General features: G+C 41.4%; 3 protein-coding genes and 1 long non-coding RNA gene across 4 annotated transcripts; 2 read left to right on the top strand and 2 right to left on the bottom strand.

The window, feature by feature from the left end:
* Window positions 1-26,728: 26,728 nt before the first annotated feature.
* Window positions 26,729-41,098, top strand: ndufaf7 (NADH:ubiquinone oxidoreductase complex assembly factor 7). The gene is made up of 10 exons (XM_082148505.1): window positions 26,729-26,903; window positions 29,441-29,601; window positions 33,994-34,074; window positions 34,275-34,385; window positions 35,152-35,362; window positions 35,453-35,511; window positions 35,584-35,697; window positions 36,227-36,370; window positions 39,073-39,246; window positions 40,220-41,098. The coding sequence occupies exons 1-10, from the start codon at window positions 26,864-26,866 to the stop codon at window positions 40,421-40,423; spliced, it is 1,299 nt and encodes a 432-aa protein (XP_082004631.1). The 5' UTR covers window positions 26,729-26,863; the 3' UTR covers window positions 40,424-41,098.
* Window positions 41,099-44,589: 3,491 nt separating this feature from the next.
* cebpz (CCAAT enhancer binding protein zeta) lies at window positions 44,590-68,892 on the bottom strand. Its single transcript, XM_082148458.1, has 15 exons — window positions 68,702-68,892; window positions 62,152-63,653; window positions 59,002-59,233; window positions 58,027-58,177; window positions 52,323-52,411; window positions 52,196-52,249; window positions 49,748-49,850; window positions 49,595-49,663; window positions 47,880-47,946; window positions 47,687-47,793; window positions 47,542-47,602; window positions 46,100-46,287; window positions 45,626-45,690; window positions 45,180-45,261; window positions 44,590-44,998 (listed from the first exon to the last, which is right to left on the bottom strand). Exons 1-15 carry the CDS (start codon window positions 68,846-68,848, stop codon window positions 44,844-44,846), a joined length of 3,072 nt encoding a protein of 1,023 aa, XP_082004584.1. The 5' UTR covers window positions 68,849-68,892; the 3' UTR covers window positions 44,590-44,843.
* A 28,910-nt stretch (window positions 68,893-97,802) lies between these two features.
* Window positions 97,803-100,154, top strand: LOC309482943. Its single transcript, XR_014200452.1, has 3 exons — window positions 97,803-98,250; window positions 99,623-99,791; window positions 99,886-100,154. It is a non-coding gene; the product is annotated as an uncharacterized lncRNA (long non-coding RNA).
* An 8,216-nt stretch (window positions 100,155-108,370) lies between these two features.
* Window positions 108,371-112,111, bottom strand: marcksa (myristoylated alanine-rich protein kinase C substrate a). The gene is made up of 2 exons (XM_082147027.1): window positions 111,735-112,111; window positions 108,371-110,059 (listed from the first exon to the last, which is right to left on the bottom strand). The coding sequence occupies exons 1-2, from the start codon at window positions 111,828-111,830 to the stop codon at window positions 109,457-109,459; spliced, it is 699 nt and encodes a 232-aa protein (XP_082003153.1). The 5' UTR covers window positions 111,831-112,111; the 3' UTR covers window positions 108,371-109,456.
* Window positions 112,112-144,179: the final 32,068 nt, after the last annotated feature.

Raw genomic sequence — 144,179 nt, 5'->3', positions numbered from 1 at the left:
GGCATGTTGTGTGCAGAGGTCAAACTCCCAGCCTTTACAAAGGGTTACTGTCAGCTAGCTGCAAGAGATGTAGAGGAGACACGAAAAGTAGCTCACCTAAGAATCCATGTTGAAAGAGTGATTGGAAATATTTGTCAAAAATATAACATTTTAACAGGAACCATTCCCATCAACATGATCCTCCCATGTGAAGGTGAGGATATCACATTTTTAGATAAGATTGTCACTGTCTGTTGTGCGCTGACAAACCAATGTCCAACTGTAGTGTAGTACAGTGGTTTTCAACCCTTGGTGAAATCTATTGCAATGTGCTGATGCTTTATCCTGCTTGACCAGCCTTGCATTAACAATAAAACATGTATGACAACATTTTTCATAAATTTGTTTTTATGTTATTCACTTTGACAGCTAAATGAAGTATGAAAACAATACTTGCATATTTTGACAATTACAATATTGATAACTGTGCAAATCAGTGATGCACATGAACAGAATATTATATATTTATTATTATATAGTTTATATATTTGTGAATGCAAGTAATCATTAAATGAATTAACATTAATTAACTTTAAACTTTTAAACTTTAAACATTAAAGTGCAGAAACTAACACTTTAGGTCATGCCTTTTTGTAGCATTGTATGTTCTACAACAAACACGTTTTTGATAACCTGGGTGTTTGTAAATGTGTTTTTGATAAAATGTGTTTGTAACCTGAACGGTGTCAACAAGAGGGGAACAGTTATTATTACTAGAAGTGTCTAGTAATACTTTGACAAAAACCTGAGTGTGTTTGCTTGAAGGAAAACATCTAACATGCGAGACAACAGGCTTATGTGGAACAACGAGAACAGATCCAAATGTCGTCTTTGGCAGGTGCATGTTGTAGGCCCACACAAGTGAGATGAAACCACACAATTGTGCAGTTTTGGTTGTCACAGGCTACCATGTCGTCCTTGCTTTCTGGCCCACGGCAAATGCACCACAACTTCTCAACACTTCTGCTGGTCCTGCCCTTCTTCTGTACTATTTTAGAGGTCTCTTGAGTTTTTTCCCCATCTGGAACAGGAATCTGTTTAAGTGGCATGTGAGTGAAGTAACCACTTACAAGTTCAGGGAGACACACAAACTCAAAAAATTGCTGTGCCTTTTTAAGAACATTATTCCAGAGCTGTGGGTCAGGTGCAACACGCAACACGCAACAGGTGCAACAGACAGTGCAGTCTTTTAAAGTCCACAAAATAAAATCACAGTACTCTGCATCAGCCACAAAAATTTGTGTCTGGACTTGCTTGTAGTATGGACTACCCTCCTTTAGCTTAAGCTCACCACTCCTAAACAGAAGTCTTTGTCACAGCTGCTGCATGCTTCCTCCACAGTGCTGTTATGGTACTTTTATATATATATTTTTTTACATTTTTATGCATTTGGCAGACGCTTTTATCCAAAGCGACTTACAGTGCACTTATTACAGGGACAATCCCCCTGGAGCAACGTGGAGTAAAGTGTCTTGCTCAAGGACACACTGGTGGTGACTGCTGGGATCGAACCAGCAACCTTCGATTTACCAGTTTACCAGTTCAGTGGTTTAACCCACTAGACCACCATCTCCTAGTTATATGGGCACTTTATCTCGATGCAGCCTTTTCCACAGCAGGTACACTGCACCAATCCATCTGGCGATGCTCCAACCTGAGGAAACTTGGGGTTTATGATGAAACCACACTCACTAACTTGCATGTCACAGTGATGTTTCATGGTTTGCAGTTTATACTGTGTCTTCCCATTTTCCTCATTTTGTCTTCCCCATGCAGTAGCAGGACACTGGTTTGTAGAACTACTGTTGGGGTAACAAACTGCTCTCACTGTAGACAGCGCAGGGTTGTCAAAGTCAGACACAAAGACTGAATGCATTTTGGATGCAGTAATTCTCCCAGTGCGCAAGTGAAACCAAGATGAGCATTTGTGCTGCTTTCTAGTCTGTCTTTCAATGAACTCAGCCTGCTCAGGTGTAACATTTACCTTACTTGCTATGGTTTTGCAGTACTGGCGCAAGACAGACAGTTCACTGCCATCCATTTTTTTATCACGTAGACTGCGCAGTGAATCTGGTGCTGAGAACGGCTGTACTGGGTCTGTAAAAGCATCACAATAAACAGGCAAAGTTGACAGAATTGCAGCTTTTGGAGATACTTTCTGCAGTTGAATTCCCACTGCTCCTGTGTTGCAGTATTGAACCTACACATGTTCGATGAAGTCCTTAAAGCAGGTATGTTTGCTACCTCACCATCCAGGAGATTATTAAGACACTTTCTTTTTGCTTTTGCAGAAGTAAAGTCTATTCTGTGTCCTACCTCCGCTCTCACTTTTGTAATGTTACTTGGTATCATCCAGTATGCAGGTTGGCCAGTAACTGTTGTTGTCTCTCTGCATCTGACTACTGCTTCCAACTTGAAGAGCAAAGCTGCAACATGTGTGCATGTTTCAGCAATTCCTGCCATACATGTGCAGTGACCAGAAGTTATAGCCCCTGATAAGCTGATGATGACCCAGGGCTTGAGTGGTGTATCATTCAGCCGTTGTGAGTGCAAGATCTGTTGATAACAACTTACTTTGGCTGCAGTTCAGTAATATATCAGACAATTTGTTTCATGATGATGACTTATTTTATTGGAACAATGTTTCTGTTTTATTGTGTTAGGTATTGGTTTGTGTAATTAATACAATAAAGAAAAAAATGCATGAAAGAGGGTATAGTATAACAATTTATTTGTAACAATTTATTTGACATGTTCAAACTAAAACTAAACAAACCATCCTTAATCAGGCACTGATGATATACAGTTAACATGACATTATCATCATCATCATCATTACAGCAAACATACCTTTGCTGTTACTACTATGTTGTCGCAGTCCTTCGGTCGGAATGTAAATAAATCCTGTACCCAGCCATTGGTGAAATGTCCGTGGGCTTCCAGAGATTTATAGTTTTTAAATTGTTCACTGGTATATGCGCTTATACCATAAACAAGATAATTTACAATGTCTAAGTATGAGGATGGAGGTAGCAATGCGGGGTCAGCACTCCAACTTACTGCAGTCAGCTCGTATGGATCTATGTTCTGAATGGATGACAATTTCTCCAAATAACGGTCCCTGGCATCTTTATTGAGTTTATCTCGGTACGGCCTTTTCTCAATTTTCTTTTGCCTCTCCAGGTTTGCGAGTTATATTTACTTATATTTACTTATTATCTAGATTATTTAACTAAATAGTTATTTTATTTACTTCTATTCTTGTAATCGCTCAGTCAGTAGCGATAGTATGGTTGTTTCAGTCAGTAGCGATACCTCAAAAATGGCGCCGTGGTGACGTCACCCACAACAAAACCACGTGTCTGACAAAGACCGATTGTCATTTTTATGTTTTATATTTTACTGGAGGACATGGTGAGGATGTTTCAGCCCCGGCGCTGCCAGGTCATGTATTTTCGGTTTAGCCCTGTTTGAAAATAAAACCCAATTGAATATAAAAAAGTCCAGTATTTCTCGCGCTCGTCATCGGCAGCTGTCACGGTTGCCAGGCGACAAGAACAGTCCTCCGTAGGCTAGACCGGTCCGAGCGCTTCAGATGAGCCCTTTGATATGGGACATATCAAACAAATATGAGACTTTAATTTTCAAACTGATATGGGACTTTAATTTTCGGAACTGCATATTTAATTAAATATTCACGTACAAATGTGAAGTAACCTACTGAAGTACCTTTTTTCCCTCACATATGATTTTACATTAAACTACACAAAAGTATATAATGTAACAACCTCGAAAATATTCATAAGTAAAATGCAGGAGTAGCATAATATAAATACAAACTATAATAAAAACCCTGACAAGGAGTTTTTTCCCCTGCAGAATACATACCTCTAGTTTTACTCTTGATACTAAAAACTTGTTATTAAAAGTACTTTTTTCAGAAATTACTCTTTTTGAAAGTCTAATTATTATTCTAATAAATTCTAATAATAGTCTACATAATTTTTTTCTTATTTTATGTACTGTAAATGTTTGTTGATTTTGATATGTTTAACGTATGTTGTTAATAGTTGGAAAAAGTACTTTAACAAATGATTTTCATTTACCAATTTTATTTGAAAAAAAAGGTATACATGAGTTTGTTTCATGTAGAAATTATGACTGTCAAAAAAATAAACAATGTCCAGAACAATTCATTCCCTTTTATTTACACATTTAAAGTTGCATAAAAGAAAATGTACAGATTTTCTTTCCTTTTAAAAAATAGTGCAAAAAGTTAAAGAATATGTAGAAAAAATATATTTTTCAATCATTTTCTCAAGAAGAGAAAACAGCCTGTCCATCCTCTCCCTGCTCTCTTCACCTCTGCCTTGGTGCTGGTGCTGCTGGTGCTGGCTCCTCCTCACCGTGGGCCCTGAGGACAAACCAGGGCCAAGTTTCAGCAGTGGGTTTCCCACTCACACCCTCACCTGTCCCAGGACACTTGCAATCCTAAGGGCAGAGCAAATGAACCATGGCTTGTTAACAACAACAGCACAATACATTGCAGATATTTTTACACAATATTTTTTTTCTCCTGAATTGCTCTAAGAAAGCTTAACACAGGGGTGCAATCTTAAGTGCATTCTTAACACTGCAAAATATGACACATAAAGACATGCATACAAAATACTTAAGAAATCATATTTCTATATACTCAAATTTGGTTAAAACCACATAGCTTTCATGACAGCACTACAAAAACACATAAAAGTGAAACCCCATTGCCTTATCAACTGCTTTTCTTATTGTTGTGGGCTTACTTCTTTAGCATATTTCTTTTAGCCTAATACACAAGTGAGATAGACTAGTGCAAATATTACAAATAGGTCGTTAAACTAATATTAGCACACGTTTTGCCTCAAACTACCTGACAAATGAAGCCACGCAATGGTGACGAAGGAGTTAAGATGAAATTTATAATAAACGTTAACTCGGTTTCGCTAGCCATTTAAATAAATTAAAACATAATACTTACATTTAAATGTGAATTTGCTGTCCACCACCGATCTCTAGTCTCGGCCGCCTTTAAAAATAAATAAATAAATGCTGTCGTCAACGGCGCGCAATGATTTATGGGGTAGAATAGGGTAGGATAGGCCGCTAAAGTGTTCATTTATGTATCCTTCCTTTCACGGGGAAACCATAGACAGTATAAGAAATGGACAGAGTCATCTCATTGGAACTCAATTGAGGCAAGTGAAGCCCGTTTTCAGCGATTTTTTTGGACTTCCGTTCCTGACGCGCAGACTCAAACTGAGCTTGACGACGTAGATGTGACGTGAGCAACCCGTCTGTCTTCTAGTGGCTGTGGCATGAGAAATCTGAATCATTCCCTTCCGAATCTTGCAGAGACGGAGATCGTGAGTAGGAGGTGTCCATGAGCTAGGAGCAGGAGAAACTTTTGCTATGTATTCTGATTAATTATTTTGTCATTTTGCCTCCACGTCTCCCCGATTGCCCGCGAGCTTCTCCTCCCGTCAATACGGTAATCTCTCTACTGTGCGACAGAGAGTCGCGTGGTTATGACGCAATCGTTAGCCTACTTTTACAAAAACTGTTTTTACGGGGCCATAACGTAAGCTACAAGGTAATGGAGCATTTTATACATTGTCGTGTTTCTTTAGAAATAAATAATGGACAAATGGAGTCTTTAAACGCCTCAGATGTAAAGTTATTCGCTGTCAAAGTGACGCCAAAAATGAATGGGAGTCAATGGGATGCTAACAGCAGGTGAAGTTCTGCTACAAGATGGTGGCACGCGGCCGGCTTCAACTTCCGGTCGACTTCCTTCCCGCTTGGGGGAAACGAAGGAAGCATTTGGCGTCGCTTTTGAATCAGGGTAGCCTTCGTCGCGTCGCGATGACGCAACCGGCCTTCAAATACGGACTTCGGAGGATGCAGAACTGAATTGGGGTGTGGTTCAATAAAAAAAATTTAAAAAAGAACTGAATTGGGACAGCCTTCATCGCGCCGCGGTGACGCAATCGGCCTTCAAATGCGACCTTCCAAGGATGCAGCCACCATAGTCATTATAAACACATATGGATACAACTCCTCTGTGGAGAATAACATGCTTCTTGATACCATAGAGGATAAAATATCATACTGGTTGAACAAATACCCATACGCCTCTTTAGTTGTGGGAGGAGACTTTAATATAACGATGAATAATATGTTAGACAGATGGCCACCAAGGAGGTCAGGGTCTCCTAACTCTGTGTTAAATTGTCTCATGGATAAATTTGACCTGGTTGATGTTTGGAGGGAACAGTTTCCAAATGTCAGACAGTATACCTGGTCCAATAAGGACTGCTCAAGACAATCCAGAATTGACTTCTGGTTGGTTTCCAGATGTTTAACGAGGAACAATATATCTGTTAATATCAGTAACACTCCATTGACCGATCACAAAGCAATTTACCTCTCAATAACTCTGTCCTCGGATCAGTCCTCTGTTCCAAAAGCATCATTTTGGAAACTTAATAATTCCCTACTTGAACATGATCAGGTCAAACAAAGAGTCAAAGAATTAATTGAAAACTTTTGGATTAAAGCAGATTCTCAGAAAGATTATGGGACAAATTGGGAGCTTCTAAAATATGAGTTGGGGAAATTTCTCAGGAGGTTTGGTGGTGATTTGGCCAAGAACTGTCGAGCAGTTGAAGACGAGGTTATTGAGAAGCTAGCATTTCTTTCTCAAAAAGAGTCTCTATCCAATGAGGAAAGATGTGAATATACTAAATTACAAAATAAATTAGATGACATTTATAAATCAAAAGCTAAGGGAGCCTACATAAGGTCAAGAAAACGATGGATGGAAGAGGGTGAACAAAACTCAGCCTACTTCTTTAGACTTGAAAAGAGTAAAAATGTACTGGCTACTGTAGATCAAATTAAAGTGGAGGGAAAAATCATTAAAGATCCAAGAGAGTTAGCCGTCCACTGCTATAATTTCTATAACAATCTATACACATCTAATTACTGTGAGGTAACAACTAAATCATTCATTACCTCTATCAGCCAATGTAGAACTATATCCCCAGAAGACAGAGACTATTGTGATGATAGCATTACCCAAGAGGAGGTGTTGAAGGCGATCAAAAATCTCAAAAACAACAGGAGCCCAGGGTGTGATGGTATAACTGCTGAATTGTACAAAATGTTTGATAAATTGCTAACCCCCTTTCTGGTGAAAGTTTTTTCAGAAAGCTTAGAGAAAGAAGTTCTTCCAACAACTATGACACAGGGTGTCATCACATTGATTCCAAAACCAGAGAAGGACAGAGACTGTCTAGAGAATTGGCGTCCAATCACTCTCTTAAATAACGATTACAAATTTTTTGCGCTAGTTTTCGCTAATAGACTTAAAGAAGTGTTAGACTCTATTATAGATGAATCACAATCTGGATTTATGAGGAAACGACATATTGCAAATAATATTAGATTAGTGCTGGATTTATTGGATTATAATGAGCTTATCACTGACAACAGCTTTATTCTGTTCCTTGATTTTTATAAGGCGTTTGACTCGCTTGAACATGGTTTTATCCTGCAAGCACTTAAAAAATTTGGATTTGGCAATGGCTTTTGCAGAACTGTTAGGACCCTGTATGCAAATGGTAGTAGTGCAATAAAATTGAAATTTGGTACTTCCCCTAGATTCAGAGTGTCACGTGGAATCAAACAAGGGTGCCCAATCTTCCCATACTTGTTTTTGATCGCCTCTCAACTCTTAGCTCTACATGTCTCTAATAGTGCCCTGGAAGGGATAACATTGGCTGAGAGAAGTATCATCCTTAGTCAACTGGCTGATGACACAACCATCTTTCTGAGAAATGCATCCCAGATCCCCTTTGCAATAGAGTTGATCAGAGGATTTTCACAAGCTTCAGGTCTCAAATTAAACTTAAGAAAATGTGAACTAATGGCAGTTAAAGAATGTGAAGTTTTAACTATATGTGACATCCCTGTGAAGGATCAGGTTACATACCTGGGAACAATAATAACTAAAGACCAAAATATAAGAAGTCCATTGAATTTTAGCCCAATCATTGAAAAAACACAAAAAAAGTTAAACTCATGGCTACAAAGACACTTATCCTTAAGAGGAAGAGTGTTACTGTCAAAAGCGGAGGGAATTTCCAGACTTGCTTATTTGGCGGCCTCTTTGGATGTTGATTGTGGGGTATCGAAAAAAATTGATGATATGCTGTTTAATTTCGTGTGGAAAAACAAAACTCATTATGTCAAAAAGTCTGTAATAATGAATACAAATCAGTGTGGGGGCTTACATTTTGGACTTCACAACCTTAAGCAATACCTTCAAGATCAACTGGCTCAGACAATTCATTAATAATCCAACATCACTATGGAATTTTATTCCGAACAATATTTTCTCTAAAATCGGTGGCCTGAATTTTCTGTTGTTATGCAATTATAATATTAGCAAAATCCCAATCAAACTGTCCAATTTTCATAAACACATGCTTTTGTCTTGGTCTGTCTTATTTATAAATCTTTATTTTTTGAAACCTGGTACAGAAATAATATTTTACTTGTTGGCCAACTCTATGACACAAATGGCAGACTGTACAGTTATTCAGATTTTTTGCGGAAATTTCAAATTCCTGTTTCAGTTAAGGAATATGCAATTGTCTTTGATGCAATTCCTTCTGGAATCAGAATGCTGCTGGGAGGCATTCATTTCCCATGGCCACTGACTCACAATATGGATTTATCTGATACTGTTGTGGGGAGTTTATGCTTTTCTGCGGTGCACCAGACTAAAAATAAAACAATTAGGACTTTATACCAAAAAGATATTGTTACTATTCCTTATATAATCCCATATTGGAACAGTTTAATAGAGAATGTCCCTTGGAAAAACGTTTGGTCTTTGCCTTTCAAATATATGCTTACTAATAAAGTGAGAGAAGTTACGTTTAAATTAATTCACAGATTCTACCCAGCAAAGCGTGTGCTTAAGCGGTATAAACCAGATATTGAATCTGAATGCTGTTTCTGTAAAAGGTCAGATGAAGATATTTCCCATTTATTTTGGAAATGTTCCTATACAGAAAAAATCTGGTCAGATGTCCTTGAATTTATCCAGACCTATCTCATTACAGATTTCTCATTTTGTTTTAAGGATGTTTTCTTTGGTGTAGTCGACCTTAAGACGGACAAGGAAGGAAAATATGTCATTATTAATCTTTTATTTCTACTTGCTAAATATCACATCCATAAATGCAAGTTCAGGGGCTCTAAACCTTTTTTTCCTGTATTTGAAAGTGAAATGAATGAATATTTGGACCCCATAAAATATTCAAAGAACTGTAAAGCTCTGAAGACTGTGCAGATATATTCAAAACTTATGACGTCACGTGACTGAATGAAACTCTTAAACTCTTATAACTGTAAGTGTCAAGTGCCCTCACTTTTGTGAGGTTTAACCCTGCAGTTTACCCCACTTGAAAGGGTGTGCTTGCCTCTGAAGGTTTGGACTGGATTTTACTCAATGACCAGAAATCAATTCTTTCTTTTCTTTCTTTTATTTGAAAGTTGTCGTGGTCAAAAGCAGGTAAAAAACCTTAAACACAAACACAAGTGGGTCAAGAAAAATACATTAAGCCCAAGTAACCATAATAAAGCATCATAACACAGGATCAAATACTTAACTTTAAACACTAAAAATTAGTCTTGACAATAAGTAAAAAGGAAACCCCATATCTTAAGCATCCAAATAAATTAAAGACACATTGAAGACAATTTGAAGCACTACTCAAATGATTTTAACCTTAAACTCTATCAGCTTTAACCTCCTATAAATACACAATCCCACACTTTCAACTTTTCCCCTTTTAAAATCTTTACAATACATTTCTTTTAACTATACTTTTAAACACTTCATGATGTTAAATGTATAACATTTTAGCTTACAATTCAAGCACATGATTTTCCTTCTTTTTTAAATACACACATTTTTCCCCAAGTATAACTATATGATTCACTTAAATGTTAAAATCCACCACACTGCACATGAATGCTCACCGACTCCTTCCTTGTTCAAACAAGCTTTAGTCCTGCAGTATCATTTCCAGGCCCAGTTTCTCCACACATCTTCCCAGTCCGCTTACCATGCTGTGAGTGAATTCCCCTAATCACCAGATTCTTCCCACCTGGTGGCTAACTAGCTGTCTGCAGCTGGGAGCCACACCCAGTACCAAAGCACCTAGGCTGAAGGGGTGTGGTCTGCAGCCCAGCTCAACACCTCCCACTCGATCTTCCCACGGAAACCGCTGGAAAGATCGCACACAGTGACCCAGTAGTCAGAGATTCCCTCCTGTGCTCCCTGCCTGCTCCTCCACTGGCAGTAGGACCACCAACCGTCAGACGTCCCGGTGAAGAATTGCGGACTGAAGGTCCCTCCGAATGCTGGAGACGCGATGCTTGGATGCAGGATACTTGGATGCTGATGTTGCAGGCCTCACCTCCGGAATACAGGAGCTTGCCACAACTCTAATTTTCACATCCCGTACAATGTTTCTGGAGTCAGAGTTGACACTGATGACTCTTCCAAGCTTAAAGTGGCCCCTCAATGCATTCTGATCGCAGAGCCAAACAATATCTCCAATTGCGACATTCCTCTGTACAGTGTGCCACTTACTTCTCACAAAAAGATTAGGACCAGCAAGTTGGCTCCAGGACCTCCAGAATTTGTTGACCTGGTGCTGCATTTCCTGGAGTCTTTTATAGGGATAGCTTGTGAAATCAAATGTTTTCCAGTCACCACTTGATGATGCTCGTCCAAGCAGGAGTGTATTGGGCGTGATGTACTGCACTGTATCTTCAAGGCTCTGCACCCTGGCATCAATGGGCCGCTCATTTGCCAGATTAGCGGCGAGCTGAAGCGTCGTCTGAAGCTCGCTGAAACGGAGCCCTGACTCTCTTCCCAGACTCTGGAACGCCTTCTTCACAATCCGAACAGCTGCTTCAGCAGAGCCATTCCGATGAGGTGAATCAGCTGGCATAATTTCCCAGTGCCAGTCAGTTCCATTTCGAGCTGAAGTATCCTCCACAGCAGACCTATCCAGGCTGTCCAGGAACTGATACAACTCCTTCAGAACAGACTTGGCACCAACAAAATTTGTCCCTGGATCAGACCATATCTTCTTAGGGTGGCCTCTAATTGCTGTGAACCTCTGATAAGCCATCAGGAAGCTTTCAGTTGACATTGTGTTGGCGAGCTCCGTGTGGATTGCTCTGCTGACCATGCAGCAAAATACGACTCCCCAGACTTTCATTGTGACTCTTTTTCTGACATCATCTTTGACCTGATAGGGTCCAAACAGGTCAACTGCTGTGAACTCAAATGGAGATGCTGGCCTGGTTCTCTCTTGAGGCAGATCACCCATCACTTGCTGACATCTTCTCACTCTGGCTTTCTTGCAGACCACACAATTTTCAATGACTTTTCGAGCAATTATTCACCCCTTGATGACCCATGCTCTCTTTCTCACCTTCAATAGAGTCGCAGCCACACCCTCGTGACCCTTGTTGTGAGCTTCCTGAACCAGCAATGTTGAGACCCAGGCACTGCAAGGTAAGAGGGGTACACCAACTCTGTCTTCATTAAAGGCTTGGACTCGCCCACCACAAACCAGTAACCCAGTTTCTTCTTCTTTGAAGACTACCAGCCGGTCTATTGTGGTTGCTGGAAAGGTCACCCCCTCTTGTGTGGCAAGAAAAAGATCTCTTAAAGCATCTTGGCGCTCTGTCGTGGTGATGACCCCGGTTGACGAAACCGCCTCCCACTTTGGAGCTCCCAGGATCTTACTTTTAGCTGCAAAGCATTTTGCTGCCCTCCAGACCCAGGCTATCATCTTGACCAGGTGAGTGAGGTTGCTGAACCGTCTTTCATCCACCAGGTTTCGGACAGCAGCACCAGCAGGTGGCCTTCGATGCTCCAGGTCTGGTGGCTCCTTCTTCACCTGAGCTCTTGTGAGCGCCGCAGCAAATGATTTCTTCTGCATCCTTCCAACACTCTCTCTGGCAGTTGCTGATACATCCTTTGCAGACTTAATCGGCCACTTCTCAGCTGGTAGACTCAGGAATTCTGGTCCTTGCTGCCATGGTGAATTTTCAGCCAACTCCTTTGGGCCAGCCCCACGAGTAATGATGTCAGCGATGTTCAGAGGTCCAGGAATCCACCACCAATCCTGAAGTTGTGTGCTGCTTTGGATTTCTCCAATCCTGTTGGCAAAAAAGGTCTGGAAGCCATAGCTCTCACGTTGAATTGAACAAAGTACTGTTTGGCTATCAACAAAGTGGTACCACTGCTTGACTTGAATTCGCCCATGTTGTTCAAAGTACCTCTTTAACCGGGCGGCGAATACTGCTCCACATAGCTCTGCCTTGACCGCTTCCCCCTTATGGTCTAGGGGAGCCAGCTTAGCTTTGGACTCAACCAGCCTCACCGTCGGACCTTGGTCACAGTCCCACCGCAAATACAGGACGGCACCATAAGCATGCTCGCTGCCATCAGAAAAGGTAATTGCATCAGGCTCAGCTGGCACGCTCACTGGTGTCAGGGCTCTAGGGAACTTGACTTTGCTCAGCTCAGCATATTCTTCAAAAAGCCTGATGGCATCTTCTCTAAGCTTTTCTGATAGTGCAAGGTCCCAAGTGTCTCTGACGGTGCTACATTTGGGTTTGGCCTCTTGAAATGCTCTCCGAACCAAAATGGCTCCTTTCTGCTTTACAGGTGTCGTCAGACCAACTGGGTCATACAGCCCAGAAACTTGACTAAGCAACTCTCGTCGTGTTAGTGGGTCTGGCGTTTGAGCTCTCACCTCTTCCAGTTGAAGGACTTGGCCAAGTCTCATTTTCCTCTTCCTCTTTGAGAAGTTTATCCCGACCATAACATGAAGCTTGTCATCCTCCAGGGTGTAGCCGAGGCCAAGAGCTTTGTTGTCCTCCTCCTTGAGCTGATTTGGCAGGATTACAGTCTTTGGAGTAGCCTCCTGCTCCTGTTTTCCAACAAACTCCCTCCTACTTTCACCAGAAAAGACCCATGGCTTCAACTTGAACCCTCCTGCTCCCAGGATCTGCTCCACATTTTCTGTAATGACTTTGAGCTTGTCCAAGTCGTTATGAGAGGTCAAGATATCGTCGACATAGCTGTCCTCCTCTAGCACTCGACGCTCTTCCTCAAGATGGCTAAACTGGGGGAGATTCGCTGTCTCCCTCATGGCGAGTTGAGCGATACAGCCTGCTGGCTTGTCGCCAATGTTAACTCTTGTGACTGCATATTCGCCCAGTTCCTCCTCTTCAGAATCACGCCACAGAAACCTATGCAAATGCACCTCCCGATCTTCAAGCCACACTGAATTGTACATCTTCCTTATATCTCCCAAAGCCGCAAAACCTCCCCTCCGGAACCTGAGAAGCACAGCACGAATAGAATTGAGGACGTCAGGGCCCTTTAACAGGAGGTCATTCAGACTCACCCCTCTGCACTTCTGACTACTGTTCCAGACCAGTCTCACTGGAGTTGTGACGGAGTGTGGGTTGGGTGCGATGAGGTGGCTAATGTACCACACTGGGCCAGTCCATGTCTGAAGGATGTCTTTAGACAACTTCATTGCGGCCCGGCGCTCGACCATCTCGTGAACTTGAGCAGCATAGGCAGCCTTCCACTCTGGCTCCCTGGTCAGCTGCCTCTCAGTCCTGAAGAATGTTGCCTCAACTGCACTCCTGTTGCTTGGTAATGTGGCTGGATCTTCTACCCAGGGGTACTTGGCATGCCAGTGAGGCCTCTCACTGTGCTCATCAGCAGCTACATATGTGAGCCCATTCTTTACCACCTCCAGCTCCCTTTCTTCAGCGAGGGTCATTTCCTTGCCGCCTGGCTGGCAGTTTCCACAGCGACAACCCCCACATTTCGGGATGCAGCCAGCACCGATACTATCCCATTTCCACCACTCGAGGAAGCTGGATGTAGTAGTTACACAACTGAATCCCTGAGGTTGCTGGCTTTGTTGACGATGAATGGGGACCACACAGGTGTGTTCTTCATACTTTACAGCAGCAGTTCTCATAGACCTTGCAAAATGCGTTCTCGATGTGTGGGCTGATACAGTTACCGCCTCAAACAACTCAGGATGGGTGCCAGCAACTGTCTTTCCCATTGGTCCGTCCCACAGCACAAGGTCCCCCACTGTGCGGATTTTCTGTGGAGCCAGCTGGCCTTCCTTGTGACTTACAAGGAGGTGGATCTCCCTTGGCCTTGCCAGGTCGCTGCGTGGAATATCTGGGAAGAACTCTTGCAGTTTTTTAGCTGACACATGTCTTTGAATGTCTGCAATGCGGTCTAAGCCATAGCAAACCAGCTGGTGGGATCTGAGAGTGCCTCTTAAGGTGTTGACCCGAATTTTCAGGAGGTACCGCTTTGTCTTAACGAAGACTTTCATGCCTCCTACACCATGGACTACCAGCGTGATGTCTTCACTTCTAAGATTGAGCCGGCCTGCTGCCTCATGGGTGATATAATTAGTATCGGAAGCTAGGTCGATAAGAGTCCCAATTTTCTGCCCAGCATTGGCTGTTACCTCCAACAACATCATGATGACAGGCCACTCCGCCAGGCCACTCTCTACCAGAAGACTTGAATGACTCTTTGCAATATGGGAGGTGCTCGCTGCTGTGTTGCAGAATGCGTCCCGGCATTGTTGGGCTAATTCAGGTGAGAGTTTTCTGACGAATTCCTCCTGGGCCTCGGTGTAATTCCTCCAGCTCTCACCTCCCACTGTGCTGTTTTTTCTCCTCCTCTGAGCCGTACTGTCTCTGGATGCCTCAGCTCTGGGACACAGATAGTAGTGATGGTCTGTGGCTCTCTGCTCTCTACAATCGGGATTTCTGCACAGAAACAAAGTTTTGCAGTGATTACCCTCGTCATGGACCTCCAGACATTTCCAGCAGGCTCCCAGCTTCCGCACTGCGTCCTTTTTCTCTGTGAGCTTGAGCACACGGAACCTTTTGCAGAAGTACAGCTTCTTTTTATGCTTGATGTCCCCACAGACGACACATCCTGAGAGATTGCTACTTGACTGGTTTGAGGCTCTGGTTCTAGCTTGCCTTTGCTCAGGTCGGTTTTCTTTCCTCAGCGGCTCTTCATCCCTCAATTGATCCAGCTGTTCGTAGATGCTCTCTTGACTCTTGAGAAAGGCCAAAAGATAGTCGAAGCGCTTCTCTGGGTCAGTACTGCTTCTCTCAGCTGCATAGAGAAGCCACTCTTTCTTCAGTGCATCCGGAAGCTTACCTTCAATTGACTTTGTCACCAGAGGGTTCTTTAAAGCGCCAGTGTCACCGAGGTCACTCAGGTCTTCAAGGGCCTTCTCCACGGCTTGGATGAGCTCAACAATTTTCTTGGGCTGGTGACCTTTGGCAGCTGGAAGTCTCTGGAGCTCCTCTACTATTTCAATAGCGATCGCTGTTTGGCTTCCAAACCGGTTCTCTAGGACACGAAAAATGTCGTCCGCTGTGTTGTAAGCCATCAATCGAAGATCTCTCATTACTCTCTCATCCAAGCTGTCAAGAAGCTGGAACTTTTTGACTTCTTTTGAACCAGTGGGTTCCCCTTGTCTCTGGAGGGCCTCCCAGTCCCTTTTCCAGCGATGAAAGTCTCGCCTGATGCCAGTAAACTTGGGTAGGGAAGTAGGCTTCAGTCTAATGGCTGCTGTTGGATAGCTGATAGAAGCTGCACTCACGACTCTTTCGGCGTCTTCTTCAGCTTTTGCTTGAATGAACTTTGCTTTTCTTGACATTAACTTGGGGATGATCTGCTCAAGATCTCTGACCCGCAGCTGGAAATCTTTCTGTTCAGCAGGAGGAGCCCAACACTTCCACTGTGTGTGCAGTTCTTTTGCCCTCTTAACCAGTTTTTCCATGTAATCAAACATAAAGTCAAAAGCCTCTTTATTCCCACCAGGTCCAAAGTACGTCACACTCTCTACTTTATCCTCCGCAGCCTTTACTGCCATCGTCAGTTCCTCTTCTCCAAAGTTGGCCCAGAGTGTCTTTTGGATAAGCTCCTTGAGCTCGTTCAGTCTCATCTCACCTTCACTTGCAGTTTTCCCAATATCGGCTTTTTGCTGCTCATTCAACATGGGAACTTCTTCGGAATCCGTATCCAGCTCTGCCTCTACAAGGTACTGGGCCTCTACGTCATCGTTGGCTTCCATAACCTTGTTGGCCTCAATTATGAGCTTTTTGAAACTGTCCCTGAGCTCCTCTTCAGGTGTGATGGCATGCATCCGGACTACGTTGTTAGCCAGCCGTGAGAATTGCCGCTTTGCGGATGTCCTATTGACTTTAAGCTGCTCCAGTGTCTTTGAGTCAGCCATCTTCTTTTCAGCAGGATTGGGTGAGATGATTTCCCGTTTTATCAGGCCTGGCTGGTTGCTGTTCAGGATTCTCTGTTCCAGTCTTCACAGCGGTTTTTTACTGTCAAGTGCCCTCACTTTTGTGAGGTTTAACCCTGCAGTTTACCCCACTTGAAAGGGTGTGCTTGCCTCTGAAGGTTTGGACTGGATTTTACTCAATGACCAGAAATCAATTCTTTCTTTTCTTTCTTTTATTTGAAAGTTGTCGTGGTCAAAAGCAGGTAAAAAACCTTAAACACAAACACAAGTGGGTCAAGAAAAATACATTAAGCCCAAGTAACCATAATAAAGCATCATAACACAGGATCAAATACTTAACTTTAAACACTAAAAATTAGTCTTGACAATAAGTAAAAAGGAAACCCCATATCTTAAGCATCCAAATAAATTAAAGACACATTGAAGACAATTTGAAGCACTACTCAAATGATTTTAACCTTAAACTCTATCAGCTTTAACCTCCTATAAATACACAATCCCACACTTTCAACTTTTCCCCTTTTAAAATCTTTACAATACATTTCTTTTAACTATACTTTTAAACACTTCATGATGTTAAATGTATAACATTTTAGCTTACAATTCAAGCACATGATTTTCCTTCTTTTTTAAATACACACATTTTTCCCCAAGTATAACTATATGATTCACTTAAATGTTAAAATCCACCACACTGCACATGAATGCTCACCGACTCCTTCCTTGTTCAAACAAGCTTTAGTCCTGCAGTATCATTTCCAGGCCCAGTTTCTCCACACATCTTCCCAGTCCGCTTACCATGCTGTGAGTGAATTCCCCTAATCACCAGATTCTTCCCACCTGGTGGCTAACTAGCTGTCTGCAGCTGGGAGCCACACCCAGTACCAAAGCACCTAGGCTGAAGGGGTGTGGTCTGCAGCCCAGCTCAACAGTAAGTGATACTATGAATTGGACTACTTGTTGACTGGCCTTGCTGGACTTTGCAGACTCCCTGGAATATGTTTATTTATGTATGTGTTTTGTAGTTGTGTGTATGTGTACTTGTATGTGTTGTTTGTAACTGCAAATACTGTCAATAAATTAATATAATATATATATATATATATAAAAAAAAAGAAAAAAAAAGAAAAAAAAAAGGATGCAGCCTTTGAATTGGGACGTCCTTCGTCGCGCCGCTGTGACGCAATCGGCCTTCAAATGCGGCCAATCGTCCTTCAAATACGGCCTTCGGAGGATAGAGACAGAGCGTATTTAGGCCACGCCCACACCCAGGGGGAAAACAATCAAACCGTCTCCATTGACTTTGCATTGCGAGAGGCTGCCTCCTTGTCATTTCTTGCTTCTAACTAAAGACAGAAAAATGCCTAAAAGCTGCTGTGTGACAAGGTGTACAGCAAACAAGCTAAAAAAAACAGAAATACGTTTTTATTAGCTCTCGACCCCAAAAAAACGAGTGTTTTAGGACATAAAAGTGGATACAGGCAGTTGAGACAGAGCGTCACGTGTCTCATTACTCTGAGAACTAACGTACGCCACTGGAGGAGACCGTGATCGACAACACATGATAGTTTATCTTACAGAAATATAATATATAAAACTGACATTTGGATATTTGACTCACACCAGTGACCAAATGTTTAACTTACTGCACACGTGGTGTATTTTTAGAGCATACTGAGTGTCAGGATCCCACAATTTACCCATTCGTTCCAGCCTGTATCCACTTTTATGTCCTCAAACGCTCGTTTTTTGGGGTCGACAGCTTATGAAAACTTATTTCTGGGTTTCTTAGCTTGTTTGCTGTACACCTTGTCACATAGCAGCTTTTAGGCATTATTCTGTCTTTTGTTAGAAGCAAGAAATGACAAGGAGGCAGCCTCTCGCAATGCAAAGTCAATGGAGACGGTTGCTTTGTTTTCCCCCTTGGTGGGCGTGGTCTTCAGATTATGACGCGTTGCGCTCTGTCTCTATGCAGCCTTCACATTGGGACACAGCTTCTGCCTCAGCAGGATGCAGCCTTATGGCAAGCCATTTTAACATTTAACAGCTAGACTGGATATGTGTTGCAGATATCTGTAATTCAGTTTTGCCTAGTCAAAAAGTATGGCAAGCCGTTTTAACATTTAATCATTTAAACCGACTAGTCTCTATTTTCATGCTACTAGTACTTATTTTTTAGATACTAGTATCTATTCCATTAAGTACTAGTACTTACTCATTAGCTACTAGTGCTTATTCTTTAGGTACTAGTGCCTATTCTTTAGATACTAGTGCTTATTCTTTAGGTACTAGTACTTATTCAATAGATACTAGTCAGAATCAGAATCAGAATCAGAAAGAGCTTTATTGCCAAGTGTGCTTGCACCCACAAGGAATTTTTCTTGGTACTGAAGCTTCCAGTGCACATATACAAATACAAATACAACAAGAAACATAGTAATACAAATTCTAAGAATAAAATATATAAAAAATATATAAAAAAATAAAAAATAAAAAATAGTATAAAAAGTAAAAAAAAGGGGTCACAGTTGGGTTTAGTCTGAATAAACATTTACAGATTATGAACATATTTACAGTATTTTGAGAAGTATGAATAATATAAATATAAATATCACCTGAGTTAGAGAATATTACACTAGACAGTGGGAGTCTAGTGCATGTTACAGATTATGAACATATTTACAGTATTTTGAGTAGTATGAATAATATAAATATAAATATCACCTGAGTTAAGAGAATATTGCACTAGACAGTGGGAGTATTGCACTTGCAGGCGTATGCCTTGGGGGGCATGTTAAGTGTTCAGAAGGGAAATGGCCTGTGGAAAGAAACTGTTCCTGTGCCTGGATGTTCTTGTGGCCAGTGATCTGTGTCGCCGTCCTGACGGTAACAGTTCAAACAGGGGGTGTCCAGGGTGAGTGGAGTCTGTGATGATTTTACCTGCTCTCTTCCTCACTCTGGAAGAGTACAGGTCCTGGAGGGTTGGCAGGGGGGCACCAATAATCCTCTCTGCTGTCCGGACTGTCCGTTGTAGTCTCCTGATGTCCGATTTGGTAGCTGAACCAAACCAGACAGTGATGGAAGTGCTTAAAACAGACTCAATGACGGCTGAGTAGAACTGGATCAGCAGCTCCTGTGGCAGATTGAACTTCTTCAGCTGGCGAAGGAAGTACAGTCTCTGCTGGGCCTTTTTCACAATGGAGTCAATGTGATTTGCCCACTTCAGGTCCTGAGAGATGGTAGAGCCCAGGAACCTGAATGACTCCACTGCTTCCACAGTGCTGTTCATGATGGTGAGAGGGGGGAGTGCTGGGGATTTTCTCCTGAAATCCACAATCATCTCCACTGTTTTGAGCGTGTTCAGCTCAAGGTTGTTATAGCTGCACCAGACAGCCAGCTGTTCAACCCCCAGTCTGTAAGCAGACTCGTCACCATTTTGGATGAGACCGATGACGGTGGTGTCGTCTGCAAATTTCAGGAGCTTGACAGAGGGGTCTTTAGAAGTGCAGTCATTAGTGTACAGGGAGAAGAGCAGTGGGGAGAGAACGCACCCTTGGGGGGCGCCAGTGCTGATGGTGAGGGTCCTGGATGTGAGCTTCCCCAGTCTCACTCGCTGCTGCCGGTCTGTCAGGAAGCTGGAGATCCACTGACAGATTGAGGATGGCATGGAGAGCTGAGTCAGTTTGGCTGTGAGAAGATCAGGGATGATGGTATTGAAGGCCGAACTGAAGTCCACAAATAAGATCCGTGCATAAGTCCCAGGTCTGTCAAGATGTTGCAGGATATAGTGCAGTCCCATGTTGACTGCATCATCCACAGACCTGTTTGCTCTGTAAGCAAACTGAAAGGGATCCAGAAGGGGTCCAGTGATGTCCTTCAGATAGGCCAACACCAGTCTTTCAAACGACTTCATGACCACAGACTTGAGAGCGACAGGTCTGTAGTCATTAAGTCCAGTGATTTTAGGTTTTTTGGGAACCGGAATGATAGTGGAGCGTTTGAAGCAGCAGGGAACTTCACACTGCTCCAATGATCTGTTGAAGATCTGCGTGAAGACTGGGGCCAGTTGGTCAGCGCAGGCTTTTAGACAAGCAGATGAGATGCCGTCTGGGCCTGAAGCTTTCCTAGTCTTCTGTTTTTTGAAGACTCGGCTCACGTCCTCCACACAGACCTTAAGCTCAGGTTGGATGGCAGAAGGGGGGAGGAGAGGGGTTGCAGGAGGTGATGGTGGATGTGTGAAGTGCACATCAGAGCGGGTGTGAGGTGTGAGTCTGGGCTTCTCAAACCTGCAATAGAATGCATTGAGAGTGTCAGCCAGTTGTTGATTCTCCACAGATCGGGGGGATGGTGATTTGTAGTTGGTGATGTTCCTCAGGCCTCTCCAGACTGATGCCGGGTCGTTGGCTGAAAACTGGTTTTTCAGCTTTTCAGAGTAGCTTCTATTAGCAACTCTGATCTCCTTTGTCAGTCTGTTTCTGGCCTGGTTATACAAGATTTTATCCCCACTTCTGTAAGCATCCTCTTTGGCATGACGAAGCTGTTTGAGTTTCCCAGTAAACCATGGTTTATCATTAGTGAATGATAAGAATGTCCTGGTAGGAATGCATGTATCCTCACAGAAACTGATATATGATGTTACAGTATCTGTGAGCTCATCCAGATCGGTGGCTGCAGCTTCAAAAACAGTCCAATCAGTGCAATCGAAGCAGGCCTGTAGATCCTGCTCTGCTTCGTTGGTCCATCTTTTTACAGTCCTTATTACAGGTTTAGCTGATTTCAGTTTCTGCCTGTAGGTCGGTATAAGATGAACCAAACAATGATCAGAGAGCCCCAAAGCTGCCCGTGGGACGGAGTGATACGCATTCTTTATCGTGGTGTAACAGTGGTCCAATATATTACTGTCTCTGGTAGGACATGTAACATGCTGTCTGTATTTTGGCAGTTCACGGGAGAGATTTGCTTTGTTAAAATCCCCAAGAATGATTAAAAGAGAGTCTGGGTACCTTTGTTCCATTTCAGCTATATGTTCAGCCAGCTGTTGTATCGCCGCGCTCACACACGCGTCTGGAGGAATGTAAACATTCGCGAGAATGAATGAGGAAAACTCCCGCGGCGAGTAGAAAGGTTTACAGTTTATGAAATGTGCCTCTAAATTAGGAGAGCACATCTTCTTCAGTGTTGTTACATCTGAACACCAACTTTCGTTAATGTAGAAACACAATCCACCACCTCTCGTTTTCCCCGTTAGTTCCGCGATGCGATCCGCTCGGAACAGCTGAAAGCCCGGCAGATGTAGTGCGTTGTCCGGTATGGCTTCACTCAGCCAGGTTTCAGTGAAGCACAGAGCAGCGGAGTTTAAAAAATCCTTGTTAGTGCGGGTGAGGAGAAGAAGTTCGTCCATTTTGTTAGGAAGAGATCGGAGATTCGCAAGATGAATACTGGGGAGTGCAGTACGGAGGCCGCGCTCGCGGAGTTTAACCAGCGCGCCAGCGCGCTTCCCGCGTTTGCGTCTGACCGCGCGTTTGAACAACACCGCTGCCCCTCCAACGAGAATGTCCAGTAAAACGTCTGAGTAATCAAAATCTGTAAAAAAGTTGTCAGGTGTGTGTTTCCTAATGTCCAGTAGTTCGTCTTTGGTGAAACTGATAGGAAAAGAATGACTAAACGCAGAACAAACCAACAAAAACAACACAATAACTGGAGAGCTCCACACCGAGGCAGCCATCCGCGGCGCCATCTTGGATATTATAGTACTTATTCATTAGATACTAGTACTTATTCATTAGATACTAGTACCTATTAAATAGATACTAGTACTTATTCATTAGATACTAGTACTTATTCATTAGATACTAGTACTTATTCATTAGATACTAGTACCTATTAAATAGGTACTAGTACTTATTCATTAGATACTAGTGTCACGCGTAAGGAAAACAGAAGATGCAAGTGCAAGTAAAAGGTTTATTGAATGCACACGGAGACAGAGATATGAAGCACACAGTTCGAAGGTCCCTGGTAGCGCAGGAATGGCAGATGGGCAACCCGGATCCGTGGTGTGAACAGGTGAAATGAAATCCTGAATGACAAGTAGACGGCAACACCAACTGGATTCGCAGAGTGAAGAGACGAAACAGGATCCTCGAAGACGACAGGCAGAACGAACTCAACAGGAACACCACACCGGGAATCAGGAACACCAACGAAGACTCACTACACGAGGGAAAACCCCACAACGATCTGACAAACACAAGACGAAAGACAATGAGCTTATAAAGAGATTGCTGATCAGAATCAGCTGGCGCTGATGATAATCAGCGGCTGATCAGCGACCACGCCCACACACACACACACACACACAACACAAACACAGCGCGAGAAAGAGTCAGTGAATTCATGAACCGTGACAACTAGTACCTATTAAATAGATACTAGTACTTATTCATTAGATACTAGTACTTATTCCAACAGTGACTAGTAACTATTATTTTGTTACTAGTAACAAAAATTTTTTTTTGCCATTGACTTCTATGGGGATCTGTCATTCAGATATCAACTATTCAGTTCTGACTAGTATGTATTCCAATTGTGACTAGTACATATATATTAGATACTAGTAGTTATTTATTAGGTACTAGTACTTATTTTTTAGATACTAGTACCCAGTGTTGTGTACTCGAGACTCGGACTCGGTCTCGGACTCGGTCTCGAGACCATATTTTAATGGTCTCGGTCTTGTCATGGACTCGTGTGCATTTTGACTCGGAATTGACTCGTACTCGAACATATTAGGACTCGGACTTATTCCCGAGTCCACTCGAGTCCCATTCAAAATATTTCATGATTGTTACTGTATGTTAATATTTCTTTAAATTGTTGTTTGATTGAAACGTCCAATGATTGCTGACTTTCTTGTGCGCAACTGCGCATGACTTGAGACTAACGTTCGCGTAATAATTGTAATAAAATGACCTTTACACCACCTACAATGTGGCCTTTTTACCATTACAGTGTACATGATTCCATGGTATATTTGATTTACTGTTTGAGTATGGTGCCAATTTTATTGTTACCATATTTTACATATTCTTGAAGATATCTTTAGGTCTGGTTTTTAGACCCAACCTTAGGTTATCCAACCTCTGGTCTCGGTCTCGACTCGACTCGGACTCGACTCTCTTTGGTCTCGGTCTCGACTCGGACTCGACTCTCTTTGGTCTCGGTCTCGACTCGGACTCGACCCTCTCTGGTCTCGGTCTCGACTCGGACTCGAGTGAGCTGGTCTCGACTACAACACTGCTAGTACCTATTACTAGATACTTGTATGTATTCAATAAATACTAGTACTAAATCATTAGATACTAGTACCTATTAAATAGATACTAGTACTTATTCATTAGATACTAGTACTTATTCAATAGATACTAGTACTTATTCATTAGATACTAGTACTTATTCATTAGATACTAGTACCTATTAATTAGATACTAGTACTTATAAATTAGCTACTAGTACTTATTCAATAGATACTAGTAACTATTTATTAGATACTAGTATTTATTCCAAATGTTACTAGTAAGATTTTTTATTTTACTAGTAAGATTTTTAATTGAACTATCCAGTGGCCGTTCTGACTAGTCATAACATAAGACGAGTAAAAAAGCAGTTGTGACTAGTAAAATAAAAAATCTTACTAGTAACATTCTGAATAAATACTAGTATCTAATAAATAGGTACTAGTATCTATTGAATAAGTACTAGTAGCTAATTTATAAGTACTAGTATCTAATTAATAGGTACTAGTATCTAATGAATAAGTACTAGTATCTAATGAATAAGTACTAGTATCTTTTGAATAAGTACTAGTATCTAATGAATAAGTACTAGTATCTATTTAATAGGTACTAGTATCTATTTAATAGGTACTAGTATCTAATGACTTAGTACTAGTGTTTATTGAATACATACTAGTATCTAGTAATAGTTACTAGTATCTAAAAAATAAGTACTAGTACCTAATAAATAACTACTAGTATCTAATATATATGTACTAGTCACAATTGGAATACATACTAGTAAGAACTGAATAGTTGATATCTGAATGACAGATCCCCATAGAAGTCATGGCAAAAAAAATTATTTGTTACTAGTAACAAAAGAATAGTTACTAGTCACTATTGGAATAAGTACTAGTATCTAATGAATAAGTACTAGTATCTATTTAATAGGTACTAGTATCTAATGAATAAGTACTAGTATCTAATAATAAGTACTAGTAACTAATGAATAAGTACTAGTATCTAATAAATAAGAACTAGTATCTAATGAATAAGTACTAGTATCTAATGAATAAGTACTAGTATCTATTTAATAGGTACTAGTATCTAATGAATAAGTACTAGTATCTAATGAATAAGTATCTATTGAATAAGTACTAGTACCTAAAGAATAAGCACTAGTATCTAATGAATAGGCACTAGTACCTAAAGAATAAACACTAGTAGCTAATGAATAAGTACTAGTACTTAATGGAATAGATACTAGTATCTAAAAAATAAGTACTAGTAGCATGAAAATAGAGACTAGTCGGTTTAAATGATTAAATGTTCAAACGGCTTGCCATACTATGGGAACATTTCAGATATCCGCAACTACATTCATACTATGGCAAGCCGTTTTAACATTTAATCATTTTAACCGACTAGTCTCTATTTTCATGCTACTAGTACTTATTTTTTAGATACTAGTATCTATTCCATTAAGTACTAGTACTTATTCATTAGCTACTAGTGCTTATTCTTTAGGTACTAGTGCCTATTCTTTAGATACTAGTGCTTATTCTTTAGGTACTAGTACTTATTCAATAGATACTAGTACTTATTCATTAGATACTAGTACCTATTAAATAGATACTAGTACTTATTCATTAGATACTAGTACTTATTCATTAGATACTAGTACCTATTAAATAGATACTAGTACTTATTCATTAGATACTAGTACTTATTCATTAGATACTAGTTCTTATTTATTAGATACTAGTACTTATTCATTAGTTACTAGTACTTATTATTAGATACTAGTACTTATTCATTAGATACTAGTACTTATTCATTAGATACTAGTACCTATTAAATAGATACTAGTACTTATTCATTAGATACTAGTATCTAATTAATAGGTACTAGTATCTAATGAATAAGTACTAGTATCTAATGAATAAGTACTAGTATCTACTGAATAAGTACTAGTATCTAATGAATAAGTACTAGAATCTATTTAATCGGTACTAGTATCTATTTAATAGGTACTAGTATCTAATGACTTAGTACTAGTGTTTATTGAATACATACTAGTATCTAGTAATAGTTACTAGTATCTAAAAAATAAGTACTAGTACCTAATAAATAACTACTAGTATCTAATATATATGTACTAGTCACAATTGGAATACATACTAGTCAGAACTGAATAGTTGATATCTGAATGACAGATCCCCATAGAAGTCAATGGCAAAAATGTTTATTTGTTACTAGTAACAAAAGAATAGTTACTAGTCACTATTGGAATAAGTACTAGTATCTAATAAGTACTAGTATCTATTTAATAGGTACTAGTATCTAATGAATAAGTACTAGTATCTAATAATAAGTACTAGTAACTAATGAATAAGTACTAGTATCTAATAAATAAGAACTAGTATCTAATGAATAAGTACTAGTATCTAATGAATAAGTACTAGTATCTATTTAATAGGTACTAGTATCTAATGAATAAGTACTAGTATCTAATGAATAAGTACTAGTATCTAATGAATAAGTACTAGTACCTAAAGAATAGGCACTAGTATCTAAAGAATAGGCACTAGTACCTAAAGAATAAGCACTAGTAGCTAATGAATAAGTACTAGTACTTAATGGAATAGATACTAGTATCTAAAAAATAAGTACTAGTAGCATTAAAATAGAGACTAGTCGGTTTAAATGATTAAATGTTAAAACGGCTTGCCATAGTCAAAACTCTAATTCAAGATATCTGTAATTACATTTTGACTAGCCATAGTACTTATTCATTAGATACTACCTTCCGTTTGAGAAACACCCCTGGTTTGTTGAGCTTTCAGCTCTGGTCAGGAGAGGCATCCTATTGGAGGTCAGGGAGGGTTGAAGCGAAGGGCACTATTGTAAGCTACCAGGAGATGGCAGTAATACACTAATCTGAAGTGCGATCTCCCAATAAACAGAAGAAGACGACTCAGAAAAGAAGGACTTGTGACAGCGGTGTGTGTGTGTAGCACGTCAATGTTCACTCATTGATGTTTATGATTTCGGGGCATGAAATAAGGTCTTAATGAGAGAAGCATGAGGACTGTGCTGAGGCTGAAGCGGCTAATGCCAGAAGGTGAGATGAGATTATTTTGCTCAAAGTGATACACTATAAATTAACGTGTTGAACACCAAAATATCTATAGTGATAAACGTTTCTTACTGTAGTGTGCTGCACTGTTATCATATGATCTCAGTCGCGTGCTTAGCTCTTCGAGTGTCACTCAAAATAAAACTTGAGGTCTAATCAAATAAATATTAAATACTATACATGCATACGGTATGCACATAGTCTACTGCTTACATTTTACGTGTAATAGTGTAAACAATACTGCTAATCCGAAACAGGGCTATATATATATATATATATATATATACATATATATATATATATATATATATATATATATATATATATATATATATACATGTATATATATATATATATATATATATATATACATTTCCAAGTGCATTATTTCCTTTTAAAATAATTAGATAAATGTATGACATGTCACTTCATTCTATAGAACATATTTAGTTTAAATTCATTTTCAGTACATTTAAATATAATACATATGAATTTATGATTTGGTATCTTAAAGGAGAACTCTGTAACTCTAGCGAACTCTAGTCACTTCTTCGCTGATTTTCCCTTTTGTTGTCGCATGTTTTCCCCACGAGCTCCCCCTACAGCTGTGGGGGGGCGTATATTTCACAACACAGTCGTAAAAAACTCACTTGCGGCGGCCTCCTCCCCCTCTCTACCGCTGCTCATGTGCGTTTGTTTTGATCGGAGCAAGCCAACTGTATCGCGTGGAGCTATGTCTACCGAGGTGAGTAATCTGGTAATACATCATACATGCGTGTGTGTTTATGTCGAATTGCCGTAAAGCAATTTGTGTTTCGCGCTCGTTCTCGTTCTAGTTCTCGCTTCTCACGAGACTTCCAATTTCACTTTGCCGGGACGGCAGTGCGCAAGTTGCAAGGTTGGTTTTCCTCCTGGGAACGCTGGGGGGAGCGGGGAAAGTCACCAATATCACCAGAACAGGTTGTTTAACCATCCAAATGATTTCTAGACAGTTTTATTAAGTTAAAAAAGTTACCAAGTTCTCCTTTAAACCCCCAAAATGTCAGGTGGCACAATAACAGGCTGAACGGGTCGGGGTCTTGAATCAGCCTGAAGGGGTTGTTATTTGCTAGAAAACAACCGCCTCGCAATACATTATCCCGCTTATTACATGGCTACCTACAAAATAAATAAATAATTTGACACAAATTGATTTAAAAGCGATTGTATTGCTTCCGCTAAAGAAAATAGTCCGTTCCGCGTCCATAGCAACGCGCTGTTTTTCATGGCAACAGTGTGTTATAGTTCGCAGCGGTCTGTTATCAAGACATAACAGACCGCATTCTACATTGGAATTCCGCCAAGCCATGTAATAAATATATAACAACAATGAGGTAATAATAATGGATTCAAATAAAGCATCAAAAGCAAGTAATAATCATGATTTTATTGGAAAACACCTTTAAAATACATAATGTAATAAACAATTTAAACATGATCAACTTGTGTACATGACGTATTATAACAAATGCCTGCAGAAGGCGCCAGCTGTGATTGTTGTTGTTACACCTTACAGCATGATCAAATATGCATTGATGTAATATATTGATGTATTCTCCTGTGTTGGCGTAGGTTTATAAATCTAGTGAAATACGTTGTGTTCCCAGATGAACATTATAAGCAAACCAGACTCACAGCATATGCAGATATGGAGTTTGTTAACCGAGCTGCTGAAACATGCTATAAATATGTAAATGATAACAGTGCAACACTTCGCTATGAAACACAAAGCACGTCAGACTTTATATGCGTTCCCAAATGCATGTTATTGGAAACCCAAAAAAGCAGCACATGCAGAGGCTGAGCTTGTGTGGAGCAGCATTTACTGTGAACGGAAACACTTAACCTGCACACGTTAATAATTACAGCATCTTGCTTCACTCTAAAACCCGCAGCGCGTATATCTATTTAAGTGAATCACAGCGTTTGTGATTTCACAATAGCACTATGCTATTATGATTTAAAATGGTGTAAAATACTGATATCATGAGACAGCTTTTCACCTCAACAAGAAATAATAACGATGCGCACCCATATTAGTTCATATATTTTGAGCTTTAATATTTGTATTGTGTGGTAACCATTTTATAAAAGCAATAAGGTGCTCGAAGCATGCTGTATTGGGAGTATTTTAGATATTTGAAAGAAGTCTCTTCTGCTCACCAAGGCTGCATTTATTTGATCAGAAAAATACAGTGAAACAGTAATATTGTGAAATATTATTACAGTTAAAGTTTTATTTTTTAATATAATTTAAAATATAATGTATTCATGTGATGGCAAAACTGCATTTTCACAAGCCATTACTCCAGTCTTCAATGTCACATAATCCTTCAGAAATAATTTGTAAGATGCTGATGTCGATTTTCTTTTTTTTTGCACAATTCAGTAAGCCTTTCTTACAAGATGTGCTTGTTAATTGTTTTTTGTTCTGCATAGAACAAAAGAGCTTCATAGTAATGATACAGTTCTGTCTGTTGTAGTGCTGTGGACCATGTGTGGAAACCGATCCTGCTCAAACTCTTCCATCCGGAGACTTGAGTCAAACACATCCATCCTTAAACATCTTATTTCCAAGATCATTGCCACAGGTCCAATCTCAGTAGCTGAGTATATGAGGGAGTCACTCACTAATCCAGTGTCGGTATGTATCATATCACAATCACTTTTTATACTGTGTTGTCTCATTACAATTAGGGCTGGGTAAAAATGTACCCAGAAAATCTTTTTCATAACCGATTCAATTCGGAGTATTGGTCCGATAATGATATGATATCTGTGCTGTTTTTTTTTCCTGATCATTGTAGAATATCTACCTTTGTGTGTGTAGAACTGATGATCACTATTTTCATGTGTTAAACACTATCCACTAAATACACACTACTTAATTATTGAGAAAAAAAACACACACACAAATGTATGTAAAATATGAACTTGGCTAGTGGTTAATGTAAAGCAGCAAAAGTGATTCTACAAAAAATCTTGGGTGCAATCTTGGGTAATTTTATGAAATTTATACATTTAGTTGGAAAAGATTATTATCTAGGTCCCTTCCCCTCCCCCATCAAATAAAATGTAGTCTAGTTGATAGTCTAATTGACTTCCCTGAATATGTATTGTGAATTTATTCATGTGAAAAGCGTTATACAAATAAATGCGAATTAAATTAATTATTCAATTCGCATTCGCATATTTGTATAGTGCTTTTCACAATACACATCGTTTCAAAGAAGCTTTACAGAAAATGCACGAGTCCACATTACAATTTAGAGTGATCTGTTATCAGATGTAGCCTAACTGTCTAAGTTATGTATTTCAGAAATGTACATATACAAATCACGGATTTAGCTAACAATGTATTTATTTAAACAATGTATTCATTTAAAGGTGCATTGTGTAATATTTAGGAGGATCTGTTGACAGAAATGCAATATCATATACTGTACATAACTATGTTTTCAGTGGTGTATAAAGACCTTTTTTTTATGAACCGTTTTTATTACCTTAGAATGAGCCATTTCTATCTACATACACCGTGGGTCCCCTTACATTGAAATGCGCCGACATGTTTCTACAGTGGCCCTAAACGGACAAACACGTTTCGTCACTAAGTTGTTCTATGTTGCAAGGAAGTCACTGAATAAAACACTGACACAATAATGAACAAGTTACAATAATATTCGCAATAACATATATTATTGAATAATTAAGTAAACCTAATTTCTTAATTAATCTTTGTAAAGAAACCTCATTGCCTAACTGGCTACTCTCTGCTGTCTCAGATGACGGACATCTTTTCCTGTTGGCGAATGTAACTACTGTTGGTTGCAATTCGCAACCTCACCACTAGATGCCGCTAAAATTACACAGTGCACCTTTAACGGTACGTTCACACGGGGCGTCAGCGTCAACGCTTCCCATTGACTTTGAATGGGTGACGTCAAGCGTTGCCGAAAAGAATTGTGGATCCGTCGGCGGCGCTTCACCGCGAGCAACGCCAGTGAAGCGCCGCAGACGGAAGCGTCAGCCAATCAGGATCGCTCTATGCAAATACAGTAGCCAGGCGGCAGCCAATCACGTTCATCACGTTCATCCTGTTCAAGAGCAGCAAACTGAGGATAAATTTTAAAATGGAGGAGAAACTAATTATTGCGGTGGGCAATCACCCGGTCCTTTATGACCAATCACTTTTTATGTACCACTTTTTATATACTTTTTATGTCCATGTTGAATGACAATGAAGCTTGTTGTTGAGTTCCTGTCTAATTTCATTGGCTGACGCTGCTATGACCATGGCGTCAGTGCCAAACTTCAGCCACGCCTTCCGTCAAGCGTTGACGCTGACGCCCCGTGTGAACGGGCAGAAACAATGAGCTCATTGAAGTAATGAATACTTGTTTATTAAAGCAACACCAACAACTTTTGCTCTCGGGGTCCCCCTACAGTTGGGAAACAGTATTGTCTTCTACTACTGTCGTAAAATCTGTCATGGTTACACCAGGGGATACACGTGCATTTGTTGACAAGCCGATATCCCCGAACTCTGCAGAAGGAGTTCTCACCTTGGGCAGACTGCAAGCCTGCATTGTGTGTGAAATGTCTTTATCCCAGGTACAATGGCATATTTCAGCATGTCATATGAATATAATTTCATGGGTTTTATTTTTTTCAATCGCCAAAAGATCGCGTAGCTCGTTTACAAGCCAGCGTCATTTAGGGCTGGTCCGAATACCATTTTTTGAGCTTCGAAGTTTCGGTAGTAATGAACATCGAATATTCGAAGCTTCGGAAAGAGGGGGCTGAACATATTCTTCTCTCTAATAAAGGCAGTATTCTCTGTGTGTCTGTCTGTCCGTTTGCATTTTGATTATTTAGAGAACCGTTCATCCAATCGACTTCACAAGGGGAGTGCGGTGTCGCATTTGGTGCAATATAGATAGAGAAGCGACGCATTCAGAATTAATAAACTTTTAATAAACTACAGAACAACGCGAGCGGGAAGCGTCGCACCTCACACGGGCAGGGCTTATATGCTCTGAGAACGGACACTGCATTAGTGATATTAAACACATCTTCCCCATGAACAACACAAAGTAAATACATTCGCACGTAACACACACACAGGTCTGTTAACTTAAGCAATACTTTTAATAAGGTAGTCTAATATTTTTCTGACTAACAAATTACTGACACAGTAAAGGGTAGATTTAAATAAAGAAAAAACGAAATTTAAATAAAGAAAACTAAATTTAAATAAAGAAAAACGAAATTTATTTAAATAAAAAAAAAACGAAATTTAAATAAAGAAAAAATGAAATTTAAATAAAGAAAAAACGAAATTTAAATAAAGAAAAACGAAATTAAGTTAAATTAAAAACGAGATTAATTTAGATTCATAATAACGGGTGAAAAACTTAATACATTTTGTTTCTATTATTCTATTTTCCACAATGTCAGAGCAACGCAGCTTGCCCAAAATACAAGCTCAGGCACGCACTTCTGTCCATACAAACTCCGCTGTTCTGTGCTCTAGCCAGAGAATACTCCCGTTGCAGGAACACTTTAGTAAGGCCAAGAAGCAGCAAATATATTTATTAAGTATACCGAGGTTGGGTTCCTTCAACTGTCCATCCTATTAAAAATGGCTAGACTATATAAGATAATTGTAAAAAAAAAAAAAAGAATATTGTATTTCGTCAGATTTTATAGTGTTGAATATATTCAAGCGTGATGCCAGGTGTGCAAAAAACAAAACAAAAAAACTTGCTTGCAAGAATGTAGCCTCTACCAAACTTGTACACGCCGTTTAGACATAGGCTTACTTCTGACTTTTTTTTTTGTCCGTTGCTGCTTTGGCCATGACAAAAACATATGCACGAAAGCCGGAAAACAAACACTGGTTGGCCTCTCACGTCCGAATTTGAGGAAGTGGTGGGGGAAGTGACATATGCCGTAAAACAGTCGAATTTTGTAGTTCTTTTTGTGCTCGGGTTACTACCCGAACCCCGAAGTTACGTAGTGCCAGTAAAAGCGATACAAACCCCGTCAGGCTATGGCAGACGTGTCATTCAACCTATTGTAAGTTGATGTACCATCACAAGGGTCTTGGAAATATATTATGAAGGTTGAAAAAATACATAGTGTTGCTTTAACAGATGATTAGGATATATAGACAAATGTAGCATTGGTGCATGTTGATTCAGAGTTAGCATCATCTGAAGTCTTCGCAGGAGTTCGAGTCTCTTCACAGGTGTAGATTTAAACTGGGAAAGTGAGTCTGAGCCCCGAACATTATCAGGAAGGCTATTTCAGAGGCAAATGTGAAAACGCTCTCCCTCCTTTAGTGGACTTCCGACTTAATTATGATAGGTACAACCAAAAGCCCAGAGCTTTGTGATCTTAAAGAGCGTGATGGATTCTAAGACGATCGAAGATCAGTTAAATACACAGGAGCTAAACCAGTGTAGAGTGTGTAACAGTGTAGAGATGATAAATCGGTGTTATATGATCATGCATTTTGGACTAATTATAGCTTGTTTATTGAGGATGAAGGACAACCAGCTAGTAATGCATTACAGTAATCAGCTTTCCTGTAGCTCAGTGGTAAGAGCATTGAATTAACAACGCAAGGTTGTGGGTTCGATCCTAGGGGATTGCACTATCTGCAGAAGCAAAGAGCATGCGGTCTGTACCACTGTATCTATCCCATCTTGTTCATATGTACAGAGTTCTAACAGTACACGAGTCATTGTAAACGCACCAAGAAAGCTTTGTTGCGGGTTCGACCTCCTTTCTCTTCTGCATAAGTCCACTGAATGAGAGCAACAGTGTCTGACACAAATGCAAAATGCTTGACAGTAAATGCCCCCCCCCCCCCCCCCCCCTCCTTATATAAGGATTATATAAATGTCAGTCTAAAACAATAAGCATTTATGCATTAATTTTAATCTACTCACCCACTTTTAGACATTACAAGCTAATTAGATAGTAATTGCTCTTTCGCCAAAAATCTAAATTCTGTTTTCTGTGTTTTCAGGGATATTATGTGAAAAATGACATGCTTGGAGCAGGTGGTGATTTTATTACATCACCAGAGCTCAGTCAGATTTTTGGTGAGGTAAGCATTGTTTTTAATATTAATTGAATATAAAACCAAACATTTATATAAAAAAAGTGTATATGTATATATGTGTGTGTGTGTGTGTATATATATGTATATATATGTATATGTGTGTGTGTGTGTATATATGTATGTGTGTGTATGTGTGTGTGTGTGTATATATATATATATATATATATATGGTCTTTCTTCCACAGCTGTTGGGTGTCTGGTGTGTCAGTGAGTGGATGGCTGCGGGGAAATCCAGTGTGTTCCAGTTAGTGGAGCTCGGACCAGGTAGAGGTTCATTGGCCAGTGACATCCTGAGGGTAAATACTCCAATGGATATTGTCTGGTAGGGAAAGGCACCATAAAATGCATTAATACTGGCACTTTTGGTAAATATGACAGGATGTGTAAAATTGCTTCTTGGTCTTTCATTCAAAACCTTCACAAATATCTAACTTTTAAATCCAAGTAAAATTGTGTGCCACAATGATTGCTTCTCCTATAATGCTTAATGATGTTGAAGAACACATAGCAAGGGATCTGAAAACATTCCTCCTTACAGAATCTCTCCAGGTTCTTAAGATTCAAAAACGAATCTAAATCATAAACTAAATCAAAACTCCATAAGAAACCTGTGGACTCTCCTCTTCAGTTTAGCCTACAGGTTTGATTTAGTTTTTTTTAAGTGCATCTTTTGTGATTTCTTAGCTGTCACTACACATGTGTTAAAAGTTCGTCTTTCAGACTTGAAATTGATCCATTGAGTTCTTTAAACCTTTTGTCAACCATGCAGTTTAGTGCACTAGTAGCAGCTCATCTGACTGTAGAGCACAGTCCCACTGAAAGCTCCAGTAATGTCTGGCAGTAAGTGTTCCTCATTAAGCATTCAATATGAATTGGAAAAAAATTATAAAATATGCGAACCAATGAAGTTCATTCTCGTGTTAGCAGCATGTTTGAGCTTCTGCAGGAACCAATGAGGTTCATTCTCGTGTTACGCAGCATATTTGAACTTCATCAAGAACCAATGAGGTTCATTCTTGTGTTACAAGTGTTATGAGCAAGTGTTGTGTTCTTATTTGCCAGGTTTTTAGTCAGTTAAAAGCTGTCCTGGGAGAGACTGATATCTCTGTTCATCTTGTGGAGGTCAGCCCAAAGTTAAGTCAACTTCAGGCTAAATGTCTAACTGGAGATCAGACGTGGACATGTAATGATGATCAGCTTGTTTACCGCAGTGGCACCACATTTACTGGCCTGCCTATAAACTGGTACCACAGGATAGAGGATGTCCCTAGGGGTACGGACGCATCAAACTGACTCGAACTCTCTCCTTGACAAGGTAATGATGCTTTCTTGTTGTAATCAAAGTATGTTTTCCTTTTGCCAGGTTTTAGTGTCTTCCTTGCCCATGAGTTTTTTGATGCTTTACCCATTCACAAGTTTCAGGTACAATCTTAGCATAAGTTAATTTTAAAATTTAAACATTAGCATTACATAAAAGGATTTTTTTTCTTTTAGAGAACAGAGAATGGCTGGCGGGAGGTGATGGTTGATATTGACCCTGAAAGTCCAGAAAAACTGAGATTTGTGGTTTCTCACAGACCCACACTGGCCTCCAGCATGCTTATACAGGTGAGTTCTCCATCCTTTTGAAATGCTTTCCAAAATAGTAAGGTTAAAAAGAAGTATAAAATATATAATAAAAAAGAGCAAATATGTACATTCCCACAACACTTTAACAACAATTAACTTTGCTCTGCCTCAAACGCCAGACTAAAAAGATGCGTCTTTGAGCAAGACTTAAATGCTTCCAGCCTGGGCGAGAGGGTTATATTATCCCTCTATGTGCTTGTCCAAAGTCTGGCAATAAATACTGTTGATATAAGAGGGAAACATCCTTTTTGCATATTTACACCATTTTAATGGTAATCCAACATTAATGCCTGTGTCTCTAAATAATATCAGATCAATTTTACTTTTTATGAAATGGAATGGTTAGTTCAAGTTGTCAAGAGGTAAAACCATAAAAAATTACTATTCGTGATTCAAAACTTAATTTAAAAAATACTTGGCATTTGTGTTTTGAAAAGATTTCTATGTTTCATCCTTTTATACATTTTGTTTGTCAGTGAACCCTGTCAATTTTTTTTTTTTTTTTTAGAAAGATGAAAACAGGCAGCATGTGGAAGTGTGTCCAGAAGGTGCAGTCATTGTCCAGAAACTGGCCAATCGGATTGCAGATGACGGAGGCGCAGCATTGATTGTAGACTATGGGCATGATGGAACAAAAACTGATACTTTCAGAGTAAGTGCCATGTGATAGTCATCTCTCTGAGGCTTTCTCTGATGTGGTCAGTGCTGGATAGTTGTAGTGTTCTTATCTTGTGGAAGCTTGTGAACAGGGCTGTGAAATGTATTAATTTGGACTAACATGGACTTTTTTAAAGGGATAGTTCGCCCTTTAAGACCTGAAGTTGTATGCAATCCTTACCAGCACTATAGTGCATACACACTGACCCACTCTGTGGTCACCTCCCTGGTCAGAGTTCTGGCCGCTGGAAGTTTTTCAAGAAAGTAGTCTCGGTTAGTTTCCGGGGCCTCAAAACTGTGCGTTTTTACGTGAAAAAATTATATGCGTTTCAAAGCTTGATTAATTTACATCACAAAAAACACTCCAGACAAAATTCATACCTCAGTTTTAATCGGCACTATTTTCTTTCCATTTCTATCAATCCGCGCTGCTGTCAACGTCAACAGTGCGCACGTTCCGATCAGCTGTTCCAGTGTTTACACAATCGAATGACAACAACGTAAAAAGTAGAAAATTAACAATGGTGCGAACTTGTAAATTCCCAGGTTGTGACCACAAGAATGTGCCGGGATCACCGTTCAGATTCCATTGTTTTCCTGTTTCGGATATAGCTATGAGACAGCTTTGGCTGGTTGCCATCGGCTATCTGACGTGTACGCAGACTGGTGCATAGATATATACACACTAGATGTCGCCTTGTCTACGGCAGTTCATTGGAACGAATGTCTTTAAGGCGACATCTAGTGTATATATCTATGCACCAGTCTGCGTACACGTCAGATCAGATCACTTGGACATGGCTGTGTATAAGTGGTAAAAACGATATAAATACTATTCGTTTTCTCACACAAACCGCTCGTTTCGTGTCTTAGGCCATCAATGTGTACTTACGATGGGGAATTGTTTAATTTGGACGACGGGGAATTGTTTTAATTTGGACTCTGTGCATGCTCTTTGAGACAGTGACCATAGACCTGCATTATATGACTGACAGACAAGAACGGTTTGACCTAAAAATATCAAAATTGAAACTACTGCGGAAAAAAAGACACCTACATCTTGGATGCCCTTGAGGTAAGCTAAAACATACCAAAAATTAATTTCAAAGTGAACTATCCCTTTAATCCTGATTCCTTAAATGAAAGCTATGCTTTGTTGTTTTGACAACCAAATGAATGACAGACACATATGGCTGCTGTCCCTTTAAGAGCTAGTGCACGGATCCTGTTTTCATTATACGGTCACGTGCGATTTATGCTTATTTAAGACATAACCGACTGTATTTGGAGGATACTCACCAAGACCGAAAATTGACACAATTTTCGCATGTTTTTTACTGTTAAAGCGATATAATCCACGAAAAACTACTTTTGTTACCCGCGAGCTGTTTGTGAGGCGGCTTTACTCTATGTAACTTATGTGTGCAGAGAAAAAAAACATCTCTCAGACGCAAGTAACGTTACCGAATAGTTTAACATCGCGTGAATGTTTAAACTGGTAAGACTTTAAAATACGTGCAAATGGTAAACTTTATTTACTCATGATGCAATGCTGGCAGATTATGCAAGTGACAATCCCGTCTATCCCGACTCCCGAAACGCGAGAGTGTATTATCGCCGCCTGCAGCGCTCTTAACGATTAACGTTACCTTGTTCAACCCATTTTGAGAGACGAGAGACAGAAGACGCAGCACCGCTGAATCACTCAACGCTGTTTGTGAAATTGAGTCTCGCAGACAGTTTTAAAATGACTGATTTGATTTTATAATCTGTGTGGATTAATTTACCAATACAACCTACATGCTAAAGTGAATCAATGTTTGCGGGAATTTCCCGCATTATAAGTGGGAGACCTGCGGGAATGATTAAAATTATGCACAATACGCGCAATCCCGCGCCGAAATTCGAGCCCTGGGCTTTCACATCCAAACACACGACATGATGACAACACTACAGTTCACCTTGTCTTCTCTCGTTGTGTATGCCTTTGGGTGGGTATTATGCTAATATTTCACATTGTGACAGTAATTTCTGGACTTCGATCGAGGTGTTTTAGGCAGGTCTGGATCAGTGTTCTCTGTTAGAATAAATCACTTTGTGGGAGACTATGAGCTGTGTAACTTTGCAAATCGTATACATGCACAAACAGATACATTACACACTAAAGGAAAACAGTAGAATACTTGAATGAACCTAATAAGCTTCATTTATCTTCGAGAAGAAGATCTAAGTAAACCCTTTAATTGTTTCTGCACTATTTGGTGTGATCCAATCCTGAGCAAATGAACTGTAGAATGGGACAGTGAGAACCATCTCAAATCAATGGGGTGTCTGTACTTCATTAACATACAGATCATGGCTCTTACAGGGGAGGTAAATTGCAACTGTATAAAAGTTTAGGATGTTCGGTGTTCATCCGGAAACCAAGGTGCTTCATGCACTTTGTCACCACTATGCTGCATACTTATTATTTGCTCAAATTTTTTCTCTCAAATTTCCTCAAGTACTTATTGATCTTGGTATGAATAAGTATGGATTTGTAATGACATTAGGGTTAATTTTTATGTCCCTCCCTCGCCAAATCTGGATGTACGTCATTGGTTACATTTAGCAAGTGCCTACAACTGTCTACAAGATCATTATTATTTACATGTTTTTTCTGCATGAATTTGTTGTTAACGTTTATGTTTGTGGCAGGGCTTTAAAGGCCATCACCTCCACAATGTCTTGGAAGCACCTGGCATGGCAGACTTGACAGCAGACGTGGACTTCAGTTACCTGAGGAGAATGACAGGGAATCAGGTGACCTGCTTGGGACCCGTCACACAAAGATCCTTCCTGAAGAACATGGGCATTGACTCGCGCCTGCAGGTGAGAATGACTGAAGTAATGTCTGTGTACTTCTTTCAAAAGCATCTTGAGCAATGTGACACACAATTATTATTTGTTTTGGCCATTGACCAACTGAAACTTGGTCTAAAGTCAATGGCACAAATTTTTGTTTTTTTATTTAAAGAGTGCGTTAGTAATAGGTGCCTATAGATATAGGTCCACAACACACGTACACTTTGTCTCGTAGATCGTCTGCGCGTTTTAACCTCGCGCACAAGCAGATCAGATTCCTCACTAGAGAAACAGTTTTCCTTCATGTAAAAAGCAAATCTGCCATGGCGCGAGCACAACTGCCTTTTATCAATCAATAAATTCCTCTTGAAACAAACTTTGTTGTATTATTTTAATGTAATACTGTGAAGCTGCTTTGATACAATCTGTATTGTGAAAAGCGCTGTACAAATAAACTTGACTTGACTTGACTTAAAGGGAATGGGAGACTCTGATTGGTTTATTGCACGTTATGCTCTAAACACACCCATTACTCATTAAGAGAATAGGGACAACCCTTTTAGAGCATGCGCCGGACGCACTGACCATTTTTCCCGTCGTTAAACTATCAAAAGTGGATTCGGTCACCCCATAAGTGCACTTGCGCTGTGTGCTTTAGACCATGCGCTTAGATTGTTAAAATAGGTGCCTGAGAGTGCATGAGTTAAAGGCCAGTAGAACCATTTAAAATTACTGTCGGGTACCTTTCAGAAGTTTGGGATCAGCAAGATTTTTTTTTAAAGAAATGAATACTTTTATTTAGAAAGGATGCAATAGATTTATCAAAAATGACAGTAAAGACAATGTTACAAAAAAACAGTTTTCTGTTAGGGCATGGGTTAGGGTTAGGATATAGGATATGTAAGTGTGTAGTATTTTGATAACTGACTCAAAACAATGAAATTTTTTCAGGGAGAACTGCTTTATCTCATGACCTTTGTATTTTCATGTTGTGTTTCAGGTCCTCCTGAGGAGCTGTCATGACCCGTCCACCAGAGCGCAGCTCATCAACAGCTACGACATGCTGATCAACCCTGAGAAGATGGGGCACAGGTTTCAGTTCTTCTCTGTGCTCGGCCGAGGTCGGCTGGCTCAAAGTCAAGGGAGTCAGAAGAACTTGACGCCGGTGCCCGTGGCGGGCTTTACTGAGCTGACTACGCAATGAAAAGACTGTAAATGAACAGCAACATCCATGTGTTCTGAATAACTACACAACTAGATGTAGAGCTTGGGCTATAGATGTATATTGGACTGCACTCGTTTTTATAGTATCAAGCACATTTCTCCCTTTGTGTCTGAAATCACCCCCTAAACCCACATTTACTGTTCTCTACTTCAGCCCACTACAAGTCCACCTAAAGGAGTGAATAAAAACGTGAGCAAAATCAAAGTTCGAAATCAAAGGCTGCATCATCGGACTTGCCAGTCGCATACATTATCGAGGCTGTCTCATTTCAGATAAGCCACCATTTTATTCCATAGTACGAAAGAAATTACAGTAATTTATGCCTTACAAGAAATAACAGTCATTTCTATAAAATTGCTTCTCTAAACGAAGACAGCTTCAATGACATGTGGGCGACATCTGGAGGTTATGAAACGCCAAAAGCCTGATACTCCAAAGGTTTGACGAAACTTGCACCACTCTATCAAGTGATAAACAAAGCATATGGTATCGTATACCATGATCTTACTAATACCACGTTTGAGTTCTGGATACATGCATAAACTATGGTAAACTTTCATAAGGGCAACTATAATGGAGAATTAAGGGTGACACTATGAAATTTTTTTTCCCTCTGTAAATATGCCCAGTTCTAATAAATTTTATTTGATGGAAGTTAATTCAATAATTAAGAGCCTGATGAAAGATCAATATCAATGATTCTGTCAAAATGAATCATAGCCCTAGTTAAATTAGGTGTTAACTTTTTACTCTTTTTCTTTTACTTACTTTTTTTTTTTTTTTTTTACTTAATAGAAATTTCTAAATCAAATGCACATTCTTACGTGATCGGTCCTCAACCTCATCCCTCGGAAAACGTTCACTATGAGCTATGTAATATCACTGGTCACAATGTTTAAGAATCATGTCATGAATCTTTTTATTTTCATATTAGTTCTGAAGTAACTGAATTTTTTCTAGTTGTTGTTATTATAAGGGAAACAAGTCAGTTTAGCTCATAGTAATTAAATTTGTGAAGAGAGACTATGGAATTAATATTCAGCAGTGGATTGAAGAACAAAGAACAGAGAAATTCATACAGGTTTGGAACAACATGAAGGTGAGTAAATGACAGAGTTTTCATTTTTGGGTGAACTATCCATTTAATGAGCTGTAGATAAACTCTTTGCAGTCAAGTCGATCTTGGCAAAGTTGAATGAAATCTCAGATTTGACAGTCTTGAAGGTAAAGGATTCTTTGGATGGCAAGAGGGAATATTTGATTTTTTTCTGTGCAGTCAAGCACCAAAGTGTGTCATCCTTGTTTTACACTAATTAGCATAGTGTCCGTATGGTCATGTGATTCTCAACTTTCATGATTTGGTGATGGATTTCATAATGGGGGTTATGATAAGTTCTAGCCAAAGTTCATTTAGGTCACTTTTCTTGAAATTAGTCTACAATCACAAACAAACACTTTCAGTATGCTTGTAAGTCATATTTTTATTTGTAATATTTAAAATCTTTTTTTTTTTTTTTATGATTTAAATTATGTAAGTTATTGTCCACAGGTTTAGACAACTTTGTTCCTGGAAGGCCACAGTCCTGCAGTTTTGTTCCTAAATAAACAATCCTGTCTGTAATTTTCAAGCAATCCTGAAGACAGAAATATTTTTTCGGTGTGTTTGATTAGGGAGAAAGTAAACTGTATGACTGTGGCCCTCCAGGACTGGAGTCACTCAACATCTGGTTTGTGCGTTTGCTGCAGGATAAAAGGTAATTTGGACCTTTGGAACATGTAAGGAGTAAGGAAGCATCTACGAGTCTTTCGTCATCTGTTTTAAATCTTGCTTTGGGCTCGTTCAGTGAATCTCTCTCTTCCTGTCTAATGCCACAGTATAGATAATTTACTCATCTGGGGCCTCATTTATAAACGTTGCGTACGCACAAAAGAAGGCGTACGCCGCTCTCTACGCAATAATTGGTATTTATAAAAAGCAAACTTGACGGGAAAATGTGCGGTCCTTCACGCAAGCTCTGACCCAGGCGTACGCACAAAAACGGGTGAAATGAGAAATGGCGACACCGTCGGCAGACGGAAGAAACACGTGAAAGTGTGTCAAAGTGTGTGAAACTTTAGACCGTTGTGTAAAAAAAAAGACAATACTGCCTCTCATAAATAACATGAAGACTTTACAAAGCAAGTCTTACAATTAACAGCCTACACGAACACCCGTTTGATCGATCAAAGTGTAAAACAAACAAAATCAAACGAAAATTACAACAGAAATGCTAATTAACACATATTTGCAAAAAGAAAAGTGAAATATGTTCTGCAATAATATTGGCATGTTGTGCAATTCATCCTCATAAATAATATAGTAAACAGAACGAAATAATGTACAAAACTGATATTCTCGTCAATGTGTCCATCTGGCGGAGCAGATAGATGCAATTAGATAGATAGATAGATAATTAGGGAGATATATAGATAGATAAATAGATAGATGTATTAATTGTCCACTGGGGAAAGTTGTTTTCATAGTAAAACATTTCTTCATCAGCTACGGAATCATGGTATTCATGCATATGCCTTTAGTTTGTTTTATTTTTGATAAAATAACGTATGACGTATGCCTCAACTCTGGCGATGCACTAGACGCTTTTTTGCCTCAACTTTGATGTCCGACCATTTCTTCTTTATTTCGGCCACGGTCGAGGTTGTGAGGCTGCAGCATTTACGCCGTCTGCAACCTTTTGCCACTCAAGTGCCTTTTTGGCATTAGTAATGCCCACACTGTGCCCTCCAAACAACATTTTACTCCTCTTTTCCACCTCGCCAACGATAACTTCTACTTCACATTGAGTGAAGTTACGTTTTTTTTTTATTTCCTCTCTGTGTTTGCCATGATTTCGCAATCAATGAATATTAACTTGTGGGCGTTTCACGGACTATTTATGGGCATCTACGGGCGTGACATGAAGCCGCAAAAGCTGCGCTACATTTAGAATTGATTGTGATTTATTAAGGGAAAACTGCGTAGGATGTGCGTGCGCACGGTTTTATAAATCCGAATATTTCTGTGCGTACGCACGTCCTATGTTTCATCCGTACGCCACTTCTGACGCAAATCCTACGCAAAGTTTTATAAATGAGGCCCCTGATCTGGTGCCATTTTTAACTTAAGATTTATGACTTCTTAATGGCTCAGTTGGCAATTCCTCCTGTTGCCTCCTTCCCAGACACAATTTAATAGCCCTGATATACAGCATCCTTTAATAGCCTAATTGGGCTATAAAACAATAATGAAGATTGTTTCAATTACCATACATTGAACTGACTCGAGCTGAATAATGACAGTTGTCTTCTGTAGAGCAGCTTTATAGCTTTACTTTTACTGTATTATATAAAAGTTGCTATATAAATAAGTGACTTGACTCTCTCCAAATGTAAGGAATAAAGTGAAGGAAACACAAATTGTCGATGTGTTCTCTAAATGTAATATCTAGGGAGAACACAAGTTGTTTTTGTACACAATTTAAAGTTTCAAAGTACAGCTATTACTTTTTAAATGGTTTTACAAAAAAGCTTCCCAACCACTAGAATATGGACATGTTTACTGTACCTTCTCATTATACTGTTTGTTATATTACTCATTATATTCTTGGTGTTCAGTATTTGACTTGTTTTCCAAATTTCTAATTTCGAAAGATTCTTAAATCCAGATGCATTTACTTGAGAAGCAATATGATTTAAGAGGTCTACTTTTTCTGTGAAACTGACCAAAATGAAGAGTTTATGATTACAGTGAGAACAAATATCTGCCAATGGGCTCAGACAAATCAAACCAGTTCAAAGCTCAAATTAAACTGACATTTGCTCTGTTTTACATGTAAACAATTAATTTCATCTTTAATTCTTAAAAAAGCTAAATAACGACGTTCTGTCTTGCTTTCTAAGGATATTAGTACTTGAAAACAAGACATTGTAAGGAACATAATTTTTTTTTTCAGTGCATGCTATATTTAATGCCATTACTTGTGCTCTGATTTAATACCTTTTTAAGACCTGCAGAAACCCTGATCTAATTAGTTTTTTCTTTTGTTTCCAGGTTAGTTGTATTTATTGTAAAAAGAAAAGAAAAAACAACAAGCATTTTCAAGGGAGATGTTAAAATATAAAATGTTTAAAGCATAACAGAATCAAGCATTTTCCAAAGAATATAGGAACCCTGGATTTAATACAACACGTGTGAAACAGCCAATATTGACTAAACCGCTTAAGCTATAATATAATAGAAACATGGAATAGCATTCGTCCCTGTCCCATATATTACAGGTTCAGTCAGTGGGCATGGTTCATGTATCCGTGAAGCAGTTTAGGAGGTCTGGTCCATCAAGCTGGAGAAGAAATTAAAGACTTAAGTTTTTATTTTCTTCCTATTGACACTCTGATGCTTTTTGGTTACTCCAAACTTTCTCTTGTTGAATGTGGCCTTTTTCCTCCTGAGAGTTTGGACATCTCTCCCAAGGATCCAGTCATTCCGTTGAACTTCCCACTTCAGCTGCTTAACATCTGATGAAAGAGACACAGGGAAATCAGGAAAAATTTCATTGCACAAAAGCAGCAAGTCTGTAGTTTCTTTCAATAGATGTCACTCACAGAAACAGTTTATGCAGGAATGATATTAAGCATTTTAATTGTATATCAAAATTCTTTTCACTGGAAAACAAAAATATCTATTATCAGCACTCACCGGCTTTGTCTGTATTGGCCATTGCATTCATGCCAGTGTTTTCAAACTTCAAGCCTGCGTTTTCTTCCAGCAAACACCCAAACTGTTTAGAAAGACATTTCCGGTTCATTCAGCTGCATTAGAAAGGTGCTTAAAATCTCCTTTCTTCTGAACTAGGTGCACATCTAATTCACTAATAATTATTTAAACTGTAAACTGGTTTTTTAAAGGTTACGGTTAAGCCCTTCCATATATTAGCAAGCTGTCTGTGTCATATAAAAAAGATTGGAACATTCCTGCTGTTTAACTGTGTAAGTGTACCTAAGAATTAAAGAAGGTTTAAAAGGCAAGGGGTGGTCACATCAAATATTGATTTAATTTAGTTTAAAAATCAAACAAACAAGAAAAACATTGAGCATATCAAAAATACTTCTATGGATCTTGTATTTAACCCATAAACCATCTACCTCTTCAGCTGATGCAAACACTGCTTGGTCCTTTGTTCTTTTCTTTTTCTTTACAGGTTGAGTGCCTTTGGGACGATGGAATCACACACACAAGAGAAAAAAGCTGATTCAGTTGATAAGGAAAAAACATAAGGGTAAATCTCACAAAAACACTATTACATTATATACAGTAATGAGAGTTTGTGTAGAGTTGCATCTGCTTCAAATTTACTGCTCTGAAATACTGAAAACATAGCTGTATAGACCAGTTACCATGCCCAATGGATATAATGAAGAAGGATTTCACCAGGTTGTGTGATATTCACCAAAAAAAGCGATTCTTTACCAGGGCCAGTCATCCAGCTGATACAATTACCTTTTTCTTTCTTAGATTTCCAATGGAAATCGTTTCCATTTCTTCTAATTTTGCATTATCTTTGAAATGACAAAATCATACTAATAAGCTTGATAATGAAAATTGCTGTTTTGACACACCTGCTTCATCATCATCATCATCATCAGCATCTTCTGTGTCCATGAACTCTCCACCTTCATCCTCCAACTCATCTTCAAAATCCTCCATACTGCCCAGAGAGACCTCCTCATCATCAAGGTCATCGTTAGAGTCAGAGACATCAGAGTCTTCTGGATCTTCACCTTTCTTGGACTTAGGCGTCACATTGCTGCAACAAAGATCGTTTGGCCAAGTTAACTGCTATTAACATTACTGGATAAAGATTTTAAGATCATTTACAACGATTTGTGCAAAAGAATATATTCACTAACACAACAAAATATCACCACAGCTTTGGAATACAAAAATAACAGAAAATAAACTGTTGATTTAAAATGCTAAATTTGATATTAAATTGTGTGTGTAAATGAATAGGCTTGGACTTGGTGCTGAAACCCAAAGCACAGGACAATAGAGACACCAGAATAACAATATTCATGATTCTGAAGCTGAAAAAATAATTATTTTAGACGAATATGCTTGATCTCTGTCACGGACTAGATATATTTAAAATAATGTAGGCCACTTTTTACACAAATATTCCCCCATTGCATTATTATACATTATATTCAACATTATATATAATAGTTTAATGTAGTACTGACATTAAAACTTTGAAAACAAATTTTTTTTCTCACCCATTAATTTTTATTTTGGGTGAACTATACACAATACATATTGTCACTATCCACGATACATATTGTTGCATTTTTGTATTGTGATATATTGTGACACGATATATTGTTACACCCCTACTCCCCTCAGAAAAACATTTAGAATTAAAAAATTGTTGTTGTTGATATTGTTTCTTTGACTGCACACTTAAAGGTTGTATCAGCGATTTCAGGCCCAAAAAAGGCCCAAACATAAATGATCACATTCATCTAATCTTTCCTAACGATCCACTAGCTGCCCGCCGCATAAGCAGGCCGTCAAAAAAAGCGTCTCTGTAAGCAGCCTAGGCTCTGAGATCTGCACACAAAAACAATTGGTTTCACCAACCACTCAAAACCAAAATAAATAGTGTTCAAACTATTACTATAATGTTCCTTAATAGTGTTGTGAGGTTTTGCGCTCATGCACGGCTGCACGCGAAGTCGGAGTCACGAGTGCAAAACCTCACAACACCCACCCCCTGTCGGTGATTGGTTGGAACACTATTTATTTTGGTTTTGAGTGGTTGGTGAAACCAATTGTTTTTGTGTGCAGATCTCAGAGCCTAGGCTGCCTACAGAGACGCGTTTTTTTGACGGCCTGCTTATGGGGTGGGCAGCTAGCGCATTAATCGCACAACCCTACACATCAGCAGCAAAATACCGGAAACCTCAACTCGTGGTCAATTATCAAAAATGGATAATTTCTGATTATCCATTTGATAATGTTTTCTTCTTTGGATAAGAAGTGTAAACAGCACTGAACATACCTTGCAAAGTCCAAATCATCATCCTTGAACTCAGTGAAAAAGCTGTCTCCTTCAAAAGCATCTGAGGAGACAAAATTTTGGGCAGGTTACTCACAATAGGAAGATCAAAAGTATAATGCTGAATGGTTTTGATTTCAGGGCCTACCAAGAACCCGATCAAATTCATCATCGTCAACGTCCTCCACACTCTCATTGTCTTCCTTTCGGTTTGGCCTTTTCCACCGTTTCTCTGCATCGCGCTTCTTAAAGTACCTGAATGACACATGACAGCAAAGTTACATTGTTTTCATCCACTCTTAAGTAACAGTCTTTTGTATTTGCTTGAAGCTTCTACTAACCTGTAGAAGAACACCTCATCCACAGGTATCTGACTCTCCTCTTTGGCCAGATATTCATCACAGTTAACTGTACAAAAAAAAAAAAAAATTGTGTTGTTGTTCATGACCCACCATACAACTTAAAATAATACACAAAATGTACACAAGTTTTAGATCTAAAATTACAAAGCAAATTTATCTACAAATAAGGTCCAAAAGTTCAATGCATTATAGAAACGTTAGGAGAAGTTCTGTTCATCAAACATTTATTGGCTTCATTACTTCAACCTTCATTAGAAATGGTTCATTGCAGGGCTTAGACTGGGGCCAAATGGTCGCAATTTGTGATCTTTTTTCTAGCAGGTGCAACAAAATTTTGTTAGAGGTCACACTGGTGTCACCACCACATTGCCCAACCGCTAAGAGTTGCCATTTCTGTTGCATATGAGAAACATCAAATGGCAAACGAAACAAAAGCAGAACTAAACTGCGCTTCTCTTCAAAGAGAAGAAAAAAGCGTGACCTCAGAACAGGTAATCGTGGGCCGGTCTCGATCACGTGACAGTTACTATGCAACGCTGGGACATTCAGTGAGTAAGCATTTGAATTCACCACAGTATTAATAACATCGCTGTGAGATATAGAGAGGAACGTTCAAATTCAGCGCAGAATTCTCTGTTATAAACTATATCAGATCAAACAGTGCTGTCTTGAAGACCAGGAGAAGCAATGTGCCCTGAACTAACAATAGGTGTTTCAATCCACAAATCACCAACATTCACCATGGGTTTAATGTAGCAAGGCTGGCTGTAACAATAGAAACAGAAATAGTCAAATGTTTATACATTTTTCATTTCAGGGTTCCTACAACCTTTTAAGAGTGAAATTCAAGCACTTTTCAAAGACTTTCAACTGCTTAACACTTCTTCCAGCACTTCAAAGCTGTAAATATTATCCAGTTTAAATGTTATTTTTACTGTCAGAACCAAAAACAGTATTTGTTCATCCATCAAAGATTAAAATAAAAAATTAAGAGGTAGGAGCACTAACACGTGGCAAACAAACACTTTTATAAAAAAAACAACAAAAAAAACCACGAAATTACCATTATAACCAGTAGATGGCAGCATAGGAGCATGTATCGACTTTTTTTTTGCCATTTCCACTCCCTAATAGTTTATTTTCACACATTTGGCTTTACATTTATATTGAGATGTTATGAAATCCCTATCATAAAATACCAAATCATCAAGAAATAAATTTGTCAAAGTTTGACACTTTTTGTTCTGAAGTATGAAGTAGGAAAAGTAGTGTCATGAAAAACAAAAACTTCAAATCGTGAAGAATTACACAGAGCGCTCCTTTTATAATCACTGAAGCTGCCTGTCAGTTCAGTATGATACTATAGGAGAACAATGGTACATTTAATAAGAGCAGAATATTCATTTTTTCCCCCTATAAAAATTAGGTTGTTAAAAGTTAATTTTATCTGCATCTTAACTCAAGCTCAGTGCTTTACTGTCAAATGTGCATTTACAAGAAAAAAAAACATGTAATATTATAAGTAACAGCATTTATAAATGCAAAACAATAGTCATTTTATGATTAAATTGCCTTTATGTTTAATAAATGTCCATAGTTCCATTATTTAACAAAAAATTAAAAATAAAAATAAAAAAAACACTACAGGGAAGTTAATTTACTTGACCTGTCAACCACAACAATGCAGGACTCACCAGGTAATGACTTTACATTGCTGAGCGCCCTCCTGTACTTCGGCTGCATCAGCGTAGCATCTGTGTTTTCTAGAATACAAAGAATAGATTTAGCAAAATGAATAAAGTCACCAGTTCAAGAGCTTAAATTGTAATTTTGTTGAGTTTGCTTACGTTTTCCCTTCATTTGCTTTGGATTCCTATACACAAAGCGATCTAAGAATCGGATAAGTGTGAAGTCCTGAAGCGGATCCCCCGTGTACAGAATGAACTCTCCCTGGGGGTCAAATGAAGGTCCCACTTTATATTAGATGTCTTTAACTTCTATGTACTAACATTTAAATTAAAAATTTGATACAATGCACTTCTTGTGTACATACATGTTTAAAATTTAACCTATATTATTATTATAATTACTATTATAACTACCTGCATGTAATTAAAGCTCCAATTAATTTCTGTAATTACAAATAATGATTGACCTTTTCCTTACATTTTAACACCACCAAACCCGTCCTAAACCCATATCCCACCTCAATAGTGTTTTACATTACAACATCAACACAATAAGTACATTGTACTTGTTTTTTAATTTTTATTTAAGTACATAGTAGTTAAAGACACCACTACTCATAAAGAGTGACCAAATAAATAAATGAAAATGTATGTCAAGACAAGCTCTGAAGAAAAAGCCTGTTGTTTAAAAACATTGAAGCTCAGACGTTTTCAGTTAGACAGACAGACACACAGTTACTTGTCAGCTATATATTTTTCTACATTCCTACAGTAATTAAATAGAATACTGCTTCTGATACCCTGAAAGAATACATTTTATATCCACACAGGTTGGAGTTTTGCATAACATCTATTAGAATTACCTTAATAAAATGTAAAAATTACCAGGAAAATCTTTTATTAAAACATTTCTACTGCATAGTGCTGAGAATATCACATGGATATCCGCAATTTTTCAGAATAGCTTAAATACACGTTACTTGAAGGACAGCACTTAATCAGTGTGTAGTGGCATCCATAACACAAACTCACCAGGAAAAACATTCTTTCCCTTTTACAATAATGAAATGCATAAACTGAAAACTGAGATTTTTTTTCTTTCTCAAATGTAAATTATTGCAGTGGGGATGCACCGATTATACAGGGATGCAGTGATATGGAAATTCTGAGCTGATGTCAATATTTCATTGTTTGTTGTGGTCGATATAGATAACCAATATTTTACTTTGAGTTTTATGCATTTAACATGGTTTAATAGCAATAAAATAACTGAACCAGTAACTACAACTGGTTTGAATGAGAAATAAAATGACAAAACTTGTACTGTATAAATTGTACTGTGTTATATAAGTATTTATAAAATGGATCGTTCCAGTCCTTAATGCTGATTGGTCAATAGCTGTTTTATTTATGATGCATGGCTATGACCGATTCACCGGTCTGTATCACTGTGCGTAACTCTGCTCAACACCCTTAGCTACATAATCAATATACTGTCAAAACAGTTTAATGTATTATGTATTTAAGCAAAAGTAACAGTTTATTATTTATTTAATGAAGTATGAGTGACCTCTGTCAGCGTCATTCACCTTTAATTTTAAGGCCATTCCCCGTCAAAGAAAGTCTTCTCATAGCGGGAGATACTTTAATGTGTGTGTGCGTGTGTAAGTCTACAGTTTCCAAAGTGGAATATTCCAGAGGGAAATCTATTAAAAAGTTGCATAGTTCAAGCCCTGCTAATCAGAATTGAAATCAGATTGCATTATTGAATCATTATTTCCCTGTTTATCACTGTAAAGAAGCTTTGAAACAATCTGTATTGTGTAAAGGCTATATCAATAAAGGGGACTTGATTTGACTTATGCGCAAGGTCTAGAAACGTGTTTTTAAAAGTTGAACTTATTTCGACTTGAGCGCAGAAAACGTCCCTCTAGCATGTTTTCTAGCATTTACATTGAAAAACAATAGAAATGTAGCACAGTGGAATGCAAAAAAGAGTTCTGTATGAATGAGGTCTAAGGCCTGTTTATAACAAGACAAATATTCCCTATGATAAACATTTTAATTTGAATGAATTCATTCGCTGTTATTTGCGTCTGACATAAACATTTGAATGCAGTCAATAAAAAAAAATTTTTACAAGGAGGGATCTTTAGATCTTTTCTGTCGCACTGCAAAAAAAAAAAAAAACTGGCCAAACATTGGTCATGTGCCCGGAGCCACCGGTGTCATTGAACTGACTAGGTGGCACTCACACACTATTTTGCCAAGCAACAGTGAATAGCAGAGAAAGAATCTGGAACAGGCTCTCGTCTCTGTACACTCTTAAAATGAAAAGTTGTTTGTTGGCATCTATCGGCGTGTTTACATTAGACATGAGCGATGCGACAACAGAACCCATTATAACCAGTGATGCTGTCTACACTGGATGCATTTTCGAGGTGGAGTAAGTTTCTACATTTGGATGAAAGGTTACAAAAGACAAACTTTTTTTTTCATGCAATGGTAAATTATTCATAATAACACCAGGAGTGTGTACCAAGAGAGTGAATAGGGAGCATTTTAAGGGTGACTTTAAACAAGTTGTTACAAGTTGAAAGTTGTTACCTGCAATAGAGTCTTAGCAAAAAGAGCCACGGATGGATGGAAATGAAGGGAGAGCTGAAAGACAGAGCATGACGTCAGAGCACAAATCACAGTAATGAGAATAGAAAAATAGTGTTTGTCTTGGTACCTTCTGCAGTTCCCAGAGGGCCGTGTGATCGGCCCCGCAGTACAAAGGGTTTCTGTTCATGGGGTCATATATCTCCTTTTTTACACCACCTGAAGCATGAAGGGTTTAAAATAAAGAAAAAGGCCCATAAGAGAACAGTGGCATGTGGAGACAAATTGACGAAACAAATTTTTAATGGAAGACACACTGCATGAAGGTAAATATGATACTCGCGCTTGCTGATTTTACTCTTTTTATTCTCAATAGTGACATTCTAATGTCCAAAAACTCTCAACGTGGCTTAACGCTAGCAGCCATATCACCCTGTTGCCCAAGACTGGTTGCCCACTGAAGCTAAGCAGGGCTGAGCCTGGTTAGTACCTGGATGGGAGACCTCCTGGGAAAAACCAGGTTGCTGCTGGAAGAGGTGTTAGTAAGGCCAGCAGGGGGTGCTCACCCTGTGGTCTGTGTGGGTCCTAACGCCCCAGTATAGTGACGGGGACACTATACTGTCAAAAGAGCACCGTCCTTCGGATGAGACGTTAAACCGAGGTCCTGACTCTCTGTGGTCATTAAAAATCCCAGGATGTCCTTCGAAAAAGAGTAGGGGTGTAACCCCGGCATCCTGGCCTAATTTGCCCCTTGGCCTCTGTCCATCATGGCCTGCTAATCATCCCTATATACACTGATTGGCTTCATCGCTCTGTCTCCTCTCCACCAGTAAGCTGGTGTGGTGGGCGTTCTGGCGCAATATGGCTGCCGTCGCATCATCCAAGTGGATGCTACACATTAGGGCTGTGCCCGACTATGGATTTTCATAGTCGAATCAGAATCGTCATGTCTTGCCTATAGTCGACTAATAGTCGAATCATGTGTATGGGGGTGGGGCTGGGGGCGGGGCTTTAACGTTTCAAAGCCGCGATGTACAGAAAATCACACAAAGATATAGAAGAAAATGTATAAAAACATTTTTGATCAATAAAACTAAGATATAACATAAATAAATCCAGAAAGGCCACACTGCAGATTTGCATTTCACATGCAAATCAAATTAAATCGGCTAAATTACCTGTGCGAGCAGGCCAGCCTACAGCATAACATCGATGCACCGAAATAATAAACAATTAATTTACTAAATTAAATTAGAACAGAATATACCTTTCTAATAAATAAAAATACAAAACGAAATAAATCAGAATCAAGTCACAGGATGAGGAGCAAATGTGTGCAAAATGCCTAAAGTGCAGGGGAACATATTCAAAACACAAGCCACAAATAGTTAGATTAGATAACCCTGACAGATTAACAAATAAAATAAAAATAAGAAATTATTAAAATAACGATAGTAGACAGAATTTTCAACTTTGTCTTTTTAACTGCAGAAACAACAATAAATGCTAAACTGGAGAGGCAGTCTTTTTAGCTAAAAATGTTCACAGCATCCAAAAATAAAATTAGAACCGGCTGAAAAGTTTTGAAATCACTTGTACCCTACCTGATCGAGAGAACAAATCCTGAAAGTCTTTCACTCTTCTGTCCGTTGGAGTCTTTTCAAATTGTGCGCACGGATAAAATACATTCTCGTGAAACCCAGTCTTTGCGTGAAACATGTTAACGTTGGCCGGCAGAAGTGCGATCATGGTTTTTCCTGATGCTAAATCCAGCCTTGGAGAATATCCTTTCTGATGGTGTACATCCACACTTTAGATTTTCTTATCCCAGACATTGTTAAAGATTTAAATCCTTGCCGCGAAGACGCTCCTCTGTCGGTCACGGATTGAAAGTGAAACTTAAATCTGTCACGGGGTGTTTGGATTTATTCACGCACGTTAAAAAATATTTATTAAAAGCTTCTTTCTTTGCACATTTGTATATAGGCCTACAGCATTATCATAATAGGCTGAATATTAACGTATTGACATAAAAGCTAGTTCTATGTGAAATCAGACATTGAGCGCCCCTCATATAGCCAAAGTGGCATGATCCTCGTTTCATAACACCTCTGCGAAGATTCGACCGTGAGATCGGTAGTCGAATCAGGCTCCTCCTATCGAAGCATCGAATCTTCGACTATTCGGGGTCACCCCTACTACACATTGGTGGTGGTTGAGGAGATTCCCCCCTTCTATGTAAAGCGCTTTGAGGTCTCAGAAAAAGCGCTATATAAATGTAACGAATTATTATTATTATTAAATGTGCAGTATGTAATATTGACAGCTAGCGATTGAAAAGGGTTTTTCCCCGTACCCACCTCTTCAGACTCGATGCTCACACAGGTTGCCAGACTGAGGACACGCAACAGGAGCGAGCGCAATTGACAATGTAAGCCTTACAATAAGTTGACAAGTTGATTTATTCTTGTTTTAAAGGAGTCATGACCTGTAATTTTCACTTTTCCACGAGAATCAATGTATGTTATGATTGCCTAACGATTATACACTGGCCGGGAAGCCGATATTTAAAAGTGAAGCGTTTGTTTACCCCTGGGTTCGTAAACCAGCCCACGTGCACGCGCACTCAAATACGAGATTTTAATTTCTGCCCCGACTTGACGTCAAGACGGGGCAGGATATACCATATATGGACACCGCAGACCTATGCTGCAGGAAGCCCGCCCTGCCCCTCTCCCCCTCATATTCAGTCGCAAAAGATGCAGAAACGTAGTGCACACGTGAGTTGCTCTGTTGTTGACTGCCAGAATCAACATGTAACTTAAATGTGTTTTCTCTCCCAAGAACGGACCAAGCTGTCAGGGACCAGAGGATTAAATTCATTTTTAATGACGCGGTTCCTACAACCCTTCCCACTGGCTTAACGTTAGGTGTCTGTGCTAATCATTTTACGCCGGAATCGTTCACAAATTTGAATGTCTAAAAAACCACAACGTGAAACAAGGCAAAAACACCACATGATAGCAAACGTTGATCTCAATAACCACTGTAAGCTGATAAAAAAAAGTAGACTACATCTCCGTTAATGTAATCTACATTAAATAAAAGGTATAATGTATGTCTCAGTCAAAATTATTGTCTTTACCATTCAGAGACATCTTGATGTAGACGTCCTTCCATCGACTCTTCATCTTCCCTTTCCAGCTCAGGTTCAGAGTCTGGCTCGTGCATACGGTTGAATTCCGTAGGTCGCGGCCAGGTCGGGTTCATTCACAACTTGCGCCATGATGTCATTTTGGAATGATATGCTGAAGTTACCTGCGGTGTCAACCCCCCTCCTTCCTGCCACCAATCAACGCGCCCCTCATTTGCATTATTAAAATGACCGTCCACGACAGCCAAAATATCGCATCAGATCTCGTGAGACAATAATGTAGGGTTGTGCCGATGGACGATATCATCGTCCATCGTGATGGCTGACCGACATCACGATGGAGAGCCACCATCGTGATGCCACGCCCCCCACCCTGTCAGACCAGCCCAGTCTCACGGCAGTTCGTTTTCGTGTGTACACCAGTGGTCGGGAACCTATGGCTCGTGTGGCTCGCAAGGTCTCTCACCCTTTACCAACAAACGATAAAAAAAATGAAGATGTGTGTGTTCAGTGCTGTTCGCGAGTGTCACGAGTCACCACAGCAATCAACCAAACGCTTACGTTTCTGTGGTAACCTAACTTAACAGTTACAGCTCCTGCACTGGGATTCAAGCAGAGCAGCTTGTTTAAGGTGATGGCGAAATTCATTTTAAAACAGCAATGAAAATGTAAAAGTAGGCTTTATAAACTTTAATATATCCTTTTATTGAAACGGGTGCTTTGCTGTGCAAAGAGAAACATTTCACCCGTTGGCCGCTGGTACTTTCACTTTTGCCGCAGAGACCCTTTATGTCCTATAAATGTATCGTATTGTTGATAATCCGCACAGATTTCAGTTGACGATTATGTAAAGTTCATAACAAAACATGAATGAGAAAGAAAAGAGCAGGATGTGCTATTGAAAAGAAATATTAAAAGCACGATAAGTCGCGAAAGAGAACTGAATTCTACTGACAGAGGATGGTGCGCGCGCGCTCCGAGTGCAACATGGTCAAGTAGTCTTTGTCTTCGGTTGCGCGCCTGAACGGCCAAATAAACATAGAAATATTTCAAAATGCCAAGCCGAGTATTCCCGTGGCGTAAACACAGTAGATGTAAGTAGCTACAATGTGCACTCTCCCTGTCTCTTCGTGATCGTCAGCAACGAATCTCCACATAACACCGACTGTGACGCAACAGTCGGGATCATTAATATGCACGCCTCCAAAAATGTGCATATGCCAACCCATGTTCAATGCCAGGCGGAACTGCGCAGTCAACTGTCAAATGTCAACAGGCGTGGTTGATGTTTATCTATGATCGGATACCGCAACAGTTTAATTCGAAGTTGTTAGTTTGCTCTGCCCAGTTCACCACGGACTGTTTTTCTAACCTGGGACAATATCAAGCAGGCTTCTCTCAGCGTCTCATACTGAAGGGGGCGATTCCAACTATATTGCAGCAAGCGGTAAGCAGTGATTTACTACGGAAGTAGCGATCAACTTCACATCGTTTCTCTTAGTAGGATGACAATAATCTTACTTAAACTGTGATTAATATATATACAGAAACCGATCAAAGAACAATCCCTTTCCAATCGCCCAAGCTGTCAATCACACAGCGCGAGTTTATCTGGACACTTGCCAAAACTCGTTGTGAAATCAATGACGCTGTTACACTGCACAACGAAGCTCTTACTGTACTTACCTCATGTTTACATTGGTGAAAGCATTAATGAGAGTACAGAAACTGCGTTGCAATGATAAGATCTTTTTTCACGCGATCAACAGACTGTTATCTGCTCAATGCTCATCACTGCAACCTTTTATGTGATGGGAATAGATCTAAATACTTAAACTTCTCACGATTCATTAATCCCGATAGCTGTAATAGTAAAAACGTATAATAGCTGTAATAGTAAAAGTTTTCTAGATAGTTCCACATGTAATGCTAGATGTTTCATATGCAAGCATGTCAGCCAATCACAGCAGTTTACACAATCAGTTTACACTGAAGTCTCACAGCAGACACGCCTCTTCAATCAGAGCGTTCAAATCAGAGGATGAAATCCGGCTAGGAAATATGCCTTTTATTTCTAAATGATAACAACTTTTGATCTAAAAAACATACTAACATTATAAGGGCACCCCAGGAAACATTCTAAAATAATAAAATAATCCATGCAATGGGACCTTTAAATGACAATATCCTGACCGGACTACTTTTGTCAGTATTTGAAATGAACATGATTTCTTAATGTCTAGTGACATATCAGGGCCATTTTATGATTAATTGAAATACATTTCTTACATACGGTTCCTTTAAAAAATAAAAGATCTAAATGCAGGGCTCGACAATAAGGACTGCCTGATGGCCAAGAGTTGGCAGAACTGTCACTTTCTGTACCTAATCTGTATCGAACTACCTGAAAAGCACTGTTTATTTAATTTGTATCTTTGTTCTATTGTGTTTATTTGTGCTATTGCTTGTGGTTTAATTATTTGTTCTTAATTTATTACACACTGTTTGCTTGTCTTTAATAATATTATTTCATATTACATTTACATAGAATTTGCATTTGCATTGTTCTTGTATAAAATGTAAAAAGTCCGGCGAGTAAAATAAAACAAATGTACTAGCCAATGGCGACTCGAGCTTCAGTGTGTCCATTAAGAGTTACAGGCCTATGAATGAGGCTCACCTTCCAAATTTTGATGATGTACCCATGATGCAGTGGGCTTCATCTGGCATTGTTTTGCGCTTTGTTTTTGTACCTCCCTGTCAGGATCCACAGGTCCCTCCTCATCATCGCTTTCCTCTTTGAGATCCTGATACACCTCTTCCTCGTCATCCTGCAGAAAAACCTTTTTTTACAGACAACTCTGTGATGGGTTCATGTTTATGCTATACCTCAAACTTAGCCTGGCTAATGTCAGACCTCGTCTCATTGAGACGTGGTCTGGGAACCACATGTTCATTTTCTCGTATTTGAGGCGTGGTTTACGAATGCCCAGAGCCGTTTATTGGGTGCTACGAATGTCTATCAAATGCGCCTGTACGTAGCTCATTGCCAATCGTTTCAATTATACCAGATGACAGATATAGAGCGACAGAAATTCGACGAGGAAGAAGACGATGGGTCAGAGATTTATGTGTACACGATGGCGTTCAGCGACTATTGCCGTTTGTGCAAGACAAACATGAGGGAAGAAGGTATATATACACACTCTACAGACATGTTTTTATCAACCAAAAAAAAAAAACAGAGTTTATCCGAGAGGTTAGCGTTATTAGGGGTGACAGTCGCATAGACGTCGTCATCGTCTTGCTGCTCCCTCCCCGTTCTGTGATTGGTCCCCTCGCTGAGGCGAAAATCTGGTCCATGGAATCCAGGCTGCCTAGCAGCGTGAATAAAATCGCGCTGTGCGCAAGGCAGCATGGGGAAACCCAGGCTACCTCAAACTGTGATTAAATAGAACAACTCCAAGAACGTTTCAACGACACCAAGGCTATAATGTTACTGTTCTTCAAGGCACACATGTATTCATGTTGACAGTCATACTTTCTCCAGTGGTACAGTGGGTAATACATGAGAGGGTGGGATCTCCTCATATAATAAGAAACTCTCCGAGCAAACACTACACAGTAGATTGTGAGGGTGTGTGTGTAGACTTACCCCCTCGTCCTGTAGCAGTAACTTGAGGCCTGGCTTGTCCTTCATCACCTCTGACACAAGGAATAGCGCACCACATATAAAGGCAGGGGTCTGCTCACAGCTGACCTGAAGTAACCTTTTCACAAAAGCCTTCACCCGCCTGATCACTATATCAGCTTTTACAGACTTATACAAGAGATTGAGAAACATACTCTTTCTAGAGCATGACAATAATCCTGGGTCCAGCAATTTCCTGTGGAGAGCAAACAAATGGAGACATGAACCATAATGCTCTCTGTGCCAATTTACCAATGACATGTAAATATACAGCAAATATAACAGGGTTTCTGCAGTGTTTCTAAAATCAAATTTAAGGCTTTATAACTTTTGAATACCTGCACAAAAATAATACCATGTGTCCATAGCAAACTCCTACAATATCAAAAAAGAATGAATCTCATATTCTTTCACTTAAACAGGCTGCAGCTCACATTCAACAGCAAAATAGGGTAACTGCAAGTTTAAAATACTCAAGACGACGTTTTTTCAATATCTAAATTTGTATAGAAGCACTGTGCACTAATACATAAATTAATATATCAACATATTGGAGGTTCAGCGGATATTGGATTTTGCTTATACAATAATAGTGTGTTTCAAGTAGGGATGGGCATGATTAATCGACGATCGATAATTGATCGTTAAGAATTTCGTCGATCACGTTTATTTGTTATCGATTAAACTAATGCAGGTTGCGTTGCGTAGTGTGAGTCTTGAAGCAATGGAATTAATTTTAGCGCGGAGGTACCTGCGCATCCCGGCAACGTCAGTCCCCTCAGAGCGGGTGTTTTCGGCGGCTGGACTGGCTGTCACCAGGTTGCGGTCGCGTCTGATCCCAGATCATGTCAACATGCTTATCTTTCTCAACAGAAATCAGTAGACTGGTGCAGAAGTTCTATGGGAACTTCATGCGTTTCCTCAGATCGGATAGCTATCTGATTTATCAAAACGATTCCATTTACACCTGGTCACATAAATGTGTTTTTGCAAAACGGATATAAATCCGATCTTGAATTCCCGCGCTATATGCATATTTAAATTGTTGCACGTCATCGAAAGCAACTTATATGAGCTGCATTTTATTGATCATCAGCGAAAATTTCTAAATCAAAGACCGCAACAAGATATTGCGGCAACAGCCCTGGTAAGATCATTTCGGTTCTTTACTTTTAATGAAGATGATTGTGCGTTGATGAATGACTTTCACTTTGATTTGCGATAGTTTGCAAGTTGGCTTGATGAATAGATGCTCATCTGTGGTGATGCGTGTTGAAGTAGCGTCGTCATATCTGGATTTAACATGACATATAGCCTATAACACGCTCTCACACGTTTATTTCTTATCATTTTTGGGATAAGTCAAATTTGCATATGTGGTTTCAACAACCAGATGCATTTACTCTTGTCCAGTTTCGTCTGGAATGCGTCTCAGATATAAACTATGAAGTGGTTTGAGCGATCGGATTTAAATCCGTCTCGAATGCGTTTCGGAGGGCATTTAGATTTGGTCTTTTCACGACCGGATAGCTATCCGATCACAGAAAACGGATGAAGTGGCCATGGGTCTCTGTTTAAGAACGCCGGCTCGCAGCTGCAGGTTCCGCTGGTTTAGAGCACCGCAGGAATCTTCAAGTCTACCGAACGTCCAGTTTCACTGCCACAAGTTGATCTTCTTGTAATAAAGATCTCATCGAGGACAAACAAACTGTATTTTTGTATTTTCATTGCATTTTTAATTTATAAAAAGTTAAAGAAATAATGAATTTCAATATAAAAATATTAATGATTAATCGATAGTCGATCGTTAATTCTCCCGACGATCGACTAAGAAAATGTAATCGAATGCCCATCCCTAGTTTAAAGAAAGGCAATAAAAAGATCTGTGCTGAGCCGATCCTAGTAAAATACATATTTTCCATACTATAATGTTCATCTGAGAGTGAAAAAATGCTACGGTGTTGGTTTTTCACTCAAAAATGCTAACAGTTTATGCAGACTAAATGATTGGAAAAGTGTTTCTCAAATCTTGTTCACTTAGTTAGATAGTCTGCATTGACAATACGTGCAGTTCCTTCTCTTTTTTAAATATGATATATCACTTATGTAAACAAGCAATCAGATTAATTCAGACTTGGACTAAAACAATTTATATTGACTAATTTTATGGCACATTTTTGGAGCTTGTCAGTTACAATTCACCATCCTTTTAACCCCATTTATCAAAGATGAAAAAGCCACATGGTGTTAGGGATTAGAAGATTAAATTAGATATAAATTAGAAGACGTTTGTTAATCGGCCAAATATTCCTTTTTTCCATTGCTTCTGCAAAGCAGTATCATCTTGTATCATTTTGAAATATTAAAGCCATATATTTAAGTTTTGTTCTGCAATTCTTTGCAACACAATGTAGTGATGTCAGAACTAAGTACTGCCACTTCAATACCAAATCAATACTAGAATTATTATATATCAGTAATGTCTTTCTGTAGTACCAACTCTTTACATTCCCCTGTAAGAGTGTTTTCCCTTACAAATCTTACAAAAGGATCTTTTATGCTGTTTGAAATGCAGTACATGTTATATACACACACAACTCACTGATCGACAGGTGGCTGATTTCAAAACATGCTTGTGCGTATGTGCACACGCTCGCTCTCTAAAGAGCACTCATTGCATGAAGCTGTGTGATCAATAGCCTATTTCTTTACATTATTTAAATGGGATTGGTACCAAGCACTGAAATGTTGGTATACTTAAAATAGGGCTGAATCCAAAATCGGCCCTCATACATTATTCCCTACGTTAGTGCACTAATACTGTTCACTTGAAGGAGTGAATGAAAAGAAGTGAGGGATTTCAGATAGCCATTGAGCGTACATTGGTTGTACACTCGTTATTGCAGTGCAATGTGGGATTGAATAAGTGCACTCAATAACGTCCACTATGGATTGGGACACCACTACAAATGGCCATCCCCTCAAATAATGCCCTATTTAAGGGTATAGGGGGCAATTTCAGATTCAGCCAAGGTTTAAATTCAGTGCACCTACTGATACTCATTCCGTTAACTTTTTAGTCGTTCATCAGAAGAATAATGAGCATTTGTTTACCTGTAGAGTGCTACATAATAGCGATCTGAAATGGTCTGCTGGGAGTTCATGACCTGAAAGAGCAGCATGAGGGCTTGGACAGCCGTGTTAAATCTGACGATGTGGACCACTTTAAAAAGCGTGTCCAGCTGCTTGCACACATTCTCATCCCCACTCTTGGCGTATGGATACGCTCGGTTCACTCCGGTTAGCAGAGCGCTGAGCATTTTAGACTCTATATCCTTCTTCTTAACACACACATTGAAGAATGTGAAGTAGATGGTGATGAGTCTGGCAGCGAGGTCCGCTTCCTCGTGACTCAGGATGACCTGGTTCAGGAAGCATGCGGCGTAGTACTGAGCCTTCGCACTGATGTTGGACCTGAACATGAGGCGCTCGACCTCACAGCACACAACCATCTTCATGTTGGGGTGTTTGTGAATCACGGTTTCCAGCAGGTGCGAGGCTTTGCAGGCGATTTTGTATTCAGGATCACCCAGTTTGTTGACGACCTGCACCAGAAGCGCTTTCTCCTGCTCCGGCTGGTTGCACAGCAGCTCGTAGGCAGTGGCAAGCGATCGCATTTTGGTGGTCTGGACCGTATCGTGAGCCATAGCGTCCAGTGCGACGACAAACTCTGATACCTGAAACTTCAGCTGGTGCTCAAAGTACCACAGGATGAGCCTGCGGTCCCGGGCGTCCCTGTTCCCACTGGCTTTTTCCTCCAACTGATCAAAAGGATGCTGGGAGAAAGTCCAAAGTTTGCGGTTATTCGGTAGAAGGTCGCTGAGAAGCAGCTCTTTGAGAGTATCCAACGCCATAAGGCCTTGTCTGCGACTCCCTTTCTTTTTCACCTGGGACACAAGGCTCTCGATGTGCTGGAGACCGTGAATCGGAGCATCCTGAATTAACACGGTCATCGCCGCCATCCTGTCGGTCAGAGTCCCCGTGGACACCACGCTCTTCATCCATGTGGAGTTGGCACCTTTCTGGAAGTTCTTCTTGGTTTTGTAGAGGACAGTTTCATTCTCGTAGAGTTTCTGAGCCAAAGCCTTGTACTGAGCAACCAGAGACTCATTCTGAGGTACAGACGTGCTCTCGGAGGTGTACTCCATATCAAACCACTTACCCCCGGGTTTGAGAAGAAGAGTCTGCCGTGGGTAAAACTCAAACACGTTTGTGCTCTTTTGTTTTTGCTTTTTTTGTTTTTTTTCAAGTTGTGTAGATTTTACAGGGGGTTGTTTGAGCTCTTCTGTTGAGGGTTTAATGGCATTTTTCACAACAGGCTTTGAATCCTCTTTCAATTTGCCGCTTTTTGCCTTTTTCCCTTCTTTTTTGCTTGGCTCCGAGGACTTTTCATCCTGTCCATCTGGAATGATTTGTTGCCCTGCATAAGCACGAATGCCCAGCTTTGTAATGAAATCTTCCAGCTCTCCCTTCTCCAGATCATCAATTGCGTTTTTCTTTCCACCATTGAGGAGCTCGTTCGAGTCGCTAACGTTGGCCAGCATGACATAATCGGCCTGTGATGACACAACAACATGATTTATCAGACAAACAATACACATTTCACCATATTCTTGATTACTTGTGGGAAATTAGGGGTCGAGAGAAAAAAAATACAGTAGTCAACATTTGAAGTGGATCAAAAAAGTCCTTAGACAAGATGGGTATTGTTAAAAATTCATGTATAAATTTGATGAAAGGTTTTGATCCACTTCAAATGTTGACTACTGTGTATATATAACTGAAAAACAGAATTGCAATGCAGTTGAAAAAGAAACGAGCGAGTAAATATCATAACTCCTGCTTTAATCAGTCTAACCAGACAAATATACGTGTACAGATGTACATCTAGAAAAGGGACAAGCACTTACTATGAATGAGGGTTCTACTTATACATTTATATGCTTCTAGATGCTGCTCTAATAATTTACAATTCTTTTAGGTTGTTGAATTATGAATATTTACAGCAGATTGTTTTTTAATACATTTTTATGATTTTATGGTTACATAAATTTTTTTCTTGTAAGGTTGTTATTAAAGGAACACTCCACCGTTTTTTGAAATAGGGCTTATTCACATTCTTTCATACATTTAGATAGGTGGGTAAATGCATTTTTGTCTCAGTGCATGCATTGTTTTAGTTTGACAGGGTCGGCGCTAGCTTAGCTTAGCATAATGAATGGAATCCTTTGTTGCCAGCTAGCATGGCATGAGTAAAAGTGATAAAAAAAAAACCCCACGTAATTACTTCTTGTGGCCTGCGTATTCACAACGAGTACAAATAGCGATGCAGATTAACACTAGGCGATTTCCTAGGCAGATATTGACTTGGGACTACTATATTAGGGGGAAGCACAGGCGAAGCACTGCTGCTTAGGCGAAGCACTGCTACTTGGGCGCAGAGATATCACGCAACGCATGAAATCCCACGACTTCCGTCAACATACCGGTGTGAATAGTAGCTGGCTATTTTTCCTACAGTACATGAATGGCAATGAACATGGCTGATTTTGTGTGAGCTAGAACCATACCTATATGTACAAGAGTTTACAGAAAATGAGTGGAAATAGAACGACAGGCGGAGGTTGCGATCGCTCAACAGCCTGAGGACATGAAGATGAGAGCCGACACGAACTGGTGGTGTGAATGTGGGGGAATATGCCGACTGAAATAGTGTCTGTGCTGTGGCGAGTGGGACAAGTTACTGCCGTCGATGACCAGGCTCAACGCGTCAGATCAAGATGAGCATGCCCGCAGTTGTGTCACAGCTACCGAGGATTTCACGGCGCTGATCCATCCAGCAGTACTCGATTTTTTTTTCCAGTGTGATAAAGTGAACTGTAAAAAACACCCCACGCCGAATAGACCAAATGGACAGCTGTCCACAGAGTAAGTGATTATTTTAAACATGACACATGTATAGTAAACTGCTTGTAGCCTTCTCCTCATAGTAGTTGTACTAAAACTCCTGAGTCAAAAGAACCAGGCTAACTCGGTGAGAGAAATAGCTAACTTAGCCCTCAGTCATTTCATTTTACAGGTAACGATAACAGCGATTTTTATTTTAGTTTGGTTGTTCATGCTAAACAGGTTGAATTCAACATGAGGTTATACTAGAGGAGGCTAACGTTATTTGAACCGTAGTCTATATACAGCTTCTCAGCATCTATCTTACAACCGAATAAAGACACAGATTAACATAAGGAAGAATAATAAAAGACAACTTACATGTGCACTTTGTTCTGCCTGTGCTTTGAAAATAGACGGGATGAGACAGCCGTATGTTTCAGACGTAACTTAGTAACGTTACCATCTTTCTGAGCCCATATTCCATTTTTTCAAAATAACTTAGTCCTCCGGTGCAAAATGCTCTTCGCAAACACGATACTGTTTAATTTTGTAGAGAGTTGTTGAAGTACAGATATCCAGAGTAGCTAGCCATTTATTTCTCAGTTCCACATTCGATGGAATTCTGTGAAACATTACATTCGTGTATGTCCTTTGCTTGTTCTCACAACCTTTTGCTACGCCGGTAATTACCATGTTTGCTGTAACTGTAGCTGTAACTTCTCAAAATAAACAATCCAAAAGCGAAGATACTCGGTGCAATGCACACTGGTATGTTGACGGAAGTCGTGGGATTTCATGTGTTGCGTGATATCTCTGCGCCCAAGTAGCAGTGCTTCTAAGCAGCAGTGCTTCGCCTGTGCTTCCCCCTAATATAGTCCCAAGTAGGGATGGGCATGATTAATCGACGATCGATAATTGATCGTTAAGAATTTCGTCGATCACGTTTATTTGTTATCGATTAAACTAATGCAGGTTGCGTTGCGTAGTGTGAGTCTTGAAGCAATGGAATTAATTTTAGCGCGGAGGTACCTGTGCATCCCGGCAACGTCAGTCCCCTCAGAGCGGGTATTTTCAGCTGCAGGTTCCGCTGGTTTAGAGCACCGCAGGAATCTTCAAGTCTACCGAACGTCCAGTTTCACTGCCACAAGTTGATCTTCTTGTAATAAAGATCTCATCGAGGACAAAAAAACTGTATTTTTGTATTTTCATTGCATTTTTAATTTATAAAAAGTTAAAGAAATAATGAATTTCAATATACATTTACATTTACATTTAGTCATTTAGCAATATAAAAATATTAATGATTAATCGATAGTCGATCGTTAATTCTCCCGGCGACGATCGACTAAGAAAATGTAATCGAATGCCCATCCCTAGTCCCAAGTCAATACCGTATTTTCCGGACTATAAGTCGCACTTTTTTTCATAGTTTGGCTGGTCCTGCGACTTATATTCAGGTGCGACTTATATATCAAAATTAATTCAGACTGAGATGAACCAAGAGAAAACATTACCGTCTACAGCCGCGAGAGGGCGCTCTAGTTGGCGGAGTTGTTCAAAAGCGACACCAAGGATGAAGAAAATGATGTGGAATGAGATCGCGGGAGCTTGGTGAACTTGTTTACTGGTAACTTGCTTGTTGGACTCGCTGGCTTATGTTAATTTAGCCTATTCAGCCTCCCAGGTATATGTTCTTTACGCTATTGTGTAGCTGAATAACTGTTAATGTGTTGCGTTAACATACCGGACACCTATTCAGCCTGTTGTTCTGTGTAGTTGAATAACTTGCCTTTCCAGATTAAATGTCTGTTCTTGGTCTTGGATTTTGTGAAATAAATTTCTAAATAAACGCGACTTATAGTCCAGTGCGACTTATATATGTTTTTTTCCTCTTCATGACGCATTTTTTGACTGATGCGACTTATACTCCGAAGCGACTTATAGTCCGGAAAATACGGTATCTGCCTAGGAAATCGCCTAGTGTTAATCTGCATCGCTATTTGTACTCGTTGTGAATACGCAGGCCACAAGAAGTAATTACGTGGGGTTTTTTAAATTTTTTTGATCACTTTTACTCAGGCCATGCTAGCTGGCAACAAAGGATTCCATTCATTGTGCTAAGCTAAGCTAGCGCTAGTCTCAGCCTCAGACGTCACGCCCACGGAACGTTGGCTAAACGTCTGATGCATATGGTACACTTAACTGGAAACACTTCAGGAATGTCGAAGTCGTCATCTGATTGGTTGAATTTTATCGGATTTCCGGGGGGGCGCGAGTGTCGCGTTTATTTTCGGTCCGCCGGGAAACAAATGTCATGACGCCAAAACCCCTCGTGGAAGAAGAAAGCCGTTGTTTTTACAACTGAGACAATGAGCGCTTACCACGATCAACTAAACGCTGTATTTTCAAAAGTATGTGAAGTTCACGGCTCCATTGATGCAGTTAACTTGCACAAGGTTCTTGAATGAATAATTTATTAGATGCACGCCGGTCTGTTATTGTAGGGACATCAACATTATATTGTCACGCCCCTAAATATGACGCGGTACAAAACAAACTGTGATTGGTTGTGTTACATGTCAGTCAAACGTCCTCTTGGGCGGTCCTTGGCCAAGAAATGCTGCGATAGAGTCCAGACCTTCTGCCGTCAGTCTGAAGGTCTAGCTATGCGAGACTAAGCTAGCGCCGACCCTGTCAAACTAAAACAATGCATGCACTGAGACAAAAATGCATTTACCCACCTATCTAAATGTATGAAAGAATGTGAATAAGCCCTATTTAAAAAAACGGAGGAGTGTTCCTTTAACAAACAACTGGTCAATTTGCTGGGTTTTGACCATTTTCTCATTTTGGTATCACTGAAACCATGTTCAGCTGATTAAAGGCTCTTTATGCTTTCTACTCTCATGATCTAGGTTGTTCAATCTCTTGTTCAAATTATTTCTGGCCTCAGTTTCGTAAAGATAAATTGTAATAAATAGTTACGGTCTATGTCTAAAGAATTATTTTCCATCTTATAAAGAAAAAAAGATTGAGTTTACAAAATAAAGTGGTGAGAATCATTCAGAACAAAATAGCATAGCTTACTTGCCATATTTTATCCAAGACTGATTCAGTCCTGAATTATCAATGAGATCCATGTCAGATTACCTATTAATTTGGCATGTGTACAATCACTGGAACAGTTATTTTATTCTGACAAATTGTCCAAGTCATTTTGGATTGCTTTTCAAAACAACTTATTGAGAAGAAGAACAATTCATAAAACAGTTAGTTTTTATCAGATTAGTATGCAACTTTTCTCTGTTCTCAGACAAAAACAAATACATAAGAAATATATAAAACATGAACCATGTTCATGTGAAGACACACTGATATAAAAGACCTGAGTTCAGTTTATTGACATGTTTCATAACGTTAAATATGTGTGTTTGAAGATTAACGTTAAGCCCATGTATAATTTCTGTATAGAATTTTTGTTTTTGTTCGTTTACTTTTAGTATAGATCTGTCAGATAATTTATATATATATATATATATATATATATATATATATATATATAAGTGGCTGCAACGTCACAGGCCTTCATTTGAAGAAACTTCGACTTCGAATTTCAGGAATATATATAAGAAGAATACATTCGCGCTGTGAACATGTTTTAATCTTTCATAGAGGAATGACAGACACGTGTGTTGGAGACAAGCTAAAAGCTCACCTTTGTCCCTCCCAAACGCAACACATCATCCAGTGAGAACTCTTCTTCATTATTGTCATCCTCGGTGGGATCGCAGTTTTCATCCTCACACTCCTGGTCGTTATTCGTGTCCATGCTGTTGTTGCCCTCCTGATCGTGTTCCTCCATGATGATCTGGCGCACGTTTCCGCGTAGACTCACGGCAACACGTGTGCGCTCACGATCCACAAGAAAAGTCCCTCAAAAATCAAAATAAAAGCCTGGACTGGATTGGTGCTGCTGCTTCTTCGCTGGGTTTTACTGGCCGTTGCAAGCGAGCTGGATACTGCCACCTACTGTAAATGAGTTGTTCTGATCTATTCCACTGCATAGAGCATTATTACTTCATAAAGAGCCAAGTGTCACACAATCATAACAGACAGATATGCATTTGTATGCACTAGATTTGGTATTTGTTCAAAGGTTACATGCAAGATGGTTTGTATTTATTTGCGAAATATTATCTTGGCTCATTTATTTATATTTGTAAAACACAATACATATTTGTTATTCCACAGCATTTTCACTCAAACTGACATTTGTACTTAATTGCACATTGCTTTCTGTTTGTTTGCGAGTCGAGTTTTCCTTTGCAAAGCAGATCGAGTTTTCCTTTGTGAAGTAGATCGATTTTGTTTGCAAAATTCTGGATTTATTTGTTTAATTATGGCACATAATTCGCTCCATATTTTTCCCCCTTCTTTTTTTTTTTTTTTTTTTACATTTTATTACCATTTTAGCACCCTCTGTAAACATTTGTCATGTAAATTAACAGAAAAATTCATCAGTTGCTGACAGAGGTTTTAATTTACAAGGGGCTTGTTTTATATAGGCCGTATTAATATCAACACCTGGCTGGAATAACAACAAACAATGATGTGTACAAAAAAACAAAAACACATGTGCTCACTTGAGGTGGATAATGTTTTTATCCGATAAGAAAACCTGTGCATAAACAATGAAAACATATTTACCACATAAATCCCTCAATGCACAAAAAAAAAAAAAAAAAAAAAATTCTTAACAGAGGATGTGATTGATAACTGGAATCGTTATAAGGGGTTAGTACTTAACATTTTGAATGAACTGTTACAACTATCCCCACCCCTAACAGTCATAACTTAGCTAACTGTTTTAGCATGTGGGTTTGAAGTTGACATGAATGCAAAGCATCCACTGTAAAAAAATAAAAAAATCCTAATTTTACATAAAATGACTCGTTTTTTGACGTTCGTTTTCTTTCATTTTAAATTGTACTCAAAACTCTGTAAAATTACAAATAATATTTGTGAATTAAAAATGCAGCTGTTATTTTAGGTATTGTGACATTAATGATAAATTGCAGGAATTAAAATTTTTATACAAAATTATTACTGTATTTTTCATACAGTATTTTTTCTGTTTTCTTAAATTACATACAAATGTATGTAAAATTATAAATATAATCTGTAATTAAACAGTAACAAAACATTTTAATAATATAATAATAATATAACTGGAAAGTTATATATTTTGCTTAGAGGTATGTGTGCAATGCAACGTTCACTGCAGCAGAGATGTTTCCACTGATGCAAATGTAAACACCAAGGGTAGTTTCTTAATAGAAAGTGGATTGCGCCATGTGTAAGCATGACATAACGTTCCATTTTTAAAGCTCAAGCAACATGTCTTTCTACCTTACAAGGAAGTTGTAAGTCGCTCAGTGATGTATATAAGCTCAATCTTACTGTACCACCTCAGAGAAACATAAAGGAATGATGGGGTGAGAGGAAGGAGAAACATAGAGATGATGGGGTGAGGGAGGATAAACCCAGAGAAACCATTTACAGCTAGCATGATGGGGTGAGAGGATAGAGGAATGGGGAACAGAGAAATCTGGAATGAAGACCACCTCTCATATGCCTGTTTCTCTCGTATGTCTGACACATGTATAAATAATAAATCTCTTGGCAAAGTATAACTGGTGTACTGTAGCTTCCGTGATTCAACCATATCAGGGGAAAGCATGATGATTTTTAAATCTACAAATGGTCAAATGACTGGCAGCTACAGTTGCTAAACAAAAACCATAACATTTAAGTAAAATATGCCAATTTAAAGCTACAGTCCACAGTTTTTCCTCTTTGTCGCCATCTCTGTTCGAAATCAGCAATTGCAGTTTTTCGCGTAATTTTCAACTTTACGCGTTGTGCCTCGGCATGGCACAGCGCGGATGAATCCAATGTTTCTGCAATCACCGCGCTCGTGTGGATACTGTCATTCACAATCACAGATTCTACTTTTTGGAAGTATGACCAACATAAGAATTTTCACCGGAAAATGTCATCTTAACAAGTAAGTAACATTCACTTTTGTTCTAAACAACTAAGGGGGAAAAAGCATTGCAGTAAATCCCCCCGATTAAATCTAACGATCGCTTATCATTTCACGTCAAACCGTGCAAATTATACTTTGTTCTCAAATTGTTTATTTGTCAAATTGTCACTTTATGTGTACAGATGTGACGTAGTGACGCAAAGACATGCTTGAATTTCCCAAGGAAATTCACCAGTACCACTGGAATTAAAAACATTATTACAAGCCTACCATTTTGAATCAAGCTAAGGCAAGCAGATAGTTTTGAACACTGACTGGTTATGTACTTGCGCAAAAAATTATTTTGGATAATGTTTAACCCAAAAACGCTACGGACTGCAGCTTTAAATAAAGTGCAAAAAACTTTAACAGAAATTTGATGTCACCATGATGAAGATCAGTGTTTGCTTTAGTTGGGCTCATGGGCCCTTACATTTTTAACATTAGTTTTTCTCTGGTTGTTTTAAAGGTCCCGTTTTTCCTGTGTTTGTGAAGCTTTGATTGTGTTTACAGTGTGCAATATAACATGTGTTCATGTTTCGCGTGTAAAAAATGACAGTATTTTTCACACAATTTACTTATCTGTATACCGCTGTTTTCACTGTCCTAAAAACGGGCTGATTACTACCTTGTTCTATGAAGTCCCTCCTTCAGAAATACGTAATGAGTTCTGATTGTGCCAGCGGTTCCTGTGTTGTGATTCGACAGCAGCTTAGCGTCCGGGCAACGTTACCATAACGTGGAGATGCATGCGCTCAGTGTTATTGTAAACATGTCTTTAATATTTCCTTATCAATCAGACCCGGAGAACATAGATGAAGAGGATCGATTAGAACCTGTTCAAGCACGACTTTTACAGGATGTTTCACAATGGTAAGCTGTTTATTTAGTAGTTGTCATACTTTTACGTTTGGCTGTTACCTTGAATTGGTTAAATTGTAATGTTAAATGTTACAAACTGTTATAAAAGCTTGTGGTATATGGCTTTGTCCGTCTGTCGAATTAACGATGGTGTTGTTGAATTTTTAAAATAAGTGCATTGTTTATTCCTACCTTAGTTACACGTTGAGCCAGAGTTTTGATTAGTAATATATGTTGAGGAAGCTGTCCTCAGCAAAATGTGCTGCACATAGTTTTACATGTGGATTATAATTTTCGGGAACCGAGTTAAACATAAATTGTAACCATTGATCTCTAAGTACAGCGTCCCTGGGAAGGCCAAACAAAGGTGATTTGACTCCGGGATGAAAATAACAGCGTCTCGACGACATGGCGACAAACACACTCTACAAACGCAACTCTTCCTCTTCTCCGTGGGAGCGCAACAAGACCACGCCCCCTTTTTTTGTGTATTCCTGTGGGACGGAGGTTAGTCAAAAAACTGTTCTAGTGACGTCATTAAAGCAGGAAGTAGAGGGATGTAGTCCAAACCGGCCATTCGATGTAGGCTTTGAAAGGGGACTTCTGTTAAATAAAATATCTCGCTTGGCATTGAACTTTGAGCTTTATAATTTTACAGGTATTATTTATGCTCTAACAGCAACATTACACACTAACTAAAGTTTGAAAAATGGGATCACGAAGAACAGGACCTTTAACTGTGTTTTTGATACACATTTAATTATATAAAGTTTAATTATATATATTATGGCAGTACTGATCAGTTCGATTTTTATTCAATTGCTCCTGTCTGCCTCGTTGCGTTGGTGTGCGTCTGAAAAGCTTTGTATATCTTTCTGTTGAATCATTATTTACTATCATTCCTTGTTGTTTATACTGCTAAATATAACTTACTCAACATCACACATTAACCTGATATAGCTAGCTTCAAACTAAATCGTTATTGCTAGCACAACACGCTAGTAATTCGCTAGCCTGTTAGCGTGCCATCCGTGCACTCTTTATTTATTTATTTTTCTTGCGCGCGCGGGCGCCTTTTACGAGTCCATCAAACAACTTAGGTGAGTAGGATCAGTCAACAAACACGGTAAGTCATGACTTCTTCTCCTCTTATTGTTACTTGCACCTCATGCAACATGTTTAGCATATCCTTCTCTGTCAGCACAGGATTTACATGTGATAAATGCAGGGAGATAGTAAAGCTGACGGGGAAGATTTCAGAACTAGAGACACGCATTCCAAACTTTAATCGAGTAAGAATGCAAGGGCTTTAGATACTGCTTTGGATGCGACTAGCTTAGTGAACTCTGTAGGCTACATTGTTCGGTTCCGGCTGAAGTAGAGCCCATGCAGTAGGGCAATTGGGTGACGGTGAGACGCTATAGTCGCGGGACAAAACACCGCTCTTCCGTTCCGATAACAACATTAAACAGGTTCTCCCCACTCAGTGAAACACCCACTGAGAATCCTGTTGATTGTGCCCTAGTTATTGGTGATTCTATTACACGGAACGTGAAAATAGAGGTCACCAGCCACCATAGTCACATGTTTGCCGGGAGCCAGAGCGCCTGACATCAAAGCAAATTTAAAAGTGCTGGCAAATGCTAATCCTAAATTCTCTAAGATTATTATTCACGTCGGCACAAATGATGTTCGACTCCGCCAGTCGGAGATCACCAAAATTAATATTAAAGAGGTGTGTGAACTTGCAAGTACGATGTCAGGCATTGTAATTTGCTCTGGCCCCCTTCCTGTTCGCAGGAGTGATGAGATAGTCAGTAGATTGTATTCACTCAATGGCTGGCTGTCGAGGTGGTGTCCGCAAAATAATATAGAATTCATAGACAATTGGAAAAGTTTTTGGGGCAGACCTGACCTGTTGAAAAGAGATGGTATTCATCCCTCCTGGTGCTGCTCTTCTCTCTAGTAATTTGGCTCATAGTCTTAGAGATAAAACATGACAATCTGGGGCTCAGGTCAGGAAGCAGACAGACTGGCTAAACCGACCGTCTGCTAGCTGTCTCGTGTCACTGAGGTCAGATAAATCCCATTTCACCTAGCTATCATCACATAGAGACTGTGTCTGTTAATCTAGTAATCTAATCAGTTTAGTATAACTGTTAATAAAATAATCTAGCCTTGATGTCATGAATGCATGAACTGACTGTTCCGCATTTTTCATTGAAAGCATATGTCGTAATTTAGATATATTTTTAAGATGGAAGAATGCGGTTTTACAGATGCTAGAAACGTGGCTTTCAAATGAAAGATTGTTATCAAAGAGCACACCCAGGTTCCAAACCGACGACGAAGACTTGACATAGCAGCCATCAAGTGTTAGACAGTATTCTGGGTTAGAACACAGCAACAACTCCAGTGTTAAATTAACTCTTCTGGGAGTTTATTTGACTCCACACCCAAGAGTGTTAAATTAACACTGAAGCAGTGTTAAACTTAATGAGATAATAAAGTAATTAATTGAGTGATGATTGATCATTATTGAAGACACCTGATGTTAACAAGCAGAATCACTGAAGGATAAAATCACTATTTTTAAGTCACCATTATGGAGATGAGTGATTACTTTATTTGGGCTTTTGATCCTTCCATTTTTAACTTTGGATTTAGTTTGGTTGCTGTAACTGAGTTATAACTGCAAGATGAACAAAGAGAAAATGAAATCTGGTGGTGTTGGTTATGTTTTGACACAAAACTCATTTAGAGCCTAATCACTGACTTAGATTTATATTGTTGATTTCAGCAGCACAGTGATTCTACAGCTTATACAGAATTTTCAATATAATCCAAAGGCTTTCTTAAAAGTGTTTCTCATAAAGAATTTTTTTCTTCTTCTTTTAAGCACACAAGACATCAAGAATCAGTGTATGCATCTCAACAATGGTGACAAACAGGATATTTAATTAGGAAAAGGAAATTATTAAGACAATTCAGATCATAATTGATTCATACATGGGAGCCATGAATGAGTTTTGATTGGTGGCACCCAGAATGCACTGCAACATGCTTTATTATTGTCACCATTGTTAAGATTCACAGGCTGATTATTGATGTCAGTGTGTCTAAATAAAATACTTTTTCACAGGCTTTTGTAAGAACAACTTTTAAGAAATCTTTTGGATTATATTGAAATGCTAAAAAAACATATGCTGTAGAATCACAGGCTGCTGTAATCAGCAAGGTAAACCTAATTCTCTAAATGAGCTCTCAAAACATAACCAACAACACCTGATCATCTTTTCTCTTTGTTCATTTAGTTGTTATAATTTAGTTACACCAGCCAAACAAAATCTAAGGTTAAAGGACAAGTTCGGTATTTTACACCTAAAGCCTTGTTTACAGATCGTTTCTGATGAAATAGAACGGCTAAGATAAAATTTTGGACACATACTGCTGTACCGAGAATTTTAGGTTTCTTTCGCTTTCGGCTGCATATGTGCACTGGAACAATCCTTCCTAAAACGCATTAAACTTTCGTTTACAAAGACGTGAAACTCACAGAGTGGTCAGGGGTGTTCACTGATATGCTCACACAAAAATCTCTGCAAAAGATGCTTTCCAACAGGTTTTATCGTAGGTTTTCATCCAATACAAGTCAATGGAATTGGACAAAAACTACGATAAAACCTGTTGGAAAGCATCTTTTGCATCGATTTTTGTGAGCATATCAGTGAACACCCCTGACCACTCGGTGACTTTCAGGGCTTTAAGTGTAAAATACCTAACTTGTCCTTTAATAGTTTTAGGGTCAAGAGCCCAACTAAAGCAAACACTGACCACCATAATGGTGAATTAAAAATGTGATTTTCTCCATCAGTGATTCTGCTTGTTAACATCAGTTGTCTTCAATAAAGGTCAATCATCACTTAATTAGCTCATTAATTTTAACACTGCTTCAGTGTTCATTTAACACTCTTGAGTGTTCATTTAACACTCATATATTAACACTTTAACACTCTAGAGTGTGGAGTCAAATAAACTCCCAGGAGAGTTAATTTAATACTGGAGTTTTTGCTGGTTTTGACACCTTTTCCCAGAGAGTTCCATCAACCTCCTCCAGGAACTCAACGATGCAGTCAAACAGCTCACAAAAACGAGCAAGGCAATTTCCCTTTGAGAGCCAGCGGACATCAGTATGGAGAAGAAGCCGCTCAAAAGTCTCATTGTATTGCTGACACAGCTGTTAGAACAGTCTGTCATTCAGTGCATGGGCTTTTATTTTGTTTATTGCCTTGACTGCAACATGGAGAGACTCGTGGAGAACTGGATTGTTGCATTTGGCGACAAGGTTGGGGCGGTGCAAAACACAGTGGACTGTGAGGATATGTGGCACCTGCTTCTTCAGCAGAGTGGTGAACCCACGGTACCTGCCAACCATAGCGGGGGCACTATCAGTGGCAGTGGCACACAGGGCCGTCGCTAGTGGGGTGAAAGGTGGTGACAATTATATATGTGCCCAGGGGTCCCCACAAAATCCAGCAGTTATACTATATAGGCCCCTGTTGTATGAAAAATTCTAATATTTATATTAGTTGCATGCCTGAGATTTAAATGAAAACCACAAAAACATGCAATTTGGTTAAATATTTGCCTCCCTATAAATGGTTTAGTCCGATCTAAAGTATTTATTAATTATTCAGTCAGTGACAAACATCAGATGGACCCAATAAAATTGTAAGTCCCACCCCAGCTCGTGAACAGAACCAATCGGAGTTGAGGCGGCAGTGCCTGAAGTTAACGATGAACTTGGTGGAAGAGCATAGACAGTATAAGAAATGGACTGAGTCATCTCATTGGAACTCAATTGAGGCAAGTGAAGCCCATTTTCAGCGATTTTTTAGGACTTCCGTTCCTGACGCGCAGACTCAAACTGAGCTTGACGACGTAGATGTGACGTGAGCAACCCGTCTGTCTTCTAGTGGCTGTGGCATGAGAAATCTGAATCATTCCCTTCCGAATCTTGCAGAGACGGAGATCGTGAGTAGGAGGTGTCCATGAGCTAGGAGCAGGAGAAACTTTTGCTAGGTATTCTGATTAATTATTTTGTAATTTTGCCTCCACGTCTCCCCGATTGCCCGCGAGCTTCTCCTCCCGTCAATACGGTAATCTCTCTACTGTGCGACAGAGAGTCGCATGGTTATGACGCAATCGTTAGCCTACTTTTACAAAAACTGTTTTTACGGGGTCATAACGTAAGCTACAAGGTAATGGAGCATTTTATACATTGTTGTGTTTCTTTAGAAATAAATAATGGACAAATGGAGTCTTCAAACGCCTCAGATGTAAAGTTATTCGCTGTCAAAGTGACGCCAAAATGAATGGGAGTCAATGGGATGCTAACAGCAGGTGAAGTTCTGCTACAAGATGGTGGCACGCGGCCGGCTTCAACTTCCGGTCGACTTCCTTCCCGCTTGTGGAAGAGCAGGAGACTGACTGACAAAATGTCGGGGAAAAGAAAACATAAATCAGGTACCAGAAATGCCATGAAAAAAATGAGAGGGAGGCCAGGAGTTGTTGTATCCCAGTCGATCAAGACGTTCTTAAAGACAGGTTGTATTATTTCGCTGGGGATAAGAAATTACCGTCTACAGCCTGCCGGGTAGGCCTACTGTCACTCTTCATTATCGGTGCGCACCACAATCGACCGAATGATTACGTGGTCAAAATCCCTGTCTTTTACACTATTGTAAATAGAGTTAAAATATTGACACGAGTCACAACGCATTGCATTATGCACCTGACCTGCCGGCTGATGTATTTACTGTATTACATCAATAAAACACGAATACACACTGCACTTGAATGAATAAATTTTAGCTTCATTTAATAATATTATCTTTATTAAAAAATAAGACAATAAATGACTTTTTTTTAAAAAATTTTTATCAAATTTGTATTGTTTTAATATCGTTTAAACATGACATATGATGAAGACAAACAATCAGCAATTACCCCAGTGTTGTGAATCATCAGACTCAGTCAGGTCCATTTGCAACAGTTTATTATATTTCAAAGTCAACAGGCAAGGGTCCAATACCGGCAAGAACAGTGTAGCAGGGCAGGCGAGGCGAGAAGAGAACCAGGCAAGGGGTCAGAGGCAGGCAGCAGACAATACAAGATCCAGGAATCAGGCAGAAGGTCAATGGGCAGGCAGCAGACAATCAAAGAGAGAGTTACAGCAAGGGTCACAAACACAGGCAGGATAACTTTCTAGAAACCGCTCAGAGATGCACACAACAGTGAAACAAGACTTCGCACAGAGTGTGCCGTGAGTGTGGTTTATATAGGGCTGGGAATGAGTAACAGCTGTGTGTGATCATTACTCACAGGTGAAAATGGAATCAGTGCAAGAGTGAGGCATTGTGGGATTTGGAGTTCAAGAGAAAGTCAGTATTCGGGTGAGGGCACCCGTTGGTGGTTACTGAGAGAGATTGCGGGACTGGTAGTCGTGACACCCAGTATAAAAAAAATAAAATAAAAAAAGGGATACAAATAATAATAAATAAAAATCAATAAATCAATAATTAAGATAATAAAAATTAAAAATAAATATATATAGGGCACTATATCAGTGGGATAACAAAGATACAGAAAAATTATATATAATGAATAAATAATAAAATAAAAAACATACAGAATTTACTTCAAAATATACACAAATATATACAAGTACTACAGATTATTAGAATTGTTAGAAAATATCCATAATAAAAAAATGTGTGTGTAATTAATTCAACTCAGTAAACCCTTGAGTTCTCTTACGAGAGGTTGTCTCGTACTGCGTAATATCTTACGCTATGGGGAAATCTCTTTTCCGCGAGATACTGAAGCCAAAAATTATCCTTAATTTTGGAATAATGTAAAACGCGTTGCGGCAGCATGCAGACATAGGCGAAACAGCTTGCGCGCCTATTAGCTGCTCTGCGGCAACTGCAGCAGCCTATCGAAAGGCCCCGTCGTGACGTCAGCTCCAATGAGGGCGCTTTGCGCCCACTGCGTCACGTCCCGCCGAAACGGGCGTGGCCTTGGGCTATAAATGTAGCTCGAGAGGCTGGTATAGCTGATTTTTATCTCTTCAGCGGAGCTCACGCATCGCTGGATCCAGAGAGAAGAAGCCGCGCCGTCGAAAAAGCCTTTTCAGCGGGACGAGTCTTGCATCGAAGCCGCTGGCCGAGCCGCCTTCTGCTGCCGTTCCTGCTGCGCTATCCGGCGCACTATATCCTTTACAATACTAGTGTGTGTTTGCCGCCGCGACACACACTCTCTCTATCTAAAAGAGCTCGAGCGTCTTTTTTAAGATGTCTCGCACCTTCTGTGGCTCGTGCCGAGCCCCACTCAGCGACGGGGACCGCCATGTCATCTGCGTTTCCTGCCTGGGTGAAGGACATGCAGCTCTCGCTCTCGCTGACGGCGGATGCCCTCACTGCGAGCTACTGCCTATGGCGACTCTGAGGACTCGCCTGGCATTCTTCCACGAGACTGCACTCCCGCCCGCTGCGGTACCGCGCCGTAAAAAGCGCCGTGCTCAGCGGGTCCCGGAGCCTCCTCCAACCGTTACAAGCTCGCCGGTTCGCCCGCCAGCTTCACCGCCCGCTTCACCTGAGTCTATCACTCCCGGACAACGTCCACCATCTGCCGCCGCTTCCGTTGTGGATGACACTGAAGAAGTGGCGATTGTAGAGGAGGACAGCTGCTCTATCCTGGCGTCAGAAAGTGGGGATTGGTCGAGCTCTGTGGATCTCGCCCCCTCTGCTTGCGAGTCTTCCGGGAAAAGAGCGAGCATTGAAGCGGAGCTAACGCGACTGCTCACACAGGCCGTGCAGAGCCTCGAGTGGTCGACGCCCGCGGAGCCTGCGCACAACCGGCTGGATGGTTGTTTCCTGCTAGGAGACCGCGTTTCGCCACCTTCTAGACCCGCGCCGTTTCTTCCTGAGCTTCATGAAGAACTCGCGAAATCCTGGTGTGCCCCCTTCTCAGCCAGGGTGCGTACCTCTGCCTCAGCAGCATTCTCCGTGGTGGACGATGCTAAAAACAGAGGATACCATTCTCTTCCTCTGGTGGAAGAAGCGGTAGCTGCCCATCTTTGCCCGCCCTCTGCTGGACGGCGTGCAAAGACAGCGCTTCCGTCTAAAGCCTGCCGCACTACTTCAACCATGCACAGCCGCGCTTACACCGTCGCTGGACAGGCTGCATCTGCGTTGCACACAATGGCTACATTGAAGATCTTCCAAGCCAACCTTCTCCGAAAGCTGGATGAGGACAGGCCGGAAGCTATCAGCGTGCCGGATTTAAGAAGCGCTACGGATCTTGCACTCCGCGCCATTAAATCCGCTGCACAAGCCATAGGGCGGAACATGGCCTCTCTCACCGTTGCTGAGAGACACTTATGGTTGACGCTCTCTGAGATGCCGGACTCGGAGCGCGCTGCGTTCCTCGACGCCCCCATCTCTCCTGCCGGTCTCTTTGGATCTTCCGTCAAAGATTTCGCGGACAGATTCGCTGAGGTGCAGAAAACGTCACAAGCCATGAAGCATTTCCTGCCGAAGCGTGCTAGCTCTGCAACAGGCCGCTCTAAACAGCCGTCTGCTCGAAGCTCCCAGCCGCAGCCTCCGCCCACCGCCGCCGCACGACCCAGTGCCCACAAACACTACACACTGCATGTCTTTCGGTTTCTGTAAAAACGAAACCAACACACATACAGTCAGCTCAGGCCGACGGTGTTTCAGTGCAGTAAATGTGCCCGTGATTATACGCCCACATTCACTCACAGACATGACAAGCCCCACGGGGTCCCCCCCGCTCATTCTCCCTCAGCTATCCGCCCAAGGAGAGTCGAGCGCGGACAGGCTGCCCGCTGTGATCAGCGCGCCCCCCGCCTCAAACGCTGCAGATGCGGCGTCTATGTTTCAGCATACCGAAGCTCTACGGCCGCCACTATATCGTGGCCAGAGCCCAGATCTCATTCAACCCCTAGCTATTCGTGCGAATGCATGGGCAAAGCTCCCCGGGGTATCAGAATGGGTGCTGAACATTATAGAAAGAGGCTACTCGCTACAGTTCGCTCGACGCCCCCGCAATCGCGCGGCGCGAATCGAAACCACGGTGGAAAAGGAAGTAGCACATCCACTTCGAGCCGAGATTGCGAAACTGTTGAGCAAAGGGGCCATAGAGCCTTTATCTCAAGCTCAGAGCGAAGGGGGTTTGTACAGCAGATATTTTCTGGTACCAAAGAAAGACGGGGGTCTCAGACCCATTCTAGATCTAAGACAGCTGAACAAAGCACTTGCAAAGCGCCGGTTCAAAATGCTCACGACCAGGAAAATCCTCTCGCAAATTCGCCAAGGGGACTGGTTTGTGTCAATAGATCTGAAGGACGCATATTTTCAAATACAAATAGCGTCACGTCACAGGTGATTTTTGAGATTCGCCTTCGAGGGCCAGGCATATCAATACACAGTCCTGACGGAAACCTTCCGCTGCGGCGCTATATTCCCGCTCAGAAAGTTTCAAAGGATGCTGGGTCTCATGGCCTCAGCATCATCAGTACTCCAGCTGGGTCTGCTTCGCATGCACCCACTGCAGTTCTGGTTAAAAGCGCGAGTGCCGTGCCGAGCGTGGACCTCCGGTCTTATTCGCCTCAAGGTCAATCAGGAATGCATCTCAGCCCTGGAACCTTGGAAAGCGATCGACTGGTACCAGTCAGGTGTAAGCCTGGGGACATCCTCGAGTGTGAAGGTGGTGTCCACGGACGCCTCCACCTCGGGATGGGGAGCGCTGCTCGAGGGCAGACCGTTCTTTGGCCAGTGGTCAGAACGGGAAAAGCTTCTACACATAAACTGCTTGGAAATGATAGCAGTCGACAACGCGCTGAGGCGCTTTTGTCCCCAGATAGCAGGACACCACGTCTTGGTCCGTTCGGACAACACGTCAGTGGTGGCCTATATAAATCGCCAGGGAGGTATCAGGTCCCGAAACCTTTACAGGCTGACGGAACGCCTCCTGGTCTGGGCTCAGCGCAATTTGCGCTTGCTGAGAGCAGCGCACGTGCCCGGCCACCTGAACGTGGGACCAGACAGACTGTCCAGGAACAATGTTCCAGCAGGAGAATGGTCCTTACACCCACAGACAGTCCAGCTGCTGTGGGAGACATTCGGCAGAGCGGAAGTAGACCTGTTTGCGTCTCAAGAAAACGCTCACTGTCCGAAGTTTTTCTCCAAGAGCATGGACGCGCTGGCCCACGTCTGGCCCCGCTGCCCGCTCTATGCTTTTCCCCCCGTCGCGCTCCTACCTCAGGTATTAGAGCGGATCAGGGAAAACGGATGCTCAGTGCTACTAGTATCTCCGTTCTGGAAGAACCAGGCCTGGTTCCCAGTTCTGATGCAGCTGACAAGCACTTCCCCATGGCCGATACCGGTGAGGAGGGACCTCCTCTCTCAAGCCAGGGGCTCGATCTGGCATCCTCGCCCGGAGCTTTGGTCTCTACATGTGTGGGCCATCAACGGGTACCCGCTAGCCTCCCGGAGGGAGTGCTAAACACGATCACGCAGGCTAGAGCCCCCTCTACGAGACGGCTCTATTCCTCGAAATGGTCTGTGTTCTCTGGCTGGTGCACAGCCCGTGGCATATCACCCCCAGATTGTGGGGTGACGGAGGTTCTTTCCTTCCTACAAGAGCTACTGGACAAGGGCAGGACCCCATCCACGCTCAAAGTTTACGTGGCGGCTATAGCAGTGTTTACTAAACCAACGCTTGGCCAGTCACTTGGAAGGAACGATCTGGTCATTCGCTTCCTTAGAGGAGCTAAGAGGCTAAACCCTCCCAGACCTCCCTCAGTTCCCATATGGGACCTTTCCACGGTCTTGGAGGCCATGAAAGGTGCCCCATTCGAGCCGATCCAATCAGTAGATATCAAACACTTGTCTTTCAAGACAGTATTTCTTCTGGCTCTCGCTTCAGTGAAGCGTATTGGGGACTTGCAAGCGCTCTCAGTGAGCGCGACATGTATAGAGTTTGGGCCAAATGACTCGAAAGTCATACTCAAACCGAGCCACGGGTACGTTCCTAAATCCCTCAACACACCGTTCAGGTCTCAGGTGATTTCCCTGTCAGCCCTGCCGGTCTCTAACGAGGAGAAGGACGCCAGCCTCCTTTGCCCGGTCAGGGCATTAAGGGCTTATGTGTCTCGCTCATCTGTCTTCAGACAGACAGAGCAGCTCTTTGTCTCGTTCTACGGACGTTCTAAGGGACTAGCCGTGTCGAAACAGAGCCTATCCAGATGGATAGTCGATGCTATAGTGCTGGCTTACGCCTCTAAGGGCCTGCAGTGCCTGTTAGGTGTTAGAGCGCACTCCACAAGAGGCATGGCCTCATCGTGGGCTTGGTCTAGTGGGATTGCCTTACAAGATATATGTATGGCGGCAGGCTGGGCCTCCCCCTCTACATTTATAAGGTTTTATAACCTAGAGGTTCCGGCTTTACAGGCTAAGCTGCTTTTGGTCTGTTAAATCAGTATTGTCTGCCCCGATGTTTTCGGCCCAGAATACTAAAACTGCTTGAGCAACGCTCGCTGATCGATCGTACAGCTCTATGGGCAGTGTGTAAGACCCATAATATTCACCAGACTAGGCCGAGTTTCGCCCTGGCTATGTGTGAAACACTATTGATATAATTGCTCCTTATAGGATGCTATCTATTATAGGAATGATGCTATTCTAGCCCCTCTTCCTGGACTCTCTGTGAGTCCCATGATGATCATGTGCTATATGGGCCCCGGGCACCTGCCCTTGGGACTTTGGTACTGGATCTCAGCACGCACGGCGTTTTACACTGTGTTCCCCATAGCGTAAGAACCTCTCGTAAGAGAACATACTCGGTTACTAACGTAACCTCGGTTCTCTCTAGAGAGGGAACGAGAACTGCGTATCTTGCCGTGCCTGCAACACGCTCTGGTTCGCTCCGGCGATAAAAACCAGCTATACCAGCCTCTCGAGCTACATTTATAGCCCAAGGCCACGCCCGTTTCGGCGGGACGTGACGCAGTGGGCGCGAAGCGCCCTCATTGGAGCTGAGGTCACGACGGGGCCTTTCGATAGGCTGCTGCAGTTGCAGCAGAGCAGCTAATAGGCACGCGAGCTGTTTCGCCTATGTCTGCATGCTGCCGCAACGCGTTTTACATTATTCCAAAATTAAGGATAATTTTTGGCTTCAGTATCTCGCGGAAAAGAGATTTCCCCATAGCGTAAGATATTACGCAGTACTCGTTAACTCTCTAGAGAGAACCGAGGTTACGTTAGTAACCGAGTACGTTTTTCCAATGTTTGGGCCCAGAGTCTAATGGTGTCCTCTCTTGCGCCATGAATGCGTGCAGTGGACAATTCGAGATACACCACATCTATAAATGTGAGAACCCAATACTGCTTATTAAGAGAATGTGGAGGTTTCCATCTCGTTGCTACAATTTTCTTAGCAGCTGTCAAACCAGCTAAAAACACTCGTTTCTGAGTTTTGTTAAGTTGGATATCAGAAAGATCATCTAAAATAAAAACAGATGGGGACAAAGGGGCCGAAACATTCAATAAAGTGGACAAACTTTCTTTAACCATATTCCAAAAGTAAGCAACCCCAGGGCATTCCCAAATCATGTGAAAAAAAGTACCAATTTCCCCTGTATGGCACAGCGTGCAATTAGGATCAGGTTTAAGCTTCATACTATAGAGTTTACGTAGAGTCATATAAGTCCTATGAATAAAATTCAAATGGATTTGTTGATGATCCGGATTCCTTGAGGCATGCATTACCATCACCCAAACACTGTCCCAATTAAAACTGGGGGAAAGGTCCGGAATATCTGCCCGCCATGAAGAGTCTATTGTCAGAGGAGGATGCATTTTTTCCAGAAAAAAGTTATATAATTTAGAAAACAAACCTCTTGTTCCCCGAGTCTCACATAACACTTTAAGTATAGGATGATCTTTAAGAGGAGCCAACCAAGGAACCCCATAAGCCTTCATGGCTGCCCTCAACTGTAAGTAAAAAAAAAAGGTAGAGCTCTGAAGGTTAAATTGAATGGAAAGTTCTTCAAAGGAGTGAAGGCCTTTATCACCCATTAAATCACCCAAGGAGTGAATTCCTTTGTCGAACCACTGTCGACACTGGCCAATCTTTATTGGGCGCTTACCAATAAGCAAACCATCATTATTAAAGATAGGAGAGTAGGGATTCCAATTAGAACGGATATTACAAGCTTTTTCTGCTGCTCTCCAGACCGACAGAGCGTGTGACACTAAAGGACCAAAACGGAGCATACACTTTTTTAGAGGAATATTGGCAAATAAAACTTCATCTAACTTCAGAGGAAGAACTAGATTCCCCTCCAAGGAACGCCACGAAACATCCATTTTGTCATTATACCAGCTAAGCAGGGGACGTAGTGTAAAAGCCCAGTGATATAGCTTAAAATTCGGAAGTGCAAGTCCACCCGCAAATCTATCTCGTTGCATCATGGAAAGTTTAAGACGTGGACGTTTGCCATTCCATACAAATTTGGTAATTATGCTCTGTAGCCTATCCCAAAAAAAACGAGAAGGGGGAGGCAAGGGCAGCATAGAACTCACAAAGTTAAAGGCACACTGTGGAGAAATTGTGTTTTTGTCAAACAGCGACCCCTAGAGTCGCTGTGGAATACTTGCACTGTCGTAAATCCCCCCCCCCAACCTCTACGTTAGACTTATTTATGTCTTGATATTTATGTGAGATATTGAAAACTGTTCTCATGATAATCGCAAGAATCAACGTCAACAGCGTCTTCTGATATCCCTCAGGACTACGTGATAAATACACCTCACAACACCTGAGTTCAGCTGGCAAACTAGTTTGTGAGGCAAGCTAGGCAATAAAACATAACGCAAAAAACACGTAAAAGAAACAAGTGTTTGTTAGCAAGTCTGTTAACAGCTCTGATAATCGAAAGCTAGCTAGACATATGTGGAAATTATTGGACTGTTCTAATTATCAGCAATGGATGAATTAACAGCATGTAAAAAAATGACATCCTACAAGCAAGCGCAACAACATACAACATAGAATGCAAACAAGTTTACAAATAAGAGATTTATTTACTGGCCACTTCATGCGTTTTCTCAGATCGGATTTCTGATTTATCAAAACGATTCCATTTACACCTGGTCACATAAATGTGTTTTTGCGAAACGGATTTAAATCCGATCTTCAATTCTCGCAGATTTAATGGAGTGCACGTCACCGAAAGCAACAGATATGAACTGCATTTTATTTATCATCAGCTAAAATTTCTAAATCAAAGACAGCAATAAGAGAGAGCAGTAACAGCCCTGGTAAGATCATTTCGTTTCTTTACTTTTAATGATGATGATTGTGTGATAAGCGTCTGCGACTTACTTTCACTTTGATTTGCGATAGTTTGCACGTTGGCTTGATGAATCGATGCTCAGCTGCGGTAATGCGTGTTCCAGTAGCGTCGTCATATCTGGCAATAACATATAGACTATAACACGCTCTCACATGTTTTTTTATTTATTTTTTAACATTTTTGGGAGGAGTACAATTTACATATGTGGTTTCAACAACCAAATGCATTTACACTTGTCCAGTTTCGTCTGGAATGCGTCTCAGATCTCCTCCTGAAGTGGTTTGAGCGATCGGATTCAAATCCGTCTTGAATGCGTTTCGGAGGTGTCACAGTGTCTGTTGTGTTCCACTGGGTGTCACTAGAGGTCCCTTCCTTCCAGTCTCCATTCTTCCTGGAACCACATTTCCCATGATTCCTTGTTTGTTCCCATCACTTGTGATTACACCCAGCTGTTTCCATTTATGTTGTTAGTGTCTGTGCATAAATACCCTGTTGTGTTAGTTCATGTCACGGAGTCATTATTGTATGTCATTCGTCTACACTAAGGTCTGTTTCTAGTCTGTTCTCGCTTTTGTTCTCGCTTTTGTTCTCGCTTTTGTTCTCGCTTTTGTTCTCGCTTTTGTTCTCGCTTTTGTTCTCGCTTTTGTTCTCGCTTTTGTTCTCGCTTTTGTTCTCGCTTTTGTTCTCGCTTTTGTTCTCGCTTTTGTTCTCGCTTTTGTTCTTGCTTGTTTTGTTTTATTGTTATTCTGACGGATTAAATGGTTTTCGACACTGGCATGGACGACTACGATTCTGATTATTATAACTTAGACGCTTGCATGGATGACGATGATTTGGACTGCCCTGAGTACTGTGTTGCTGCATTTGGATCCACCCATTAGGGATGGGGAAATGAAGCCTCATGAATCACTGAGGCTTTCCCCTGACTGTTCCGGGAAAAGATTCAAAGCTTCGAGAGTGTCGAGAACAGCGCCGAGAGCAGCGCCATCTGGTGCTTATTTAAAATAAAGCAGCCAGAAGCCTGTGTTAGAAGCTCTGGCAGATGAAGCAACCACAACACACTCCATAGTTTCAATGTTATGTGTACAAATAAAAACCTTTCATGTTTGTGTTTGATTTGTTCATTAAATAAATTATTTTACCCATTAAAGTGTGACAATTAAAATATAAAATGAGCTTATATGATTCAATAAGATCTAATGTAGGCTCTCTCTCTATATATATTTCTCTCTCTCTCTCCCCTAATCCCACCCTACACCCCAATACCAACACCAAATTACCTAAAATCACCAAAAAGTGCAAAGATTTTACAAAAACAAAAAGACACAACAACAAAAAATAATAGCCTAAGTAGCGAAAAATTTATTTTGCTTATTTAAATGTAATATATTGTTTAACTTTCAAAGTACAGCACTCTCCTCACAAACACATCAACAGACTGAGGCAACGACTCGTTAAATACGATCTGGAGTTCGAGCCTTCTGACACCCAAAGCGAAACGCGCACGTGACTGGAGAGAAAGTGAGGCTTCGTTTGTCATCGATCACGTGACTCTAGTAAACCAATACACACTCCGATACGGGGCTTCACTAGAAATTGTTTCGCTTGTGTGATACGCGCATCGAAGCGTCAGTGTCATATGTAACATCACTACCACCCATTTCTCCACTAGCAATCATGACAGAATGACTCCGTCGTCAAGTGGATCCAGCAGCATGAACCTTCTACAGGCTTTTGCGTTTGTGGCCCGTCAAAGGGAGGAGGCAATGACGCTCAGGTTTCCCAAGGACTTTTCGTCCAACGACGGAGAGTCATTTAGAGGTGAGCGTCTGGCCCGGTTTTCGGGGACCCGTGGAGCTCGCAGAGGAGGAAGTAGTAGAGGTGAGTCCCGGACTCAGTCTCTACTTCGGTCTTCCTTCGACCATGGGTCAGTGATACACAGACCAGAACACCCTTCGCCGCGGGTCCTGTCCCGTCCTGAACCTGCACCTCGCCAGGAGGGACGATGGAGGAGGAGGAAGACTTCCTCCGTGTCTGTTCCGGTGGTCCCAGTTCCGGTGGTCCCAGTTCCGGTGGTCCCGAGTCCGGTGGTCCCGAGTCCGGTGGTCCTGAGTCAGGTGGTCCCGATTCCGGTGGTCCCAGTTCCGGTGGTCCCGAGTCCGGTGGTCCTAGTTCCAGTGATCCCGAGTCCGGTGGTCCCAGTTCCGGTGGTCCCAGTTCCGGTGGTCTCGAGTCCGGTGGTCCGGAGGAGGAGGAAGACTTCCTGCCTCCCCAACGTCCCGGAGGCCGTCCCCTCCGAGCAGCCCGCTGTCGTCCCGGAGGCCGTCCCCTCCGAGCAGAGCGCTGTCGTCCCGGAGGCTGTCCCCTCCGAGCAGCCCGCTGTCATCCCTGAGATTGTCTCGGAGCCGCCCACCATCAGTCCTGCCACGCCCAAGAGAGTGGTCTTCCTTTTTTATGCAGTGGTGGTACTGCAGGCGTGGAGGAAGCACAGGACGTCTGCCGATCCAGAGACTGTTCTTGAGCCTGTGTCTTCGGACAAGATGGCCGCCGCCGAGCCTGTGTCTTTGGACAAGATGGCCGTCGCCGAGCCTGTTCACGTCACGCCTGCCGAGCCTGGGTCTTCGGACAAGATGGCCGCCACCGAGCCTGGGTCTTCACGTCACGTCTGCCGAGCCTGTGTCTTCCGACAAGATGGTCGCCGCCGAGCCTGTTCACGTCACGCCTGCAGAGCCTGTGTCTTCGGACAAGATGGCCGCCGCCGAGCCTGGGTCTTCGGACAAGATGGCTGCCGCCGAGAGTGTTCACGTCACGTCTGCCGAGCCTGTGTCTTCCGAAAAGATGGTCGCTGCCGAGCCTGTTCACGTCACGCCTGCCGAGCCTGGATCTTCGGACAAGATGGCCGCCGCCGAGCCTGTTCACGTCACGCCTGCCGAGCCTGGGTCTTCGGACAAGATGGCCGCCGCCGAGCCGGTGGTGTCTGTTCCTGAGCCGGTGGTGTCTGTTCCTGAGGTGGTGTCTGTTCCTGAGCCTGAGCCGGTGGTGTCTGTTCCTGAGCCTGAGCCGGTGGTGTCTGTTCCTGAGCCTGGGCCGGTGGTGTCTGTTCCTGAGCCTGAGCCGGTGGTGTCTGTTCCTGAGCCTGAGCCGGTGGTGTCTGTTCCTGAGCCTGAGCCGGTGGTGTCTGTTCCTGAGCCTGAGCCGGTGGTGTCTGTTCCTGAGCCTGAGCCGGTGGTGTCTGTTCCTGAGCCTGAGCCGGTGGTGTCTGTTCCTGAGCCTGAGCCGGTGGTGTCTGTTCCAGTGCCATGGCCGCCCGAGGGGTCGTCTCCGCCATGGCCGCCCGACGGGTCGTCTCAGCCCTGGCTGCTTGCACGATCTTCTCCGCCCTGGCCGCCCGAGGGAAAGTCTCCGCCCTGGCCGCCCGGGGGAAAGTCTCCGCCCTGGCCGCCCGAGGGAAAGTCTCCGCCCTGGCCGCCCGACGGGTCATCTCAGCCCTGGCTGCTTGCACGATCTTCTCCGCCCTGGCCGCCCGAGGGAAAGTCTCCGCCCTGGCCGCCCGAGGGAAAGTCTCCGCCCTGGCCGCCAGATGGACTGACATTTCCGCCCTGGCCTCCCGATGAACTGTCATCCCCTATGTCTATTCCCTCCCATGGTCCTGATCCTCCGTCCCTCCCCCTGATCCCCCACAGTTCCACCTCCCTCCTGGACTTTTGTCGAGTTTTGTTTGCTGTCATGGAGCGTCTGGTAGCCGCTCCGTAGTGGGGGGGTTATGTCACAGTGTTTGTTGTGTTCCACTGGGTGTCACTAGAGGTCCCTTCCTTCCAGTCTCCATTCTTCCTGGAAATGTAAGCTTAGCGTTAAGTTCTGCCAGGAAGACTCAATCAGCGCGTCATGTATTAACTCACTTCTAACCAATCATGTGTTAACACTCTCAGTATAAAAGAATGGTACTTACATTCGTATGAGTTCGCAGATACTGACGGCGACAATTACGCTCCCTTTGGGTTCGCAGAAACCGACGCCGGCGTTCGCTCTCTAGCGTTTCGATTCCAACCATAACAACACAAGTCAAATATCGTTGATTAGATCTCAGCAACTTTCGCGGTGCGCGAGTGCGACACACTTGTGTAGGAAACAAGCGCGTGGCAGCTTGAAATCTCATGAGAGACGATTTCCACACAGGGTTTTTTCAAGTTCAAGTTCCACTTCAAGGTTTTACGTTGGTAGGCGCTTCAGCGGCCACTGTTTACATGTCCCCATTTCTATGATTAAACTTCATTCAGGTAAGTATAACTTGATACTCTACTGTTCCCTTCACCAGCGGTAAAGTTTAAATGGCGACTGTGTGACGTGGTAGTTTTCATAAAAAAATGAAAAAAAAATAAAATAAAAAAATAAAAAAGGGAATAAAATTAAAACAAGCTTAAGAGCGACTTCGATATTAATCGGCTTTATATGCGCCATATATTACAGCTCGCGCTCCTCATCTGCTCACTCACCATCGTGAGAGTGCACTCCGTCTTAAAGGAGCAGTAGCCTAGGCCTACCTATCCAACTTGTTTTACGCTTTTCTGAAATTTGGTATTGCTTCGGCATTTATGGACTGGAGATGTTTTGTCAATCACTTCCCGACCGCCGGGAAGATCTCGACTTATACCTAGATGATTGCAGACTTCAACCAATCAATAGGAGGAATATTATTTTATGTATATCTCAGCTCGTTTTCAAACATTAAACAACAGCAATTAATGCCGTTAAATTATAACTTATTTTTAACTTTTATTTAAAAAAATAAAATAAATTAATAATAATAAACAAATAATTGTTTTTTTACAAATTTGAAAATGATACATGTAAATATATGACCATATCATAAAGAAAGAAGCTGACCCCAAAGGAAGCAAGTTGTCATTGGACGTTATGCATTAGTAGTCATGGTTATGAAGGATGTTGGGCTTATATGGGTAGGCCTATGTTGCAGGAGTATATAATACAAAGGAAATAAATTATACATTTACAGTGCTGATAATTCTTTAAACTCTTCCACACTTTATATTTATATATATATATTTTTTTTTTTTTTTCATATCATCAAGATCTTTTAATACTTACATTTAAGTTCTTCAGTAACAGAAATATTGTACAATCGCTGTAACCCAACTTTTCTCGGTGACTACTTTAATCCACCAATATGTGTCATAGAAATATTTACGTAATAGGTATTTGATATTAAATGTACAGTACAAGAAGGCAGACTAAGGATGCTCAGGTCAAAGGTCACAGACTTTGCAAATGTGATTAACACCGTAGACCTAATAGTTATGTTTAAATTATATCATTCAAACCAATCACCAGAAATCACAGTCAAGAAGACTCGAGTGACATTATATTTACTCATCTGTATGATTTAAATGTTCACAGATTTTTATATTCAAGGGACTCACTTGGTTGCCATGGCCAGCGATCTCTCGGCCGTGAATAAAACTTCACTCGTACAAAGGCAACTCGAGAGTAATATCAGGTGTACACTGCACAGCTGAGAAATAGATTCTGTGCTCAAAAGTCAACAACAGAATATCAAGTGTGATTGAGGTTGTATCTTATCGGTATGCCGTCACCTTCCTTCAGGTAAGTATTGTTATAAGATTAATAAGATTAAGATTTAGTGGTTATAAAAAAATATATATATAAAAAAATAAATAAAAAAAAAACGAGCCCGCTCAGGCTTCATTCATTCACGCTTTACAGAAATGATCCTATAGCGGCTGCTAACATCCTTTTGGGTTCGAAGTGGTGGCAAAACTTATTTTGTATGTGCTAAAGATCGATTACATCAAGGCAGATCTTCTTGTTAGACGAACATGCTATTCCTGAGATGTTTATCTGGCAATCAGTAGTCTCCAATTTCATGATTAAGGTTGCGTGAGCACATTCCTGACCACTGCAATGCTATAGCTACACACTTTAGTTTTCAGGTGGCTCTGCCCTTCAGCAACCCTTGTCCATCACCCTGTCTCCTCTAACAGTGATCACGTAAATTAGTCGCTCTGCTCAATCCAGCTAGACCATATATCACTGGAGGCGTGGCTCCCTACATCTTAAAAGCTTATATTTCTGCAGTATTTGTTTATAATGTTTCGGTTTTCTTTTCAGATTCCTTTATTTCCCATCCTGATCAAGGCTGGTTGTTCCTTCCTAGCCTACAATTACGAAATCATGAGTGGTGGGTCTCCAGTGTCCCCAGGGTGTGTGTGAGGGGTTTGACTTGGAATGCTCCAAAGATATTTTCATCTACTATGCTGGAATTGTCATTTGAGTGTGAGTAAAGTGCATCGTTTTTGTCTATTCTTTTGGATGCAGTCAGGCTGCTGCTCCCTGGCACAGGGGGTTGGAGTTTCAACAGCTCGTTTTGCAGCTCCGATTACTCACAGACATTTTCAAAACTTCTAGCTTCGTTCAAACCTACCCAGAGATGGAGAGACTCAGAAGCGTCAACATGTAGACACCATTTCCGGATGGTTAGTTGATGAATTATGTAGCTTATGCGTAGTAAACTTCTAGTCATTCACTATCTCATCCTGTCTCGATATGCTATAAATCATATTCTGGGAGCTGGATTTATGTAACTTTAGGGTTTGCAATGCCACTTATCCGGAAGAGATGCTGCACAGTCCCTCTCAGCGTTGCTGTAGTCCTTACAAAGGACTCTTTAAATTAAGTCCTCCATGCTTGACTTTGTGCGTTGTATCTTTGCAGTTGTTGAAATGCTTTAACAGCAACATTACAGAAGTGGAATCCATTTAACCCCCCTTTTAATTGCCTTCCATTCGAAATGGCCTTCTCTTTCTATTTTCATATTCGATTGTAGCCATGTTTTAACAGCATTCATGGCTTATGCACCCAGGGGAATTTACTTCAGATCTAAACACTCCGATCTTGCCATGGTCTTTCTTTTCTGATTCACGTTCTCACTTAATTTCTTTACTCTTTCTTAAGCACTCCAAATAACTAAAGTTCTGGTATCACATTAACAAATTCTAAAATTAACAATTAATTTGTCCCTTCTATCTATGATTAAATTCCTAAAATCCTCCCTAGATTCTCAGATCACTCCCTCTATTTCCCTACCTAACGAAGCATCTCTCTCTAAAGCCTGGTTCAGGGCTCATCTAGTTTCTGTCCTCAAAAGCTACAGCTGTCTCCCTTTCAGCATACCGGTCATTCCTGCAGGATCGGGGCAGCCACTACAGCAGCCAAATGCGGCATTTCTACTTCAGCTATCAAGATGCTGGGCAGATGGTTTTCCTCTGCATTCAAGTCTTATTTAAGAAATTATTTTAAAATCATTCTGGAAGCTCAGCAAGCTCTTCAGTAACGATTCAGGTAAATCCTCATGCAAATACTGGTGGTGGTGTCATGTTTCAATTAATCTGCGCTGGAACTCTAGCTTGCATTACCCGATAAGCAGATAATGTGGTCTGTCTCCATGTGGCTATTGCAGCCTCGTTTCATGTGGCCTGTCTGGTCTTGTCTCTCGTCTATGTGTGGTCCATCACGGCCTCGTGGCCGTTTGTGGACATGTCCTGAGTGGCTATCATAGCCGTGTTCTGTGTGGTCGATTATGGCCGTGTAGCCTATCGTGGCCTTGTCCTTATGGCCCATCGTGGTCTTGTGGTCCATCGTGGCCTTGGTTTTGTGTGGCCTAGTGGCCTTGTCTTGTGAAACTTGTCTTTTGTGTGGCATTAGCGAAGCCGTTGTGGCTCCTAAGCGGTCTCGTCTCTGTGGTCTCCCATGGCCGTGTGGCCTATCGTGGCCTTGTCCTGCAAGGCCCATCGAGGTCTAGTGACCTCTAGAGGTCGTGGTTTCACGTGGCTTTATGGCCGTGTTTATGTTTAGCCTGTTTATGTGTGGCCTCTAGTGGCTTTGTGGCTTATTGCGGCCTTGTCCTATGTGTGGCCATTCGTGGTCCGTGGTCCATCGCGGCCTTTTTTTTGTGTGGTCTATCATGGCCGTGTGGCCTATCGTGGCCTTGTCCTGTGTGCGGCCTATCGGGGTCTGTGGTCCATCGAGGCCTTGGTTTTGTGTGGCTTAGTTGCCTTGTCTTATAGGCTTGTCTCTGTGTGGCATTAGCGGCCGTTGTGGCTCCTAAGCGGTCTCGTCTATGTGGTCTCCCATGGCCGTGTGGCCTACCGTGGCCTTGTCCTATATGTGGCTATTATGGCCTCGTGGCTCATCGAGGCCTTGGTTTTATGTGGTCCAATGGCCGTCCGGTCTATCGTGGCCTGTCTCGTTTGTGGTCTTTTGCGTCTAATGGCCATCGTGGCCAGCTATATGTGGTCTATTATGGCCGTGTAGCCTGCATGGCTTGTCTGCATGTGCCCATCGAGGTACGTTGGTCCATCGCGGCCTTGGTATGTGTGGTCGAGCCGGCCTTGTGGTCAAGCATGACCTTGTGTTTATGTGCGGTCCATCGTGGCCTTGTGGTCAAGCATGACCTTGTGTTTATGTGCGGTCCATCGTGGCCTTGTGGTCAAGCTTGACCTTGTGTTTATGTGCGGTCCATCGTGGCCTTGTGGTCAAGCATGACCTTGTGTTTATGTGCGGTCCATCGTGGCCTTGTGGTCAAGCATGACCTTGTGTTTATGTGCGGTCCATCGTGGCCTTGTGGTCAAGCATGACCTTGTGTTTATGTGCGGTCCATCGTGGCCTTGTGGTCAAGCTTGACCTTGTGTTTATGTGGTCTATCACGACCTGGCGCCTCAATGGCTTTTATGTGCAGCCTATCAGGGTCAAGTGGTCCATTGCTGCTTCGTCTCTGTGGTTATCACGATCTTGTGCTTTATAGCTATGTGTGGTCCTTGGACCTTGTCTTTGTTGTCTATCACATCATGTCTATGCACAGTAATTTGGTATTATGGTCCATTTGAGGCCTTTTTCACGTTATTCTTTTAACTTTTCTTTCTCATTCCAGGAACTGCAGGATCCACGACTGGTGGGTACTCTTACTTACAGTTCTTTGGGGGTGGGCTCCGTCCCGGCGGAGGTATTCCTCCACCTATCTTTGGGGGTGGGCTCCGTCCCGGCGGAGGTGTTCCTCCGTCCCGGCGGAGGTGTTCCTCCACCTATCTTTGGGGGTCGGCTGCGCCCCTGCCTTCATCTTCAGGCGGGATTTGCAGATTCCGTTACCCTCGCATTGCTTGCTAAGGACGGGGCCTACGCCAAAGACTTTATAAAATTATGCTTGCTGAGCTATTAATAAATTTACACTTGTTATATCATTTTATCTCCCGAGTCTTTCTGGTAGAAATGTAAGCTTAGCGTTAAGTTCTGCCAGGAAGACTCAATCAGCGCGTCATGTATTAACTCACTTCTAACCAATCATGTGTTAACACTCAGTATAAAAGAATGGTACTTACATTCGTATGTGTTCGCAGATACTGACGGCGCCAATTACCTCCATCCTCCCCAACCACCTCCTAGATGGTCCTTTCCCTCCATCCTCCCCACCACCACCAGGATGGTCCCTTCCTTTACCTCCAGGGGGTCGGCTGCGCCCCTGCCTTCATCTTCAGGCGGGATTTGCAGATTCCGTTACCCTCGCATTGCTTGCTAAGGACGGAGCCTACGCCAAAGACTTTATAAAATTATGCTTGCTGAGCTATTAATAAATTTACACTTGTTATATCATTTTATCTCCCAAGTCTTTCTGGTAGAACCACATTTCCCATGATTCCTTGTTTGTTCCCATCACTTGTGATTACACCCAGCTGTTTCCATTTATGTTGTTAGTGTCTGTGCATAAATACCCTGTTGTGTTAGTTCATGTCACGGAGTCATTATTGTATGTCATTCGTCTACACTAAGGTCTGGTTCTAGTCTGTTCTCGTTTTTGTTCTTGCTTGTTTTGTTTTATTGTTATTCTGTCGGATTAAATGGTTTTCGACACTGGCATGGACGACTACGATTCTGATTATTATAACTTAGACGCTTGCATGGATGACGATGATTTGGACTGCCCTGAGTACTGTGTTGCTGCATTTGGATCCACCCATTTCTCCACTAGCAATCATGACAGGAGGACATTTACACCTGGTCTTTTCACGATCAGATAGCTATCCGATCTGAGAAAACGCATGAAGTGGCCAGGTGTAAACAGCCCCCATGACAAAAACATACGCACGAAAGCCAAAAACAAACGCTAGTTGGCCTCTCATGTCCATAGACAGTATATAAACGCTCACGTCCAAATTTGAGGAAGTGGTGGGGGAAGTGACGTATGCCGTAAAGCAGTCGAATTTTGTAGTTCTTTTTGTGCCGGGTTACTACCCGAACCCCGAAGTTACGTAGTGCCAGTAAAAGCAATACAGACCCCGTCAGGCTATAGCAGACGTGTCATTCAACCTATTGTAAGTCAATGTACCATCACAAGGGTCTTGGAAATATATTATGAAGGTTGAAAAGCTACATAGTGTTCCTTTAATTCGAGGGAGTACATTCATTTTGATAATCGAAATGCGCGATCTAAGAGAATTTGGAAGTGATTACCAATTATCCAAGTTACAAGAAATTTTAGACAGGATGCCCTCATAGTTGGTCTTAATTATATACTGCAATGAAGCACCAATCATAATGCCCAAATACTTAAATTGTTTGACCACTGGTATACCCGAGGGTAGTGCTGAGTTTCTCATTGCGTCAATAAATGACTTTATTTTTTTTATTTGACTGCATTCTTGTGAATTTATAAATGTTTATTTTTTGATTTATGAATTATAACAAACTGATGGGGGGAAAAAACATTATTTTGTTGTTACTTTTAAAAAATTGGTTTTATTATTATTTAACAATTTATTTTTATTAGTTGTAATTTTAATATACATATAACTTTTAAAATAAGGGTTTTACAACAACACACCTTCTTCTGTTATATGTGGGCCTCCATGCTCATCTATTGTACAGTATATGATATTGGTGGAGGGTATTGGTGGCCCACATCAATATTTTTTCAGGGGGCCCCGAATCCTCTAGCTACGGCCCTGGTGGCACATGCGAGGATGTGAGAGATGGGAATTGATTTCTCCTGTAGATAAGCAGAAAGCATGTTAAAAATGGTCTGGCCCTTGGTGTCAGTTTCCGGACATTTAGAAAACAAAAATTCCTCTGCCATCTCGTGACTGTTTGAGGCCCTATAACGGACATAGGGAGCAGTATAATCACGCACATCCCAGTCAAGTACGGGTGCTGGATCTCATATAGAATGCAAAGTTACAAAGTAAAGATCCGCACACCGGAGAGCTCCCATTCACAAAATTTATTTCAAGTGTGACGTAAACGTCACACTTGAAATAAATTTTGTGAATTGGAGCTCTCCGGTGTGCGGATCTTTACTTTGTAACCTATAACGGACATAGGCCATCAGCAGAGCGTTGTTGTCAGCGGTGGTTGTCTCGTCCAGCTGAAGGCTGAATGGAGAGTCCCGCAGGAAGGCTGCTCCTCTGTATCTGCACCCATTTCATTTATCCTGCATGCCACGGTGTCATTGCTGAGAGGGACGGATTTCAGCACCTGTGTGGGATCGCGCTCCATCACAGTAGAGGTTACCTCTTTGATGGCATGAAGAACCAACTTTTCTCCAATTGTGAACAGCTGTCCACATTTGGCGATCAGCAGGGAGATTTTATATGACGCTATTAGCCCACTATAATTTTAGCTGGTATTCTTAGCGAAGAGACTGCTGATGATTCTCCTACCGTGTTGCTCTTTTAAGGCCTGGAAGAACGGACGGTCCTTATCTGCCTTGTCTGGGTGGATCTTCATAAGGTGCTCCTTCAGACGTGAAGGTTTCATGGCGGTTTCATGGTTTCATTGGTGGGAGAAGGTATGGAACCATAATTAAGATATTCAATGGAATGCTGTCTGCATTTTTTTCTTGTTTGGCGGCGCCATTTTGCTCAAATGTTTTTATGATAGTGTATTTGCCTGCGCAAAAGTGGGCAATTTTTTTTTTTTTTTTATAAATGTAAATGAATAAATCATTTAAAAATGGACAAATGAGTAGACATTTAAAACTGTTGCAATTTTTGTTTTATGTTAAATGTTTGATTATTCATGTTAAATCTAAAAATGTTAAATAAAATAGAACAATAAATTAATAAATAGCTTATATTAAAAATAAATAGACATATGAGACTGTTTATTCACATGCTTAAAACATAGTTTAATATGTTTTATAAATATGCCAACATTTAAAAACATTGGCAAAAATCCGCTGCGTGAAAATCCATTCCTCCGCTGCGTGATTCTAGTCAGCTCTGGATTGTTGTCAGCGCGAAACACATTTTTGAGCACGTGAATGCTGATTCTTGTCAGCGCAGGATTCTAGTCAGTGCTTGAGCGCTGGTCTATGACTGGAAAAATAATAGAGTCGTTACAAAATAAACGTTACATAGCTTACATGTCGCATTAAACTGTCAGATTTTAGAATGTTGTAGGCAATTATTTTGCAAGTAATTACATGTTTAATCTTGTCTTGCCTGGATCTTTGGTGTAAACTCGTGAACGCCCCCCATGAACACCTGAACGTCCCCCTTTCAAAAATCTTTCTTCCAACACCTCCCGTTGTTCTCTGAACGCCCCCGTTGAGATCCACTAGGTTAATAGAACGAATTAATGGCACAATATGAGGTAAGATTAGTAATTGTAAAATGATTTATTTGTCCATCTCTCAGGTATCACTGAATTGCATTTATGATCCATAAAAACTTGATATATGAAATATAGGGGCTTTCTTTTTTTGTTATATTTTTATTTATTTACTTTTTTAGAATTTGAAAGGAATGAAACATACTGTTTGATAAGTTTAATATTGTAATTGAATTGTAATCCTTGAAAACCAAAAATAGTGCTTGAAAACGCCTTGAAATTCCTGGAATTTAAATTTACAGTATCTGCATGAAACTTTCATAATAATACCTACAGTGGTGGCATATGGGGCCTGAACATAAAGAAAAAGCAAACAAATTATACAGAGAAAGGGATGGATGACTGAAGGTGCACAATATAGGCCTGGCTACACCTATATGTTAAGTAGACCTGATAACATGGACAATGAGTGTTCATACATAGGCATGAGTGTGGTTCATAGTACTTTAATAAAGCAGTGTTTTGCTTCAGTTACACAGAAATTCACAAACAAAAATGTATAAGCAGTAGCCATATACTGTTAAAGTAGAATTGTTTTTTATTTTCAGCGACCTTGGAAAACTGTGTCAGGACAAACTACAAACATGGGACAAATACCTTGATGCTGTGCTGTTTAACATCAGGTCCAAAAAACAACTGACTACACAGTATTCACCATTTTACCTGATGTTTGGAAGAGAGGCACGCTACTTTTCAGAAGTTCCTGAATCTTTTAGTGTGAGTTAATTCACTGCATATCTACAGTATATCTTGTTTCAATCATTTTTAAATATCTACTTTTACAAATATATAATTTCTTATTATTGTCTAGGTAACTGAAACAGCGGAAGACGTGCTCCAGGAAGAGCTAATCAAGCCCGCCATGATACAGGACCAAGTGTATGAGGCAGTGAAGAAAAATATGCAAGCCTCCAGAGACAAAATGAAAGCAAAAAAAAAAAAAAAAAGCTTCAAGGGCTGTAATTCACACCTTTGTTCTTGGGGAAAAGGTGCTCAGAAGGAACATCAGAAGTCAGCAGAGGAAAGGAGGGAAGTTAGACAGAGATTTTCTGGGGCCCTTCACGATTACTTCCTTACAAGGCAAAATTTAATTTATTTAATTAACTAATTAAGATTTAATTAGCGATGATGGAGTGAAATTCAAGAAAATGAATCTAGATCACTTGGTCCCATTTGTGGAGGAAGTAGCTCGAGTTCCTCACAGGCTCAGAAGGTTTGACAGTGACCCCAGCGCCTCCGGTCCCAGGCACAGCAGCTCTGGTCCTGGTCCAAAGCACAGCGCCTCCGTTCCTGGTCCAAATAGCCGTATGGTAGTCTTAGTTCATTGAGGAAGTTGGAAGCAGTTCTTGAAACAGTGTGGACTCCAAGATAAGATTTCTCCCGTTGACCAGTTGATCTGAGGTGAGTGGATTAGCATCCATGGGAATCCCAGGATGTTGTCAGTGGTGGAGCCCTCCAGTACCAGAAAGGAAATCTCCTCTTGATGGAGTACCCCAACTTTTAGAGTGAGAGTGGGTGTGCAGTGAGTGATCACTCCTAGTCCCAGCGGCTTACCCAGGATCGTGTGGATATTTTAAACTTTCTGGCAGGGGATTTCCTCAAGGTGGAGATGGTGAAGTTGCCAGCGCAGCCTGTGTCAATGAGGGCCTGAGCTGTTGTGGAACATCGAGGGCTAGTCACTGATGTAGTTTTTGTGAGAGAGGAAATTATTGGTGGTAGCTGAATAGTACTCACCATGGGTCGAAGAGGATGAATGTTACAATTCGAGTTGAGATGACCCTCAGCTCCACATTACAAACACAGATGGTTACTGATGCATCATTGGCGTTCAGATTGAGACAGATGGTAAGAGTCAATTCGGTTGTTAAGTCGTGACGTAACCACTCTCCGATAATACTCTTTCCGGGTCCAAAGTCCAGGTCCTCTCTACCTACCTACCGCTTTCCCTAGTGTTTTGGTTATTATTGAGTGTTTTTACAATGCCGCAGTGCTGTGTCCCGTGTCCCGAGCAAACTCACTTCAACCTCGTAAATCTTCTTTTTCATTGATGCCTGGACTCTACCCTTAATTATGCCACCTGAGTGATGAGCTACACTAACCACTCTGTTGGTGTTAAAGGAATTTAAACCGCCAAGGGTGCCTCACTAAGAAGGACGTGATCGTAAATAAATTTACAGGTTCCACCATTGTTATTTCTGGACGAGAGGAGCGCTAGGACCCGGAAAAGGCTAAACGTGACGTGTGACGTCAGACTTAACAATCGGATTGGCTCTGGTGAGGCGTGAGGAGATTGCAGGTTAGTAAGTTTACTTTGGCAGGCTGTGATACATTGTGCCACCTGGAAAGATCATAGCATCATCATTTGCAAGGCATATTTGCAGTCTCAGAGAGGGCTTGAGTCCTTGACGATATGCCGTGATGAGCAATTTTGTTCCACCGACTGGCTGCAGCGAGCGTCCGCAAATTGAGAGCGTATTCAGCCACAGATAAATTTCCCTGCTTCGAAATAGTTGATCATGTACTGAAGAGAGCATTAGCAGGTGCATCTGGTGCTGATGGCATGGTTGAATCCGTGACAATTATATTATATTTTTCAGTTGTGAACCAAGGTAATTAATTGTTATTAATGTAATTTATCCCTTGCATAATTTTCACAGGCATCAATGCAGTTTGGTCTGGTAAAAATGTTTGTGTCCTGATGGCCAAAATTGGGCTATACAAAATTTTTGCCATGGACATATCACACCTTGCACCTGGCAGAGAAGTGGAAAGCGAGGTACAGTATTCAGCATTTTCAGTCTAAAGAATACTCATGTGCTATTGGTGTTTTAGTGTTTAACATGAAAAATGTATTAAATTATATATATAAATGTATATATATATATATATATATATATATATATATATATATATATATATATATAGCCTGTAAATTCAAAACATAACATGACTATGTTACCAATGTAACGCCAATATGTTTGTTTCTCTGAAGGTTATTAATGCACACATTTTTATGCTGGTGAGGAAGTATAACCAGGATAACAAGGACCAGGCAGACATGATCGACTCCTACGCAATGACCAAAATATGGGAAGGGTCATATCACACCTTAAGCAGGGTAGCTTTATCTAGGACTGAGACTATGTAATAAATATTTGACAAAACAATGTCCTTATCTAATTTAACAATCTTTTCTAATGATTGTAAGAATTGAGAAATTACAAAATGCCGACCAGATCCTGAGAGGACAAAGGACCCCTCATGCACCATCTCATGATGGTCTCACCTCCGAGTCATCCTAATCTACATTTCATTCCCCCTTCTCTCATGCTCAGATCACCTGAATTCACCCAAGAATATATGGTTGAATGTGAATGATATAACATCGAGTATTTTACATATTTAGTATCATTTGAAATGTCTCAGGGTGACTGGTACAAATGTCTCATTTCCAAATAAGTAAAACAAAAGGTAATAAGGTTTTTAAGAGTTTAGAGATAACTGGCACACAAAGGAAGGTGGTCTCCTGGCAAATGGTCACACACCACCAAAAGGTGTAACCTCTGAATGCAAATTTCTTTTGTTAGTACATGTTTCCATGTGAAAGAGGTCTGTCTATATAATGGAATGTAGCAGAGGGTTCGGGGCCTTTTCTGTACCTCAGATTAGCCCGTGAGGCTGAGAGTGACATAATAAATTGTTACATTTGATTATTCTAACTGACTTTGACATTATTTTCATTAAAGAGTTAAAAGGAATAGTCAAACATTCGCTCACAATTAATGATCCACAGATATCATTAAAACCTTTTCATTTATGGAGTCAGATTAAATAACGAGAGAATACATATTCAAATGTATTGCATTTAATCAAAAAATACTTTGCCTGAGAAAAGGACAGTAACACGTAAAGACCTTCCGCGCTGGTCGGATGCCGGTTTTGGGCCTATCGAGCATGAGCTTACATGATTAAGAATTTTCTTTATTGGTTCTATTCTGTATTGCTTTTATTAATTTGATTTAGTCATCTGTTTTTATTATTATTGTTATTTTAGTGTGATCCACGCCAGTATAAAGTTCTTCTGGGGGTGATAAATGAGCATAATCACTGGACTATTGCTATTGCTGAGTATTTAAACAGTGCATTACATATCGACAAGTACAAATATTCTTGTTCTTTATGTTTAAGCACATTGTGTTTATGTAATTTGAGTGTTTTGGTATAATAAAACACGCACAAATCAGAATAAATTCCAAAAGTCTTTTTAATAAGAATAGGAGAAATACGCAGGTGACAAATCAACAGAGCAACTGCACAAAGGAACAAAGGAAACTAAGGGCTTAAATACACAGGTAGAGTAAATTAACTAGAACAGTAACAGGTATGCCATTCAATTAAAAACCAAGGAACACAGGCAAAACTGGAGCAGGGATAATGAAACCAAAACACGATGACACTAAACAGGCATAGACATAACCATGACATAAAGTTGTTTTTTCAAACTTTTTCTTGAGACTCTTATTAGTTATACAATTGATAATTATTTGGGATGGGTTTCTAAACAGTTAATGCTATTATAAGTGCTTTTTCTGGGCATCCTAGTAAAACGGTAGAGTATGAGTATCAAAAAATATCGTAAATTAAAATAACAACACAGATTACTTATTGTGCAGTGCAATATAGTTTATTTATGTCTGCAGCAAAACTGACAAAAACGACACACACACGGTAATAATAACATCTGATTGAGCAATAAAACATCTGAAAACAATAAACTCTATACTTTAAAACCTGTATGTAATTGCAAATTATCTAAAGAACAACGTAAAATGTACATTACTGTGATGGAGAGTAGGTAAAAACTTTGCGAGGCGCTGAACGGAGCTTGCACTGAATCATGAGGTCATGATTTTTGTCTTGATGTTGCGCACACGCGCTGAAGGGGAAACAGGGGAACTGAACTCTCCGGAACACCGGAACCGAACAATGTACAGAGTTCACTAAGCTAGTCGCATCCAAAGCAGTATCTATAGCCCTTGCGTTCTTACTATCCTCGATTAAAGTTTGGATGCGTGTCTCTAGTTCTGAAATATTCTCCGTCAGCCTGTCTATCTCCCTGCATTTATCACATGTGAAGCTCTCGGCGCTGACAGAGAAGGCTATACTATACATGTGACATTGAAGCTCTCGGCGCTGACAGAGAAGGCTATACTATACATGTGACATGAAGTGGAAGTGACAATAACAGGAGAAGACATTACTCACCCTGTTTGTTGACTGATCCTACTCACCACAGTTGTTTGATAGACTTGTAAAAGGCACGAGCGCGCACGAGACGGCAAGCACAGATGGCAGGTTAACAGGCTAACGAGATACGCCAGCAGCAGGGCCGGAGTGGGGCAACTTTTCAGCCCGGGAGTTTCAGGCCCAAGACCGGCCCTCTTTTTCCATAGTGGAATTCCAAATTAGCACTTTTTCCAAATTGGATAAATGAAGCAACAGTTCATCTCTTACTATTGTGTAGTTTTTATTAATACCATGGTTCAACAAATAATGTACAGGTTAAATAATAATTCACTTAAGCTGAGAAGTTAACAAAAAAATATTCCACTATTCCACAAGGATAGGTTGATAAATTAACAAAAGCAGAAAGAAAGAAAGAAAGAAAGAAAGAAAGAAAGAAAGAAAGAAAGCATTTGAAATGTATCCCACTCTTCCACAAAGAGGCATATTGAACTAATGTTTACAGTTTTATTTGTATTCAAAAATATTCACAAATAATGCTTTTTTAATCAAAAAACATGATACCAACTCTCAGATAAATGAGGCCTATGATTAATCAGATGCAAATAGAAATATAAAACGAGTCCTAATTGAAAGAAAACAAGTTGATAAAAAGATTGAATCCAATATTGGGTGATAATATATTATAATGAGAGATTTATAAGCTATTTTTTGTAGGCTGGTCATTTTTGACCGGGAACACCACAAGTGTGACTATGTGCCATTTTGTACAAAATAAAAGTTTTTCAAAACAAATTTCCTGGTGAAAAATTAAAGTAGACTAGTGTGATCAACAGTTCCAATTTTTTATGTAATATTTACAAATTTGTTGAAGATTGAATCCAATATTGGGTGTTAATATAGCATAACAAGTGATTTATAAGCTATTTTTTGTAGGCCGGTCATTTTTGACCGGGAACACAAAAGGTGTTATAGGATTTTGAACACAACCTGAGGGTTAAATAACTTTAATTCATATTGTTTACTCTGGTATCCTCTCTACCTGTCCCTGTAGTCATCATGGCCTCCTCATTTTCAGCGGGGGACTGGCTTATCTGCTCAGAAGCTTCAAAAAAATAATTAAGAGGTAATTTTAATGCATACACAGATCAAGCTTGAGTTTTGTTATCAATATTAAATTGCATAATATTTGAAGTCTATGAATCGTCATGTATTGGGTGATACAAAAATGCTAATATTTTAATTAAATTGAATATTTTGCTTGTGAATAGGTTGACAACGCTACAACGGTATTAGCCGAATAATTACGTTGCAGCGTTGCTAATGCTAATCATTACTAGACCTATCTCTCTTTACCTGTTGCCACTTATGTTTGTCCTCTTGAAAATAAATCTGTAAGCTTGGCACATTTGGCAGCATCCTCCTCCAATGCCTTTCTTTTTTTCAACCTGGCTTTTTCAGCCCCTCCTGGCCTCTTCCTCCCATCCATCCTCCCTGACACGTACCGTTACGGTAGGGCCGACCCAGCTATCGGTAGGCGCTGGCGGTGCCGCGGTAGCCTACCTGAGAAAACGTTTTGGAAAAGACGGGCTATGGACCCAACCAACTCTATGGGAGGGGAGGGGAGGGGAGGGGAGAACTCCCTCTCATGGTACAACCCATGCAGAGGCTGTGCGCTGCGGTGTCAGAATGCGGAACGTGTGTAGCCTAATGTAACTAACGTGACAAATGTGAAAAAAAAATTCCTCGACCGGCCCAAAAGTGACGCGGCCCACCGGGAATTCTCCCGATTCTCCCGATTACCCACCCCGGGCCTGGCCAGCAGCCATATCACCCTGTAGCCCAAGACTGGTTGCCCACTGAAGCTAAGCAGGGTTGAGCCTGGTCAGTACCTAGATGGGAGACTTCTGGGAAAACTAGGTTGCTGCTGGAAGAGGTGTTAGTGAGGCCAGCAGGGGGTGCTCACCCTGTGGTCTGTGTGGGTCCTAACGCTCCAGTATAGTGATCGGGACACTGTACTGTTAAAGAGCACCGTCCTTCGGATTAGACGTTAAACCGAGGTCCTGACTCTCTGTGGTCATTAAAAATCCCAGGATGTCCTTCGGAAAAAAGAGTAGGGCTGTAACCCCGGCATCCTGGCCAAATTTGCCCAGTGGCCTCTGTCCATTATGGCCTGCTTATAATCCAGATATACTGATTGGCTTCATCACTTTTCATCACTCTGTCTCCTCTCCACCAATAAGCTGGTGTGTGGTGGGCGTTCTGGCGCAATATGGCTGCCATTGCATCATCCCATAGACAATAAAAGAAATGGACACAGCGACCCCACAGACTTCGACAGAGACCAGAGAAGTCAATTAGAAGCACTCTCTTCCTGATGGCTGAGCGTACTGCTCAGCCTCAAACTGAGCTTGACGAAGTAGATGTGACGTGAGCAACCTGTTTGACAGTTGTAAGTCTTCTAGTATCTGTGCCAAGAGAAATCTGAATCATTCCCTCCAAATCTTGCAGAGATGGAGAGTGTGAGTAGGAGCTGTCCATGAGTCCTAGGAGGAGCAACTTTTGTTAAGTATTCTTGAATTGACATGCCTCCACGTCCCCCCGATTGCCTGCGAACTTCTCCTCCTGTCTATACGGTAATTTCTCTACTGTGCAAGAGTCGCGTGGTTATGACGCAATTGTTAGCCCATTTTTACAAAACGACTTCTACGGGGCCATAATGTAAGATACAAGGTATTGGAGCCTTTTATACATTGTCGTGTTTCTTTAGAAATAAACAATGGACAAATAGTGTCTTTAAACGCCTCAGATGTAAAGTTGTTCGCTGTCAAAGTGACGCCAAAATGAATGGGAGTCAATGGAATGCTAACAGCAGGTGATGGATGGATGCCCCTTTCCAGATGCTGGATTACCCCCTTGCATCATCCAGGTGGTGCTGCATATTGGTTGATGAGATTCCCCCCTTCTAAGTAAAGCGCTTTGAGTTCCCAGAAAAGCGCTATATAAATGTAACAAATTATTATAATTATTATATTATTATACTAGCATGTTGTGCTTGCGATAACGACAGACATCCTAAGTTTCCCGGAAGTTCCTAATCTAAATCGTTGCAGACATCCCAACCTGCAAAAAGTCATTTCAGGGAGGTATCCCGAATTATAATAATTTGCGGACATCAGGGAGCCGCTATCAATATGCGGGATGCCCGCAAATTATTATAATTTGGGATACCTCCCTGAAATGACTTTTTGCAGGTTGGGATGTCTGTAGCGATTTAGATCAAATCTAGCGATGTCAGATTAATGTGATAGGCAATATTAGAACAATCTCTAATATATGTTGATGAATAAGTTATATTTAGCAATATAAACAACAAGGAATGATGGTAAATAGAGATTCAAAGCAGAAAGCTATACAGAGCTTACAGCCTTTAGGACCCAGCGGAAACAGCTAATTTGCTCCATATAGACTAGAGCTATAAGGCCATCTAGTGGCAAGGGTTATGAAAAATCATGTTATATATTTTTTTTCCCCCACAAGAGGTCAGCAAAGACACCCAATGCAAGATATTTTGAGCTGAATTAAAACATTTATGCATGAAATTGTCATTTTGAATTTAAGTTTAAAGAATGTGAGGATTGTGCTTTAATTACTATTTATCTATTATTTATTGTTCAAATCTAGTAATTTAAAGGTATATATAATAATAATAATAAAAGAAAGAAAAGTGCCTTAAAAAATAGAAACAATATCAAAATGAAATAAGCTTTCTGAAAAAAATGTATATATATAATTTTAGGTCTTCGGATCATTTTGACAGAGGAAAGGATTTGTTACAGAACTCGCACGAGGGAAGGATGAAGGTTTTTATGCACAAAAATACTTTAAAATTTTAATTCCTTTACTTGCTCCACTTGGTAAGGTCATGTGACAATGTAACATACTATTGTCTGAAATATTTGTTTTACATTTTTAAAACAAAAAGCTTTTTTTTTTTTTAAGATTAATGGCAACTAATTACTAATGGCTTGTAAATAAACGAGATGAAACGATTCAAATTTTATTCACATTTATTTTGCTTTTAGTGTACTCACAAAAAATGTAGAACACCTTCAGCAAGTTTCATTGAAATTTTGTAGGTAAAGTTACATTCAATCTCTAAGTCAAACGTAAAAGCTTCTTCAATATTTACAAAAGAAAGAGACAAGATGCTACACAAACATTGCATCTGACAAGTTCCTTAATTTTGTCAAAAGGCATCATCTGTTGTAATCAAAACAGAGCACAGTATAAACAGGAACCAGAACACGTGTCACAGCTTGGTTTGACTTCAAAATTTGCTCCAATGGTCTAAGGATGATAAAAGAGCTGAATGTGCTTCTTGAGATCAAGATATCATTTGTACAATAATCACAGTTAAAACACCCCTTCTATACATACTTACACTTTAATAAGCTCATAGAACCAGCAATACACCATAAAGCATATGCAAATCGTTTTCTTACTGAAATCACAGATAGCTAAAAGTGTTTAAAGTTCCCAAAATACATGGTTATAAACTTGGCATTGTTGATTATATTGGCTGGAATTTAGAATATAAAAAAATGAAATCACTTTAATATTGTAAACTGTAGTAGTGGATGAATTGATGGTCATTCTGTTTTGGGGCTTTTCTTTACGTCTGTGGTTTAATGTTCAAGGTGCCACATGTATTTTTTTTTACCTCCAATTCCTAATCCCTGCATCCCTTTTTGACCCCTAAACAAGCTGCCTTTAATCCACAGTCATCTCCAGACATTTTAAACAAGTTTACAGTTTTATTTGTATAAAAATCCCCCCCCCAAAAAAACAAAGAGTTAATACTGATGCCAAAAATAGATAAATATCACTTTTTTTTCTGTATTCAATTCAGCCATCTATTTCACAGCTCTAGGAATAACCACATTGGTCGAGCGAGATTTGTGGAGGGGCAGATATAAAAAAAAAACTAAAGACAAAAAAAAAAAAAAAAACATTAAAATATTCCTTGTTGCAGACAAAGTTCTCCAAAGTCCAATACCCTGGCACTACTCCATTGTACAACGGAAATATTCCTTGATTATCTGTTCTTTTTCTCCATCTCTCTCTCTTTCTCTCTCTTACTCTGTGGCCGGTTCGGGGCGGTCCTCGGGACTGGATCCTGCTTCTTGTCCCGTGGGAGCAGGAGCTTCAGTCGGAGAGGCAGTGGGATCTGGCACTGACTCTACTGGTTTCTCCTCCTCTTTGGGCTCTTCAGTGGCAGGACTGGCAGCGTTGGGCTGCTCTGCTGGTTTCTCCTCTACTGGTTTGGTTTCTCCGGCTGGCTCCTCTGCTGGTTTGGCGTTCTCTTCTAATGCTCCTCCTTCAACAGCTTCAGCTCCCTCAGTTTTGTCTTCCTCCACCGCATCCTCAGCTCCATCTCCAGTCTCCTTCTTGGTTTTCCTAAAAGAGAAGCCACTTAGCTTGAATGACTTCTTAAAAGAGAAGCGCTTCTTCTTCTTCTTCTGTGTCTCGTTGCTTGCGGAGGGAGTTGCATCCTCAGGTTTGGCGGGCTCCTCTTCAACGGGAGCGCTCACTTCTGTGTTTTTCTCTTCTCCCTCCACGGGCTCCTTCTCCGCAGGATCCTCAGGCTTCTCTCCATCAGCACTGCCGTTAGCCTGAACCTCTTTCTCCTCAGCCGCCGCTGGAGACGCGTCTCCGTTCACCTTTACGTGACCGTTTTCCTGAAGCAAATAACAGAGCATCATTACACAACCAGCTTCAAACTTTCATCCTCCACTCACTGCCATTATAGAACTTGGAAGAGCCAGGACATTTTTTATATAACTCCAATTGTATTCGGCATAAAGAAGAATGTCATATACACCTAGATTGGCTTGAGGGTGAGTAAATCATGAGCTAATTTTAATTTTTGGGTGAACAATCCTTTTCATTCTTGATATCTGTAAATGTATTACGACGTTACATTTGTTATATCTGATATCTAAAAATGTTTTTCTGATATGAATAATAAGGAGAGTCATTTCAGATATCTAAAATGACTTTCTTACTAGTAACAATCACAATCATGATATCAAACATTAGGATTTGTAATAGTAAAGGCCCTTGCACACCGAGTCCAAAATTTTCGTATGCAATTTTTCGTATTCGTCATTCGGTGGCTCTGAATTGTCAAAACACCTCTCAAAATGCTTGCTACGGATGCGAAAAACGCATAAAATCGAACCCGATCCGATTTCTTTTTATGTCGAAAAAAAGTTTGGGAAGCAGTGTGTAAACGTGACTGACACAACATGAGGTCGTATTTATTTTTTAACGTGCGAAAATTTAGGACTCAGTGTGCAAGGACCTTAAGAATTATATTTCTGATTTGTTAATTTGGAATTTCAACTAGTAAGAAATCAATTCTTGATATCAATAATTGAATTACAATAGTGACATTTAATTAGTGAATATACAATTACAGATATCAGGAATTATAGGTTTTACTAGTTGAAATGTAATTCTTGATATCAAGAATTCGTACTTCTGCTAGTGATGACGTCATTGTTGATATCAAGAATTAGCCTAACAATTTACTAGTGGAAATGCAATTCCTGATATCAAAAATTGCCATTGTTTCTAGTAGAATTCCTGATATCAAGAATTTGCATTTTAACTAGTGAAAATGTAATTGTTGATATGAAGAATTCATATCCTGGGAATGATTAAAAGTCCAAACGGCTTGCCATCTGAGTTGAGGCGCGTTACACTTAGTGTAAGACACAACACCAACATCAACGCTGCGAAAGAACTAACGGCGCGCAAAAAAAAGCACACAACCCTGTACAAAACACCGATTGTATGAATGGCCATCACGGCACAGTATAATATATTTAATGATTACAGCAGTTTTCGTTGTTCCTATGCGATTTCCCCGATGGACGGATTCCATCCATTGTGATCCTGAAGCGTCTATCGAGCCTCTGTGAATAAAGGCGTGGCGAGTCATTGTTACTCTAACAATCAACCCCCCACATTTCCCCCTCGTTCTCAAGACGGTAGAAACACACACACTGAAACAGCAAATTCAATTATTCCCCACACAATCCCCTATAGTTTGTCCGCATAAAACCAACACAACCTCTTTCGATCTCTCGACCCCCCCCCCCCAAAACAAAGGCTTCTCCTGAACAAATAACGCCGAATCTGATTTCGGAAAACATTTAAGCAACATTTTATGATTATACATATATTTAATACATAAGAACTTCTTATCTATTGGATATTGAGGACTGACAAAGCGCCCGGGTTATAAACATGGCATAATTCGTGTGGTTGTTGGGCGCGGGTCTCCAGCAGAACTCCTATAATGAACACAACATAATTAAACCAGTTCTCTTGTGAAATAACCGTTACCTGCCCGTTGGCTTTGGATGGTGAAGCTGCAGCCTCTCCGGGTTTTTCTGCAGCTGTTTCTCCATTTCCAGCTGTCTTTGAGACTTGCGCTCCCATGCTTTCACTCCAACAAAGAGCTCAACAGATACAGCACAGAACAAAGAGCAACAAACGAAGCCTCTTCCCGGAATAAACACCTGGCCGACGAGCGCGCTGCGAGTCAACGAAGCGAGCGAACCCAGTCTCAGAGAGGAAACCGGTAGGAAAAACTCTGGCAAGTGCAAGTATTTATTTAAATCCTAGATTTGTGCCCGTAACACTGTCTAGACTGCACAGAAAATGGAGAAATTTCCCTGGTCGCTAATAAGATGCGGAGTCCAACGCCCAACTGCACCGATGAATGGGCATTCCGCGCGATGACGTCACCCGGGGCCGTCTTCGACCAATCAGGATCGACTATCAGCGAGAGGGCGCGACTAAAATCTGAACCAGCCAATCGTAGCAAGAGCGTCTGAATTTGGGCGCGTCTTAAAAGTCTGAAGCGAACAATAGAAACTGACATTGTTGTATATAAAACCGAGAATAATTTTAGAGTTATAATCCATACACCTTTCCCCCCCCAAGAAACCGTTTGTCCTATCTATGTTGGAGCCTACCCAGCGTCTTATAAATGGTTTCATCATGAGGTTATCGTCAAAACTTTTCATTTGTACATTAAAAGATGAAGCAACATTTTACTTTGAAAGATAAGTGATTTTTTTTCTAGTAATCTTTTTTCTAATAATTTGAGAAACATTATTTATTTGACTGCCAAATGTGTACCGATCTCCAGCAAATCTAGAAAGATAATATTTCATCACAAAATAAAAGTTATTTAAGATCCAAAATAAAAAAAGAATGTCCTTTGTGCATAGCATCACTTTTTTTTCTTTTCTTGTTAATTTGTAAAGTGACACTGTTATTCATGTAGCCTAAATAATTTGCATGAGCGATAACATGTTAGCGTCACACATCCAAGAAGGGGACAGTCAATCACCCGTTCAATGCTTTATTTAGTTTTAATGGCATGTTAGAGAAAGGGATAGTTCATCCAAAAATTAAATTTATTTACCCTCATGTCGTTCCTAACCTTCGTTCATCTTCAGAACACAAATTAAGATATTTTTGATGAAATCTGAGAGATTTCTGTCCCCCCATTGACAGCTATGCAACTACCACTTTGATGCTTCAAAAAGTTCATTAAAAGATCATAAAACTAATCCATTTGAATTGAGCGATTTAGACTTTCTGAAAAGACACACATGCTTTATAAGATGAACAGATTGAATTTAGACTTTTATTCACATATAAACATTTCCCAGCAAACACATTTACGTTGTGGCAACTTCTGTGGCACGTTGCATTTCTGCTTTGGCAAAGTCGCTGTAACAATGGAGAATTGTAAGACGCGACAGGGCTGTAGCAACGTTGTTGCGCGACATTCAGCAACTGAGACGACATTCTGGCAATTTTTATTTTATTTTTATGCTAGATAGGCCTATTCGTTCGGGTCACATGACGTCACTGTAGCTTTGCACCGCCATCTTTACGACCAACGGTCTCAGTAATGCCTGCAATATGTTGTGCAGTTGGCTGCAACAACAGGCGAAAGAGGAACCCCGAACTGGTATTTTATTATACCAAAAGAAAAGGATAGAAGAGAGAATCATTTAATTAAAAGACTTGAAGTCTCATGTTGGTTTTTGGTTAATTATATTCCATTATACTCTCAATGCCCAACATTATACAGACAGATATCGACAGATAATGTTTTCAGGGTTCTCAAGTTTTATCAAAAGCTTGGAGTGAGATCACATGCGGTTAGGGGAGGAGCCCTAATGGAGCCCATTGTTCATAATTAACCAGCACAAATTGAAATTATAACAATTGGTAAATCTGATAAATGACAGAGCAATTCATCACATCAAATATACTCTTTAATGTTATATTTCAAAATTACAAATATACAAAAATTACAAAAATATAACAAATTGCTCCAAACAGTTTGGAAAAACAAATCTTTTTGCATTTTGAATGTGTCTAGTCGAAATGGTATAATGATTTACTGTGTGGTGGGACATTGTCAACAAATGATATATTAGAGTATTAAGGTGTGTGTGTGTGTGTGTGTGTGTGTGTGTGTGTGTGTGTGTGTGTGTGTGTGTGTACACAAGAGCACACACTCCAGCTTATGAAATGTGTTTTGTGTTGTAAGTGTTTGTTGCACATTTTGATGCCTTGATAATTTAAAATAAAAATTTAATTAAATTAATTAAAATAAAATGAAGAAATACATCTTAATTCCTTCCCATACCCACTAACATTTCCCTTAGTTTCAGATAACGTATTAAGCGTATTAATAACGTATTAAGCTAGCCAAACTGAGCCAAAGCTTCTGGCCTGGTTGCAAAGTAGTTGTAGAATTTTTGACTGCATCAATAATAATGTATACGATGGGCTATATATTAAATGTTCTAGCCTAAAAATGTTAGATGAGCTTTCTGACCGAGATACGTGCTGGCGGCAGGAAACTTCACTTTGTGTGCCTGCGCCTCGTAAACGTTATTGTTGCAGGCCCCACCTCCGGAGACCAAGCAGACAAATTACTGAAAATACAGGAAAGGAAGAAGAGAGTCGGGAATCGCGTCTGTTCTCTGCCAGCTCCTCTGTATAGTATTTATTGACAACAAATCAATCTCCAACATTCACCAGTTTCTTAAACCACAAAAATAAACTCCTATAATCTCTTTTCATTGTTTGTCTTTTTCTCATTTAACCTGTTTTAACATACAACAACCCTTTTTTCATACTTTCTCATGGGGCAAAAGTCAAATCTAGCAAGTTATTACTTTGATTATTCACCTAAGTGCATATTTTAAGTCTGTTTCAACTCTTAAAGCATTTGTGACATTTGTTTCATTAGTTTGTCAAAAATCAACATTTCAAAGCATGAACAGCTATTCATGCCGCCATTACACACTTCTGCATGAGCTGATCACGTGACCATCAAGCAGTGAGCTTTGCACAACATATAACAAAACCGATTAACTTTTAACACATAACCCAATGGAACATTTTGCTCTGAGACACTGAATAAACATGTTAGAACCAAATATTGCATTCACAGAAGTATTTACAGCAGTTTTTACCACAGTAAGACCCACACAACACTTTTAGAAATCACACATGTAAGTTATCAAATTCTCACAACCAGCCCTCACCGTACATTGCAATTAAATGGATGTTACCCTATTTGATCAAGTTTTCCCCGAACAGTTGTACTATATACCTGAAAATACAGGAAAGGAAGAAGAGAGTCGGGAATCGCGTCTGTTCTCTGCAAGGGCGTAGGTTTGGCCTCAGCTTTGGTGGGGACATCCCCCCCCCCGGAATGAGTTTTCTATATGTAATTAAATAATGAACAAATGAATAAAATACACACGTATCATAGTATGCATTCAACACAACAAATCCATTATTATTATCTATTATTATTATTATTATCCATGATTACAGTATTCCATTAATACTAAAATTGTATCTACTATTCTATATCAAATTCTATTGATATATTCTATTCTTAAATATTAAATTCTTAGGCTACACTCACTCACAAATACATTACATAAATAGAATGTAGAAACGAAAAATGTCTCAGATCCACTGTTTATGTTGACTGCAAGATTCTAAGTTAAGGTCAGCTAATTAACATTCAGTGACTTGCTAACGTAGCATTCTATCATGATAGCGTGACTTCTATGAGTCTATCAGTGCTGCACAGCCTAATCAATACTCTTAACCTTAGTTGAAAGATTGCTGCTGCTAGGTTTAACTGTAACAACATGGTAACACATACTATCACCAATCAATACTATTTTCCACAGTAGAATCTGCATTTGAAAGCCTGGTCAGTCACTACTACTGCTAGTTTATTTGTGTGGCTAGTTATTTTGCCTACTTACACTCTGATTTATGAAAAAGCTTCGTATGTCCCCTTTCTTCTTCTTGGGTGGCATAGCTGATCTATCTACAAAGTACAAAAAGTGGCAAAAAACAGAATATTAAAATGTTTTACTCTGGCCTTTGTATGTGGCAGAGAGACAGCCCTGGTAACTTACCGTCGGCGTCGTCGACGCGCGCGCGCACACACACACACACACACACCACCCGCTCGCTGCCAGTGCAAGCACAAAAGTAGTCCCGGCCCGCGCGTGTAGCCTGTCAGATACACCGCCGCCAATCAAATTACGGCGTTTCTTGTACTGTCGTTGTTTTGGCCGTTGGAATCGATCCAAATAGCAGCGCAAAGATCCAAATAGCAGTTCAAAGGAGCTTGCTAAATATTGGTGGGGACAAATTTGTCATCTCAAAATATTGATTGGGACTAGTACCTAGCGTCCCCCCCTAAACCTACGCCCATGGTTCTCTGCCAGCTCCTCTGTATAGTATGAGCGGAGGCTGCAGAGATAGCGCGATCCCGTGTCAAAATAAAAGTCTCTGTTCTAAGTGTCCGTGCAAAATGTAAAAAAAAAGGTCCTTCATGAATGTCCATATGAAAGGGTATAGAAGGTAAATATTATTATATATATATATATTCATACAACCATATTGTGTACTCATTTTTCATGGGTACCACACTCTCCATGACAAAAGGAAATGCAAAATCCCATAATCAACCACTCTTAATAAACAGCAGTAGCAACCCCATAAGGTGTGTGTACTGGAGGTCAATATAAGTGAGGGTAGGTGGTAGGTGTGGTGTAATTAGGTGAACCCCAAACAGGCATGTGTGGAATGGTGTAGGCAGTAACTGAGTTCAGTGTGGGGTAGGGGTGGATTGCAGGTTGGCCCAACATGTCATATGTATAAATCTGTTTTGGCCTCCGCTCCCTGGCTGACCTTCTCACACCGGTTTCTCCTTCCATCCTCAGATCCTCGGCTCCATCTATGTCCTCAGACTCACTTTCTGGATTCGTACAGTTTCCTTCATCAGCATTGTCTGGACATTTAGCGTCATCAAGGTAGGTATCTGTAGCTACTAACCGAATGTTTTCCCTTACAGGTGCTCGTTCTGGGAGTTGGTTGTTCCCCACTATTGGCCAGCTGACTGGAGCTCTCAACCAGTATCCTCCTACTCTACTCTCTGCATCTGAGTCTGTCAGATCACCGTCTCCGACGTTCTCTTTGTTGACTGTTTGTCTAACTGTCTTTCTCTGTCTTTCAGGCCTCGTGGATCTAGGTGTCATTGCTGGAGCTTCCACCGGTAAGTCATTCACCAGTAACAACAGGTTTCGATGCAGCGTCCTGGTTTTTCTGCTATCACCATTCTCAGGGTATACCACGTATATGGGGTTGTCGGTCAATTGTTCCTTTACCACATATACTGCTTTTTCCCAGTAGGACCGCAACTTTCCTGGGCCTCCTCGCTCCCTGAAGTTCCTGACAAGTACTCGATCCCCTGCCTTCAGCACAACTCCTCTCACTTTCCGGTCATACTGCTCTTTCCCTCTCGCGCTTGCCTGACGGCTGTGACTTTCCGCGATTTTGTATGCTTCAGTCATTCTGTGTGCCCACTGCTCCGCATACCCGTTTGGTGTTGTTTCTTCCTCTTGCTCCACCAGGCCAAAGATCAGATCCACTGGAAGGTGAGGATGCCGTCCATACAACAGGTAAAAGGGAGAATACCCTGTGGACTCGTGCCGTGTGCAGTTGTAAGCGTGCACCACTTGAGGTAAGTAGTCCTTCCATCTCTCCTTTTCCCTGTCTGTTAGTGTCCTCAGCATCTGCAAGAGGGTCCGGTTGAGCCTTTCCACTGGGTTCCCTTGGGGGTGGTACGGGGTAGTGCGGGAGTGACCGATGCCAGCAAGTTGTCTAAGGTTCCGGAACAGTTCATTTTCGAATTCACGGCCTTGATCGTGATGCAATTTGGCCGGGTATCCAAAACGTGGGATGTAGTCCTGGAACAAGCGTTCTGCTGCAGTCCGCCCTGACTTGTTTTTTGTTGGGTAGGCTTGGGCGAATCTGGTGAAATGGTCCATGACCACTAGGATATACTCATATCCTCCTCGGCTCGGCTCCAAGTGGAGGTAGTCTATACACACCAGCTCCATAGGTGAGTGCGTTGTGATACTGCTCATAGGCGCTCGGACGTGTGCGGTGGGTTTCTTCTGCTTTATGCATGGGCACCTCCTGGTCACGTACCCCTCTATTTCATTCTTCATGTACGGCCAGTAGAATCGATCCCTTGCCAAGCTGAGTACTCTCTCCGTACCCACATGTCCCATCCGGTCATGGAGTTGCTCGAGGGCCAACTTCTTATACATGTTTGGTAGAACTAGTTGCGTTCTTTCCCTTGCCCTTCGGTAGAGAAGTCCCCGTTCCAGATACAGATTTTTCCACTCGTACATGAGCTTTCTGCTGGTCCCCGTCATGCTTCGTCTCATTTCCTCAGTTGGTATGACCCCATCGACATTCCACTGTCTTAGGGCCCGTACACACCGGGACGAATATCGGCGCGCGTTATTCGCCAGCGTTTTTCAACGCGTTTTTTGTGTTCACACCCAAGCGATTTTCGCTGACGATGAGCCGAGTGAACATGCAAATTCATTCCCTGACATTAGATGGCGCTTAATGTAAAACAGAAATACAATACCACTCCATAACAGTCTATACTCTGCAATACCACTCCATAACAGTCTATACTCTGCAATACCACTCCATAACAGTCTATACTCTGCAATACCACTCCATAACAGTTCTCTTTTAACAAGATTTTTGTAGTCGCTGTTGCGTTTGTCATATAGTTCTTTATTCCGACACCAACGAGACCAGCAGCTCTACATTCATCTTGCCTTGCATCTTCCTCGTCATTTCTTCCCGGCAGTGTCTGGCGTATATCTTCTTCGCTGTAACGTATGTGTGCTCGGCAAGACCGTTTTGTGTTTGAGCGCCCCCAAGTTGTGTTTTACTGTAACTTCAGAAGCTCCAGACACGTGAGCAAAAGCGCCAATCTCATTGGTCAGATAGTTTTTGACGCGGCGCGCCAAACCAAAAAAACAAACCCGAGGCGTTTAAAAAAAAAAGACGCTTTTACGCGTGGCGTTTTTCGCGTCGGTGTGCACACTCACATTGGCGCCCTTTGTTTAGTCACGAGGCGTTAAACGTCGGCGAATATCGCGCGTGAAATTCGTCCCGGTGTGTACGGGCCTTTACTTGTGAAATCACTGGGTCCTCTTTTTGGGCGGTAACCAGCTCTTCCAGTCCAATTGTCGGCAACCAAGTGGTAAATGGCTGTAGTTCCTCTCCCCCGTAGACAGGTACAATGCAGCGTTCCAGGCCACATCCTTATCTTCTGATACGCGACTACCCTCCCAGGCTGCTCGTACTACACTGGTAGGCAAAAGTTTTGTGCACTCTGACTCAAATGCTTCAATGTCCAGGGGGAGACGGGACAGAGTGTCTGCATCGATGTTAACCCTGCCTGGCCGGTATTTGATGTCAAACCGGAAGTCGGATAGCTCCCCGACCCAGCGATAGCTCACCGCATTCAGCTTCGCTGTGCCCATCACGTACGTCAGTGGGTTGTTGTCAGTATACACTGTGAAGTGTGAGGCGTAGAATAGGTAGTCCCAGAATTTCTTACATACCACCCACTTCAACGCCAGGAACTCGAGTTTTCCGCTGTGTAATCGATAGTTCTTCTCAGCTATCGTCAGTGTCCTGGATCCATACCCGATGACCCTCAACTTTCCCTCCTGTCGCTGGTACAGGATAGCCCCCAAACCCTCTTCCGATGCGTCGGTATGGAGTGTAAAGGGTTGATTGAAGTCTGGATATGCCAGAACTGGTGGTTCTTCAAGCATATTAATTAGTCTCTCTAGAGTCTGCTGATGGTTTCGGTTCCATTCCACTGGAGTCTTTGAGGGAACTTGTGGCCCTTTAGTTTTTCTTCGGCTGTGTACATCCTGCTCAGTCCCTGGCTTCCTCTGCAGCAATTCATACAGGGGTCTTGCGACTCTGGAGAAATCCTGGATGAATGTTCGATAGTAGCTGAGAAACCCCAATAACCTTCGTATATCCCCCACCGTCTGAGGAATCCTGCGTGTGAGAGACCGGACAGCTTCCAGGTCCTTTGGATCTACCCGCACCCCTTCAGCCGACACCAGACGCCCCACCTACCTGACCTCTTTACGGAACAGCTCACATTTTTCAGGTTTTAACTTGACCCCGTGGCGCTGAAGGGCTTTTAATACTCTCCTTAGGCTCTCGACATGTTCCTCAAAGGACTTTGCGTAACACAGGACATCATCTAGGTATGGTATGCAGCACTCATCCCTTAATGAGTCAAGCTTCTCCTCCATGCTACGTTGAAAAGCAGCAGGTGCGTTTGACAGGCCGAAAGGGATACGGACCCACTCATACAGCCCCCAAGGTGTAGTGAATGCTGTCATATGTCTGCAACCCTCAGCGATAAAGCCCTGGTGGTATGCCTTACCTTGGTCTAAGATGCTGAACCAGGAATATCCCCCCAGTGTGTCAATTAACTCCTGTATCCTGGGCAACGGGTGCCGATCAGGTATAGTCTTCTTATTCAGGAGACGGTAGTCCACGCAAAGCCGGAGTTTGCCGTCCTTTTTCCTAACACAAACCACTGGAGCGGCGTATGGCGACTTGGACTTGACAATCCATCCTTTAGCCAGGAGATCTTGTATATAGCTTTTTACTTCACTGAACAGGGGTTTTGGTACTGCCGAATACGCCCTCTGAACAGAGATGTCATCCTGAAGGATTATTGACATCTGCAGACTGGGGATACGTCCGATGTCGTCGTCGCCCTTACTGAAGGCGCCGGACTCCTCATATAACATCTTCTGTACGACTTCAAGTTGGCTCTCACTCAGATGTCCTAAGTCAACAGGAGGATACCACACGGCTGTGTTCATCACTCCCTCTTGTGTCGCTGCAGTCTAGACCCTTGCCATCTGCCTTGCTCCACTTGTTCGTCCAGAATCAACTATTTCCTCTACCCACTGCAGTGTTCCGAGAAGCGTACCCTGCGCTAGAGCTACGTCGCATCCTGTGTTATTCCCTATGAGTATGGAGAAGCATGAATTACGTTGTTTTGGTATCTCCAAAAGTCCCTCCCCAATATACAAATGTCTTAAGCGGGCATTATCCTCTTGTGGTTCAAACAAGAGTACAGAGTCCATCTGCGCTAACTTTGGTGGAACTCGACATTGAACCCAGGTGACCTGTCCTGCCGGAATGATGACTCCTCTTTGGCCGTCCTTTAAACGGCCACCTTCCTCATCTTCATCTGCTGTCCGTATCACCTCGACTAGGGTCTGTGCCTTCTCGCTAGGAACATTAATGGCTCCAGCTAGTAGCATAGTAAGTGTTGGCATGAGTCGTTCAGGCTGTTCCTGAATCAGTTCCTCTACTACATTGAAGCCCAGAAGTGGTCTCTCAATCGGCATCTTGCTCACTAAGAATGGGACATTGATGGACAGGTTGGGGTCCTCATTTCCTAGCAAGTTAACTGTAATGATTGTCCATCCGTCGAATGGAATTGGATTCCCATTCACAGCATATACCTCCAAGTCATTTTCACATCCCAGTAAGTCTCGCAGTGGCCTCACCTCAATATTGGGTAGGTATTTATCCTTCCACATGCGATCCACTATGCTGACCTGTGCACCTGTATCAAGTAGTGCTCTCACAGTGAGTCCATTTAAGTTGCACTGGGTTAATGCTTTGCTTCCAATTAGCTTAATTATTGTGTCATTCTTTTTCTGGCAGGGATCCAGAACATTGGCTCCTGGGCTCCTATGCACCACTTTTGTGTCTGTTGATTTGTCTTTTTGTCTCTGATTGTTGTGTCCGGGCCTGCCCAGCTCTGAGCAGGCTGCATAAGTGTGGGACATTCGCTCCGCGGTCACTGGTTGCCCCTCTACAGTGGCCGGTTCTCGTTTCCCTGCCGCTGAGGTCGTCTCAAACACCCAGCTGCCCGGTGCCCTTCCTCACCACAAATGAAGCAATGTGGACAGTCCTGTCGCCCTTCTCTTGTACACTGTGGACAGCAACGGAACCGGCTCACTCTGTGGGAGACTGGATGACTGGTGCAGCATTGGCAGCCCCTCTCGACCTGTGCTGCCATGGAGTGTTGTAGTGTCTCGACCATGTTGGTTAGAGCGTCGATCCTCGCAGTCAGTTGTTTGATTGGGTCGTTCTGGCTTTTCTTTACAGCAGCCTCTGTCCTTCCTCCCACATCACTGCCAGGTTCACTATGGACTTGGGCACTACTCGCTGTGGACTGTTTTGTTCTGGTTGGTAGCCCCAACCGTCGCAGCCTCTCATTTTCATTGCTTTTGACTTTCATTACATGTCGGAGGATGGCATCATCAGTCACGTTACTGTCAGCAAGCAGCGGCTTCAGTTCGCTGCGAATGTCTTTACATCGGTGACTCAGGCCCTGGTACACTGTATCTAAAAACACATCCTGTACGGTGGCTGCATTATACTTTCTCTCTGAATCAGCTTGTCTTGCTGCGAAAAGTATCTTCTGTTTCAGCCCCATTACTCTGTACAGGAATTGCTGAGGGGTTTCATGCTCACTCTGTTTGGTGCACATTAGTTCTTGGAACAGCTCTGTGCTATTTCGGTCCCCCAAGTGTGATTGTAAGAAACCTTTTAACTCAGCTACAGTCATATCATCCTTGTTCATCAGCATATCTTTAAAAAAGCCTGGCTTGATAATTCGCAGCACCCCTCTGACAATGTCGGCATTGCTGAAGTTCTCTTTCAGACCGCTGTCTATTTGCCTGCACACGTTGTTGTACGTGATGTCTGACAAGTGATCCTCAATCTGACCTCCGTGTATTTTAAACTCACAGGGCTGAATATACTGTAACCCCGTAGGAAAAGCAAAATCATGAGCTACATGTTTGGGTCGCTCAGTATGATTTACGTGTGCTGTAGTGGTGTTCCCCTGCGCTACAGTGTGAGTCGAGTCAGTGTTCTGTGTTATATCTTCATATTCTGCAAGCATTTTATGTATGTTTGTGTTTGTTTCAGATTCAGCCCCCTTAACACCCCCTGAGTCGGATGCCACATGAGGTGGAGTCATGTAAGTGTCATCAGTGGTGGATGGATGTAACACATGCGCAAAGTGAGTGTTTATATCAACATCAGATGTAGATGCAGCAGCGCCAATCTGTTTTGCTGATTTTACAGTATCTTGCAATGTCAACAGTTCGCTCATCCCTTGGTCCTCAGCCTCAAGCAAAGGTTCACTGGACATGTAATCGTCAATATAGCCTACTTGAAACAAACCTCACTATCCTCCAGATCCAGTTCACTTGTGTGGTGTCCAGGTACTGGCCTTATACCCTTGGCAATGCGGAACAGTTCGTCAGCAGGTAAAGTGATTAAATCTCTCTTTACGTCCCACACCAGCTGTTTCCTTGCACGATCCGCCATTATGTCGCTTTGTCGGCACTCCCGTTGTAGCCTCAACCCTCAGGATGAAGACAGCCACCAGCAGATCGCCTGGCACACGCCTTGTAGCCTCGTTGTCTGTGGATGTAGCAGCCGCCGGCCTCTAGCCCCAACGCCGCCTGGTCCCACGGTCCTGGAAATCTTTGGATCCGCCTCCTAGCGTCACATGGAGTGGATCCCGGACGAGTCCCCAGGAATCTGTTGCAGGCCCCGCCTCCGGAGACCCAGCAGACAAATTACTGAAAATACAGGAAAGGAAGAAGAGAGTCGGGAATCGCGTCTGTTCTCTGCCAGCTCCTCTGTATAGTATTTATTGACAACAAATCAATCTCCAACATTCACCAGTTTCTTAAACCACAAAAATAAACTCCTATAATCTCTTTTCATTGTTTGTCTTTTTCTCATTTAACCTGTTTTAACATACAACAACCCTTTTTTCATACTTTCTCATGGGGCAAAAGTCAAATCTAGCAAGTTATTACTTTGATTATTCACCTAAGTGCATATTTTAAGTCTGTTTCAACTCTTAAAGCATTTGTGACATTTGTTTCACCGTTAGTTTGTCAAAAATCAACATTTCAAAGCATGAACAGCTATTCAGGCCGCCATTACACACTTCTGCATGAGCTGATCACGTGACCATCAAGCGCGAGTTCAGAGCGAGCTTTGCACACAACATATAACAAAACCGATTAACTTTTAACACATAACCCAATGGAACATTTTGATCTGAGACACTGAATAAACATGTTAGACCCAAATATTGCATTCACAGAAGTATTTACAGCAGTTTTTACCACAGTAAGACCCACACAACACTTTTAGAAATCACACATGTAAGTTATCAAATTCTCACAACCAGCCCTCACCGTACATTGCAATTAAATGGATGTTACCCTATTTGATCAAGTTTTCCCCGAACATTTGTACTATATACCTGAAAAGGAAGAAGAGAGTCGGGAACCGCGTCTGTTCTCTGCCAGCTCCTCTGTATAGTATGAGCGGGGGCTGCAGAGATAACCCGTAACCGCGATCCCGTGTCAAAATAAAAGTCTCTGTTCTAAGTGTCCGTGCAAAATGTAAAAAAAAGGTCCTTCATGAATGTCCATATGAAAGGGTATAGAAGGTAAATATTATTATATTCATACAACCATATTGTGCAGGGGCGTCATGCAAGCCAAAATTCTGGGGGGGCACAATCTGAGACGTTGCAATTGTTTTCTGACGGGTGATATGGATCATGTTAGGAGGAGTCAGGGGGTTTCTCCCCCTGAATTTTTTTTAATTCTGGCTGCTAAACATACCATTTCAATGCAGTTTGGGAGGGACAGAAATACCTTAACGGAGCTAGCAGCAACCCTCCTCTATCTGAGGACTAAGTTAAAGTATCTATTTTGTAAGTTTATGTAAAAGACAGGTTGATGAAAGAACTGTAAGCTCAAATTCAAAAGCTTTTGAAGTCTACTTCATTAAAGCATGTTTACACACACACTTACTGTACACTTAGGCCTACTACACATGATTTTAAAAACAGTATTGCAGTTTTTATGTTATGATAATTGGTATGTGACCTAAGAACGATCTTACATTAAAGGTACATAAAGGTGCTGAGGTCTGACTTTGTGGTGCTCTGAAATTAAGTTATTTTAATATTAATATGTGATGAAGGACTTTGAAAGAAGTTTGACAGATTTCAGTGCTGAATAAGGTTAACACACTACCCCGTTTATTTGAAAATGGTTAATATTTGACAGAAATGTAAAAAAGTAATCAAAACCGATCAGATAACGTTACTATGGCTTTGTATGGCAGTAACGTTAACTAGTTTACGGTTAGACTAGGCTAGTGTCACAGGTCGGGGTGGAGCGCCAGCGGGCCGCCCACCCCTCCGCCCGCGTGCCGCCCCTGAGGAGCTGACCGTGGACACAAAGGAGGCAGACACAGAATTAAAAATAAATATTCTTTATTAAATAATAAAAACAATATAAAGTCCCTTCCGCATCCTCCTTTCTTCGGGAGCAGGTTCTTCCAGCATCAGCAGGCTCTTCCAGCATCAGCCGGCTCTTCACTAGCCTCAGGCTCTTCCAGCATTAACAGGCTCTTCCAGCATCAGCAGGCTCTTCCAGCATTAGCAGGCCCTTCCAGCATTAGCCGGTTCTTCACTAGCCTCAGGCTCTTCCAGCATTAACGGGCTCTTTCAGCATCAGCAGGCTCTTCCAGTATCAGCAGGCTCTTCCAGTATCAGCAGGCCCTTCCAGCGTTAGCCGGCTCTTCACTAGCCTCAGGCTCTTCCAGCATTAACGGGCTCTTTCAGCATCAACAGGCCTCTCCAGCATTAGCCGGCTCTTCAAGCGTTAGCAGGGTCTTCACTGGACTCAGGCAGAGAGAGGAATGAATACATGTAACTCACAGCATTAGCAGGTTCTTCAAGCATTAGCAGGCTCTTCACTGAACTCAGACAGAGAGAGGAATAGACACGTGTAACTCACAGCATTAGCCGGCTCTTCAAGCATTAGCAGGCTCTTCACTGGACTCAGACAGAGAGAGGAATAGACACGTGTAACTCACAGCATTAGCAGGCTCTTCAAGCATTAGCAGGCTCTTCACTGGACTCAGACAGAGGGAGGAATAGACACGTGTAACTCACAGCATTAGCAGGCTCTTCAAGCATTAGCAGGCTCTTCAAGCATTAGCAGGCTCTTCACTGGACTCAGACAGAGAGAGGAATGGACAGCTGTGATTGCGAGTGAACAGCAGAAATAATTCCCAACTCACATTTCCACCACACACTGCAAGGTTTCACTCGTGCTCATTTCCACAATAAAACTGCAATTCAACAGACTCAGTGTACCAAGGCTTCCACCCGCAATCCAGCCGAAGTTTTCTCTGGCTCTCTCATCTGGCTCTCTCATCTGTCTCTCTCGTCCTCTCTCTCCCGCGGCCTCCTGCCGCGACCGCGGCCGCTCGCGTGCTGCGTGCCTCACCTCTCCTCGAGCCCTCCTGCGCACCTTCCTCACTGCCAAAGTGTCCTTTTATCAGCCACCTTCCTCCTCCATGTCCCAATCACCATCCTGTATCCTCCCCTCTCACACCTGCCGCGAGTTTTCCTCGTCAAGCCTCGCCCGCCGCCATGACACTCACGCGGGAAACCGGAACCGTCCCGGTGTCACCGCGGAAGCACGCCCCGGGGGAAACACGTTCTCAAAAAGAAAAGGTTCCCGCCTTCGTCACCCCGTGACATCCTCCCCCACCAATCCGCTCCAGTCCCTGGAGCGGGACGCCGAAGAAAAGAAAAAAAGAAAGAGAAAAAAAAAAAAAGAGACAGCAAAAACAAACAACAAAAAAAAGGAGAAAAAAAACTGGTCGCCATACCTTCGGCCCACGGTCGCTCAACTCAGGGCGGCAATCCTGCCGACTACGCCACTTGTCACAGGTCGGGGTGGAGCGCCAGCGGGCCGCCCACCCCTCCGCCCGCGTGCCGCCCCTGAGGAGCTGACCGTGGACACAAAGGAGGCAGACACAGAATTAAAAATAAATATTCTTTATTAAATAATAAAAACAATATAAAGTCCCTTCCGCATCCTCCTTTCTTCGGGAGCAGGTTCTTCCAGCATCAGCAGGCTCTTCCAGCATCAGCCGGCTCTTCACTAGCCTCAGGCTCTTCCAGCATTAACAGGCTCTTCCAGCATCAGCAGGCTCTTCCAGCATTAGCAGGCCCTTCCAGCATTAGCCGGTTCTTCACTAGCCTCAGGCTCTTCCAGCATTAACGGGCTCTTTCAGCATCAGCAGGCTCTTCCAGTATCAGCAGGCTCTTCCAGTATCAGCAGGCCCTTCCAGCGTTAGCCGGCTCTTCACTAGCCTCAGGCTCTTCCAGCATTAACGGGCTCTTTCAGCATCAACAGGCCTCTCCAGCATTAGCCGGCTCTTCAAGCGTTAGCAGGGTCTTCACTGGACTCAGGCAGAGAGAGGAATGAATACATGTAACTCACAGCATTAGCAGGTTCTTCAAGCATTAGCAGGCTCTTCACTGAACTCAGACAGAGAGAGGAATAGACACGTGTAACTCACAGCATTAGCCGGCTCTTCAAGCATTAGCAGGCTCTTCACTGGACTCAGACAGAGAGAGGAATAGACACGTGTAACTCACAGCATTAGCAGGCTCTTCAAGCATTAGCAGGCTCTTCACTGGACTCAGACAGAGGGAGGAATAGACACGTGTAACTCACAGCATTAGCAGGCTCTTCAAGCATTAGCAGGCTCTTCAAGCATTAGCAGGCTCTTCACTGGACTCAGACAGAGAGAGGAATGGACAGCTGTGATTGCGAGTGAACAGCAGAAATAATTCCCAACTCACATTTCCACCACACACTGCAAGGTTTCACTCGTGCTCATTTCCACAATAAAACTGCAATTCAACAGACTCAGTGTACCAAGGCTTCCACCCGCAATCCAGCCGAAGTTTTCTCTGGCTCTCTCATCTGGCTCTCTCATCTGTCTCTCTCGTCCTCTCTCTCCCGCGGCCTCCTGCCGCGACCGCGGCCGCTCGCGTGCTGCGTGCCTCACCTCTCCTCGAGCCCTCCTGCGCACCTTCCTCACTGCCAAAGTGTCCTTTTATCAGCCACCTTCCTCCTCCATGTCCCAATCACCATCCTGTATCCTCCCCTCTCACACCTGCCGCGAGTTTTCCTCGTCAAGCCTCGCCCGCCGCCATGACACTCACGCGGGAAACCGGAACCGTCCCGGTGTCACCGCGGAAGCACGCCCCGGGGGAAACACGTTCTCAAAAAGAAAAGGTTCCCGCCTTCGTCACCCCGTGACACTAGCTATCGGTAATGTTACACTGACACAACTTAAGTTAATGCTCTGAATTCGCAGCTAATATCAAATCCATAACTTTTTGATCAAGTTAAAATTTCCAGGTCAACCACAAATAATCCCACTACCTTTTAATATCATCCGATAACTAATTCAATGCCGATTTGTTGCTTTGCCCACTTACCACTTCAAGACCATCTGTAAAACATTGCCAGCTCAACGTGCGAGACGAGTGAGTTGCTTGAACATACACAGCAAAGATTCTAGAGCGCTACGCGCGTATCGCTCTAGATTTGATATACACAGACACCATATTAGGAAAAAGGGGCGGGCTGATGCATTGCTGACCGATTTATTACACATCCAGAAGAATACATTTGAGTCGTCATAGGCTCTGGTATATTATGGAGCATAATAGGAATAAAGTTGTGACAAAAAAATTATCAGGGAGGAAAAATCTGAGGGGGCACGTGCCACTTTGAATGGGCATGACGCCACTGATATTGTGTACTCATTTTTCATAGGTACCACATTATATATAAAGCTTGCAGGACAACTTGGTTGACATTGCCTTTTCAGCGTGAGAAATACACGGTGTGGCGTGTGAGCGTGTGAACTGGTTGAATTGCGTGTGTCTCACGGCCAATTTGTTGGATCTGTTTAAATGTTAAAGGGACTATGTGTAGCTTTTTAGGTATTTTATTATCTAAAATCAATATTTTTATTCATAAATATGCCCTCAATGGTGTACAAATACCTATGCCAATGATCAGACTAATCCTTGTAAACGAAGAATTTATTATCTTTATATACATGGGACGGGTAGGTCCACGGAGGCTTCCATTTAGTTCCGCCATCTTGAAAAACTATAATAGCAGAGAGGGACAAAAAGTACTAGGCCAACGCGTTTCCACAACGCGTTTTCGTTCAGAACCAGCGTCACGTGACTGAAGTCAGCAGAAGCGGAGGCGCAGAGCAGTGAGAGGCGCTTGTCACTGCACCGGCAAGTTTAAAAGGCTGCACTGCACGGTTATTTATACACCGTTCATTCATACATATGCTGAGTCACAGGATAAGGAGTCCTCGTCGTCGAAAAAGTCCAAAATAGACCGTAAAAGGAAACGTGACCGGAGATTACAAAAACAAGGGTTAATGTCGGGATAGCTAACGCAGGAGAAAGCTTTCAAAAGAGACGCTGAAGTTTCCTGCTTTCTTCTCGACAGGTAAGTCAATGTTACGGTCTTAATTACAAGCTTTTTTTTCATTGCTTGGTTGTGTACTTTATCGCGAAGCAAAGAGGACACGGAGACTGACAGAATAGACAGAGCAGGTTAACTGTTACTTATGATATAAAAAAATCTCAGCTCTCAGATTCTGTCACTTTTATTACGAAATTCAAACAATACTGTTTTTTTTGGCGCTTGTAAATGTGACGCGAGTCACGACGGATCCCTAGCGGCACGTGAACCGATCATCTCTAGCTAGTAAATAAACACAAATGAACAATGTTGAAAGATACAGTACAACTTACCGAAATGTATATTCCTCATACATTATATCGACCAATCAATCAAACAAATGGTAAACAGCTGGAGAACAATTATGTATGTCACAACATTTAGGCCTACCTCAGGAAAGCCATTTAATGACCATAATAAAGGCTAGCAGTTAGTTGGCTAGAAAAAAAGAGCTATAAAGAGTATTTTGCTAAATATGTGTACTATATTACATATTTATTATATTTTTATTTATATCATTAAATAAAGTTATTATAAAAAAAAAAACGCATTATATATCTTTCTGTATGTTTACAGCATTAGGTGAGTTGTTTTTTTCTTGAGAAAAATTAATGCCTATCTTGTGTAGATACCCCCCCCACCCCCCGCTCCTCCATAAATCTCACTCCAAGCAAAACTCAAAAGTTGGCAGCTATGTTATATAGACAGTAGAACATTTATAGTTAAAAGTTAAACAGACTCTTTGATGAATAGCAGCTATTGAGTAAAGTAACGATAGAGAAGGCTCTGATGATGATGATATCTAACAATGCACGTACTTCAAAAAATATAACGAGTAAAGAAGGCATTACTACTAATTACCATAGTTAATGTTTTTCACAGTCAGTAATTGATAACTAACAATCTTTTTTTCGTTGTTTCAAGTTTCAGTTTGTTTTAAATAACAAACCTGTTCACCAAGAAAAACTCGAAGTGCTATTATAAGACATCCTGTCATAGCTTTTACAGCAACCGTAGATGCAACGCGCATTTGAAAAAGTGAGGCGCTGGAGAGCAGTATTCATTTGAATGCAAAATAGAATTTCACCACTAGATGGGAGAAATTCCTACACAGAGTCCCTTTAAAGCACTTTATCATGGTAAGTAAGTTAGTAAGATTTGGGTTTGTTTTGAATATAACTGTCTGTTAGTTAATACCTACCTAAATCTAATAAATAGTTTTCTGAAGTTCATAAAGATATTGTCTTCGTCACATGCGCTTTAGATGTTATTTTGTGTAAGTAACGTTAGCTCTGCAGACGATGCATAATCTCAGCCTCGAAATGCATATTAAAGGACTAGTTCTTCCAAAATGATAATTCTGCCGTCATTTACTCACCTTCATGTGCAAATCCTTAAAGGTATAGCGGAGGATCTTTCCAAATTTTAGATAAGACCCGCCCTCTCCACTTTTTGAATAGTTTGATTGATTCACCAGAATGATTGACAATTAGGAGGACCAATAGTATAGGTTACCCACCAGGAAGTAAAACATCCTCCGCTATACCTTTAAGGTTACTTTCCGTGGAAGACAAAAGGGAAATTTTTTACAATTCTACGTTGTTACAATGTTGCGAGCACGAAGACAGCGACGTTGCCATAGCAGAAATGCAACGTGCCACAGACGTTGCCACAACGTAAATGTGTTTGCTGGGTCGTCACTGCCCTGAAGCGCGGAAATCAGACTTTTAAATTTCAACCGCCCGTTGGGCTCATTGTATTGTCTCGTTCTTCATCGAGTATTGCGTGAGTATTGCGTTTTATTTACCTCAGCTAAATAAGATACGTAATTATTCAAACACAACCTACAACTTCATTTTCTAATGTGACTAATGTAGCCTCGCTTGCACCGTTTAGTTTTTCATTTCATTTGTCTGCTATTATTTAGTCTCATACGTTTCTTTGCTCCTCTGGATTTGTGGATGTTTCCTGGACTGATTCCGTTTACCGCCCTTTATCGTCCGGCTTTCGACTACTGTCTGCCATGTACAGAACCGGTTTTGTTCATTAAATGTTCTGAATCTTCTGATCTTTGTTTTTTATGTTTTTTATGTTTTTGTAAGAATGGAAATGGGAAGGTTTAAATAAAGTTAGATGGTACGCGAGATATCGCGAGCATAAGAAACACGCGAAAAGGGGAGGAGTGGAAAAAGAGGAAGAAGAGAGAGGATCTGGATGGAGAAATGGACGATATAATCGGGTGGAACGATGTAGAGTCATAGTTAAGAGAAATATTGAAATAAACACTGAGTTCTGAGCACAGAAGTCTTGGTCTGACTCCTCTATCAAGTGACTACGACAGATACAGAAAATAGCCAAGAACCCACGCATAATACTCGGTAAGCACGGATTCATCGAGACTCGCAAATCCGAGTATTAGACTGGTGGCAGCGTTGGTTGGCTATTTTTATCTTTCTGTTTTCAGTATGGACATTTTCTACTTGACTCTGCACGACGTAAAATAGCCACATTAACCTGCAGGCACGTTAATATTGCCCATTATATTTTACGTGCTATATTTTTGCAAGTTCAGATCACGTGCCATTTTTTTTTCTTTTTTTTTTTTCCTCCTCTCGCCGTTGCTCGCACACACAAAATGTCTGATGGTGAGCATGATATTGTGGAGCAGCCGCAACCACATAACGTGATGGCTGGTACAAATTCACATGTGCCTTTCAGAATTGATCTTCCTGCTCCCTTTTCGGGTGATAACGCTGAACCATTCAGCTCCTGGATTCAGAGATTTGAAGTTGCTCTTAATGTCTCTGCCACACCACCAGATAAAGCTAAACTTCTCCCTGCTAAGCTCTCAGGACCTGCGTTTGCTTATTGGCAGTCTCTTTCCCCTGCTGTTAAAGCGGACTATGATCTGACTAAGGCCAGTTTAGGTGCTGTTTTTGGACGTGCCACATTTTTGGCCACATTCCAAACATATTTGAATGCTCGTCCCCGCAAGCCTCAGGAGCCTCTCGAAGTTTATGCAGCTGAGCTCACCAGTTTAGTGACGGAAGCTTTCCCTCAGTATGATGTCACGGCTCGAAATTGTGAAATTTTTCGTAGATTTATTACTGGCTTAGATCCTGCACTTCAATTGAAAATGCATGAGCATGGAGCAGTGACCTTGGACAATGCTTTAAAAATAGCCAGTCAATGTGAACGTGCACAGTTGGCCATCAGCATAGCCAATCCAACGGCTATCATGCCAGTGACTGTGCATCAGCAGCCTTTATCTGCCACAGCGACGCCAACGCCCATCACAGATCTGGCCTCAGCCATCGCTGACCTCCGGATGGACCTGCATACTTTACGCCAGTCTCACGAGCGTCGGACTGACGACCGCCTGGATGTACTCTCACAACAGATCGCCAACCTTCAGCACAAGATGACAGAAACTACACACGCCTGCGCAGCTGTTGACTACAACATAACACCACGGACTCGCCAGCCTGAGTGGGATGACCGTCACCATCATCGTCAGGACTGCCGCTGCCCGTCACAGCACCTACAGAGAGAGCGACGACAACAACCTTATGATGACTATAGCTCCTCGCACCGCCGCTGTTCTTCTCACGATCACTCTACATCTGATGAAGACCCCCGTCATCAGAGCCGTCGCAGCTATTCTCCCCCTCCCCTGTGTTGTGAGTCACACACCCCATATCATTCACATCCCGATTAACATAGCCCCCATAGACACAATTATACACACCCTAGACCAGGCCGCTCCCCCTCAAGAGAACCCCGATCCCATTTGGTCTATGATGACAGACCACACGCCACTCGTTCACCCTCACCAAACTCACATTACAGGCATTCTACTTATCGCACCCATCGCTCACCATCACCAGCTCCGCGTTACAAACAGTCACCACACTCTCATACATCCCCTACCCGCCATGTACATTTCTCTCCAGTCAAAAGAGATACTGCCCCTCCTTCGCCACATCAGGGAAACGAGTAGAAGCTGTCATTGGGGACCAAATGTCAGCTCCAGCACACTCGATGGTCCACTCTGATAATATGCACTATACATCCACCCCACCTACACCATTCATTCAAGTTACGCTGGCTGGCACCGAAATCTACGCTCTAGTCGATACCGGTTCGGGTTTATCCCTCATTACCGACGACTGTCGTAGATCGATCCCAGCCTTGGCATCTCAACCTATTAATAAGTCATTCGTGTTGGCCTCCTCAGTCACAGGACATCCATTAGACATACTGGGCTCTGTAACAGCCCTTCTGCATATTGGGGATGCCACAGTTTCTCACATTTTTCACATAACACGAACAGCAACCCATCCAGTGCTTATCGGATGGGATTTCATGGTCAAACACGCAGTTACGGTCGATATACCACACAAACAGCTACGATTGTATGACACTACAGTATTTCTCTCACCGCCACAGTCATTCATTCCAGTACAGGGCACAGCGATCACTATCGCACAGGTAACTGTGCCGCCAATGTCAGAAATGACGGTCTCAGTTTCAATTAAAGACGGTGCTGTCGCAAACCCCTTCACAGACTCATATGTGGGTGTTGTAGAGCCTCAGTCTCCCCAGGCTGTGTCTTTAGGCATCGCGCGCACTCTAATGTCGATTCAAAACGGTAGAGGCATCGTTAGAGTCGTTAATCCGACCAGCCAACCGGTTATTTTAGAGGCGGGATGCCCCGTGGGCCAGTTTTTCTCCATAACGCGAAAAATACAGGATGAATACGTACTAGTTTCATCTGTATCTACCTCCACTGACAAAACACGCACTGTTCAGGACACGCTTTTAGCAGACACCTGCTTAGATGCAGACCAGCAGTCGTTACTTAAGGAGTTGCTGACAGAATTTGCAGACATTTTTAGTTCACATCCACACGATTACGGACGGACCGATTTAGTCACACACACCATTAACACAGGAGACGCGGCACCAATCAAACTACGCCCATATCGCACATCACCAGCGACGCAGGATATTCTACAAGAAGAGGTGTCTAGGCTTTTGGAGCGTGACATCATTGAGGAGTCACAGAGCCCATGGTCAGCCCCGGTTGTACTCGTTCGAAAGAAAGACGGTACATACCGGTTCTGTGTGGACTACAGACGACTCAATGCAGTCACAATCAAGGACTCACACCCTCTTCCTCGGGTCGACGACACTCTAGATAGGCTGTCTGGGGCACAAATGTTTAGCACGATTGATTTGACTGCGGGTTATTGGCAAATACCCCTTAACCCGGCAGACAAAGAAAAAACTGCGTTCTCAACGGGAGCAGGGCTTTATCAATTCCGTATGATGCCCATGGGTATATCAAACGCGCCGCCTAGCTTCCAGCGCTTAATGGAGTTGGTGCTCCGTGGTCTTCATTGGAGCATTTGCTTGATCTATTTAGATGACATAATCGTTTACAGTGCAGACTTCGCACAACATTTGAAACATTTGCGTGACGTCTTTGGACGCTTCCGTTCAGCTGGACTTAAACTCAAGCCGTCTAAATGCCATCTGGCATGCTCCTCGGTTACATTTTTGGGCCATCGTGTCTCCAGCGCCGGAGTTGAGCCTGACCCATCAAACATCGAGAAAGTTAAAACGTGGCCAATTCCAACATCCGCCACGCAGGTCAGGGCTTTCTTAGGCTTATGTTCGTATTACCGCAGGTTTATAAAAAACTTCGCTCATACAGCAGAGCCCTTACACTGGTTAACACACAAGGGTGTTGCGTTCACTTGGTCAGTTCAAGTGGATGAGTCATTTCGTGTCTTAAAGGAAGCATTGACATCGCCGCCTATTATGGCGTTTCCGAACCTTTCGATACCCTTCCTTCTTTACACAGACGCGTCCCTGTATTCAGTCGGCTCTGTCCTCTCACAGCAGGTGGATGGCAAGGAGCATGTTATTGCATACGCCAGCCATGTGCTGTCTGTGTCGGAAAGGAAATGGTCCACTTTCGATCGAGAACTATTCGCTATTGTGTGGTCAGTGCGCCATTTCCGCCACTACCTTGCGTGCCACCCATTTACTATCATCACGGACCACAAGCCATTGGTCGGACTAAAAAAGCTCCCTTTGGACCACGATCCAACGGGTAGACGTGCACGTTGGGCAGTCGAATTAGACCTTTATGATTGGTGTGTGCGCCACCGCGAAGGTGCCAAACACTTGAACGCAGACGCTATGTCTCGACGGCCACAGGGTGAGGTTGTTCAACAAGATAATGGCAATGAACGGGAGTCCGCCAAGTTTTCGGTCGCCACACAGACCACATTGTTCGATCCTCAGTCAAACCCTGCGTCGACACCTCTGCAAACACCAAAAATGGATGTTAATTCTCTCGTAGGCACTCCTGTTCCAAATTATGTCACAGCGAACCTAATTCAAATTCAAAGTGACTGGAAAGTAGCAGAACAACAACGGTCTGACCCTGATTTGGCCGCTGTCCTCTCATGGGTAGAAACGGGTCAAAAGCCCCCTTTGTGGAGGCTCTGGAACGCATCACCATACGTTAGGAAATTGTGGTCACAATTCAGTCAGTTAACTATACATGACAATGTCTTGTGTAGACTGTCGTGCGAATTTCCTGCGGACAATGTCCTCCAAATTGTCATTCCGACGTCCTTGGTTCCAGACATACTGACCCATGTGCACGGCGATCCTTCAGTTGGCCACTACGGACATGCTAAAACCTTGAATAGGGCTAGGCGGCTCTTTTATTGGCCCTACATGTCTGCAGACATATCTAAACATTGTTCTCGATGCGCGGCCTGTCAGTCCCGACGTTCGCCTGTGCCCCGACCACAAGCTCCGCTCATTTCCATTTCTCCTGACCGACCATTCGAAATTGTCGCCGCGGACATAACCGAGCTGCCTTTGTCGACTAAAGGCAACCGTTACGTTTTAGTGATGATGGACCTGTACACTAAATTTGTAAATCTGTATCCTTTGAAGGATCAGACAGCTATCTCTGTGGCAGGTTGCATTTTTGATCATTATATACCGCAACATGGGGTTCCGGATGCCTTGCACTCCGACCAAGGCAGACAATTCGAATCTGACCTCATTCAAAATCTCTGTAAGTTATTGGGCATTAAAAAGCTTCGCACATCTCCCTACCACGCCCAATGTGACGGCGCTGTGGAGCGCTTCAATCGCACCTTAAAAGATGAGCTTGCCAAATATCTCTTTGAGTCTGGTAGGGAATGGGACGAACACCTCCCACATGTCGCATTAGCTTACAACACCATCAATCATTCCAGTACCGGGTTCACGCCATTCTTTTTAGCGCACGGACGCGAGGCCCGCGTTCCCTTAGACGTGCTATTTCAGGACGGCACCTCTGTCACTTCAGCCACATCGGGCACGCCTGCAGCGTTTGCTAATTCACTACGACACAGATTATCCTCTGCTTATCGGTCAGCAACTGCCTACAAAGCGCAAGGACAACAACGACATTACTATGATCGTCATGTGAAGTACACTCCATACAAGGCGGGCGACTTGGTACTCATTGATGACCCAGCCAACAAGCATAATAAACCACGTCCTCGCTGGGTGGGTCCTTATGAGGTTTTACATTCAATAGCACCTCTTGGTAGTCTTACCCCCGTGGATTTTGCTGTTCGTGATACTTCCAAACCACACGCCAAGACCAAAGTCATTCACTATAACCGCATGAAGCCATACATCACTGAGCACTCACAAACACACACACCCCTCTCACCTCAGTTGACCGCCAAACCAAACACTCTGAACACATTATCAGGTCTCCTTCCACCTCATGTTACGCCAATAGCCCCAGGACCTCCCGCTGGACCCCCCAGGCCACGTTTGCCGCCAGCACACCAACCTTTGCCGCAGTACGGCCCATTACCTGATGTTTCAAAGGACAATGCTAGAGACATTTGCCCCGCACCTTCCTTGGTACAGCCCCCCCAAATGCCACCTTCGATGGTAGTGGGAGTACCCGCTGGTTCCCCAGTGTCCCCTGTCACACAGTCCTCCACTCCACACGAACGTCCAAGGTTGCGTCGAATGCCGGCTTACTTGAAAGACTTTCAGTTGTACTAAATAGTGTACTTTGAGGTTCTGATATGACTTGGTTCTATCTTTATACAATAGGCATAGTGTAATGAGTATTTTGTTTAATTTATTTTTATTTTATTTTATTTTGATACCACTGTAAGTTGGTTAACAGTATGATGAGTTCATTGTTCTCATGGCCTTACAGTAGTGCAAAAATATATATAATGTGTACGTTTCATGACATGCACTGTTATCACATGTTCTCTTATGGGGTTTTGTGTCGACATACATAGAAATGAGGACATTTCTTATAGGAAGGGGAGTATTATGTAAGAATGGAAATGGGAAGGTTTAAAGGCACAATATGTTGTTTTTTTTTTATATATAAAAAATCACTATATCTATGTTATATATTTTTTAAAGTTGTATTACATTATCCCGACAGTTCCAATTAACTTCTAAATCCAGAGAAATTAATATTTTAATTCGAAGACACGGACCGTGTCTTTATTTCCGTTTTGTCGCCGTCAATGCCGTCATATCCGTGTTGTCTCTGGTTTCCGCTCGTGCTGCCATGGCAACCAGAGCTATGAACCAGAGCCCTCTGATAGTAACCAAACTGACGCGGACAACTGTGTAGTTCGCAATGTCTATTTGCACGCTGTTGTTGTTTCGTTCAAACATTATGGACCATGGCAAGCAGACTTTGGATAAAAAAGGAGAACTAAACCGAGAATCAATATCAGTGCGGTGTTTTCGAGATGTCGAGAGCTCCCATGGACACTATATAAACGAGAGCTCCACGTCCGAGACTTCGACAACTCCTACATGTAACGTTACTTTATTAAACAGGTGAGCACATTTACATAAAACGAATCAAGGTTATATAGTTCAACAATGATAAAATGTTAGAATATGATCTGTATGTTATTCTAATGTTGATCTAGCTAGCTTACTGCTATAGTCTCATACAGACAAACTAGCGTTAACACATACATTTCAACACATTCAAGTGCAGTTTAGAGTGATAGTGTAATGTTAGACCAAGTGAAACAGCGCTGCGTTACCTCTCAAGTTTAATTTGTCTAATAAACTGACCTGTGAGTAGTAATTCTGCGTGTAGTTCGGTAGAATGAAATGTCCATATTCCTTTTATATCCGCGGGACTCGCATCGCGTTTGGAGCTGATAGCTGTCTCTTAGCAATCCCGAACTGCTTCATATCACAGTCATGATAAAAGCATCGATGTATTCAGTAATCCATATACATTATTAGATCGGTCGGCTTGACGTTGACGACAAAATCCATAATTCATAGCAAATATAGGTTAGCGACCCCTAGTGGAGAAAAAATCCCATACTGTACGTTTAAATAAAGTTAGATGGTACGCGAGATTTCGCGAGCGTAAGAAACACGCGAAAAGGGGAGGAGTGGAAAAAGAGGAAGAAGAGAGAGGATATGGATGGAAAAATGGATGATGTAATCGGGTGGAACGACGAGTCATAGTAAAGAGAAATGTTGAAATAAACACTGAGTTCTGAGCACAGAAGTCTTGGTCTGACTCCTCTATCAAGTGACTACGACAGATACAGAAAATAGCCAAGAACCCACGCATAATACTCGGTAAGCACGGATTCATCGAGACTCGCAAATCCGAGTATTACACTTTTATGTTTGAATGTTGCGTGACATTCAGCAACTGAGAGACGACGTTCTGGCAATTTTTTTTTAATTTTTTTTTTTTAATGCTAGATATAGATATCCCCCATTTAGCATGTTTTGTGGTTTTGTGGTTTTTAATTAGTATTATGTTAAGAAATTATATACTTATTAAATATTGTTTATCCCTATTATTATTTATGGGCCTAACAGTAAATTCATTATAATCAACACCTGCAAGTGTACACTTTGAAGAGTAAAAATTACAGAAGGTTACGTTAATTCAACTTTATTAAAACTATCTGCATGGTAATCAAATTGCACTTCCAAAAGTCATACATTTGTGGAAAAAAAGGAAAAAAAGAAATAAATGAATATACAAATTTCTTTTAAGTATAATAAATAAAACTTAAAAAGCAAAGATCAGAACATTTAATGAACAAAACCGGTTCTGTACATGGCAGACAGTAGTCGAAAGCCAGACGATAAAGTTCGGTAAACGGAATCAGTCCAGGAAACACCCACAAATCCAGAGGAGCAAAGAAACGAATGAGACTAAATAGCAGACAAATTAAATGAAAAACTAAACAGTTGAAGCAAGGCTACATTAGTCACATTAGAAAAAGAAGTTGTATAGGTTGTGTTTGAATAATTATGTATCTTATTTAGCTGAGGTAAATAAAACGCAATACTCGCGTATCCTTGCTCGATGAAGAACGAGACAACACAATGAGCCCAACGGGCAGTCGAAATTTAAAAGGCTGATTTTCGCGTTTCAGCGACGAGTACATATGTCGTCCAGTGGTTGTCCAGACACCCTAGGCACAACATTGTCAACATTGTGACAACGCTGTAACAACCTTCACCACACAACGTAGTTATAGCAACCTTTTGGCCATGTTGTTAAAACGTTGTTAGAAGGTTGGGTACGTTGTGCCAACGTTCTGTGTTTGCTGGGATTGCACTTCCAAAAGTCATACATTTGTGAGAAAACAAAACAGGGAGTGGATTAACGTTAACTAGCATCAGCAGTAGGGCTGGGTACCGAACTTCGATACTTTTATGGTATCGAAAAAAATACTCCAATTCTATGAGTATCGAAAAATTCTTTATCTTTCGGTGCCAAATTTCGGTTCCATCTGAGCGCGTAAGCGCAAGCTTATCTGTCCTCTCTGCATATTGACAAAGAGCGGAGCTCCGACCCACACACACACGGAGAGGTGCGGACGGATTAAACTGTTTGCAGTTTTGCTGAAGTCACAGAGAGTCACGGTTGGTCTCAAGTGTGGTAACAGTTTTTTAAAACTTCACGCAGACAGCGTTTGCTGCGATATGATATTAATTTAATGGCGAGCAGAAAGCGGTCGCGGTGCTGTTGACGTTACACTTCCTCTTACTAAACAAGCAGCCACAATGGTGTTTTCTCTCCCCTGATGACTGACTGACAGGCAGTCATTTTATTAATGTTAGGCTATGTCTACATTAATCCGGATACATTTGAAAACGGCGTTTTCGTTTATAAACGCTCTCCGTCCACACTAGCGTTTTCAGGCGTTTTCGGACGTTTCAGTGTGGATGAGAAACTTTTGAGAAACGCCTGAAAACGCTTAATTCACCTTACTGCGCATGTGTTAATCCCCACCAAAGATCACTGATATGATTCAGATGGAAAAATAAATAATGAAGTTATCGCGCAATTCGTCTGACAGGATAATTTTATTTAGTAAAATATCTCACCATTCACTGATGCGGTCCAGGTCGCACGCAGTCACCGTATGTTTGGTCTAAAACGCAACTGCTCTCATGTATTGCCGCGTTTTCAAATGTATCCACTATGGAGTGCGTTTTCAAAAAAGCTTCATTTTTATTAATAAAAACGCCGTCTCCGTGTGGACGGAAGGCCAAAACGGAGAGAAAAATATACGTTTTGTGGACATGCTAAGTGAGTAGTTTTACCAGATTTTTTATTTTATTTTGATAACTGTTTTGATTCACAATTAAGGTGGAAAATAAAAGCTTTGTGTTTAATGTATTTTTGTTGATGTTGAAATTAATTTTAAAACATATGGTATCAAAAAAAGTATCGTTAGGAATCGGTATCGAAACTGAGGTATCGAAATTGGCACCGGATCGAAAAATTCTGAACGATGCCCAGCCCTAATCAGCAGACATGAGAAAACTTAGCAAAGAAACGAATGAGATGACAAATGTAAGGAAAAAATAAACAGTTGTGCGAGCAGTTACAAACATTTTTTTTCTCTGTGCGTTCCCCCCCCCCCCCCCCCCAAAAAAAAGGAAAAACGAGCAACAAGTAGGCTACGCGCTGAAATCAATTACTCATCATTAAAGTCATTTTGGCTTCATACTATTGGCACAAAGTTATTCAATATTTATCATACCTGACCAGAAGATGTTCAAATAAATATCACATTAGACAAGGAAGTTGTAGGTTGTGTTTGAATAATTACGCATCTTATTTAGCAGAGGTAAATTAAAGGCAATTCTCACGTATGGATTGCTCGATGAAGAATGAGACGGCCCAATGCCATGGTCAGCTGAAATTTAAAAGGCTGATTTTCGCGCTTCAGGGCAGTGACGAGTACATATGTCGTCCAGTGGTTGTCCAGACACCCTAGGCACAACCTTAAGCAATGGCCCTGAATGTTGGTTCAATGTCAACATTGTGACAACGCTGTAACAACCTTCACCACACAACGTAGTTATAGCAACCTTTTAGCTATGTTGTTAAAACGTTGTTAGAAGGTTGGGTACGTTGTGCCAACGTTCTGTGTTTGCTGGGATGGCCCTGAACGGTGGTTCAATGTCAACATTGTGACAACGCTGTAACAACCTTCACCACACAACGTAGTTATAGCAACCTTTTGGCCATGTTGTTAAAACGTTAGAAGGTTGGGTACGTTGTGCCAACGTTCTGTGTTTGCTGGGTTTGCCATAGCAGAAATGCAACATGCCACAGACGTTGCCACAACGTAAATGTGTTTGCTGGGATGAAAGTGAATGAGTAACGTTAGCCTACTGGGGGCTGTCACGCAAATAATAATAAAAGACAAAAAAACATCACAAAAGTATCATAAAAGTGATCTAATACCGTCTAAGTCCGTTATATTAATATCGTTATTTATTCATATGATAGCTTTCCCAGTGGGCATTTGATGTCAATTTAACATCAATGTGACATCAAACATTGATGTCAAAATTACGTCATGAAATAGGTCAAAAATGAAAGTCATATTGACGTCAACGTGTCGATGTCAATTTGATGTCAAGATTTTGACCTCTGCTGATGTCATTTTGATGTTATTTTGATGTCATGTTTTGTTGGTATTTGATGTCAATTCATCATTTATTTGATGTCAAGATGTCATGATGTTGATCCCAGCAGGCACAGGATATAGACTACAACATCGGTCAGACGTTGGATTTTGGTTGAAAATGAAAGTCGGGTTGATGTCTAAATCCAATGTTTGTTTGACGTCAAGCTCCAACGTTGGGCAGTCGTTGAATTTTGGTTGGAATAAACTAAACAAAAAGGTGAAATGCATGGCCGTACACTTATTACCAGCTTCACTTAAAGCTAACCAGATTTACTTTATTTAATTTCCGGTTTAATCAAGTTGTATTTTAAAGTCACCATGATGGTGGTTAGCGTTTGCTTTAGTTGGACTCTTGACTTTTTAGTATAACATTTTCTCTGGCTGCTATAACTGTGTGTTTATAAATCACATTTGTTATGGCAAAAAAGCTGTGAGAAAATTTAGATCAGGTGATGTTGGCTGATTATTGATGATGATGATGTTATCATCATATAAATGCCTGAATCCCTGATCTTATTCAGTCAGTGTCTAATGTTTTGATTATATAGGACCTGTGTTTTTAATATTGTTTTATAATAGAAGACAACTGATGTTACAGCATGAGAGCAATGTTGTTTGTTAAATAATATAAAGGATTTTCAAAACATTTAGTGCATCAAACATTTTCCTCTACATCATTACTTAGACATCAAGAATCAGCGTATGACTCTCAACAATGGTGACAATCAATGAAATGCTTCATGCTGCAGTGCATGCTGGGTACCACCAATCAAAACTCACCCATATCTCCCAGCATGCAATTGCGACTTTAATAAATTATGCAGCTGGATTTGATCTGATTATCTGGATATTTTGTTTGATTGTCACCATTGTTGAGATTCATATGCTGTTTCTTGATGTCTGTGTGTGTCTGAGTTCTGCCATAGATTAAAGGTTTTTGTGCACTAAATAGTTTTTATACTAAGTATATTTTTTGATAACACTGTTGATATGCTGTAGAATCAAATGACTTATATTATGAATATAACAATGTTAAAACCACAAATCCTATATAATCAAAGCATTAGACACTAAATAAGATCAGTGATTCTGGCAATAACATGATGATATCATCTTCATCGTCAATAAACAGCCATCATCACCTGATCTCTTTTTCTCAAAGCTTTTTTTAGCTATAACAATTGTGCTTTATAAACACACATTTATAGCAGTCAGAGAAAAGTTTACATTAAAAAGTCAAGGATCAAGAGCACAACTAAAGCAAACGCTAACCACCATCATGGTGACTTTAAAATACAAAATATAATTTCTTTAAACCGGAAATTAAATAAAGTAAATCTGGTTAGCTTTAAGTGAAGCTGGTAATAAGTGTACGGCCATGCATTTCACCTTTTTGTTTGGTTTATTCCAACCAAAATTCAACGACTGCCCAACGTTGGAGCTTGACGTCAAACAAACAATGGATTTAGACGTCAATCCGACTTTCATTTTCAACCAAAATCCAACGTCTGACCAATGTTATAGTCTATATCCTGTGCCTGCTGGGCATCTATTTGACATCAGGATGCCATGATGTTGATGTCATTTTAATGCTATTTTGATATCATTCAATATCAAGCTCCAAAATCAGATTAAATTTACCTTTTATAGTATATGCAATTATAGTGTCTGCTGTCATTTTAAACGTGAACTAAATGTAAATATGCTAGGATTTAAATAAATAAAAACACACATGCAAAATACATAGACCTAGGTCTACAACTTTCAAGATCATTCAGGCTAGGTCTTTTAGATGTTGAAAATGAGTCAAATTGATTTACAATGAGTAA

This window comes from Leuciscus leuciscus, assembly GCF_965113295.1.
Source record: "Leuciscus leuciscus genome assembly, chromosome: 19".
Lineage (NCBI taxonomy): Eukaryota > Metazoa > Chordata > Actinopteri > Cypriniformes > Leuciscidae > Leuciscus > Leuciscus leuciscus.
The sequence above is the reverse complement of the archived record's forward strand: the minus strand, read 5'-3'. Positions and strand labels throughout refer to the sequence as shown.

What these genes read in the sequence shown, in the direction of transcription:
- ndufaf7 (XM_082148505.1), top strand. Translation starts at nt 26,864, where the DNA reads ATGAGGACTGTGCTGAGGCTGAAGCGGCTAATGCCAGAAG. An exon ending in CACTCACTAATCCAGTGTCG is followed by an intron (nt 29,602 to 33,993) that starts GTATGTATCATA and finishes CTGTGTTTTCAG; the next exon opens with GGATATTATGTGAAAAATGA. An exon ending in GCATTGACTCGCGCCTGCAG is followed by an intron (nt 39,247 to 40,219) that starts GTGAGAATGACT and finishes GTTGTGTTTCAG; the next exon opens with GTCCTCCTGAGGAGCTGTCA.
- cebpz (XM_082148458.1), bottom strand. Translation starts at nt 68,848, where the DNA reads ATGGAGGAACACGATCAGGAGGGCAACAACAGCATGGACACGAATAAC. An exon ending in TACTGCTACAGGACGAGGGG is followed by an intron (nt 58,178 to 59,001) that starts GTAAGTCTACAC and finishes GTTTTTCTGCAG; the next exon opens with GATGACGAGGAAGAGGTGTA. An exon ending in GATGATTTGGACTTTGCAAG is followed by an intron (nt 46,288 to 47,541) that starts GTATGTTCAGTG and finishes TCTTTGTTGCAG; the next exon opens with CAATGTGACGCCTAAGTCCA.
- marcksa (XM_082147027.1), bottom strand. Translation starts at nt 111,830, where the DNA reads ATGGGAGCGCAAGTCTCAAAGACAGCTGGAAATGGAGAAACAGCTGCA. An exon ending in CATCCAAAGCCAACGGGCAG is followed by an intron (nt 110,060 to 111,734) that starts GTAACGGTTATT and finishes TATTTGCTTCAG; the next exon opens with GAAAACGGTCACGTAAAGGT.